The sequence below is a fragment of the Amblyomma americanum genome, chromosome 5 (genome assembly GCF_052857255.1).
Source record: "Amblyomma americanum isolate KBUSLIRL-KWMA chromosome 5, ASM5285725v1, whole genome shotgun sequence".
NCBI lineage: Eukaryota > Metazoa > Arthropoda > Arachnida > Ixodida > Ixodidae > Amblyomma > Amblyomma americanum.
In genome coordinates, this window is record NC_135501.1 from 178,747,858 (window position 1) to 178,856,616 (window position 108,759).

Below are 108,759 nucleotides of genomic sequence, written 5' to 3' on the forward strand. Positions count from 1 at the left end.
ATACCACGTGACATGACGGCTTGCGCGCCGCGATTTCAGTGCTCTCAAATGTTTCGTATAGGAACTAACCGATCATATAGCCTGATGTATTGCCCCCTAAAAGGCGACAGGGCAATGACGTAGCACCTGGCTGTGCGATTTACGCCAGCGGTATGCTTCCGTCACGGCTCTTGATGATAGCGATAGGCAGACTCAGTCCTCATCGCTTGCGCTCCTGTAATCACAAAGCCAGGGCGCGCCTCGCAGCCCTGTCACCATTTCAGCAGCAGCACAACCGGCTAAATGAGCTGTTTGTGTTGAGTGGAATGTTTCAGAGCACTGCAATCGTGGTGCGCAAGAAGACATGTCACGTGGTATTTTTCGTAGTTTGCAGGCATCTGCAGAGCGAAAAAAAGCCGATACGTAATGGATGGAAATTTAGACACTGTTCAGTGGGACGTTTCGCGGACAGTTCTGCAACTTTCTCATTGGACTTTATCGCCTATCTTCCTTGCTTCTAATTTTGGTTAATAAATATCGACTAATTAGGCACTTAAGTCAATACAAAAATAGTTTGAGTTTCTCCATCAACATGCCAGCAACATGCATCTGACGGCGTCGTCTTAGAGTGCCGCGGCATATTTTTAAAACCTGGCTAAATTTAGCTGCGACACCCAATATAATTCGGATATCAGGACGCTGTAGTAGAGGACTCAGAATTATTATCTGGCAAATATGCTTTTCGAAGGGCCGACGCCACATTGAGAATGAGCCCCGGGAGGGTGTGTTTTGCGGCTCTAATTCATCCCGTACAAGATTCTTCGTTGAATCGGAGAACTTAACTTCGAGGTCTCTCCCGATGGAGTTCCACCATCTCAGCAGTGCCGTTCACGCAATGAATTTGTGCATTTCTCGCGCCCGAAGCCTTATTATGGACGCTAAAGGATGCTTTGTATTTGCAGTCTCAGTGTTTTTCTCTTCTGTGTTTACTTCTTGTTTTTTTTTGCATTCCTTTCTTTTTGTTGTAAAGCATCGAGCGGATGCCATCCTGAGAGGGGACAGGCCGGCAAAAAAATTGACAGTAGCTTAACTTGGCTAACCCCGGAATTCAGCGAAAAGCAAAGACTCTTGCAAAGCGTCTGAGGCTCGTCCATGACAGCTCAGCTACAGGCTCGCGACAGCCGTTTTGTATATACCCGCACGACCAAGTGGCTATGACTTGGTTTCACATGGTCTTACGACACCCCATTCGGATGTCATCACGTGGCTTCACATCACCCCATCGGATGTTCTTAAGGTCAGAGGTCAACGCAAAGGTCACTCAATGCCATAGGTCAAAGGTGAATTGATGGTCATGAGTCAAGGGTTCGACACGCTAGCTGTATCACATATGGTCATACATGGCTAACGTGGTTGGGCTGAAAGTCCTTCAAGGTGATTCTCCGGCCTACGCGACGACTGCTTTATGTACAGTGGTGAAGCTTTTTGCTTGAACAACAAACTTTATTAGCTGAGTTGGAGCGGCGGAGCCCCTCGTAACGAAGCACGTCAACCCTGCCGGACAGCCAAGAAAGAGCTTGTGCACCTTGGCGACCCAGTCACGCCGTTGATAGAGCCGGTCCTTCAGGCTCGGCTCCGAGCTGCACAGCATGATCTCCCACTGCTTCTCAGTAGTGACTAAGGAGAAGGAGGTGATAGGGCAGGCCCACATGATGTGATGTAGTGTAGCGTGCCCATCGCAGAGTCTGCAGTTGGGAGAGTAGAGGAGATATGGGAGAGAGCTGCGGGATGTGGGAAGGCGTGCGTTTGAAAGTGGCGACTAATGCCGTGAATCCTTGTAATGTTTGTTGGTCCACGCTATAACACGTCTTCACGCTTTTTTATCATTTTGTTTGTGACCCGAGATGTAAACAGACATCTCTTTTGCTCTTGACCAAGCGCAACTGCTTCCATATTTTTTCTGATTGTTGTAGTTGCTCTTCATTTTTTATCTAGAAACTTCTTTGCAAGCTTTAAAGTAGTAGCGACCAGAAACGGCAGGGTTCCCTTCTACGACCACCGAACACCATTGTTGCAACACCGCGGCCAAATGATTCAGTTCTTTGTGGGCGCAAATCTGCCCCAATGAATAATTTTTTGAAGCCTTTTTCGCTGTCTCCCTGACCACTGGAATGCCGTCACCACTACGTGACTATGTCAACTCTGCTCATCAGTATAGTTCTTTAATGGCAAAAAATGCGCTATTATAAAAATAAGCTACCGAAAAGTCACTATTCGCATAACATTTCCGCATATTTCTTGCCTAAGTAATGCGCATACAGTTCGCCCTGGCTCTGTGATGGATGTAGCGGTTCCCTGCTATGGGAGTAGTGATTGTTCACACTACTTTAATTTCAGTCCTCATGCTTGCGATACGTCATTAAAATTCACTTCACTGACGGCAGAGCAGGACTTCAAACTGAGTCCTGCGCAAATAGCAAGCTTTTAAGTTAAAACAAAATCGTATGACGACGTAGTTACCGATCCGAAGCCAAAATGTTTCATAACCGTAGTTTTTAATGCAGGAACGTATTTAACGACTAAATTTTTTCGCTTCTCATGGCCGCCAAATTTCTGTCCGGCCGGCTTTCGTCCGTTCATACTAGTGAAAAGCTCGATAAAGTAAAATAGAGACGAATATTATGTTCCCGGTATGATTCGAACCAACCTCCCCTGGGTGCGAGGCTGACAACAATAACACTCGGTCTCTTTGCAATGTTCCTGTTAGCGTTTATGTACGGTATTTCTGTCCAACAAGTAAAGCACTAGCCACTGATTTTTCACGTATGGTCATCTGTCAAAATTAAAGAATGCAAAAAATTCCAGGCAATGAAGAGGTGAACGAAATACAAGGAGGGCAGAAAGGCACTTGACAAAAAAAATTTATATGCATTAGCCCAGCTAATCCAGGATATAAAAAGCGAGATTGAGGTCTCCACTATCCCACGGAGCTGGCTTTGCGCCTTTCATTTCGTGAGAATGAACGGAGTTTGCAAACTTGTCAACGCCAATGAACTCTATGAACGCCGTCGGCTCACTTGTTTTCTTTGGATTTTGATCCTTTTGCCGCCGTTTAGCAAGGCGTGCCTCTCGTGATTCTGGCGTTTCAGCCGCTTGTCTAGCCTTGCACTTTTCATATCTTCGCTGCTTTTGAAAGCCAACTCCCACGCTACCACTTCTGGGTCTTCTTCTCCTTCCATGGCGAAAGGTCAGACGACGGAGACAGCGCGCGGCGGCGACGACGGCTGCGGCAGCAGCGGCCACCTGCGCTCCGCGTGACGTCACTCGGTTTCGCGCATGAGCAGCTGTGGCAAATCTGTAGTGTGGCTCACGCGAAGCCCGATGTTGAAGAGCCTAGTGAAGCTTTTCGCTTCAAAAGTAAATAAGGCGAGAGAAGACGAAGCAGTGGGTATCAAAGCAAAGAGATCTGAACAAAGGAGTCCGCCTGCCTCACTCCCCAAACATATAAACACCTATGAAGTTTTATCTCTCTCTCTCTCTCTATCTGCACTCTTTTGGAGGCCGGATACCAGGAATTTATCATTGTGTGTTTCAATTGATTTAAAAGCCACATTTTGTCCTTTTTCGAACGCGCATAAGGCCATTCATTGTTATGCGGTGTCAGCGTTGCGCTGGCATATGCTTGCAGAGTGCGAGTTCGTTCTCTTCGTGAGTGATAGCTTTCTCTCTGTTTAGTGGCCTCTTTTTGTGCGAGCAGTAAAGGTCTACGCTTGCGCCATATGCCACCTTGTCATTCTCTTGTTCCCCTTTACCGTCCTCTCCTGGAACACGTGACACCACTGAAAAAAAATCACTTTTAAAACGAGAAGCAAGCACTCCTGGCGTGATGCCGGGAACAGGGAGCTTGCTTTAAGCGGACATGATACATGTGCTCAATCACCGCGGTTACCAAATGAGTGCTGCTTACTAAAAAACAAAACAAAACGGGCGCTGAAAAGTTTCTTGAGGCGCAATCTTTGCAGCAGTACTCGCTACGTACACATCCCAAAACACGACACAGCACGCATGCAAACACAGTAAGTTAATTAAGGGTTAGCACGGTCTATACCGCAACATATTCGACTCAAGTCCTGAGTGGTGGCGGGAACAACGTATTCTTTCTCAAATCCGCCCACCTTGGTCACTGTATTCAAGGCAGAAAAAAAATTCGGCAGAGACATTTAAGGCTGCTTACGTGTAGGAATGCGAAAGCATTACTGTCCCTGAGTGCACTGTTTACAAGTAATTCTTGTACAGGGTCAGCCAAAAGTTTTCAGGCCACAGAGTCTGCTTTTAAGCAGTATAGGCGGGCAGTTACTGCACCCGGGAAGCTCAAAAGATCTGTAGAGGTATCGGTCTGCTATTTGAGAACCATGATGGATTTATCGGTATCTTAGGTGCTAGGATATACCAATGAAAAGCAGGTCCCCTGCTCTGGGATCTTTCGGCTAACCCTGCACATGCGTTAAAGTTCTTTTCTGCGAGTTTATATGTATGACACCCCCGGAACTGTCTACAATGAACGGTTGCATCACAATTGTGATACGAAATTCTCAGAAGTCATACAGTTCATATGTTTCATATGTCGTCGGTTAAAATACCTGTCGCAAGCTGGATTCCAACTTCGGCAGCACATGAAAGCTATATGCAACGATAAATCGTACGGCACCCAATGGAACGCGGTATAACAAGCGATTGCATCACTATTTTGTTACGAATGTCACCACATGAATGGTGTCACTTGGAGGCCGGCCAGAGGGCGAGTATATACTGGAGACTAATGACATGTATAGGATTTCCTGAAGTCGCGGTGCTCGGCTTGTTGTGTGCGTCATGCGGCCGCTTGAGGAAGTCATCCCATTTTTGCTGCCATCACTGGGATTTTCTGTACCTTCAGCAAATACACATATACACTCGCACACACATGCCGTCGAAATTCAAGCAGTAATTATTTCGCATTATTAACTGGCTGAACAACTATATAATATCACTCAACGCACTATTCGCCCAGAAATTTTCAGAATTACGCGTCCCGCTGAAAAAAATCACTTTTCGCCTCAGGTGAACATCACATGCTACAACGTTATCAGCAGCTCTGTTTTATAAGTAAGGGACGAAAATAATGAAATATATTGAAAACCAACACCTCCAACACAGTGCGATTGAATAATGATGTAATACAAGCAATAAAAAGGCGCAGTTTCCCTAATACTATTTTTATTTTGTCTCTTACACTGCTTTGTTTTTACCGAATGCTGGAAACAACAAAGACGATTCCAATTTATTTTTTAAAATTTTATCAACAGCACATGAAGACCCAAGATCGAAATACAAGTACAACAGAAATATAAAATACTGTGCTAACATTTAATGATATCGAAGGGTTTCACACACTTTTAGTGAGTTTGTGTTTATGTAGGATTAGTGAGAATATGATATTATGTACTCGTTGTGCGGAAAAAATACTTAGAGGTTTAAATTCGTGCGTTTAATTGTGTTGAGGTTATACTCTGGCGTTGTTGTATGATATATTCAGTTTTTGTTTGATAGTGGGTGCAAAACACTTTGAGGAGCTGAGCAGAATGTGTTATAAAACCGAACTACTTTGTTTTGGCATCTTTTCAGTTGAGCAGTGTTAGCTCCAAAGCATAGATCCCAGATTATGACGGCTACACTAACCAGCTGATGCAAACCTTCCCTACGGGCACTATCAAGACTATGCTTCCGTATCATTGTAGGAGCGATATTTCATCTCTCAATAAGTGATATTGCTCACGATAAAAAATACTTCATGAACTGTTCCTACAAGGAATATCGTAGAGCCTGTATGCAGCGAAAACAACGTGGCAAAATATGAACCCTAAAATTTGGCTACGATTATTGCAAACGGGCTGATTAGAGGTTTTTTAGTCTGAATCTCCTACAAATCAGGAGGGAGAAGGCTCTTCAGGCTGTGACCGTGAAGAAAGCATAAAGAGTGAATTGGGAAATTCATGCACGGAAATTAATCACTTTCTGTTTGAATCCTAAGTAGAAAATTTGCACATGCCGCGTCAGATACACACTGAAGTGCTGCACATCGTTGGTGTTGAAAGAGCGGGGCAAAAAGAGAACATCATTAGAGAATTGAGGAAGCTTAATATATTATGTTCTTCGCTGCACAATATTGTCCCGAGTGTTCTGGTATTTAATGTTCAAAGCGTTGAATTGAATTTACGCCTGCCCCCCTACCCTCAACGAGATGATTTATTCTCTTCGCTAGGCGGTGGGAGTTATATGGCATATGATGATGAGGTGCTAATTAGTTTTTCACGACGTTTTACTGTAATGGCCGCACGTCTTTTCGTGTTTTGAAAATTTGACGGAGCTCTAAACATGTTTTTAAGTATGCTCCAGCTGCCGTTTTCTTAGTGTTTCGAAAAGCTCTATTGAAGCCTTACACAAGAAAAGCTTGAGGCTGCCTGAATGCATCGCTGGGCTGTTTTTTAATTCGGTTCTAGCACTGGACGCCTCAAAAAAACTTTGAGTTCTTCGCAACCTTTCTGTGTCTTCGCAAGTATCCTGGTCTACGTGCGATTTGTACTATGTGATAATTATCATAGCTGATCCAAATTTTGTTCTTCCAGCCAGAGCGGTTATAAGGAAAAAGAACTTCAAACCACAGCAATAAACAGCTGAGCACGTTGTTTATATATTTGGTAATAAGAGGTACAGCCTAAGTCAACAATGCGTTCAAGCCTATATCATCACAATAATCAACATCACCAGCCTGGATAGGCGCACTGCAGGACAAAGGCCTCTCCCATGTCGCTATAACCCTTTCCTTTGCCAGCAGCACACACCGTATGCCCGCAGACTCCTTAATCTAATGCGCCCACTTAACTTTATGACGCCCCCTGCTACGCTTGCCTGCTCTTGAAATCGTGTTCGTTACGTTTAAGGACCCGCGGTTTTCTTGCCTTCGAATAACATGCCCTGCCCAAGCCCATTTCTTCATCTTTATTTCGACTAGGATGTCATTATCGAGTGGTTGTTCCCTGACCCCCTTCACATTCTTCCTGTCTCTCTGCGTTATACTTATAATTTTCTATTCCATGCCTCACTGCGGTGTCCTTAAGTTGAACCCTCCTAAGTGTCTTCCAGGTTTCTGCCCCATACGTGAGTACCAGTAAGATACAGCTGTTATTAACTTTTTTCTTGAAGGATATTGGCAAACTGCCTTTCGTGGTCTGAAAGAACCTGCCAAATGCGCTCCACCCCATTCGTATACATCTAGAGAGTTATTCTTCTAGAACCAGCAGGGCGTTAGAAAAACGGCAGAATGGCACACCAGGACTAGCATGGCAGGCACACCCAACCAACCCACGCTCGGGCAAGGGAAGACGAGGAAGACAGGAGGGGGCTATGTTGCATGGCTGCATTGCGGCGCCAGTAAATGGCCAACAGTATATACCTATACGTATACCACACTTTTCGGTGTGTAGTCATACGTGGTAGCGAGAGCAACCTGTCTCCTCTCTCTTACCCGGTCACCTTGATCTTATTTCATGTTATGTTAACATTGAAATTGACTTTTAGAGGGCAGTCAATGACGTTTAATACTGTAAGTATTCGGAAAAAAATTCTCAAAAAATGTCACACGTGAAATAAATTATTCAGTATACTGAACTCAGAATGACATTTAGAAACTTCCATAGCTGATCTTATTTCTAGTAAGGGGTGGAAATAAAGAAATGCATTTCAGAAATTGACCCACAACGCTGTAAAATATTCCGCTTGCATGAAGTAAAAGCTTTCAAAATGCAGCAGAAATTGGCTGCATGATTTTCTCCGTGAATGAAAAGTTCAAAATCTGCACATTCCTTGTCAAATATATGCTGAAGTGTTCCATATAGTCGCTGTTGCTAGAGCAGGGCAAAGGCTGAATCTCATTTGAGAACTGAAGAAGTAACTAGACACAAATTTTGGTGCTCTAAAATATTCCCCGACTTTTTGCGTATTGAATTTTAAATGGGCTAGTATTCTTTGCCGCCGCTAAAGCGAATCTTTATTCTTCTCTTTGCTTGGCAGTGTGAATTTATGGCATATGGTGATGAGGTGCTAATTGAATGTTCGAAAAGATCCGCTGTGATGGGCGCCGTAAAAATACTTCGTCACTGCAAATACGAAGACGACAGAGTGGTGCAGGTCATCCATTTACGTCTCAATATATATACAAAACTAAAATGACACCGGTACTCGATGCTCACAAAAGTCGGTTCCTTCAGACCCTAGCTCCTGTTCAGATTCAGTAGAAACACGTTTTTTTTGTGGCATTGTTATACCCCTTGCTAGTCACGTGGTACAGCAGCGGCGAGCCTCCGAGAGAGCGCAGCTGCAGCGCCTCTCCACAGCGAGTCACGTGGCATAGCGTCACTAGCCACCACCGCTCCATCGGCTCAAGGACACACGCGCACCATACCTGACCTTGGGAGTATCAGAAGTGTAGAGCTTTCGTTCCAAAAAGTGCTGTTTTGTGGAGCAACGCAGCATATGCCCATTTGCTTTGGCGAGATTTGTACGGGAAATTTCGTTCCACCGACAAACAAAAAAAAATCGTTGCTTTCGGATGCAAAGATTGCGGCTTGTTCCTTTGATAAGAGCGAACCCCTGATTTTATACGTGCGCGAAAAAAACACTAAACCACCTACACTCTAAACACACACAAAAAAGAGGAAGCAGTCCCTAGCGCACTTCCTATTTTCAAAAGGGAGTGAGCTAGAGCACAGCTTACTCTCTTTTTACTCCTTTCTGTTTAGACTATGTAGGCAAGAAGAGCCTTCTAATCTGGATTGATGGATGCTTTTGCAATGCCTAGAATTCGTAAATGTTACGTAAAAACGTTGCACATAAAGGAAAAATCGATCCCACGTATTTTTCGCCTAATTTCACATTAGAGGCAATGTTTTCACAGGTATTGATCAGATCTCTTCCTACTCCCTCATAATACTTGTATTTTATTGCTCTTAAAATTGATCGATTCAAAATTGGGGTTTCTAGAAACGCCGAACGCGAGACATATAACGGATGTTTTTTCAAACTCCTAAAGTATTCTTAAAAGTAGGGATCTCGAAATGGATAAAAAGATATCACGAACAATCTATAAGCCCGGCGGGAGTAGTTTACATTAAAACAATACTAATAATATTCCCAGTTAACTAAATTTACCAGATACGCATTTTACATAGCAACGTCGAGGAATATTTTCACTTTCATAGTTACTTTCACATGCCGCAATCACGATAGCTACCGCGTCTTCTTCACGTCTATTTTGAGATGGTGTTCAAGTCAGTGTACCCGTAGTAAGAGCTCTTCACGACTGATGCAAACGGCAGTAATTAAGCTTGAAAGAGTCGGCCTCTTGCGCTCCTACCTTCATCGATCAAATGTACTAATAACGTACACGTGGTCAGATGTTTGGCGCTAACTACTTTCGGGTTCCTCTTCATCCTTCTACTCCTAAGATTGTAGCAACGTCATTGTAGGTAACAATTTTTATTAAATGCAATGCAGTTTAAACCGCAAGTACATCAGCGGGCCTGTGAAGACATACAAAGGTTGCTCAGAATTAGAAACTGTTTATTTGAGGAAGCTTGTGCTCCCACCCAAGCGAAAAGAACCCAACGGCTGATGTGGCAGGGAGTAAGTTTTTTTATTCTTCGGGCTATGTTATGAGCTATTGCAGCATTTTTTTTCTAAATTGTAACTTGACCTTTCGAAAACGCAGGTCTTCATCTTCGTGAAAATAACAAAAAGCGATCAGGCGCGGGCTCATAAGAGCATATCGGCGCAAATAATTCATTAGCACCTCATCACTATATGCCCCATAACTCGCACCGCCTTGCGAAAAGAGGGATAAGCTCTCTCTTTAACGATACTAAAGTGTACTCGCTTGCTTGAAATTTAAATACGCATAAAGTCGGGGGCTAATGTCGAGAGCTGAAAGAAATCTTGAGCACCTTTAGTTCTCAATTGAAATTCAGTCTCTGCTCTACTCTCGCAACAGCGAATATATGCAGCACTTAAGTATATATCTGACGTGGGATGTGCAAATCTGGTGCATTTGATTCACGTTGACAGCCATGCAGACTAATTATGAGGCATTTTAAAAGCTTTTATTTCACGTCTGCGAAATAATTTAAGCTTTGTAGGTCATTTTATGAAATGCATTTCTTTATTCCGGCCCTCATCGAAAATCCTAGGGCAGCTATTGAAGTTGATGGATTTTATTTTGACCTCAATATTGAGAATACCTTTTCCAGCGTGGTATGTTATAAGATAACAGTTTTGGCTATTATGGTTTATGATATATGAGTCTTAACGTCGCAAAACAACACAGGCTATGAGGGACGCCTTAATGGAGGACCCTCAAAGTTTCGACCGCCTGGGGATCTTTAACATGCACTGACATCGCACAGCACACGGGCTTCTATTATTTAGACTCCATCGAAATGCGACCGCCGCGGCAGGGATCGAATCCGCGTATTTCGGGTCAGCAGACGAGTACCATAGGAATGAGCTAGAGCGGCGGCTGGGAGAATACTTGCAGTATGAAACATCATTTACCGCGTTCAAACAGTTGTTGTAAATTCTTCAGTGTCATTCTAGTGTTTTTGATTTTTTTATTTTTATATTTAACGGAAAAAAAAAAGATCAAGGAGGCCGGGTAAGGAAGACACGTGGTTCGCGTTAGCACGAAAGAATACGGTTCAAAAACTGTGGTATCAAATGTAATGTTTGCACAACGTACTGGTCCGCCATAGTATGATTTCGCCTTCATATCTGGCTCTCTAAATCTCTCACCTTGTTCATATCTTATCGAAGTGAATTTTAATGAAGCATCATTGGCATGAGTATCAAAGTTCAAACAACACAGGCAATCAGTAATGTCCCACATAAGGAGCCTGGACACCCGTCGCACACGCAGCGATAACAGTTGTGCATTACTTTAGCAAAAGGTTGAATTAAAAAATTAAAAAAAAGGTCCCGTGAAGAGCGACCTTTGTGATGTTATGTTTTGGTTTTATCGTTTACCTTTGCGTTATGACAAGGATAATTTAATCTTATCTTACTTGCTGCAGAAACAAGTGTTTGAAGGGCAGAAAATTTTTCATCCACGCAGGTGGATTTTTCATCCTCGCACTTCTTTGAGGAAATGTTTTCACCAAGTGGCCTTAAGGAGAACTTAAGTCTCTAATGCAAGGAAGCGAACACTCACCAAAATAGCGTCGTATCTAATAACATTTTAAGCTTTCACTAAACTGCCTAAGGAGAACTTATCTCTCTAATGCAAGGAAGTGAATCAGTCACCAAAATCTAATATCTAATCTAAAAATTATCTAATTTTTTAAGTTACATTTTACGAATTACAAAATTTTTGCGATCAGAAGGTGGTTTTCTTACAGCGAATTGCAGTAGAAAGTGCTGAAGAGTGCGATAATGTAAATCGTCCAAATTGACCTTAGCTTCGCAAAAAGGGTATGAGAACACGAACTTTCTTTGTTTACCGATTCATGCCAACAGGCACAAGGAACGTTACTATTACTCCGCTTAAAAGAGGCTGATTTCTGCAACAGCGCTATAATTTAAAATAAAAGGAGGTAAGAAGACTTTGAATATCGCGATTATATGGTCAATATGTGAGGACGACATCAATTATAGGTGAAGGTTCGCAGATTTTAAGACTCAAGCTTTCAGGATCGAGAATTTTTTCCTATAGGCAGTATTTCAAACCTTTGCAATTTAATGTATTCATTAGCCTCTTTACGATTCATCTTTCCCGCCTTCTTTACCGCAGTTGGTGAAGGGCGCTAGCTGCTTTCATAATTGCTATTGGTCGTGACGCCAAACACATTAGGTGCTATCAGGAGTAATCAGGCAGAAGTTCACATTGAAAAACCAACAGCCCCAAAATACGCCCCTAAAATAGCATCGCATTTGCCCATGTCAAGCATTCTTTGACAAAAATTATGAATATTGGAGGACTGTAAGGTACTGGTACAGAAATATTGAAGGTAATGGTCTATCGTAACGATATTTAGTAAAAGTCTTTATTTTACAGCGTTTCCATCGCTCTCATCGAGGAGTTGAGACTGCCATAGAAAACGAATGGGGAACGCTTTTGACGAGAGCAAATTAAGTTATTAGCAAAAAAAAATCAAGCCTGCCGACGAGAGATCTCAGTACATATTGATTGCTGTGTTGAAAACTTACAGTACATGAAAAAAATTGTGCTCATAAACTCTTTCCCGTTCAAAAATGATCTTGTTGAGAATTGTCGGGTATGGATGCATGTGGCACACGCATGTCTGCCAAAAGATAGATACTCGGTAATAGAGGGAGCTTTCGATGCAAATCTCGCCTCACATGTTTTCGCTCTCACAGGGGGAGGTGGGCGGCATCGAGCAATGAGTCTCGGAGAAAACTTTTTTTTTGTCCTGGTTTCTTTCCACAAAGAGAACTTTTCTATAAGCTTTGTTTTTTTTCGATAACGTTGTTTATTTCCTCCGCGCATTAAGTTAGTTGTTAGGATAAAAAACGAGGAGGTTAATAAATAAGAAAATATTTACCGATCGAATGAAGGCGAGGGGGGAGCGGTATGTGACCCCTGTGCCCAAGCAGCCATCTGTTTGACTATCACTAATAGTTCCTACTTTCTTATACATCATGCCTAGCAGCCAAGAAGGTGCGTGTGGCATTCGCCGGCTGCAGTAAAGAAGACGGGAAAGATGAACTGCAAACAAATTACTGACTGAAATGGTGTATATAATGTTCAGTACACTGCCCAAAGAAAACGTTCCCAATGAAAGCGGAAGTGTTTAGATCTACACACTATTACACATGACGCAGGGCGCGTTCACAGTACACACATTTGGGGATTGAGGCCGCGATTCGCCCTACTTTAACTCTTAGTTCTTGCTCTGTGAGGGAATATCACCTTTCTAGGTTTGCGTAGCACCAATGTTTCCTGTACTTATCGTAGTGCATTCCCGAATGGCAACTTGAGTGGCTGGGCGAAGAGGCGTCAGGATCTGATGCCTTTCACGGAAGCATACGCCAGTTTTGTTGACGTAATCGAAGACACTATAAGGCAATTGCTGAGTTAGTCTGGAAAGAATAAGCTATCTCATCGCAAATATGTTTGTAACTTAAAGATAAGGATTTTCATATTTTAGATATAACCTATTTTCGATGACTGTATGGTCTCTTCCAATTGATGATATTAGTTATTTCAAGCAACTTTGTCAAGAACACCACTGAACGTGATTTCAACGGCAAGCCACTGCGCAGCATAAACTATTATGGTTGTTTAGCAACTCTTCTCTAACTGCATCATTATCAGGTCTGTATTCATATTTGTCCGATAATGGCACAGATCTAAAACCAAAAGGGCAGGTGTCGACAAGCCACACTTCGCCAGATTTTTCCTGCAATCGCCATATTAATAATTCACTAGAACTATCGCTACCGACATGACAGATGTTGAAACTACCGATAAAGCCAATAACGATTGCACACGTTGTATAACGTTCAGTCGTCTTTGAGATTCCTCATTAAAATTCATTTCACTAACAACTGAGAAGGCGAGCGCAAGGTGAGAAAAATCAGTTGATGGTGAACCTATATGTTGGATATTCATGACATTTGATATCGCAGTTTTCGGACTCTTATCCTATGTAGATGGCGTGACCCATACGTCATTACTGCCTTAATCTTCCAACCTTCATCAGTGTTTTGGTGTTGGATGAAAAGAGGTTTACGAAAAAGATTAGCATGGTATGTGTCATTAAGCCTGAGGGTATCATCATCATCATCAAGGCCATCACCATCGTGCTGAATACTGTACAAGAGCCTATTCGAATGTAGAAACTGATCAGACCAAGAAGTATCCCCCAAACCTGCACCTTATGTCATTCCCGAAATAATTTAATATCTCGCCGAATGTAAAAATCAAATTCATCAACGAGCGGCTGTGTTTTCTACTGTGAATATTACTATACCACCCCTCTCCTCCTTCCCAAAAGCTAGGCTCTCTTCTCCTCACCCCAGGCAGTTCGAGTTATATGGCATTTCGTGATGAGGAGCTAATAAATTTTTCCGATTGGTGGCAGCTATGAGCGCGCTCCACTACGTCCTTTTTTTAATTTCCTGAAGATCTGAACCCTCATTTGTAATGCCAAGGATGAATTATTAATAAAGTGTTCGCAAGAAACTGCATTGCAATCCCAGAAATACGGAAAGCATTTGTCCTAAACCACCCACAAGATGTTTATCAGTCACTGTGGCATCAGGCGACAGCGAATAAAGAGTTTCGAATTTCCCGCAACCTTTTTGTGTCTTCGTGAGCGTGCTAATACACATATATCTTTTACTCTACACAATTCATAGTACATTTTACCGAAAGTGTGTTAGTAATATCATAGTCAGTGATAAGGAAGAAAACGCGAAAGTACTCAGCTCAAAACTTCTGAACAAGTTAATAGAGCGGTAGGTAAGAGGACGTGTAGCCGCGAGAGGACACCGCTTTGCAGGCTGATTACTCCCGCTCATATTAAGATGAAACATAGGAACTTAACGCAGATAAAGCTCTAAGCTCCAATATTCGGCCAATGGAGTTAAACATCCTCCCAAAACCACTGAAGAGTGCTATAATGGCTATGCCTTAACAATGAATCGCTGAATAGCTGGCGCGGAAATTCAAGCTATTATTCTCCGCGAACGGTGATGCATTCCCTCTCAATCCTTGGGGATGGCGCCGGTTTTTCGATCGAACGAGTTGTACACACTATCGCATAAAAAATCCTAAGCGTCGCAAAATTCACGCGAAGCAATGCCGGCAAGAACCCGGCAGACCACTTGGCCCACCTGTTGCTCACTTCTCACTTGCAGTGATCTGTCTTTCATGTGGCTGTGTAGCTCATGTGTATGCTCATGTATAATAATAATGATAATAATAATAATAATAATAATAATAATAATAATAATAATAATAATAATAATAATAATAATAATGATGATGATGCAGAAAACAATGGTGGATTTTCTCGCACTAGAGATTTTAGTCAATGTATTTTCTTTGTTTCAAAAGTAATATGGCGTAATTTTTTCCGTAGCTTCGAGTCTGTTGGCGCGAACGAGCATACTGTGTGTTTTCTGAAATTTATAAAAACAATTTCGTTAAAAGAGAAGCAAATTAGTGTTGTATACTTAGTAACCGACGCCCAGCGGACTTAGAATTTTTTACTGCGTGAGCAATAAAACCCCCTTTTCAGATTGTCATTATTCGTCAGTCTGAAGCCTCTCTCCGTGACGTTGCGGATGCTGGGGAAGACCAACCTGTGCTTCACAAGCCCCACCGATCGCAGCACCTGCCATCGCAGGGCATTAGCACATCGCTTAACTGTATGCCGCACTGCACTAGGTGTGGTACTAGGACGGCCAGCTATCTTTGACTATAAAGTAGAAAATGATTCCACATCAATGGGCAGTACCCAGTTGAATCTACGCGTCATTACTAATAATAATAATGATTGTTTTTTGGGGAAAGGAAATGGCGCAGTATCTGTATCATAGATCGGCGGACTCCAGAACCGCGCCATAAGGGAAGGGATAAAGGAGGGAGTGAAAGAAGAAAGGAAGAGAGAGAGAGGTGCCGTAGTGGAGGGCTCCGAAATAATTTAGACCACCTGGGGATCTTTAACGTGCACTGACATCGCACAGCACACAGACGCCTTAACGTTTTTCCTCCATAAAAACGCAGCCACCGCGGTCGGGTTCGGACCCGGGAACTCCGGATCAGTAGTCGAGCGCCCTAACCACTGAGCACTGAGCCACCGCGGCGGGTGCGTCATAACATCAAGACATCGCTTCAGACCGATTCCACCGGCCTTTGTCTGAAGCCTGCTGGACCGTGGAAACTGAGTCTCGAATTTAAGCCGTAGCGCTGGCGCCCTAATTCGCATTTGGCCTAAGCACGATAAATCGTCCGCCATTTTATTTTCGCGAAAAAAATGCCTACTTAAATTTTCGGAATATTCTGGACTATTCGCTTAAAAACCTGGCATGCGTCTGTTCTGCCTCCTTAAAGTCCGGAATGTGTATTACACTAATATTAAAACTAATACAATTGAAGTATGAAAAATATTACAATTGGAGGGTAGTAGTTATATACAACAAAAGAATATCTTCATTGTCTCCATCAAAAGCGCTAAATTACTGCAGTTCTATTTCGTCGTCTGTGCAATTGTTTTTAATATGTTTAACGTATTAAATGCACCGCAGTCAAGCCGAAATTCCAAAATTGACTCAATAAACAAACACCGGACGGGTTTAAGAGAGATAGAGCAAAAGTTTATTAAGGAAATCGGGAGGATGAGCCGGCGCAGTAGGTGAATGCCGACATCTTCTCAGTCCGCGTCCCTAGTCCGGGAGGGATGCCGCAAGATTCCGCCTCCTCGCGAGCACGGCGTGCGAGAGCAACTTGTGCGGTCGCACTCGAGGAGGAAGGTCTCCCAGGCCTCTTCAGGGAGGAGGGAGGGGGTGAGGGAATCGCGGACTGTGTTGACAGGACCACACCATGTGGGACAGAGAACAGAGATCGTTACAGTGTGGGCAGAAAGGATTCACTTTCGGGTCATAGCGAGCAGCCATGGCGGGTTTACATTAGGCGAGTGCTGGATATACATTTCCTTCGGGCCTAAAATTCAAGGATGGGACAAAAAGTAGTCCGACATGGCAACTGAAATGCAATTTTCTTGAAACGCAACTTTCCGGCGTGGTTTTAAAGGCGACGGCAACATATGAATATTGTGCATGACGTGCAAAAAATCTATAGTTGACAGTCGCACATACTTGTCGGCGGACATTGCATAGTGCCTACTCTTGCTGTATTTTATGAAATCAGGAGAGTCTATTGGACACACGCGTTGTGTAGTTTTGGGGCCTCGTCAAAGCTAATTGGCATCCGAAAATGAATAGCACTAATTGAGGTCTTCTTTTGATTTCATGGTGCTTCGTTGCCAGAAGCAGCGCTCAGTTTTAATTTCCATTGCATACATTTCACAAAATGACGCCCTCTTCTATAAAGCTTACTAATGGATAGGAGGTAAAAATTCCGCAAAACATTTCCGCAGCCTTACTGCCTTAGATTTGTAAAATGTCGTCCGCAGTCTACTCAGAGAGTGACGTCCATACACTTCGGTGTCCTCTTCATGATGCGATTCCTCCTCATCCCTTTCTTCCTGCTGTCTGAGTGCGCTTGGGGGATATCTGGAAAGAACAAACATTTTTTGAAAATCGGTGTTCTCCGAGCCATACACCGTCTATTAAGAAGCAAAACCACTGCAGAAGAAATTAGCCTCCATTGCCAATATTTGGTACAAATGAACTAAAATAATACTATTTTTATGTATCTTAGATATGGGCCTGAATGCTGGTAATAGACAACGCGCAGCCCATCGAAAATTTTTTTTCTGGGAAAAAAAAGCACCATAAAAAAATTCGCCAAGATTTTTCGTCTCACACCAAACATCTCCCTGCCGAAATGTAAACATGGCCAGCGGGAGTTGTACCTAAACATGCGCCTCTCACTGAGTCCTAATGCCAGACGCTCATGAGCGACTTGGAGATCGTGAGCACAAATAAGACATGAGCTCAAATGAGCTCATATAAGCTGATGAGATCATAAGATCATGTGCTCAAATAAGAGCCCTTCACGGGGCGTTTTTTCGGACGAATACTATTGAAACACATCTTATTTCTGTTATCTCCTACAGCTTTTTACTTCACGACTAATAGCCAGCACGCTACCAGTGCATTCGCCACCTGAGGTACAGAAGACTCCAGAATTCATTAGCTGTAAGAATGCAGTAAAGTGACTGCTGTAATGAAGCGGTAGTACCGGGTTCGAACACCAGACCAGGACGAATTGTTCTATAACTACTAAGTTTCTGAGAAAACTGTATGGCTTTCTTTTGTAGCCATATGGCTGCACGGGAACCCGCTAGGTGGCGCCGCCCTGTTTAGCTGGCTGCCTATCGTGCTCCGCTTTCACCTGCGCTGACCTAGTCCAGGGCTTCGGCCGCCCCTGGATTTCCTCTCCATCGTTTCCGGAAGGCTTCCGAAGCACGTGGATACCATCGGCATCACGGCCCGCTGCCGGGCTGGCCCTCCAAGCGCCTCCAAAAGTCTGAAGCGGCGCGGCGCCTCGCTAACCCTAACGCGCCGCGCCTGCACCTCTGCAATGCAGCGTCTGACGAAGCCCCTGCAGCCCAGACCCACTGATGCCGCCACCGCGGGGCCTACTCCAACCGCCCACGCCACCACGCAAAATCCTGTCGCAACCAACACTGTGAGCGACGCTGGGAGCTCCGGATCGACGGCCGCGGCGCAGCCGGCAGCGTTCGTCGTCGCCGCTGCGTCCACTGCTAGCCAACTCCACGCTCTAAGGGACGCCAACACCTTTCGGCCCATAGACGCGTCGCAGCCGCCTGCGTTCGTCGACGCCGCCGGTGCCGCCGCGCCTACACCAGCCACATTACCCGCTGACACCAAGACCTGCAGCCCGGCACCAGCGTCGCAGATTGCGCCTCAGGCTGACGATTCGTCGGCAGACATGGACTTTATGGCGTCCCCGGTAGACGACACTCCATCCCCGGAAATCGGCTGGAGCACCATCGGTGCCAGCCGTAAGCCTGCTTCCGCCACCCGACCCCGCTCCGAGCTCATCACTGTTGGCATACAACTCCCTCCTGGTACCCTCAATCCCAAGCTGCCTCTCTACGACGTGCTCGCCGCAGTCACATCCGCTGCACAACTTTCCTCCAAGACCAGTGCAGACATCACCCTTCAGGCCAAACCAGCCCAAAGCCTTGTGTTTTTAAAAACTCCTCCTCTCACCGCCCACCTCCTACTTTCTATCACGCACCTTCACCTTCACGGTAAGCCTGTCAGCATCAAAACTTATTCCCCCCCCTCCTCCCAGCTCATGCCTCGGCGTCATCCATAACGCCGGTGGCCACTTCACTCCTGATGAGCTCATGCATGATCTAGAATCTTTCAAAACAGATATTCTCGCTGCTCGCATGATGGGATCCACTCAGTCAGTGCTCATAACGTTCGCTGGTACCGTCATCCCCCACTTTGTATATTTTAAACGCGTTGCCTTCCGGTGCCGTCCTCATAAACCTAAGCCTCCCACCTGCACCCGTTGTCTCACTCTAGGCCACCGCGCCCACCAATGCCCCCAGCACAGCGTCCCGGCAAAGTGCCGTCGCTGTGCTGCTCCTCTACCCGCTGACCCTTCCACTCATGTGTATGCCCAGCCCTGGTGCGTTCATTGCCAGGTGAACACCCACCCCTCCCTCGTCCCCACTTGCCCCATCCTCCTTGCTAAACAACGCAAGTGTGCTAAAGCTGCATACATCCGACGCCTAGCTTTGCGCCGCGCCACTCAACCCACCCCCTCCTCCTCCTCCTCTAATCATGAATATCCATCAGCTCTGATCACGTCACCGCCAGGCTCCTTCGCCGCCATAGTTAAAGGATCCTCGGTGCCAGCGTCCCTCTCTTCCACTACACCACCCTCTCCATCCTTGACTGACGCGAGCCGCTCCTTCGACCTCCGGCTCGCAATGCTCGAACGCCAGCAGCGAGAGCAGCAGCGCATTTCCCACGATCTACAACAGCAGATACATGCCTTGACTCAAACCCTCCAGACAACCACCTCCTCTCTTACCTCCCAGCTTAGCAAGCTAAACGAGCACCTTGCCACGTTCCCCACTCCCTCCTCCAGCGCCCAGGTCGCCCCTTTGGCTGACCTTGTCGAAACCACCACACAGGCACATCACACTCGCTTGGTTCAGCTGGAAACTTCGGTTCTCCAGATTCTTACCACCCTCCAAGCACAATCAAAGCAATTGGAATCTTTCACATCCATGCTCCAATCCGTCCATGAGTCACTGCCCCCGGCAAAAAAGAAGGAACGCGTACCATCGCGTTCCTCTCCACTCTCATAATGGCGTTTGGCGAGGACCTCGAAATTGTGCAGTGGAACTGCCGAAATCTTTGCCACAATAAGACCCCCCTCCACCAGTATCTACTCACCCGCCCCTCTCTGCCTCATTTTCTCCTTCTCTAGGAGACCCGGACGGCCCGCAATGTCCCAGGCTACCGCGCCTACCATGCCACTACGGCCACACCACTTGCGTCTATTTATGTACGCAGTGACGTGCTCGTGGAGCAAATTGACAACCCTTGCACTCTTCCTAAATATTTAGTTTGTGTGGTTTATTACCACCCTTCTTCCCGCATCTCACTCGTCCTTTTGTCTTTTTACAACCCCCCTGTCACTTCCTCTTTATTCTCTGCTCTGGGCAAATTCCTTCACTCTCTTCCTTCTACCTCCCATCTCCTCTTTGGTGGTGACTTTAATGCCCCTCGCACACTCTGGGGCTACCCACAAACCCTCAAACCCGGCCGCCTCCTGCATTGTCTGGCCCAGGAACGCCACCTCACCCTTCTTAATACTCCTGGCTCTCCTACTCGAGCGGGCATTGCCTCACAACGCCCCACGACACCCGACCTCACTTTCTCTCGGGGTTCACTTTCATTTCACTGGCAGGTGACAGCCGAAACTCTTCTAAGTGACCACTTTCTCATCCATATCACCACCTCTCTTTCCCACATCCCTCGCTGTCATCCGGTTATTCACACTGACTGGCATGCTTTTCGCACTAATCTCGCCTCCGACTCATTTCAATCCTACGACGACTGGACGTCGCGCATCTATGCAGCGCTCACGTCCAGTAGCCGTCGTGTTCGCTCTCGTTACCCAATCCAAGACCCAGATCCTCACCTTATCCGTTTATGGCGTCGCCGTAAACGTCTTCAACGCTCCTTTCGCTCCCAACCACACAATGCCCAACTTTCCTCCCGGATCACTGCTCTGCGGGCTGAGATCGTCGCCCACTGCGCCTCCCTCGAGCATTCTCGTTGGAGTGCTCTTTGTGATGGCCTTGATTCTGCATTGCACTCGCGATCCGCATGGTCTCTCTTTAAATCCCTCCTTGGTACTAAGCCTGCCCTTGCTCCCACTCTAGCTAAAGCCCTCACTCAGGGGACTCCCTCCGAAGTTTTTGATCAACTCGCCTCTCTCTACCTCCCGCCCCCTCTGGCACCCTCCTACCCGGTGTACTCAGGTGGACCTAACCCCGATCTGGACCAATGCTTCACTCTCCGGGAGCTCGAATCTGCTCTGGCTGCTAATGCTACACGCTCGGCTCCCGGTGAGGATGCCATTACATGCACCACACTTCGTAACCTTCCTTACTGCGCCAAAGAATTCCTCCTTCAAACCTACAATGAGGCCTGGGAGAGCGGCTGCTTGCCGAGCTCCTGGACATCCTCCCTTATTTCTATGATTCCAAAGCCGGGCAAACCTCCCCCTCTCTCTAACCTCCGCCCAAACTCCCTGACGTCGTGCGTTGGTAAGACCATTGAGCGAATGGCTCTGACTCGCCTCTCTGATTTTCTTGAGGCGCTGAAGTTCTTCCCCCATTCTCTCATTGGCTTCCGACGCCGCGTCTGTGCACAGGACATGTTTCTGATTCTCCAGCAAACGTTCCTGTCCCCTACACCCACTCAAATTTACGCACTTGTGACTGTCGATGTTCGCAAGGCCTTTGACGGTGTTTGCCACGATCACATCCTTTCTCAACTCGCCTCTTTGGATTGTGGCTCCCGCATGTACTCCTATATCCGCTCATTCCTCTCTAAACGTGTGGCTCGCTTTCGAGTAGATACCCACTTGTCTAACCCACACCACCTCACCCGTGGCACTCCTCAAGGTGCTGTTCTCTCTCCTACCCTTTTCAATCTCGCTATGGCCCCTCTCGCCTCCCAGCTAGCTGAAATTCCCGACCTGCATCATATATTTTACGGCGATGACATCACTCTCTGGTGTTCATCTGGCTCTCCCAGTCGCGTACAGGACACCCTGCAACGTGGCCTAGATCTCATCGACTCCTTTCTCACCACCGCTGGCCTCTCTCCTGCTCCTGAGAAATCCGAGCTTCTCCTTCTCAACCATTCCTCCTACCAGCGCTCACACAACCACTTCGTCTCTCTCCACCTTTCTGGCTCTCCCATTCCTGTCGTCACAAAGTGCAAAGTTCTTGGCTTCCCTTTGCATGCGGCTAAGAATGTGCAAGCCCTCCACCGTGCTGTCACCACCTGCCAATCTGTAACTCACCTCCTGCGGCCCGTGGTCACTCGACGCTCAGGTCTCCACGAGGCTCACGCGTGCCGCGTTGCCCACGCGCTGGCCCTCAACAAGGTCTTGTACTTTGCACCCTACGCTTCCTTCACTCAGACTCAACTTAACGCTCTCGAGACTGCCCTTGTGGGCCTCTACAAGGCAGCTCTCAACATCCCTATCACTACCTCTACCACTAAGCTCTTTGCCACAGGCCTCTTCCATCCTCTTCGTTCTCTTCTCAGTCTCCATCGTGACTCGCAGCTTGCCCTGCTTTCCCTTACCCGTCAGGGTCAGTGGTTATTGACTCAAGCGGGTATCTCGCTCATTCCAATCTCCCCGTTTACCTCTCATATTCCCACCCCCGCTCCCAATCTTCGTATCCTTCCCCTCCCGACCAACATGTCCCCCGTCCTGCACGCCGGACGTCGTCATGGGGCCGCACAGCACCATTCCCCTCTCTTTGATACCCAGGGTGTAGCTTACACGGATGCCTCCTTCGTGGCTCCTCGAGGTTCCTGCGGCTACGCCCTGTGCCATCCACACCTCCCTGCTGCTGAAACCCACACCAGCGGGCCGTATCTAAACCCTCCAGACGCATTGTCCCTCGAGGTCCTCGCCATTGCGCATGCCCTCCAGTCATTTGCCCTCCTTCCCTCTCTCCAAGAGTACACAGTCTATTCAGACTCACAAGCCGCTATACACCGCATACAGAAACGCACCCTGACCCCTTCTCTCCAACAGGAGGTCGAACGAGCGGTGTCCGCACTGCAGCCTTCCATCGTTTTCCTCCGCTGGGTCCCTGGGCATTCAGGGATTGACGGCAATGAGCTGGCCCATCAGCTCGCCCGCGACACACTTTTCCGGGCACCGTTGATCCCCTGGCCCAAGCCCTCGGAGGATGGTGGGAGACTCACCCTTCGCCGCACCATAAAAGAGGTCTACCTTGAGCTCCGCCTCGACAAACGCCTTTACCCTCCCCCTCATCCATCACTCACGGTGCCGGAGTCTCGCCTTCTTCGGCACATTCAGATGAAAGCAGTTATCACCCCGTCCCGCCTCTTCCGCTATCGATCGGACCCTTCCTGTCCCAACTGCCCCTATATCTATGCGGACCTGGCCCATTGCCTCTTCTATTGCCCGGCTGCTCAGCAGTCGGGTTCCTTCCCCCCACCCTTTCTATCCATCACCACCTGGCTCGACTGGCTTGGCGCTGAAGGGGAAGAAGAACAGCGGCTTCTGGTCGCCCAGGCTGTCGACATGCTCGGCCTATAAATTATGGTCGAATAAAAGTCTTTTACTACTACTACTACTATTATGGCTGCACTTGGGTACATGCGAATGAGTAATTACTCTTTATTAAAAAAAGCAAATGAATGCCTTAAAATTTATATGTTTGAAACAGTCTTGTTCAATACGTTCTGAACCGTGAAATCGGAAGTGTTGAAGTCTGGTATACTAGAACGCTGTTGCTCCCGGAGACACAAGTCCATGGGTACTTCCATAACGAAATGAAAAAAAAAAAGCCGGTGAATGTTATGCTCTAGCACATCTGAATTGCTACTGCCTTACTCGGAATGAAGGAAAGAAATCGTGAAATAAGACATTAAACTGGGTGATATGAAATTATTAACCGAAACTTCTAGCGTAAAATTGTGACTAAAATTTTTGCCTTTAATTTTTTGACAAATATGGTTATGAGTGCAGAGAGTTGCGAAGAAAACTACCAATTTATTCATCTCTGAGCAGCACCTTCGGATGCTTTTCAAGCTAACGCGTTTTGAGCTAATGCAAATTTACTAGATCATTAGTCAATTTATTCAAATAGCGGGTACATGCTCATCGAGAGGTACCAAGCCACTTTGCTGCACCGCGTTCGCACGGATTCTGCTCGTACGCCGGCGTGGATGTATAAGACTGGCCTAGCGTTGTCACCATTGTGTTCAACGTGTGGTGTGTGTGGTGACATAGAACATTACCTCTTGTGCTGTACATTGTACAACGCGGAACGGGGTGTGTTATTCGGATCCCTCAAGAGGGCAGGAGTTCCTCACAGTTCTCTTCAGGATATTGTTTTCCCGCGCGGGAGCCAGTCGAGTAGAAGGGATGCTTCTCGCCTTTTTCTCCTTTACCTGCAGGACACGGATTTGGCCTCCACATGGTGACCTCAGGAGTGTCTATTTGGGTTTTTGCGGACAGTGTTTCTGTGATTTCTATTTAAGTGTCGCTACGGTGGAGCAATTGCCGGCAGCAACTGCAAGGCTAATCCCACCGGTAGCTTACAACCACTCAACTCAACTCAAAACAAGCACAATTTAAAAGCTATCAGTGACTGCATAATTGAGCCTACTTAAAAATACTACGTCAGCATAGGAAATAAACTTACAAATGATACGTTAGGTACTCTCACAGATATAAGTGGCGCCGGAAGACATCGTGAACATTGTTGTTTCATCGCTACACTGCATACTAGCGTTGGTGAAAATGCGCATTGCCATCTTTGCGTTCGTTTTCTGGGGCTTGGTCGCGCTGAAGCTCGCCCAAGGTAAGCGTTCCTTCGTTAATTGAAGCAAAGAGGAAAATGTCGCCGACTTTCGCATGTATATTTTAGGCTGTAAAAAATGCACAACCATCGAGTTAAGACTAAGCTATCTAGATCATTGGAATAAAATTTTTGTTATTTATGTACCTATCATGTAGCTGAAAAGCCAGCCCTGTGGGACTGTAGAAGGAAATCTGCATGGCAGCTGTAGCCAGGTTGAAGGAGATAGCTTACCTTAATCAAACCAGAAACTTCTCGCGCCCTTCAAGTACACGAATATAATCCAGACCACGAGAGCCTGCCTAGTAAATCAAGACATGGGGTGTAGGAAAGAGTAAGACTCAAGAGGGTTCGAATTTAAGTTGTCAATTAATATTACGGGGGCGTGTACCCATAATGGCGGGCTAAATTTTCTACACTTTTCAAGGGGTTTCTCAAGTTACATTGATTTGAATATAAAAATTTAATTGTGATGAAACTATCAGAAACATTTTGCGCAATTGGAGATAAAATGGCATATTTTGGCTGTTATTTGCTCCTTAGATGGCTGCTACTACACTTTATTTTCTCACCGATTAATTGATTTGAGCTTGCAGAACGTATTATTTTGAAAGACCTTCTTAATCCGGAAGAGAAACAGCCTTTCTCACTTGGAGGTATTTCTTATTGTGTAAATAAATTCTTATTGTGTATATATTTTGTGTACATTACTTCTCCCCTTATCCTCTCTTCCGGTCCCATCACCTCTTTCATATCATTTCTCCATTCTGCCTGCTTACCTTTATTTCCGCCGCCCCAGCTCAGGTGTTTCAGTATCGATGGCAGATGCCGGGGCTAGCAAAAATCTTTTCATTCCTTTTTATTATTATTTTAATAAATAAAACCACTTACTACTACTTTTTCTAGATGATTCATTATATGACTCATTGATTAAACGAACGGACAATATTGTGTGCTGCACCGGGTATACTGTATTACAGGATGGTATATGTACAGCAACGAATTAGGTAGCATGCGATGCCGTTCTAGGTCTCAGTGCTCTTCGGTAGCGTCGTATCTACGTAGTGATCAAATATACCAGTATTACCATACCTAGAAGTTTTGGACGAAGGAATTTTTCAGCGGGAAACAGTTATGAAGGCAAATTTTCGGATATTGCAAAATAGCACTGTAACAATCAATTGATTCACGTATCTCTTGTGAATTTTTTGAACTTGAATTTTGTGTTATTAATGTTTTGATATCGTCAAAGCGTTACCTATTGGTTTCATATATAGCAGACTTAACTGGTTAATGCGAGCGATGGAAAAACTTTTAGATATTTCGCTACGTGTCTCAGGACTGAACCATTACTTTCAATATTTCTATAACAGTAACTTTCAATACTACAATATTGAAAATTTTTCTTCAAGAATGCTGGACATGGCTAAGCCTGGCCGACGGTCAAGTGCAGAATAATTGTAATAATAATTGCTTTTGGGGGAAAGGAAATTGCGCAATATCTGTCCCATATACCGTTGGACACCTGAACTGCGCCGTAAGGGAAGGAATAGAGGAGGGAGTGAAAGACGAAACGAAGAAAGAGGTGCCGTAGTGGAGGACTCCGGAATAATTTCGACCACCTGGGGATCTTTACCGTGCACTGGCATCGCACAGCACACGGGCGCCTTAGCGTTTTGCCTCCATAAAAACGCAGCCGCCGCAGTCGGGCTCGAACCCGGGAACTCCGGATCAGTACCCGAGCACCCTAACCACTGAGTCGCCGCGGCGGGTTTAAAGTGCAGAATCATAAAATCTTCGCATTTTATGTAGAGAAGTTTGTGGTGTCGGTATCTTCCATACAAATCGGCCCAATTTGTTTTTCTTGTCAACGGAAGAATTTTTAGATGGCACATGTAAACAGGAAAGATTCCGACGTTGAGGAACTCAATGAGCGCGCTAACTACGACGGTACGCGAAAAATAGGCTGAAGAATTAAGCCTATTCTTGAATATTGAAGAATGGGCACAATTTGCTCGACCTAAGTAATGAGAAGACAACTCTGACGGGAAAGCAATGTGGCAATACTGAAACCAAAAATGAAAAGTTTGATTTGATTTGCGGTGTTTAACGTCCCAAAGCTACTCAGGCCATACGGCTGCCGTAGTGAAGGGCTCCGGAAATTTCGACCATCTGGGTTTCTTTAACGTGCACCGACATCGCAACGTACACGGGCCTCTAGCATTTCGCCTCCATCGAAATTCGACCACCTCGGACGGGATCGAACCCGTGTCTTTCGGGTCAGCAGCCGAGCGCCATAAACACTGAGCCACCGCGGCGGTTTAAAGAGTGAGAAATTGACCACAGCTTTGTCAGCGATGATAACCATAAAATTTGTGGAAAATAAAATTAGATTAGGAGGATTTGTACAGCTTATGGACTGATTTTAAACAGATTGCCTTCTGCAGTAGCAACGGAAGTAGGACAAATTTAAACCATATGCTCATAACACAGCCACAGCATTTTTGACCAAAAAAACAAGGGTGGCTACTGCAGAGCTAGTAGAATTAGACTTTTCCTAAAAAAATGATGTCTATCACAGGAATATTTGCTGAAATAGAAAATAAATTGGAAAGGTAAAAAAAAATCTAGTGCAACACGAGAAAAGAGTGCTAAGCTAGTGGAACGTGGAAGTTAAAAAGGCGACAGAACTTTGGGGCGTTCAAATGTTTCATTCAGCGAAATTTTCATTTTCTGGGGAAATTTTCTCTCTTGCATTGGTCCAAAAGAAAAAAAAATCAGATGATGTTTTAATCAACTCCTTTAACACCGATTGAAGCCTAAAAGTCGATTATTAACGACTTTCTTTTAACACGAAGCCATATCTGAAGATAGTGGCCAGACTTTTTCAAGAGACTGTCCTGCTTAAAATGTCAGCAAAAAAAAAAAGAAATAAGTAACACAGAAGCATGTGACGACTGCAGTTTGGCAATACCTGCACTCTAGCACCTATTGACGACGAACAGCGAAGATTAATGAAGAGTAGTATAAACCAACGCTGGGGAAAATGTAGGAATTTTCCGAACTGCTGCGGGAGAAAAATCGGGAGCATTAGGTCATGAAATTGTAGGTTACGATTCGGCACATCACTGTCCCCACCTTTCACCATCTCCCCCTGAAAAAAGTTTAGTGTCAATCAATCAATCAATCAATAACTCAATCTGCAGCGAACCATGACGGGCGCACCTGATGCCGCCTAGGCAGATCACTGACGAAGCGCCGATGAACGACGAAGCGCCGCCGCTCTGCACGAGACGGCTTCGGTTGGACTGGCCGCATTCTCCGCTGCCCGCCCTACTGCCCGCACCTCGACCAAGTGAAAAGGGGTTTGTGCACAAATAGAACAGGGGAAGGATTTCACGGCGGGCGACACAAAACGGAGTGAAGAACGGTGGCCAGCGCAGAAGACGGCCAGTCCAACGAAAGCAATCTCGTGCAGCGCGGCGGTGCTTCGTCTTTATCGGCGCTTCGTCAGCGATCTGCCTAGGCGGCATTAGGCGCGGCCGTCCTGGTTCGCTACAAATCAATCAATCAATCCACGAACCAACCGGCCGACCAACCGAGCAATCAACCAAGCAACCAGTAAACCAAGCAATCGATCAAGCACGAACTGAAGATGGGTTCATGCACCGACAATGCAAGTAGCCTCCCCAGAAGCTTGCACACGTAAAATTAAGGAGGAGACGGGTAATTGGAGGATGGAGGCTAGGAAAAAGAACAAAGACGGCAAGAGGAAATTTAAGAATCGTCATAACTGCATCGGTAGGAACAGAAAAGGCGTACAAGCTTCGTTGCAGGGAGGAATAGGTAGCGATTTAAAGGGGGCGCGGCTTGTGCTAAACAATGTACGGTGTTCCTCGATAAATTTGAAGTAAATGCAGGGCACTATCTGAGCTGACAGACGTTAAAATGCATAATATGGGAGATGAATAGTAAACCTTGGGGGAAGACAGCCTACGTGCTCCTAAATGTATAACGAGGAAATTGTTTGTGCAATTAAAACTTATAGCAATTAACTCTTAGTATCTCACCACAGAGATAAAGCAAACAAATGCGATAAAAAAACTGCGTGTTCCGTAAGCATGGTTGGTGGCGGCCGGTGTCGTCGACTGTTGGAGCGTTAGGGTGCGTCGTTGGCGTGAATTTAGTTTGCTTAAGATCAACTAAGCCAAAGGCGCTGTCACTGCAGGAACCTATGTTCAATGCTATGCATGCAAAAGAAGTTCACGGGACCAGTGTAATGCTGGCGGAACCTCGCCCCAGCCTCAAGGTCTTGTCTGAGTCCTAAGTCTGTACATCCTACGGAGAATGGCTTATGCTGGAGGAGAATTTTTTTTAAAGCTGGTGCGATGGGTCAGATTTTTTTTCCGTTCGTCTGCTTCTCATAGCTTCCGAAGTATTGTACGTGTATACAAAACACGGCATATTGTGCCCATGTCCTCGCGGACTCCACGTTAGAGTGCGTCTTGTAGCGTGGTAAAAACATTCTTCAATAGGCGGCTGCCTAAAGCAAGCTACTATACTTTCCTGTGTCGTAGTTACAGTTTCCAGCCTTCACTTACAGTGATTCGCACTTTGCAAATGCATGTGTGATTGAAGCATAGTTTTCTTTTTTTTACCAGACCACTGTTTTTAATGATTAAAAGAAATGCGGTTTATTCGGCTGACGCAGAAACCACTGCTTGCGCTCACATATTTCTTGGTGAGCAGTATTTCTTATAGTACTGCCGATCGTCTCGCATTCTGGCCACTCGGTTCAGATAGGAGGTACCGTAATAATGTTGTTCTCAGTGTTCAGGGTGGTATCAAATGTGACCAGATTTGATGAAGTGTTAATTCGAGATTTCAGATGGGAAATGTAGGCATCGAATTTCGTGCACCACTTCACGCATGTCACTTTTGAGATACCACATTGAGTTACAAGAGCAGGATTTTCTATAGCGGAGGCGAGTGAGGTGAATGCTCAGACTGTCTCTTTATTTTGCAGGGTTTCGGGGTGGATACCAAGGCCCAGGTGAGCACTGACCATGCATGATAAATTACTTCACAGCGATAGCTATTCTTTGCTCCTTCCTGAGTTGAAAACCGTCAGCGTCGGCGTCAATGTCGGCGTCCGCGTGAAGCCCTCTAATTTCAGGAACACAATGAATACGAAGGGCCAGCCACGCTTCTTAGTCGTTGCTTATCGCCTACGCACGGGTCTCTGGCCTAAGCTGTCGGCACCCGTCAGTGGTTCGTGCCAGATCTATTTTAGCGCCTCCGTGTGCTTGTGCTCTTTCCACCATCACTAAGTTGCCTCTTTAATAGAATAACATCTGCAGAGACTTATGGCGAATTCCAAACGGCGATCCTAAGCAAGTTTTTTTTTTTTTTGCTCCGGGAAACCGAACAGCGTGTTTCAATGGGCGATTTTTATTCTGACCCTGAGTCCTGAATGACTGCAACGGTTCGGTCCTTGGGCTCCCTAGACATCTTCATCCTCCGTTTATTCGGAGACGTGCTCGGGATCGCTGTTCAGAATTTGCCATTAGCTCCTCTTATCTCCTTCTTCAGTTCTAGCGCGCTAGGCGCTATAACTGAAGAAGCATAGACCTGGTCGTGGCCTGGTCGCAGCATGGACCTGGTCGTCGCGCAAAGATGATGCCCGCCAGTAACCGAGCAACATCAGCAGACGCCGCGCGCTCTTTCTTATGCGCAGGTCGTCAGGGGAACACCCCAGCAGCAGCAGCAGCAGCAGACACAGAAGCAACGGCAGCGCCGGCAGCGGCAGCGGCGATCCGGTTGCCCGGCGTCCCGTACAGCGCGGCCCGAGCCTGCGGCCGCTTCTCACGGCCAGCCCCCTGACGCACGGGACGCGGAGATCGCGCGCCGTTGCGCGCCCTCAGCGCACTTTTCCCGGAGGGCACCGATGGACACCGGGCTTGCTTAGAGGCAGCGGGTGCTCCCGCACAGATAAGCCAGCATGATGGCTAGCCGCCGGACTCCCTCCCGCATACCATCCATCCTGCAGTGGAACGTGCGCTCACTTGCGGCGCGGTACGCCGAAATGCGAGTTCGCATCGCACAGGATTCGCCGGAAGTTATCGCGCTGCAGGAGACGTACGTACGTTCACATGACGGGGAGCCCCAGATGCGGCTACCTGGCTACATTGGCTACCACTCAGCCACCACGTGCGAGGAACCCACCTGTGCTGCAGTGCCCTGTTGTGTCACATCTCATCGCCCCGGGAAATCAAGGTGCGCGATATACGTGCGGCAGGACGTTCAGCACACCCTCGTCGGCTCGGCGGCGGCGACATCTGATGCCCAGGAGTGCGTGGTGGTGACAGTGCGCGTCGGTGGTGTTGACACGTCGGTGGCCAGTGTTTATGTGCGTCCAGCTGTCGCGTGGAACGCGCTGTGTTTTCGTGCTGTGTCTTCGTGCTGTGCCCCGCGCCAAATCATCTGTGGTGATTTTAACGCCCACCATAGTGCGTGGGGCAGTGCGCGCCACTCTGCGCGGGGAGACGACCTGCACGACGCAGCAACGCAGCTGGGACTCACCCCCTTGAACACCGGCGAGCCCACCTTTCGACGACGCGGAACAACCGGCTCCTGCATCGACGTTGCCTTCGCATCCAGAGGCATCGAGGCGACATGGCGCCGATCACCATCTCTCTGGGGCTCGGATCATTACTCCATCCTAATTGAACCCACTGCGATGGAGGCGCGTCCCAAACGTGCCTACTCCATTACCAACTGGAGTGCGTTCAGGCGGGCGGTCGACGAGGCGGCGGCCACTGGCGCAGATTTCTTTTCAAGTCTAGTCCGAAGCGCTCTCGCAGCCACCCAACGAGCAGAGGTAAGGGCAGGGCAGCCCGCACCTGATATGAAGCTGCTCAATCTGCGCGAGAAGAGAGATCGCGCAGAGCGACGGGCGCGACGGACTGACAGAGCCGCCGACTGGACTGTCTACAACCGCTTGGACGCAGCAGCGCGCCGCCACGCCAACAAGTTATACCGCCGGCAGTGGGCTTCACTATGCCAAAGGATGGAGGAAGATGTCAGCTCGCGGAGGCTGTTTGACACCCTGCGGCGCATCACCGAACCACAGGCAAACCGTCAACCGCTGGCCGCCCTCGCAATCTCCAGCGGGCTCAGCTTTGTAGAATTGGCAGAACGGTTTGCCGATCGGTTCGCGCCGCCCAGCCCCGCAAACGCCGCTAACATAGCTGCTCCTGAGAGCCCCAGAAGCGACGCCAGTCCCTCGCCCGTCGCCTCGGAAGGTCCATGTGATGCGCCGTTCACCGCGGCGGAATTGAACAATGCGCTGCAGCGCTGCCGCCGCCGCTCGGCGCCCGGACCGGACGGGGTGACATACCAAATGCTGCGAAACCTGGATGCGCAGCAACGACAGATCCTCCTGCAGCAGATCAACCTGGTGTGGGAACGCGGGGAGCTTCCGGAGGATTGGCGAACCGCGGTCGTTTGTCCCATCCGAAAGGCAGGGCGCCCACCTACGGAGCTGAGCGGATACCGGCCAGTGGCATTAACATCGGCGGCAGGTAAGCTCATGGAGCATATGGCGTTGCAGCGTCTGAACGAGCGGGCTGCGGAGGCTGATTTGTTTGACGAGCGGCAGACGGGTTTCCGTGGGATGCGGTGCACGGCTGATTCTATATCGGACGTTGTTACAGCGCTGGAGCATGCCAGGGCAGCAGGCCAGGTTGCGCTGCTGCTGCTGCTGGACGTCTCGGGCGCTTTTGACAACGTTCACCGCGCACCAATTCTCGCGGTGCTTGAGGGGGCCGGTGTGAGCGGGCGCCTTTTGCGATACGTTCATGGCTTCCTGAGCGGGCGCACCATGCGCGTACGAGTAGGGGGTAAGCTCTCCAAGCCTCGCCCGGTCGACATGGGCGTGCCGCAGGGCTCTGTCCTATCACCATTTCTGTTTAATGTGGCCATGTCGGTGGTGCCGGCCTCCCTCCCCACGAGCGGGCGACACCATGTGTACATGTCCATATACGCAGACGACATAGCTCTGTGGTGCCGGGGACCACCGGGCGAGGCGTTCCGCGTGCGGGGGTGCCTTCAGGGAGCCCTGACCGCAATCGATGCCAGATTGCGCGGCCTTGGTCTGTCACTGAGCGCGGACAAATCGGTGGCCATGGCCTGCGTTTCGCGCTCGCGCGCGCACCTTGCGCCACTGTCACTGGACGGGACTCCGATTCCTTGGCGTAAATCGGTGCGGTACCTTGGCCTGGACATCGACTGGCGCCTTTCCTTCCGCCCCGCGGCGACCAAGGCCTGTCTGCAGATGAAGAGGATCACCGCCGCCGTGCACAAGCTCACCGCTCGAGGCCAGGGCATCTCCCAGCAAGCCGCGCTGCGTCTGTACAATGCCGCAGCTTTGGGGGCGGTGCTCTATGCGCTGCCGCTCGTCACGGTGCGCAAGCCGTGCTGGAAGAAGCTCGAGCTTCAGCACCGCAAGTCCCTGCGCGTGTGCCTAGGCCTGCCCAAAAACTCGCAGTGCGCCGCAACGTTGGCCGAGGCAGGAGCGTGGCCCCTTGAGCTCCAAGCAGCGCGCAGGGCACTGAATCACATCGACCGGCTTCACCGCGCACCGGACGGCGGCTCGCTGCTGCAGCGTATGCGCTCGCACCCGCGCTCACGAATGGGCGCGGCGCTGCTCGAGTATGAGCAATTGACCCAAGGCCCACCCCCCTACGGCTCCTGCGCGCCCTGGCCTGCTGCCTCGGAGGTACAGCGAGAGATCGTCGGCATCGCGGGAAAGCGGAGCACACCCCTCTGCGCTGTGCAGCAGCTGGCCAGAGCCGTCATACACGAGGAGCTCCAGGACCATCTCCTCGTGTACACCGACGGCTCAGTGGCCCGCGACCGCTGCTCCCTTGCTGCGGCGGCCACCATCCCCGCCCTGCGACTGCACAGCCAGCAACACGCAACCTTCCTGGGCTCCTCCACCACGGCGGAGTTGATGGGGATCCGGCTCGGGCTGGACCTGCTGCTCACCCTCGGCCCTCCGCCGCCCAGGAGTGCTCTGCTGTGCGACTCCCGCGCCGCCCTCAGCCGCCTGCAATCTAACGGCCGCGGTACCCCACTAGTGCGGGAAATTCGCTCGCGCATCGAGCGCCTCGCGCAGAGAGGTTGTGCCGTGCGTGCACAGTGGGTGCCCGGTCACTGCGGCATCGCCGGCAACGAAGAAGCTGACGACCTCGCGTCCGCTGCACACCAACTACCTGCCAGCGATCTGCCCCTTGCGCTGGAGGACGTGCGTGCGGCCATTCACGACCATCTCCGAAAGCAGCACCCCGACCCACGCATCGCGGGAGGTGAGCGCATCGACAGTGTCACCGGCTGTCGCGCACTTACACGGTCGCAACGTGCAATGATCCTCCGCGCGCGCATTGGCTGCGTGTGGCCCGGGGAACGACGGGTGCGGCACGGAATCGCGATGAGTGATGTGTGTGACGGATGCGGTGCAGTGGAAACCCTAGAACATCTGCTCCTTCGCTGCTCCGCGTTCGCCGATGCTCGTCGCGATATGCTCGCGGCCTATAGGGCGCAGGGCATACTACCAGACTCCATCAAGACGCTATTGTGGCCGCAGGGCAGTGCGCGCACTCGTGAGCGAACTTTGGTGAGCCTCTGTGCATTCCTCGAACACACGGGCTTGACGTCCCGTCTGTTCTCCGTCAGGTAGTTACACGCAGTGACCGAACGCTCCGCGAGTTCTACCTTGAACGATTAATAACTGGACGCCCCACTCCAGTTGTAACCTACACAGTTCTGTGCGCGTGTGTGATTTAATTCCTCTAAACTGAACTAATCACGCGCACAACCTGGACATATTACTTATTGTGTAAATAGTTTGTACATATTACTTCTCCCCCTGTCCTCTATTCCTGTCCCCTCACCTCTTTCATTTCATTTCTCCATTCTGCCTGCTGTCCTTTATTTCCGCTGCCCCAGCTCAGGTGCTTCAGTATCGATGGCAGATGCCGGGGCTAGCAAAAATCTTTTCCTTCCTTTTTACTATTATTTTTAATAAAACCACTACCACCACCAGTAACCGAACAGCACGTGTGTGTGTGTGTTCACGAAGCGCCGACGGGGACGCATTGTTCGCCGAAATTGTCATCCCACTAGGACCCTGCTGCGGCCACTTGCGTCATTGTATGGATGCTCAGAATGTCGACGAGACTACGGAAGAGGCATGGCGCACAAGGGAACGAAAGTTGCAGAAGATCACTCGAGCAATAAAAGGAAGCCTATTTGCTCTCCCACCAGAGCGAACGCTAAGTACTTGCATTACACACTCACAACCGGCATGTTGATTATTTTACTACAGCATCATCGCAGCTTGACATGGTTGGGGGGTGTCCAGTGAGTGAATAAAAAGCTTGAAATTATCGTACATCCCGAAATAAAACTAACTTTTAAAAGAAAAGAATGTGATCATGAGAGGTTTGCTTTGGTGCAATGCTCTTACACAATTAGCGGTAGTCCTGCAGCATCAATTATTTCCTGATTAATCTGTACGCAACATAATAACTCACACTTTTGGAGGAACATAAGTTCCCAAATATTACCTAATCACGCGCACAACCTGGACACATTTCTTACTATGTAAATAGTTTGCATATATTACTTCTCCCTCTATCCTCTATTCCTGTCCCCTCACCTCTTTCATTTCATTTCTCCATTCTGCCTGCTATCCTTTATTTCCGCTGCCCCAGCTCAGGTGCTTCAGTATCGATGGCAGATGCCGGGGCTAGCAAAAATCTTTTCCTTCCTTTTTTCTATTATTTTTAATAAAATCACTACCACCACCACTCTAGCGTCGTTTGACATGGCCACTTTTCTAATTATGTGGGACCGGGACCGCCTACCTGCTCAAATATCCATACCATCTGGCATTTTTTTCAGCGATTTTAATAAACATGATCTTCAAGTGATTGCTGAATTATTTGCTGGTATTTCCGAGTGTGCAGTCATGAGCAGCCTTGTCTAGAGCGTGTCGACGGTGCTCTGCGGAGTAAGTCAGCGCCATCTAAACATAGGCTCTGGGTTTAAGCTATGCGTCCCGTGCGCATGCGCGACCAAAATAAAGCGGTGCCTGCTCGTGGGTTCTCGGCCTCATTTCCTCTCAGTGCTTGCGCTTCACACCGACAAGGCCGAGCTGAACATTATGCAACAGCGGCCGCAAAAGGAACGCTTTTCTCGCAAATCGCGATGCGGCTAGGCGAGCAAGTGCGAGTGATATCTGGGGATCGCTCGCTTCAATATCAAGTGAGGTCGAATGATCGCGCGTTTCAAACACGCACCAGCCTGAGAGTGTGAGAATTGGACTTAGTTGGTTGTTTGTTGATAATAATAATAATAATTGGTTTTGGGGGAAAGCAAATGGCGCAGTATCTGTCTTATATATCGTTGGACACCTGAACCGCGCCGTGAGGGAAGAGATAAAGGAGGGAGTGAAAGAAGAAAGGAAGAAAGAGGTGCCGTAGGGGAGGGCTCCGGAATAATTTGGACCACCTGTGTTGTTTGTGGTCCGATTTTGTCTTATCCGTATAAGGGTAGCGTGCTACCACCACGCACCATGCGTTGCAGGCGTATTGTTCGATTGCGTGCCTTTGCGTTCTGTTATCAGCTAAAAGGAACACTGCATCTGGCATCCATACAGATGCAGAAACGCGCGTTCATCCGTTATCACCCGCGCTTGCTTTCCTGGCCGTCTCGTTACACTCGTGGAACACGGCGGCATGGCGACGCCCTGGCCACCGTCACAGCGTCACAAATGCAGGCAGCGCGGCCCTGGCGGCACAGAACGAACTCGCAAGGTGGTGGCTGGACAAGGAGGCGATGAACAGGCATCCCTCTGTTTTTTTCCGAGCATGCGCACGGGACGCATAACTAAAACCCAGAGCCCAACGTTAGATGGCGCTCACTTGTTCCGCAGAGCCCTGTCAGCGCTCTCCAGATAGGGCTGCTCACCACTGGACTACTTTGTGCTGTATTTGTTTATTTAGAAGTTTCCTGTGCTTTAAAAGGAGTTCAGTACTTGTACAATTTTTTCCGGCGTCTGGTTAGTTACTTTTTGTGGATTTGGCCTTTTCTTTTTATCTTTATTTTTTGAATAGCAGAAGACTTTTTTTATTGCTTACTACATAATATCATCTGCTCAATGTTATCTTTACAACACGTATGTTTTTGGTGATATCGCCATCTTTCGCCTCCCAAGCACACAATAAAGAACCAGAGTGGTGATGTAGGTATTCTACAAATCAACAAATAAATATGTGATCAAGCAGCAATAAATAGTCTAAGCTCTGTAAGGTTTCGAGCCGTGTTCAAAAAGGGAAGAGCATTAGTGTATGTAGCTGATTTCGCCTTGTCGAAGTATAGCACGAACGGGAAATTTCCTTGAGAAAAAGGCGAATAATCAAATGTTGACTATTTGTTTGGAATTATAGGAGCACTTGGTCTAAACAGGAAGAAGATCTGAATACAGATGTTGATTCATGAATTAATTTTGACCATTTATCATAAACTTCCGAGCGGTTGATTGTTTTTCAGTAAACGGTACAAAATGTTTTCAAAAGTAGGTTCACAATCAAAACAGATTCTACGAAACCCGACAGCGGCGGCAACGTTCTTATGGAGGCAAAACGCTAAGGCGCCGTGTGCTGTGCGATGTCAGTGCACGTTAAAGATAACCAGTTGGTCGAAATTATTCCGGAGCCCTCCACTACGGCACCTCTTTCTTCCTTTCTTCTTTCACTCCCTCCTTTATCCATTCTCTTACGGCGCGGTTCAGGTGTCCAACGATATATGAGACAGATAGTGCGCCATTTTCTTTCCCCCAAAACCAATTATTATTGTTATAAAAGCGAAGGGTGTAGCTATCAGCACTTCCCTTTATTCCAGCGGCTCTTCCTCTCCCTGCCAGTAAATTTCGGTGGTGAGCTATTTACACACAGAAAAAAAGTGTTTTGAATGGCGCTCTCGCACATTTGGCGGAATGTCAAGAAGTTTAAACGCACCTTCGGATTTCTCTCTCTGATAAGTTTAGTACTATTATCATGGACAAATTTTTCCCAGCAAGAAGTCGTAGCAACATTTCTTTCCTTGTCCGATTAATAAAAATATTAAAATATTTACCGTCCTTAAAATAGCATTCGCTTCGAACATACTTTGCTCTGACAACCTTAATACCAGTGAAGTCTGAGCAGAAACAGAAATAAAAAATTGCACAGGGCTATTTAGACTACTTGTGTGCTGCCAACGCGAAAGCATGACTTCTTTTTAAGTTACACTCAAATCCACAGTGATATAACCTTAATGCACCCTAATCTCTTTGATCCAACTTAGTCCCATGTAATCCGCTCTTAATTAAATAACAATATTCCTAAATAGCAACATTCTAACTTCGCCGCGTAGTACCCATAGAGACCAGATTTGTTCAAGCTTTGAGATTATATTTCACGATGGAAGTTGTGGGGAGAGCATTTCGTGCACCAGTTTCCGGAGTTACTTTTTTCTCGTCGCGTACTAGACTAGCGCTGTTTCTTTCGGCTAACGCGAGTAAGGTAACTTAGGCAGCGCATCTGTATATTCTCTTAAATTACCTAGAAGGCCGAATGCACGCCATCTCCAAGGTTAGTGCGAACCATGCCTGATAATTTTTTTAACAGCATCAAGAAGGAGTGCTGCGTTCCATTGCGTTTGCTTGAAAAGTACACGAGGCTTTTAAAACTTTATTGTTTCTTTCTGTTAAGGTGGAGATTGGGCAAATTGCTACACACTCGGAAGCGGTTGTTTATTGTCTGGTGCATTCCTCTGTGCAAAATCGTTTTTAAATTGTTTTTCTCGTTATTAAGAGATTTTCAAAGAAGGCAATTTAAATACCGAATTTTTCTCAGGGAAGATTTCGCTTTAAGAATAATGACAGTAGATGATGATGATATATTTTTACAGTGCAAAGGAATCTATCACCAAAAGGCCCCATGACTAAAGGTTTTTTCTTCTGCTCAACGTTGGGTTAAAGCTCAACGTTGCTCAACGTTGGGTAAATTTCGAAAACATTTCATCTTATAGAAGCCGAGCACCAGGTAGGGGAAATCTAACCATTGTATCTCCGGTGCGTACCCGGCGGCACTGAGGATCGAACCCCGCCACCTCCCGCATGCAAGGAGGATGCTCAAATGACTTGACCACCTCTGCGGTCTGAAGACTGTATAGAGTCCAATAAAGCGCCAGCAACGCTGTAAAAGCATAATCCGAAAGACCGCACGCGTTCAGAGAGGCCAGACTTCTCGATATATCGTTGGTTCCATCAACAGCAATAAACAGCTCGTCTTACGGTACCAAACGCAACAATTCTTAAATGTCCAATGAAATTCCCCTGCTCACATTATGCACGTTGTTGCTGACCTCAAGTCTTCACGACACTTCTCAGCTTCGTCTAAGGTTTTCGCGTTGAAAGGATATTGAAACTTTCCCTGGTCATGTTCAGACGCTATCGCAGGGTTTCCCTCTGAGAAAACGAGTTGTAAAAATTGCTTCTATTCTCTTAATTTAGATGAGGAGGCATTGGAAGATTAACGCGCACAAGTGAGTGCGGACCATTCTTAGTCAAAGAACACAGCCACCGTGTCCGATGATCAGTGAATCTCTGAAGTGGCATTTTTCACAGATCGTGTAGTGGAGCCGCACTTTTCAGAAGGAAACCTTACAGCAAACTCATACACGGCAAGCATTCTAAGTGGTGCTGTTAGCGACTTCACTGAGTCTCACATCCCCTTAAGCCAAGTCCAGGGCTCGTGGTTTCGGCACGACGGGGAACCGGCGCGCTTCGCGTCGCGTGCAAGGCGCTGACTCGACAGAAAATTCACTGGTCAGTGGATAGGGCGTGGTGCAGACATGTTATGGCCACCTAGGGCACCCAATCTAACTTCATTAGACTTCTTTATTTGGGGTTACGTCAAGAAAGAAGTCTACGAAACTGAGCCCGAAGACTGAGCACGAAGAGCCCGGGACTGTACTTTCTACGCAGGTCGTGAAATCAGTGCTACATTTCATGAAGGAGAGATTAATGGCGTCCATAGCGGTTAGGCGAGCACTATGAGCATTGCTGATTAATAAAACTTAGCCATCAATATACAACAGGGCAGAAATCATCAGTTGACTTCTTTTGAAGTTCTTTTCGATGAAAAATATTAAATCGCAAGCCCACAGCGGGCACACCGTTCCTTTCTTGACTGATCCAGAGCGGAAAGGGAAAATTTGCCCGTTGTCACCGTGCTGTTTATTTAACGCCACTGACGGCACAAAACACTTGACCACACTTGACCTCTGGCTCACTTGAAGGTCAACCGGCAACTCACGGCGAAATCGGCTTTACCTAGAGTAGCGAAGCTTTCGCTTAAAAAAAAAACACCCTGTGTACATACCTGGGCGGATTGCACACCACCCGTAGGGCAGGTGAGCAACCTGCCCAAAACCGACTTATCGTTCGGAAAGGCCAAACTTCTCAATATATCGATGCTTCCATAAACAGCAGTAAATAGTTCATCACGCGATACCGAACAGAACTAGTCTTAAATGTCCACCGAAATGGCACTGCTCGCCACGTGCAAGTCTTCAAGATAGTTTCCAACTTTGTCTGCGCTGCTCACTTGAAAGGGTGTTAAAACTTTCTCTTCACATGTGCGTACACTAGCATAAGATTTCCTTCAGCGAAGATGAGTTAAATGGAAGCTGTCTCTATTTTCTTAATTTAGCTGGACGCTACGGAGTACCCCTACTCCAAGGTGAGTAAGGACCATTATTAGTCCAATTTGTTTTTCTTCGACAGCTGTAAATCACTAGCTCCTTGGGTTTCGTTTCCTTGTAGTAAATGTACTCGACGTAACCGGTCGGTGGTAACACTGGGAAAGAGGAAGCTATGATGAGAATGGAGGCGGAAGGGGGGGGGGGCGCAACCGATGGGTAATTGCCACAAGAACCACCCCAACAGGGGCTACGGTAGAAAAAAAAAGAGTAGTTAGCGGAAGAATGCATAACGTTATGGAAGCCATGCGGAGGGTGGGTATTATGGAAAGAGAAGGAGAAGGAATGCAGTGTAAAGCAGAGAGCAAAACGATAGCGGCTGAATGCACAAACGGAGGGTGGTTATCACGCGGACCTTGTGGAGGTTGGGGTACTGCTGATTATTTGGGATTATGGCTAGAACGAAGGAATGCGTTACTGGAGGGCGGTGACCATGGAAACCATGTGGAGGGTGGGTAAATTGAAAAAAAATTATTTAGTCTAAGCTTACCGGATTAGCGCATTATTCAGCGAAAGTTGATTGACATTAGCGGATGAATGGTCGGGGGGTGGCAGCCCCATTTTGAAATTTCACAGGCCACTCCCGGTTGGCCATATCCCCGGCCCGATTGGACGTCTACAGGCTCACGTGCATACTCCGGCTTCTTCCGCTTGCGGTCTTCGTTTCGATTGCCTCCGCACACTCTTATCAGACTCAAGGGCACGCTTCCACGAAGCAAGCAGTCTAGTTCCCGTTGTTGTCTTATTCGAAGCGTAAACTCTCCGCTTGTTTTGCGTAAAGGCAAGGGGCATAACTAGCTAGCTCACTAGTTCAGTGGACACACCAGTCACTCTTCAAGGAGGCGGTGGTTTCCGCCTTAAAATTGAGGAAGTTATGCGCCTTTCCTTTTCTCAAAAATAACAAATGTTTAGACTGCGTTGGCTTTCAGGAAAGGAAAGGCGTATAACTCGCTCCCTGAGTGAGTGGACGTCTCAATATCGCTTTGAGGTACTTGGCAGTGGTGTCCACCTACAAAATCGCGTAACGCGTTACACGGCTGCCAACGTGATCTGTAAATTGTTCCTACTAAATGGTTTTTACAAAGCTATTAGAGCTTTCTGTGCTAAAGAGAAGGGTTACAGTCAAAGGGGGAGGATATTGTGAGATCCCGTAAATTGCTTCTACTAAATGGCTTTTGTAGCGATAGCTACATTACGCCACCCTCTTCGACCATTCAGTGTGGCACCAGTTGAGCTCCGTGGCGGCGCCGTTAGTCACGTGGGTTGGTCACGTGGTGCGGAGCAGCTGCTGCTGCCGGCGACGCGGCGCGCAACAGCTGCAACAGCTGTGCGCATGCGCCGTGTCAAGTGGGACGAAGATGAAGAAGGAACGCCCAGCGAAATGGAGCGGCGAAAGACTGACTTTGCAGTTCGACTGAACGAGTTCCACTCGGCCAGCTGTAGCTATCGCGTCACTCCAGGTTTAACCAGAGCTAAACCACAGCCATTTTTTACGAAGCTATTACAGCTTTCGGTGTTAAAGAGAAGGGTTATCTTCAAAGGGGGAGGGTATTGTGTGATCGAAGTTATGCGCAATCGAAGGGTAATTGCCACAAGAGCCACACGAAGAGTGCTTACCGAGAAACTGAGCTGTTCGAGAGCTGAGGAGTGCGAACCCAGAGTGTTTTTACTGCCGGAAGAGGCGGAGAACAATTAACATACTAATACAGCATGACAAGTGTGGAGGACTACGTTACCAGGAGGTGGTTACCACTGCTATTATATGAAACCATGTTTAAAGAGTAACGTACAGCAGAGCGGAGTGTTGCATCCTCTGCTCGTCCGAAGAAACAGATCACAGGAGCACCAGGCACACACTTTATTAACCGATATGGTCAGTAAAGCAAACGCACAACGAGGTTTACACGGCCTTTATACAAGGTGTTTCGCCAAAGACGTTGCTCTGTTTTTAAAAATAGGCTTTTCTTAGTTTGGAGGGCGATTTTTCGCCATAACATTATCAACAGTATAGAACATGGACTTAAGACTTCCTAACTAACATTCTGGTTAACTAATTATGAAGAGTTAACTTTTAACTATTACTGCCAGGCTCCTTAATTACTAAGAGGCGTGTAGCCCACCGTAAGTAATATCCATATCAGTTTTTAGAATTTCGAAAACGCGGTGAGCCTCAGCGCTGTGGCACAACAAATTATGGCTCTTTCGACGAGTTATGTGCACTGGCAAAGTTGCTTTTTGTCTGCAAGCAAGTACAGCGTTATGAACTGCAGTTCTGTATGTTTTCTGTTATTCTGCCTCATGAGTGGCGTGGACAGGATGTATCACCACGGGCCGGAGGCGTCCACGTAGAATACACCTGTTCAGTTTTCAAAACGTTGGGGCTAGGGCTTCCACTCGCGCCAGGCGCCGACCATTATGATGTTCGTGTGATATGTTGGCTAGAAGAGATCGCACATGGAGGACGCGTCTCCCCAGTTCTGGGGTGCGAAACCTGTCTTTCATGAGAGCAGTGTGTTGCATATGGAGTCAAGCAAGAAGGCTGGCGGCGACCCGAACCGGTTTGCGACAAGCGCGTGTACTAGTTTGTAAGGTGCGCCTCCCAGACTTAACGGCCTCACCTTCAGACCCCGCAGTGCAACACACGCAGAAGAGACCGCGATTGTTCTCGCGACCTCACATTCCGATTCAAAATACATAATCGAAGGCTCTCAAGGGGCCTGTCAGAACATCGAACAAGGCTGGACTCCCTTCATAGCCTATCGAATCTAAGTAAATTGCATACGGGATACGGACCCCGCACACCATCATCTTATATGGGCCCCTGCTCATCAGAGTTTGGCACGAAGCGTGGAAGCAGACGCAGCCACCCGCGCTCTCTCTCACAGGGCTGTTTTCTACTCCCCACCCGATCAGGAGCCCAATTTTAATCCGGTCTATACCTTCAAAGATGTTACAACCTACTATCAAGATAGTCATTGCCTAAAGGCCTGAAGAATGCGGATGAGCGGCTCCTTCTCCGCCTTCTCGCCAATACATTGCTGTGCCCGGCAGCCCTAAAACATTTTGACCCCTCCTTTAGCGGAAGCTGCCCGCACTGAAGAGCGGTGCCTTCGTTTGTTGCATCGTTGTTTTTGTTTGGGTTTGTTAATTTCACGAATGCATTTATTCAAGCAGAATACCTGCCTTGAAATTTATTTGTCATTTGAATAATAAAACCGAAAAAATGGTTACGATCTTTATAATAGCATATTTTGGAACATTTCTTCCATTGAAGCCGTTATTATCTGCCACAGTCTTGCACCCGTTCCTTAGAAAGCACTAGGCGTCTTATCCGAAACAGGAACAAAGAAGTGTCTTCATATACACCAACGTTTTATTTAGATATGACAGCGTGGTAAAACAAACACAGGGTTAAACAATATTTCCAAGTGGCAACTGAGGCAGCGCACTACATGCACCAATAATTCTCGACTAAAGCATTTTTGAGCTCGAAGCCATTTATGAACGCAATTTTTTTCATATAAGATTTCATTATAACAATCAATATATTCACAAATCACCCGACAGCTGTCTTTCATTTTTTATATCAACGTTTTTGCTATCTTCAAAACCGATCCCATTGGTTTTCTATGGCAGTCTTAATGCGATCGATATATACAATTTATAAGATTGGCTTTACTACATATCAGAAGAAGGGCCATTAACTTCAATATTGCCACAACAGTATCCTACAATTTTCAAAGTTCAAAATTTTTGCCCGAGAATGTTAGACATGACTGTCGCGTTAAGACAGTTGTGGTGGATGTTTTTCGAGAAGCTGAAAAAAACCTCTGTTTGTTCTCTTAAACCAACAGGAGTCCAATTCGGAAACCGTTTTGCAAGTGAGTGCGGATCTTGATCAATATGTTTGTTGAATAGTTTGCGGGGATGGGGCGGGCGCAGCAGGGAAAGGACAGGGTTAATTGGAGAGGTACGGGAGAGGTCTGTGCCCTGCAGTGGCCGTAGTCAGGCTGATGGTGATGAAAGTTTTTGTGCTAACATTGCTGTCGTATATTCGCTGCGCTGAGCAAATTTCTGATGAAGAGAATTTCCAACTGTACGCGATGAAAGAGAACCCGAAAAGAAAGCACGAAAATATACAAGGACATGACCATGGCGGTGCGCGGTTGTGTCTTTTAAAGCTTGGTTTTATAACAACAGCTTACATTATCTCTGTTTGGGCGGAAGGTTAGAGGACTGACCTGCATGGCACCTGCAACGCCCTACTGTCCCCTCCCTCATCCAGCTGTGCGTCTCTATGGCGCAGCTACCGCAGCACCGCTGCTGCGTCTTCATCGGACGCTCCGTAGGAGAACCAGACTGCAGGTTGCTTCTGCAATTAAGCGCAGTTTTCTATGTCTTGCAACTTGAGCGACAAGTATCCTGTGATCATGTTAGTCGCATGATGGTCTGTCGTCTCTGCATCTCAATTCTGCACGTGCTGCTTTAATAGATAGATGCTGACTCTTTTTTTTTTCACCTTTGCTAAGCGAGCGACGAAGGCTCTGCGTTAAAATCCTTGAATCGCAGAACCGTATTTTTCACGTGCATATTCGGCATAGTTTTCCACAAAATGGACTCGAAGTAAAGTCCGGTAGCAGGAGGGAAGATTCTAGGCTTCTGGGGTCTCGTTGTCAAGGCATCATCACAACTAAAAGGGCTCAGTAGAGAGCGGCACGAAATAGCCGTAGTTCAAGATCCCCGTAAATTTTCCAAAGAAAGAAATCGCTGCACGTGATTTGAGACGGCGAACAGGGCAGAGGAATTTATAAGAAACCTCGATAATTCTAACGCCACCTAGAGCATAAAGCGCCGATTGAGGCGTGTGTCAACTTGTCCAGGCGATTTCGTAAGAAAGCATTAGGTTAAAACACAACCTTGAGAGCTGTAACGCCGGCGAGTCAGGGGAGCTCTGAATAAAGGACCGGTGGAGTTGCAAGGCGACATCTCGTAAGAAGGGAGGCAGGGTGATGCTTGAGCCGCTATCGTTTCACAAATATTCCGTACCTTGTTATCGGACGTAAAACGATCGCTGATACGAACAATCGGGAAGTTAGTGCCGCGGCACCAACTTTAGTGCCTTGGGGAAGGCAGAAGCCCTCAAAGCGTTACAAGGTTAGCCAAACAAGGCATATCGCTTCTTCAGAGCTTCACAGAAGGATCGCTAATGAGAACGCTTGCCGGTATTGATTTATGTGATCTTCATGCAAGTGCACAGTCAAGAAGCGGGCCGGCGGTTGCTGAGCCCGAAGCTCATTAGAGATGCTTCCGAAAGCCGACACCTTCATTGCACCAGAGCGCAGGAAGCGAAGGCAAAATTCAATCAGAAGAGCAGACGGAGAGGCAAGAACCAGAAGAGGCCTTTCAAAGAGAAAAGTTCAGAAGCAAAATCGTCGTTAGTGTAGATAAATCTCTAAGAGTTGCGGAAAAAGGTGAGACGGAATAGATTACATTCGCAATGTAATGAACGTAAGGAAAAGCCGCCAAGACTGAGCACTCGCCGTAAGCGCAGAACGTAACAGAAAAGGAAAGCAGAACTGCACCGCAGAAAACAAAATTCGCGCAGATAATGCAAGAGCGTCGAGTCAAAGGTAATCAGTGCTCATGTGCGGCCAAGCACTTTCGCACGCTTTCTTTAGCTTTGCATGAACCTCAAGTTGGCGCACGAAGAAAACGAGCATGTTTCACTATTAAACCGCAATGTGTAGACAGGGTCTAAGAAATGCTGCGTGGACGAGAATGCGGCTTTGGCAGTCGCCCTTGCCCACGGCTCTGAGTGCACTGACTGCGCAAGACGGTTGACGTTGCTAAAACAAGTGATCATCGGAAGTGACAACTTGTGACTACTGTTTTCCGTTTGGTCATCTGTATTTTTCTAAACATCAATTTTTTGCGGCAGGAATGAAGATTAAACTACTAATGAAAAGCAACACACACGGCTTATAGAATACCATGTCTATTTAATCTTTATATTTAACGATTGCCATACTTTCCTCTGTTAAGTCTCCTCATTAAAAATTCCCTCACTGCATTGATTCTTGCTAAACACCCAGAACATCGACACTGGCCATCCTTCCGCATCCTGTGATATATTGAAGCACTGACTGCTTTCTTTGCTTAATATTTATTGAGCTCAGGTGCATTCTAGTGCTGTTTTGTTTTGCTCTTTATGATTGTAAACCTGTTCAACGCATTTTTTTCTGCTAACAGTTGCTTATATATGTGCGGACGGGGTTTCTTAGTCTTACTGTTCTTACCATAAAAACGTCCCTCCCTGTTGGCTGTTTCTGCATTCAGGACTTTTTTAAAGAACTTGACCAAGACAGTGGAATATCTACCAGAATGCTTGTTACGCAACTCTCGCAAAAAAGCGGCTATGTGTGAGGATGGAAAAGGAAAAAGATGCTATAACGTGATCATGTTCGTACGCTGTGATGTTTCTCTAGAGTGGGATGGTAAAAAGTCAGCTTGTGGCAGCTGTGGCCGAACAAGTCGCCTGCTAGGTGACCTCCACGGCAACCTCATCTGCGCAACTATGCAACACATTCAGATAGAAGGCAAGACACATGGTTAGGCCGCGAACACGAACGCCGGGTAGCTAACATAGCCATGGCACGAGCTTTACCTCAAGTCTCATAACTATCTTTAGTTAGGCGCCGTCTGCTACCAGCGCAGGAGGTGGGTACGGCTGATAAGGGGTCCTGAGGAGAGCGGTGAGGCAGCGGCCAAGCGCCGTTCAGCTGTGCGTGGGAGGCGAGAGCTGCGAAGAATAAGGTGCCCTGGAAGTGACTCCCCGAATCTTGTACCAGGCCACAGCTGACATGGACTGGTCTTTTGCCACCAAAGATAAGAAACACCACCATGACCACATTTTCATATAGAGCTTTGCCCTTTCCTGGCGTTCCCCTGTTCCGCAAACAATTCAAAAATATTCCAAGTCGCCAAACCGCCGCGGTGGCTCAGTGGTTAGGGCGCTCGGCTACTAATCAGGAGTTCCCGGGTTATAACCTGACCGCGGCGGCCGCGTTTCGATGGAGGCGAAACGCTAAGGCGCCCGTGCTTTGTGCGATGTCAGTGCACGTTAAAGATCCCAAGGTGGTTGAAATTATTGCGGAGCCCTCCACTACGGCACCTCTTTCTTCCTTTCTTCTTTCGCTTCCTTCTGTATCCCTTCCCTTACGGCGCGGTTCGGGTGTCCGCCGAGATACGTGAGACAGTTACTGTGCCATTTGCTTTCCTAAAAACGAATTTAAATTTCTCCCCTGTTATCTCCCCTAATATATCTCCTGTTATCTCACCCATCGCAGTAGCTCAGTGGTCTGGGCGCTCACCTACTGACCGTGCTTCCCGGGTTCTAACCCGCTCGCGGCGGCCGCGTTTCGGTAGAGGCGAAACGCTAAAGCGCCCTTGTGCTATGCGATGTCAGTGCACGTTAAAGATTCCCAGGTGGACGAAATTATTCCGGAGCCCTCCACTACGGCACCTCTTTTGTTTTCAAAGTCGCCAAGCCCTTATTTGGGGCAAGTAGACGGAAGCAGTTGGCAGAAAATAACGATAATAATAATTGTTTTTTGGGGAAAGGAAGTATCCGTGTCATATATCGTTGGACACCTGAACCGCGCCGTAAGGGAAGGGATAAAAGAGGGAGTGAAAAAAGAAAGAAAGTAAAAGGTGCCGTAGTAGAGGGCTCCGGAATATTTTCGACCACCTGGATATCTTTAACGGGCACTGACATCGCACAGCACACGGGCGCCTTAGCGTTTTGCCTCCTTAAAAGCGCAGCCGCCGCGGTCGGGTTCGAACCCGGGAACTCCGGATCAGTAGCCCAGCGCTCTCACCACTGAGCCACCGCAGCGGGTGCTGAAAATCGTATGTCACTTTTTTGTTTCTGTTGGCTGCCGGCATATATTATTTCCAAGTCCTTATTTGCGGCAAGTAGACGGAACCGGTTCCATTAAATCGTATGCCACTCTTCTGTTGCTGTAGGCTTCCGGCATGTGTTATTAATAACGCAAATAATAACACATCTTTATTTCCGCCACCGTCCACCTTCACAAGAACTGCGTTGCGGAAGGTAGACGACCGAGAGGCGGAAATCAATTCATTGTGGCGAACCAAGAGCGCACTGAGGAAGGTTTTATTGTAATATAGAGACAGATATGTATAATAATACGCGCTCTTAATGGACACCAGGCAGAGTAAAACCGTAAGAGTAGTTTTCGGGAAGGGAAGGGTGAGCATTAGATTTTCGTGCCCCAGATTACGTGCTTGCTTCTGCCTGCCTTGCTTAGACGCTAAAGCGAACTTCTTTCAGAGAACTCAAGTAAGGTAAATGTTCTGTATGCTTGTTTAAACTTCCAGCTACATCACGTCGTCCCCACCGCGTCAGTGAGTACTATCCATGATTTATGATTTAATTAGAGCATTTCATTTTAGGTGTGTTGAGAATCTGCGGTTTCAAACGAGGGGTATAGGGGGCATAAATACACCCTCATATGCACAAATAGAACCTATTCTTCGAAAGAGAAGGGTGTTACAGCGATGGGAATACTTCAGTTGTATTTTCCGCAGTCTTACAAGCAATTTTGCTACAGGATTTAGTACACTTCAGCACGAAAGCAATCGAAATGACACTCCTGTACTTTTTGGCGCTTAATGACAACTAAATTGGTTGTTGGATCATTTTTTTCCGCACGTTTCAGGTTTTTTTTTTTTAAAGGGAAGTCTCTTTATAAGGAAAAGTGTCCTTCAGCAGCTGATCTAAATTTATTTAAAAACATGTGGCAGTTTCTTTTATTCTAACAATCGCACTTTCTTCATGAATGTTGTTCTCTAATGACTTCATCTGTGGTTTCTGGCTTGCACAAGTAGCCAGAAACAGTGCTCGTCTTTTTCCAAACGCAAAAACAAGCGCCCCTTCATATCCATTTCCTTCGCCTTCACTAAAATTGCAATGCAAATTGGCCGTAGCCGGATACCGCATTTGTGGTTGCCTTCATTTGGTGGAGACAGAGTAGTAGGACACTGACAGAGAAAATATTTCAGAGCCTAAGTAAGGCACAATTCTCCTTACTATTTGTTACAGTCAGAGGAAGGATGGACATGGATTAAGACGGTACTGGTAAGTGAGCACCATGTTTTTCTTAGGTTAGTGTGCCTGCAGCAAAAAGGCCCGAAGTGTGCGATGCTTTAAAATGATTGCTTCTGAAAGAAATAAGTCAGGAATAAAACATTTTCTGAAATTATTTGCAACTATGAACAGTTTGTTTGTTCTGGTGTACTTCTGGTTCCCTCAGGCTTGCAGCATAATTTGTGCCGTGATTGTACGACACTGAGCACGAATGCGTTACTAACGGTGGCTTCCAATATTGATGGCAAGTTATTGAGGGAAAACTCAGAGTCATGTCGTTCATTGTGGTAGACGTCAGGAATTCGAATTTTAACAAAATACTCCATGTTATATTAACCGTACAAAAGTTACTGCGCACTTTAACAGTAAAAAGATATAGCCACCTATAAACAATGCCCCAGCGCCGGAAGAACTTTTGCGCGTTGAATTAGTGCATCAGGGAGCTCGCAGCATGACTAAAGGTCGCATTGTTGGCCTGTGATAAATATGAACAGGAGTCAAACGGAGTTGAATAAGACGTTAAAAAGTTTGCTGACTGCATGTCACCAGCAAGAATGCAACTGCTACAGCATGCAGCTGCGCCGCAATAAGCTTTCTTTTTTCGCTTTCCAGAAGGAACGACCTACTAGTGGTTATGGTAATTATCAAAGAAGACCAGGAAAAAAATTCATTATCAGAATGATCACTCTGGAATTGTTGGATTTTGAATTTTGTACTCGGGACTATTAGAAAACATGAAACACGTGCGGAAGCAAGACAGGAAAATAAAAGCATTTCTTTTCCGGAAATTGGTGCTTTGGTTGATTTCGATCATAGATATTATGGACTATGACAATAATATGCAGCGTCATATGAAGTTGGCAAGAACTAGGTAGTACACTGCGGTGGCGCGCATGAGAACCAATTACCGCAAAGTGAATTTAACCCGCGGATCGGTCGGTCAAATGAAAGTTACGATAACCCTTAAAGCTCTAGGGCAGGAAATTTGGCTGGACATTACTAATTTCACTGCAATAAACAGAAAACCCAACATGAATGATAGCCATTTTTTGCGCAGTTGTGTCTCTGCTTTACCATTCGTGTTTGTTGACGTAAAATTAAATGACAAGTATGCGACAACTGTTTAAAATGGCCGCTTTTGCTTAGGCCTCGCCTCCAAGGGCAGTGTCTCCATCAAAACAGCCGCCTTGGGCTTTTTGGTTTTTCGTCCGGCAGTTCACAGTGAAGGACGCAGACCAGGATACGAGAAGATAACATGACAAACGCTGAAAGTCTCTCATCGTTTCCTCGTCTCGGATCCTCGTCTGCGTCATGCGCTGGTAACGTCACGAGAGTCTCCACGTAGGTGAGTATAAAAAGTAATGCCATTGGCTCATTCGACCAAGCGTAGAAACTACAAAAGCTGATTGTTTTTAGAGAGGGACATCAACCATGTGGCCCTAGGGCAGTTGTGATTATCCACAGTGACATTGAAACGTGACTACAATGGAAATGTTTTTGTTTATTAAGCGAATGTTTCTGAAACTTTGTGCGTTCTTATTATCAACATAGAGTGCTAGAGAGGCTGCAGCCTCATTTCTTGAAGGGAACAGTGGAAGCCTAGCATATTGGGGGGTAGGAGGTGGTAATCTTTCACGTAGGTGTGGAGGCAATTAAAGCTAACATGCTTCTTTAGTTTTCTCATGCATGAGTGAGACAGATAGGCCCAGGTTTTCAATGTCTAGTTCTCTGCCTGATTTAACAATGAAAGCAACCTTGGCATGTTTTCATGCTGTATTGTCTGCCTTCCCGCCCAACATTCATTTATGCAAGCTGGTTGCGCCGTGATGTATATGTCGTGTAAGTTTCGGAGCGACTTCTTGGTGACACCGTCCGCTCCGGGGGCGGAGTTGGTGCGAATATTCACTGATTATGAAATAACCGTCAGATTATGGAATAACCTCCCAGACAACATCGCCTCAATGTCTAATCCTGATACCTTCCATCACAAACTCATTGCACATTTCACTGAAGCCATCTTAACATGCTGATGCAATCTCTTTTACGTTTTATGTTACGCATTTCGTTTACTTTTTCTCTCTTTTTGTATTTCTGTTTCCAAATTTTGTTGACACTAGTAAACGCGCCATGTGCTTTTTAATTTTATTTTTTGTGTGATGTACACTGGGTCCCTTTTTTGTATTTAATTCGGTGTTCCTATGTCAAATTTACCTTTACTTATCATGCGTTCCTATTTCCGTGTTCCTGTGTCAACTGTTCTGTATTATATTGAGGTGTTTGAAATCATTACTGATCATGTATGTTGCATTGTTTCCTTGTTTTTGTTTGTCCCCTTTTAAATTTGGTCTTGATGGTCTGTCGCCGCTCTTACACAATGGCCTACGGGCCTGTAAGGTACTTCAAATAAATAAATAAATATCAGACTTCCGGACCTTGGCGTGTTCGGGATCGGCAGGTCCCGTATACGCCGGGAAGGTGGTCGGGGATGGGAGTGGAGGTATCGTGTTTTTAGGTCTCGGAGGAGGTCTCCGTCGGAGCCCGGATATTTGTGCATTACTGTGGCTAGGCTGTTTAGTTGGGTAGCTTTGAAGTTAACTCAGTCTATAAGGCACCGTAGCAATTACCAAGTGCGGACAAGACCTAACCGTCCTTGAATGTTTTCGGAAAACGCCCCTTATTGCTGCTGAGCTAGCTTGAGAGCCTACTCCTCAGTGCGTTCATCGAGCTGCGCAATTTTTCGTTTCAGGGTGCGAATTCAAATGAATATGATTAAGACGTAAAAAGGTCACACTACTTACTGACACCCCGACGAAACAATTGTGACAGGGAAGAGAATTTCATAAGCATTCCTTTTTATGCTTTCCAGAAAGATCCAAAAACTACAAGTGACGATAAGACTCGAAGTCCAAAAACATTCATAGAAGATTCGAATGAATACTCTGGGCTTTTGAGACTGTGGACATGTGAACGATTTCAGATTTTTAGTGGCAGGGAAAAATCTACGCCAAAGGCGATGTCTTCACAGAGTCTTTACCTGAGCGCAACAATGAAGAATTTGTTGCGGGGAACCGAACCGATTATGCACGCATAGGATTAAACTCTCGTTTCATTTTTCTCTTTTAGAATAGAGACGACGTTGAAGCAATTGCTGCGGACTATCAATGTCTTCTTTATACTAACGAAGCGCCTTTTTTGCAATTTTCTACCAAGATTTTTTTTTAGGGGGGGGGGGGGTGTTACTTGTTATTATTTTGAAGCGTTCAAATGCATCGCTAAGATTTCAGGAATGGTGTGATAGAGAAGCAATGACTAATTGTGGCGAACAGTGATACCTTGTATGCTGCAATGAAGCGTCAAAAAAATGTAAATTGTGCTTAAATCGCTGACTAAGAAAACTCCACATAGTCAAAGAAGAAGGTTAAAGTCTTGACATGCAGCGGACTACCCACATTATGGCCATGTTTGCAAACCTGAACGTGTGATTGAGTTGAAAAGGAGATTTAGTTAGAGTAATTGTGCGAACCTTCTTCTGAAATCCTCCTTAGAGCAAAAACAAAGAAGCAGAGAGAGACAAGGAGTTATCCTCAAAAACCATGCTTTCGCATTCCTCCACGTAAGCAGACTTTAGTGCCCTCATTTTTTGTCGCGAGAAGTGCTTTAGTTCCTTGAAGAAAGCAGATTATTGCCTCAAGGGGGACAGGCGTCTCATGGCGTTGCACCGTTAATCAATCAACGTTTTTCGGTTCTTCGAAGAGCGACAGAAGAGTTGCAAACCAGTACGCTTACTGCTAACCATTTACGAGCTCTTCATGAGAGTGCACATCCACGTAGCTAGCCCACGGATACTGAGCACGAAGTTCCTTAAAGACTTGTCAAAGGGCTGACAACATTACTGGCTAGCATTCGCAGCAGTGCAGATGATTCTAACGGGTGCTTTGTCGGCGTGAGACACACCAGAGCACGAGAAGAAAATAAATAATCAGTCAGAAGATCAGAAATGGAGAGGAGAATCGGAAAACGCCTTTTAAAAGGATGGCGCAGAAGAAAAAGGCGTGGTCTTTGAGCCAGAGGCCATTACTACTAAACGTCCATCGTTAGCGCTCAACCAAAGTCTCCTGAAGCTGTGAAAATGGGAAACGACTGACTGGAATCTATTTGGCATACATCAAGCCTAAAGGAAAGCAGTACCCAATTAACATTCACTTTATTCGCAAAACGAAAGAGCAGGTGAAGGCAAAAGTGCGGAGAACAAAATATTGTGGAGATCTTCCGAGTGCGTAAAGGCAAAGGCAACAAAATCTCAGGTTTTGCAAAGCGCTCTTCCAAGCAGTAGAACACGTTCTTGAGCAAGTTGGTTCAAAGCTTGGGTAGATGAAGGGCACAAAAACACAGCACACAGGAAAAGGAAAGACACGAGACAGGCACTACTTGCAACTGTTTATTCTTGTTGTTGTGGTGACTGCAGGAAGAATGAAATGGAAAGTGCATCGGCCTGCCCACTGGCTCAAGATGAGCCACAATCGCTGCCAAGTAGGTAGGAGAGTTCAAAGACACATGAGAGGAAAGATTGAAAAAAAAAAGTGGAAATTCAACTGTTTATTGAATTCAAGAACGGCTTATTTATAGCCAACATGAAGGCGTGGTGGAAAAGGAGAGAAAAACAATATAAAAAACAAGAGGGAAAATGACATGTGGGAGGGAAACGATACTTCACAGGAGGGAACAAAAGTGATTCAACTCTTCGTAAACTTGTCTAAAAATATACTTTCATTCTTATGAATGACCAGCGATGGGGTGCTAACACAGGATCTGCCGCTTTTTCTATTCCGGTGAGCTTCTAGCAGTTCACGGGCAGTCTTATCTTTACTTGTACATAATATCTGAGGGTCTTGGAGCTTTGCTTCACAAATGCTCTGCTCTTCGTTGCCGCAGTGCTTGCAATGATGCGGCAAATGTGACCCGGTACTAATTCTTAGCGAGATTTTATGCTCCGTTAGACTTTCATTAATACATCGGCTTGTCATCATTTGCAAGTACTGTGGCAAAGAAGAGCAGAAGATTTGTGAAGCAAAGCTCCAAGACGCTGAGATATTATGTAGAAGCACAGATAAGACAGCCCGTGAACTGCTAGAAGCCCACCGGATTAGAAAAAGCGGGAGTTCCTGTGTTAGCACCCCATCGCTGGTCGTTTTTTTAGATAATTTTAGAAAGAGTTGAATCCCTTTTGTTCCCTCCATTGCAGTATCCTTGCCCTCGCACATGTCATTTTCCCTCTTGTTTGTTATATTGTTTTTCTCTCCCTTTCCTCCGCGCCTTCATCTTCGCTATAAATAAGCCGTTCTTGAATTCAATAAACAGTGGCAAGTTGCGCCTGTCTCGTGTCTTTTCTTTTCCTGTGTGCAGTGTTTTTGGGCGCTTCACATACTAACGCTCTCACATGCTTTATTCTGTTCATCGTGAGCACCTGTACAGAGTGCGCAGGTTTCACGAAGAGGACACAGGCTGCCCCCCATCGTGCCCCGCCGAAGGGAACGCGACGACAAAAGAATATTTAGCCTGCAGCTGTCAAAGGATTCACTGTGGGAGGCGGTAAACCTCGGTTAAGCGCGCGATCATCGCGAGGGTGAACTAGTGAATAGTATTTTAAAACCGTCTCGCCATTTCAATTGTTCATGGAGTCAGCGTGCTAGTCTAGTGGTTGCTTTTAGCGAACGCTGCACTTTCTCAGAGTTTTTGTGAAAGTTCCCTCACTCAAGTAGCCTTTGCGGAACACCAATTAACGCCGGCACTTGACATTCCCTCGACTTGTTTTTATAGTTTTGAGCACTAACTACAGGCGTCACGTGATATTTCTCAGCTGAAGTACTTGGATCCTTTAGCAGGTGTTTATGCCAGTACTTCCACCGCTTCTTTCATTTCTATTGGTCGCAACATTTTTCTTTGCAATGACTTTGTAGAAGTGCGATTTTCGTGCGAATGCGCCTTGTCTTCTGTTTCTGAACGCCGCAATACACAATTCGAAGATTCATCTGTGCATTCACTACACGCGCGCCATCTGCTGGACTATCGCCGTGCATTGCGTGTTGGGGATTCAGTGGGCGGCGCATGGTGGCGCGGCGACTGCACGCCATGCACCAAGGAAATTCACCGGAAACGTAATTCGCTACTGGTTAATTGGGATATGTAATTTTTATGCTCATAATTAAGTTATTCATGCACGCCTCAGTACATATCTCGAAGATACGTTTCCGGCAGCCCATTGACCTGCGCCACAGCGTGGGCCCTGGGAGAAAATCTGTTTCTTCAGCAATTTGTGCGTAAAGTGCTGCGTCACACTGCACTTTACCGCGAAGGGAACTTGGCACACAGACGCCAGAATGATGTTGAGTGCCGTATGTTCTGTCTTATCTCGAGTGCTTGCTACGCGTTGTGCGACATACAGCTTAATTGGGATGTCTAATTTTTATGCTCATAATTAAATTATTCATGCACGCCTTAGTACATACTCCTTAGTAAGATACGTTTCCTAGACATCTGGACGCTACCTGGTTAAATCGGAACTGAAGCATGTAAGAGTAGGTTTACTTTCATGCAATAAATAAAAACAATTACAATTGTGGTGGACTGTAAATGTTTTTCTTTATTGCATGAAATTAAAGGGCGTTTAACGTGCACCGACATCGCAAAGAACACGGGCGCCTTAGCGTTTCGCCTCCATCGAAAGGCAGCCGCCGCGGTCGGGTTCGAACCCGGGAACTCCGGATCAGTAGTCGAGCGCCCTCTAACCACTGAACCACCGCGGCAGGTGGTACCAAGATGTCTAATCAAGATTTCCCCTCCGGCGAAATGTTACCGCCGCGACCGGGATCGAACCCGCATCTTTCGGGTCAGCAGCCGAGCACCATAACCACTGAGCCACAGCAGCAGCAAATTCCGCCTTTCAATTTATGCTGGCCGACTGGTATCAACTAGTAATGAAGCAGCTCTTGTCCACAGGTTCTCCTGTGTGCCTCGTCTCTGTCTCTGTATTCTACGCTGGTGCCAAGTGTATAATATTGAATCGCCAACCCGCACAACTTTCTTGATAGCGCAGGATGCCTCGTTGGTATATTAAATCTTTTTAAAAACTGCGAAAAGAGACGAAGGCGATTAGATCAAGATTGAAATGAGTAAGCACGCATCGCTTCCTTAATTTACATGCTGAAAACCTGTTGCTAGCAAATTAGATTAAGAATTTGAATTTTTAAAAAATAAGAAAAAAGAGTCTGCATGGCACGAACAGACCACTACTGGTGTTTTATTTATTGTCCAAGGACGGAGAAGCGTGCAGCTATAGCCTTTTCTGATGAGACACACCCATTAGCTTTAAGAGCATTTTCTTCTTGGGACACACTTTCCGAAGCGGTTTCTCCAAAGATTGCCTCTGCAGAAACACCTAAAAGAGAGGTCAGCCGTGCATAGCAGAGGCTTGGGTCCTCTTCTGATATATGCGCAGTTGTTTTCACCACAGGTTGCCGAACCTTGCTTACACTTCTCGTACCTTCTGCAGCCAGAAAGTGCTAGAAATGACGCCAAAAAAACATCTGTGTTAGTAAGGCTCGCAAGAAAATAACAGTGCTCACAAAATACGCGAATTGCACCCATTCCATGCAAAATCTTTAATCAGAGGTGTCTCTTGGAGCAATAATCACTATAGGCCACCATCGTTTTCGACTTATGCATTGTCTAAATAGGTTCGCTGATCACGCTCTGTTATTCGCTGCAATGCATTTGATTGATGTGAATGCAGTTTCGGGAATAATTCTGTGAGTGACTATTTCAGGCTTCCTAACGCGAACATGTGTTTAAAAAATGAATCAATGTTTATCATTACTAGAATCCGCGTCGGAGTTATCAGAGCTACTCTGTTAACTGATTAGTCAGCATTACTAAAAATGCGAACGCGTTTGGCAAAAGTACAATTGACATAGATGAACTTTAATTTTCTTCTGCATCAAAATGTTTGCATCTCTTTTAGGTCAGTTCCCCGCACATTCGAGAAGTTTTTGTTTTGTTACGTTAAAAACATTTTTGCTGACTTTCGTCATGTAAAAGAAATTCGTCTCCTAAAAACGTGCTTGGAAATATATAATGTAGTTTCTTTCTCAGAAAGCTGCGATGGGATCAGTTCACTCATATTTGAACAAAAAAATGTCAGCCTCTTGTGTAAATGAAAGCGGAGCCTCAACATGACAAATTTTTTTAAAGATGTTGTGCACCTCCATATTAGGTTTTGTCACCCGATCTACAATCGAGAGAATTCAAGCGCGTACCCATATTTAAAAAATACCCTTCATATAAGCGAAAAAGACAGTTTTGTTGCATTTATTAAAAAATACCTGGAGATTTTCTTTTAAAGGCCGACTGAGCGACATCAAATTTCTGGCGCCTATGTTTAAAGGATCAAGGAAATAATTTTTTCGGTATTTTTATAATGTTATTTTTTGCATCGCACTTGACACCAATTATCTTGCACCAATTCTCAAGATAATCGCCGCCACTGTATACCTCTATCTCTGCGGTGCTCCCTTGCAAATGCTAACCAACTAACGATGAATGCGAACGCCAGATTGAAACGCTTCCGCGCTGTTCGTGAACAAGCTGCGCCATTTCATTGGAAGCTAAAAAAAAGAGTTTAGTTTACATTTATTGTTTCTCCTTTTTTTACGCGTCGCAACGATTCATAAAGCGCTTGTGAAAACACCGGACTGTAGACGTGGATGGCCGCCTATGCTACCATAGCCCGCGCGCGCCCTGAAATGCGGCAGATCTTCTGAGCTAGCAGCGTCCAGCAGCGGTTGACTCTATCGCCTACAAGGTAGCATTGATTCTGAGGATGCCACCTCGTAATACAACTATAATTAAGCGATCAAAAAATTCCTGGAGTACAAGCACGGGTGGCAGCGCCTTAGTTACTTTCTTATTTGGGTTAGTTTTGCTGGACTACGCAACCGTTTTGTAAAGTTTTTTCACGTTCCCGATGCTATTTGTGGCATTTGTGGGGCTTCCGCAAAGTTTGTCTTCGATTTGGTACCACAACGACCCCGCGAAGGGTTCGTCCAGCTGTTTCGTCCAATGGTGTGCCCAACTTTATGGAATACAGCCAAAAAACTAAAATAGCTGGTATTTTTTTATTCTTTCAGATATTTTTTTTCAGTTGTAAAGGCAGGCAATGGTCATTTCAAAACTTCCTTAAAGTAATTTAGTTTTTGAAACAGCCACAAGTTCATTTTTTTTCTTAAAGTTTTACCTGTAAAAATTTGCTTTCGCTTATAAAATTGGGTAAGATTTAGAACACTTTAACGAAGCTCATATTTTTGAAAACTCTTGTGTAATAGGCTTCGGTTCGATTGACTGCAATAAATTTTAAACCTTAATATCTTCTTTGAAGCGGGATATGGTTATAAATATAGAGCAATTTTTCCCACGACAGAAAAAAAGTTAGCCCTTTGAGGCGGCTTTATTATTGCTGTTTAAAACAAAAACTTTTCGCCTAAAATAGGTGCAGACCTCTCGGAAGCCAATTACTTAGTTTCCAAAGGTACATCCCAATCGCGCTGTTTGTTTCTGCACGAATATAAGAAATTCCTTCCAAACTGTCAACATAGTTCGAAACTGAGGTAAAGAAACCACAAGATTTATACAATTGAGATTGTGCAATAATTTTCTGGACATCATCTGTCAAGCCCTTGATTCTGTTTTGTCACAAGGTATTCCGGCCGATGGTTAGGGGCGACGGGAGAGATGGACTTCTCGCCTGGCGTTCATCGACTGGGGCTTCATCAAAGTTGTTTTTCTCTTTCTCCAAGATGCATATGACGAAAATTTAGTAAAACGTACTGAAACTATAGGTGAAAAAAATACGCGTGCAAAAAAATTAAGGAGTATTTGTTGCCCATTTATTTTTCTGAAAACAGCAATTTCTACGTTCTCTAGTTGGCACGAAATGTACCCTATTTTCGATATCAAGGATGGTAAATTAGTCAGAAAGAAAGGAATGGTAGCTACAGCACTCCTTTGGAAAAAGGCAGTCTACACAATTCTGAGAGAGATGCCTTTCTAATCTACTGTTCGCACAGTACTCATCACGTCTTCACTGGCGAGTACGGGATGGCAATGCCAGCAAACGACCAGTGCCTTGCTGATGAAACCCGGCTTGGAATCAGCAGTTCTGCAATCATCGTTGCTCTGCTGGGTCACTTGGGATGCCCAGCGCTGAACTTCTGCCTGCTGTTTCCGACAGAAGACGCCTGCCAGAGTGCCCAGCAATTTGAGAACAGTGGGCAAGCTTATCGGACGCCATTTTATCTGCTAATTGCAGGTACGTTAATCTGGCCTAAACTTAATTGGTCACCTTGCTGTGCACTGCAGCCATAATTACTTCAAGCTGTGTATTGAGCCTTGTGCTTTCACTTCTCAATGTAACTCATTATATCAAAGAACATTAAGAGTCTTCTTGACGACAGGGCAAAGACATTTAATAGGAATAGAAATAACATCCGGTAATACCACCATTCTACAAAGCAATTCAGCTTTCGTTGCAAAAGAAATAAGAGCCAAGAAAAGGTTGAGGAATCTAGGCATTTGTAAAATGTGACCAGTTGGGGTCTTGTATTCTGTTGCAGTAGGTCATCAGGAAGTCATAGAATCCCGTTTTCAAAAATATCTTGACAATATGTTGTTCAAAACATTTTAAGTTCCCACATGTCCCCATTTTTAGTCCCATAGCTTTCTTCGCACTTTGTGAAGCCTGAAATATTTTCAGTAAATGATGTTTTCTTCAAGAATTCCGGTTGAAATGTTCGCCTCAAATGAGAGCCCTTGATTTTTGTTGCTGGAATAATTATGTAATTATGTGCTGTATAAATCTTTCTCTTCTGCGGTGTCTCTTGGGTCTTAAAATTATAAAAGTGTATTTTGCAGTAGAACTAATTAGGTCACACTTTAACTGGGATGCAGTTCCCCAGATAAGGGTACAGTAGCTAAGTGAAAATGAAATAAAAAGAAATAAACTAGCATTGTAACACAAAACGACAAGATTTAATTGTTGCGAAGAAGGTGGCGTGTAATTTGTGACAACTTAGAAATAATGTGAACCACGTGATCGTCCCAGGACATTTGGTAATTAAACACTACGCGCTGTGTTTTGACTTGAGCACTATTTTCAGCAAAGAAAATCTGAAACATTCATGCTTTGACAAATGGCTTGCTTATTCTTGTCTGAAAAAAAATAGCGCTTTTGTTTCGCGCTCTTGCATCCAGAAAATTATTTGACAATTTATAACACAAAACGGCTTTTGAAGTTAATGAATATGCCTTGCACTACCCTGTTCAGTGAGATTTCTCTTTTTAAATATTCGTTCTTCTCTAACACAGCGAATTATTTTCGAAGGTGCTTTAAAAAATTGATATTGTGACTTTGTAAGTATCTGGTGTCTAAACTGAAATTCTACAAAATGCTTCTCCACAGCTTTGTCTATTACCTTTGTTTGTGTGAATGTCAGGCATTATATGGTTGTGCGTTCCTTGTTTCTAAATTTATTTCCACTTTGAATTCAACAGCTGGTAGCATTCGGACATGAAAGTATATATACTACATACTGTTTTACTCAGGAATTGCTTACTTTATGCTTACCCTGAAAAATGCAAATTCTGCTTGATTCGGCAAGCTTATTACGATACAAAGGAAAACACTTCGCGCAATTGAATGATATAATGGTGAATGAAAAGCCTCCGCCTATGATTATTGAATAAAGTGCGACCTCAGAAAGCGAGAACATTGGTGCATATTTTTTCGAAATTGAGGGAAAAAAAATCATTAAGGTCTCAAGTGTCTGCCGTTCTTAAAAATTTATTTTTATACACGTGTATCAGAATTGATTCTGGCGCAAAACAATTTACTGAAACAAATGCTGAGTACTTGATAAGCAACACATTCCTTACCAACGAAATTGCGGCTCTGATTTCTTGGTAGTATATCCTTGCCTATTCCGTTATTAATACGTGGCTGGCTTGGTAGATAATGGCGAGCGTTATAATGCTAAAGTGTTCACATTTACTATGACTTTATGCTGAGACCACTGATGAGCTGCGGCCTTATCTAAACTACAATATACACTACTGCTCTGCAAGAATGATACTTGCTGCGGCCTGTTTCTTTTCTCATGCATGCACAGCGAACTCCACACTAAGTCGGTAAGCCCGAGCAGCCGTGGATACCGCTTCGTTAGACTATGTGCTGTAAGCTAACAAACCCGAATAGGGCAACAGATATCTCGCATTTTGCTTTTCCCCGACAACAAAAACGAGGCGCTAAATATAAATATACTAAATACATATTGATGACAAACTGCACTTGATCGGTGTCAATGGATTACCACATTCTAGAAACAAAGATGCGATTTTCTCACTGCAGGTGGCACTTTTATCAGCCAGAAGAGACTAAATATTAGAGTTCAGATATCGCCATGATTGGCGAATTTGGCGAGTAAACTGCGGTGCGCCAGCGAAATTTTTGGCGGACATCTAGAGCTCGATTACACAGCTGCTCAATTCAAAAATTGTCACAGTCTTCACTGGTCTACGTCGCAAGGTTGAACTGAGTGGTGGGGAGGGCTGCAATGTAAATCTTGACTGTACGCGACGGCTGATTGAAAGCTGCTTGAATGTAACTGCTTGACTTAACATTCCTCTGTTTTTGAAGACAATGCATCAGGTACAAGAAAACGCAACAGCATTAGCAATGTAAACCACAGAAAATTGAGAGAGTGGGCAATATTATCCTTACCTATTAGCACATGATTATTATGGCAACTGATATTCTGTCCTTCGCAGACAGATATTCTTTGCATATATTCTCCAGACAAAAGGTGCAAACTTGTTAAAAATAAATTGGCTGTCGATTTGCGAATTGACCTTTTGAGTTAAAGAATTTAGATTCGGCCGAGCTGCAAACGCAGGAAAATATACTCTACTCACCTTCTGCGGCTCCCCAATATGGCTCACAAACCTTTGGCGTATAACCTGCGTGGCGGTAACACAGCAGTGGGGAGGGGGGAGGAAGGAACAATGAGGAAATTGGCGTTGTAATCTAAAGGGTAGAACAATTGAGTTAGACTTCCGCCTACGAGGTACTGCATCAATACATGTCCAAAAATTATCTAAAAAAGTGAGTAGGTGCCGAGATTGCACGAGCAAATACAAACGCTGATAAACTTATACTTACGTTTCGCAGTTTCTCTCCACATCATGAATTATTGTTTGCATACTCTTTCCGAAGCGAAACAAAAAAGTCTACATAAGTGAGTAAGAAGCCTCCCCTTATATGACGACGTTGGTCAAATTGGCAGTTCTTGGAAAGGGAGCCTGCTCAAGCGTTTTATTGACAACCTAGCATTGAGCAACATATTAAGCTCGATCTAACTTTGAAACCACGCTCTACGAGCTATATTTAAACTGGCTAATCACAACATAGCCTGGCGCTCGATGTTTTCTCCTGAGCAGGTCAGGAACTTTCCTACAGGGCTGCTCTTCGTAGTATAATCATTCACTCGGAAAAAAGAACGCAAGGATCAAGAACCAATGCAAAGTGAGAGGTCCGTGGTTGGAAGCTACGAGTGAGATTATTCGCTCACAATAGTGGCGGCTAGCTCTTCATTAGCGTCGCTTATAAAGTAATGAACGTCGGCTGTCTATGGCACAGCTCTCTATCCAAACAGCGGATTTTCAAAACTTGCATTATGCGTCAAGTAAAAACGCCGTATTAGCTCGCGTATTCTACGGGCTCGAATACTGAACACATCCTCTCTTTGGCTGTCGGAAATTAATTCTTTTTATACCGTCTCGTAATAAATGCTCCCTTGTGGTGCTCAGTCTGCTGTTGGTCACAATGTGTGCTAATAAGTGACATATTCTAAAGCCTAAATGACTATGTATTACTAAAAAAAAACACTACATATCGAGTGTCAGTTTCTATACGTCACCTTACAGGACAAACTGCGATTAAGAGCATTCCGCGGGGAATCCAAAACCCCAGCAGGTCTCGAGTGGTCCTCTCTTCGTTATGCAATAGATAGTAGCCGCTTGTTGTGATAGCGCTTCGCACCAAAGCAGTTAGTGGTCTGCTATATTGAATTCTGATTTTGCCTTTGTACACCATTATGTGCCGCTAGAATAATTTATGCGCGGTTTTGAAGTAAGGCTGCTTAACTTAGCCTCTCAGCACGTTCAGTGAGCTAAAATCTGCCATAAATTTAGGAGGTGTGTACTTCCGCATGAAGCAAGGATTTCATGAGACTGCCTAGATGCTACATTATTACTGGTCGAAATTTTTTCAGAATATTATATCCTCCGTAATGAACAAAACCCGATAATTTCTGACATTTTGTGAACAAAATCACTTCGTTATTTGCGTAAATACGGTATCCAGCTGCGGCCGTCACCTTCTGTTGACAACTTTAGACTTCTGAAAATAGTTTAAATATAGCCAGGAAACCTCTCTAGTTACCGTTCGGTTCAGCCGCTGTAAAAAGATGCGTTAGAAACAAGCATGTGGCCGCTACGCTCTGATACCCGAAGCGAGTAGGGTTTGCCACTCCGCATTTCTATTTGGGCCACACATACGACGAAACGTAGTCAGCTCAAACCCCCTATGTGAAAAGCAGCGGAGGGGATGTCAGTCGTGTCTTAGAATTACACATTCGCGCTTGGGCAGAAACCTGAGGCACCAGTGCAGTAGAGTACTTCTCTTTTTAGCCCTATGATCACCTGTGGTTTGAATTGGTTTGTCACTTTTCCATCGAGGATCGAATTGCATATGAAAAACTTTCTTTGGCGGATTGCAGGACAACGCTTCCTAAAGCGTGCTGATTATCTCGATTTGCGAAGGCACCCACGATAAACGCATAGAAAATCTCTTGCGTTGCGGTCACTACACAAAGTGCAGAGATCCAAGCTACGACATTTCTGAGGAAAGTCAAGCTCTCCAAGTTTAAGTGGAGAATTTTCATCAGCCAGAAAAGTCATCGGTTGAGCTGAATAAGTTAGAATTCTTCGTAGGGCCGCCTCGATCCCAATATTTTTGGCTGTTGTGGAATACTCAACTCTTCTAAGGCGTGCAGACTATCAAGCGTTCAGTGGTGGCATGTATGATGTCGTTGTTCTAGCTGAGCAATCTTGTGCTCAAAGCTTCGAGTAAAATTTCCTAATGATGTTCAAATTCTAATTGTAAATGCTCGAAACTCGATAAAATCGGTTTTACCAAATCTGGCTCCCGCCTAGTATCGTGGCCATGAATGCATTCAGTGCACTGGAAGCTTCAAAATGACCAACGCGAGTGTAACCGCCGCTTTTTTTTTTCGAAAATGATGACCTCATTCACTGAAGAATCGCTTGCTGGGTATCCTTCTTTCCATTCGGCCATGTTGAATGTTTGGTGCGTTCATAGCCAGAATGCAGAAAAATGGCGATAGCGACTAATAGGCAACTTTGTCATTCATTGCTTCTTGCAATATAGAAAAAGGTCTCACTAGGCTCTTTGGGTGCAAAATTTCGTCATTAAATTGTGATACTTAAGTTGGAGTAAACGTAGATTTATGTTATAAGGCGAACTGCCACGCATCCGATCAGCTCGACGAGCAATGAGGGGCGTTTAAATTTACAGAGATAAAAGCCGCTATAGAGAGCCTTCACTACCATGATGAACGTTGGTCGTCCCCAGGGACAGCTGTTGCACGTAATTACATAAGAGCACGCTCAGCACCGAACAAGACGAAAACAGCGCGAAACGCTTGAGAGGGGAAATAACGTGACAAGTTAGTAGACCGCCTTGGCAGCCACTGATAGAATATCACAACCGGGGCCAACAGTTAGATAGCGGGTCCTCTTCCAAACGGCACGTATAACCGCCGAAAACGATTTATTTGCCTCCGCTGAACAGCGGAAGAGAACGCAGTTCCTTAGACTGGTTCGTCGCATTGATTCTTTGCGGCCTTCTTTTAGCGGTGGGGAATGATACGTGTCCAGTACAAAAGACGGACACTAAGTGCCAATGGAGTGGCCGTCCAGCGAGCACATCAGTGTTCGTAGAAGTTGTGAAAGTCCCGCCGTCTAAGTGGCGTGAGAAATGACGTTAGTGGGATCTCTTTAAAAAAGATCATCGGCCTCAGCGCAGCCAGGAAACAGTCTTAGATTCTAAAAATAAAGCACTTCATAAGATTTCTACCGCTTCTTCGTTAGTGAAACCGGCGAACACCGCAGTACTTAAGCGGAAACAAGATGACAACCTTCCCACAACCATCTTTACGTAAGCTACGTTAAGTCGTTTGTTTTTTACCTTGGTTCCTTTTGAATAGTTTTCAGCGCAGATTGGCATTTACGTCTACAGTTGGTTTTTTCTGTAGACCATGTTAGGCTGTGCGGAGGCACAGTACTTCTGCAACTGGCCGCAGCACGTCCGCCGCTATGGACGAGGGTGGCACTGGTGAACACTCTGAAGGTTCGGTTACAAACAAAAAACATAAATACCCACGAGAGCAGCATATAAGACAGCCGTAGCCGTAGCTCAGTTGGTACAGCACCGGACACAATATCCGGAGGTCGTGGTTTCGGATCCCACCGACTGCATGGCTGTTTTTCCTGCTGCTTTAGAAGAAATTTTCTTTAAGCGACAGATTAATCGAAGTATTATTTTCCCACTGATCAGCACTAGAAATTAAGAAAAACAACAGAAACATTCCCTGGGACTATGCACCTTGGTTTCGGTGGCTGCTGGCTTCCTCCATGTGTTTGTCAAACGAGCCCCTCATTTCCTTATATTCATTTCCTCATTCCTCATTATACTCATTTCCATATATATGATATAAGAACTTTAAGCAAATGTAGAGCAAATAATCTAAGTACAAAAATAGTAACAGGTCTGTTACCGCTCTCTAACGGGACATTAAACAACACCTTTGAAGCAATTTATATTTAACGATATTTTGAGGCAGACAATCTGAGGGTGACTTCAAGTCTGCGCCGCCGTAGAGCGCTCTCTTTATTTTTCGACGCATACTCGTTTATAGACAAACTGACATCTGCAGTTTACCACTGTATATAGGTACGGCGCCACCTATTACTCTCTCCTCGGGCTGCGCGTTTCGCAGCAGCTGCCACAGATGGACAGCGCTATGTTACTCCGCTCCCGTCATGTTTTCCCTCCTGCCTCCACGGTAACCACCCTGTAAATGGTTCCGTTGGTAACAACCCTCCGGTTATGCACTCCAACTTCTTGCCATGCCCTCCTCCTTCCGAGATAACCCTCCTCCTTTTTCCAGGGTAACTACCCACCTGGTATCTTCCGTGGCCAGCACGCTCCAGTTAAGCTTTCCTATGCTCTTAACACGCTTTTCTCCCTCTCTGTTAATCTGACTCCGGTTGGCGATCCCTCCGCTCTCGCCACATCCTCCTCCTCCCACCCTTCCTCCACCTTCCGGATGGGTCCCGTAGTAGTAATATCCCGCCGGTTCCGCCTTACTAATCCCTCGTCATACCCTCTCATTCCAAGGTAACCCTCCTCCTCCTCCCTCCAAGGTAACTAACCTCCAGGTTGTTCCTGGTGCAACCGCCCACCGGTTGCGCCTTCTTACGCTCTCGTCACACCCTCCTCCTTCGTGGGTAAAAATCCTCCAGCTGGAGATTCATCCGTCCTCACCACTTCCTCCTCTTGCCAAGCTAATCACTTTCCTCATGGTGTCGGTGTTAACCACCTAACTGTTACCCACTCACTCGCCGTACCCTCCTCCTTCCGCAGTAGCCACCCTCCGACAAGTTTCCTAGGCAACACAATCACCGGCTACGCCGACTACAACGACTACTACTACTACTCATACTACGACGCGAAACCCAGGAACAGTCGCTTATCAGCTGTAGTTGAAAGAAAAAAGAAGACCCCGCCTGTCGATGTGCTAGCTGCATACTTTAGTGCAACGGTATCTGAACGCCTTTTCTGAATAAATGCTTCCTTCGCTTCTAAACTTCGCAGTAAATAAGCCTCGTAGAGAAAGTTTACTTACGCCTCGCAAGGGCCACGTCGAGAACGAGAAGTGCGCCGAGGACGACAAGTAGGGTCCTCATGTCTGGAGTCTCAGCTGCAGAATGCGACGCCCACTTTATTCAATGTGCCTATTCCTGAGCCTCTCGGGGGCATTTTATTCAGAAACGGTGCTGCAACAGCTGTATTATATTAAAATAGCACTATCATCTGTCGTCATGGAGGGTACTTTCTTTTTACCAGCACATCTTTTCCGTTGAATGACCTTTTTACATCGAAAAAAGAACACTCAGTATTTTCAACCCTTCTGACACTCCGGAAACTTATGGTGTATTGTTCGGCGCTATTTTTCACGCATAAAGATAAAGTTTCCCCCCTCTGTGTGATCTAAAGCAATTGTGATTGTTCTTTTCAGAAGGCACGAAGAACGTCTTTTTTTGAAGCTTGCAAAAAATCCACCTTAGCGCAAATAAACTCACACAGAAAAAAGACACAACGAGACAATGGACAGGCGCCATTGTCCTTGTGTCTTGTCTGTGTGAACTTAGTTGCGTCAAGGTGGATTTTTTGCAAGCTTCAAAAAATGCTATACCAACTAGCCCAGCAACATGCCTTACTGAGAAGAACGACGTCACGAAAAGCGCCCCTGATACATTAGGCAAAAAGGTAGCAATGTCAAGATAAAAAAAAATAGAGGGGCACATAAGCTCCGCCTAAGAGTTTGACGCGATAGCGTTAATGAAATAATACCCATGCATGCAGAATTGGTCATTCTCTACTTAACATTAATAGATCCTTGGGAGTCATGATACTACTCCTAGCGCTGTGGCGCCGCGGTTAACCGATGCGCCACAGCCCTGCGATGGCAGGTGCTGCCACTGGCGGGCCCCGTGCGACCCATGTTGCTCTTCAAGAGCAAACTCTCGCACCAGTCATTATCTAGCCGCCACGTGCCACACTGCGCAGTTTGCCCACAATCAGGTGGGCAGGTTGTGATGACGCCACAAGGTTAGCTGACATAGGTGGCCCACCTGCCTCCTAGATTGCTTCTCTGGGGATTTTTCATGCATTTATCGCTCACGGTCAATGACACCAACGACGCCACCGGATTTTGTAGCGACAGCTACATTACGCTAGCATTTCGAGCCTTCAGCGTGGTGCTCCTTGAGCTCCGTTGCTGGTCACGTGGCTCCACTCGAGTTCCACTCGGCCAGCTGTAGCTATCGCGTGAGTGCAGGTTTAACCAGAGCTTTTGTCCCGTTGTTCTGGATGTGGAGGCCCCGCAGCCACAGAGTGTGCACCTCTGTGATGTACCGGTTTTTCTAGTGTCACGGTAAGGGGGGCTGTGGGGCAGTGTCGCCGTGTCGAGTGGGACGAAGAAGAAAGAACACCCAGCGAAACGGAGCCAAGTGGTTTAGCATCCTCCTCGCATGTGGGAGGTGCTGTGATACAGTGATACAGTGGGTACAAGTTTTCGCCTGGTTTGGTGCTCGGCTTATTTAGGGTGAAATGCATGAGAAATGGGTCGCTGATTCCACCTTGAGATGTCGAAATTACCTTGTGCCATAGACGCCCTTGCGCCATAAAAATCTTCAATCATCATCATCATCATCATCATCATTAGTTTTTTTTTTATTTTTTAGAATAGTCTTGTGCAGTGGATAATAAGGTTCGATGTAAAATAACCAAACAGTTGCTTCTTGAGTGCATTTTGACTATTCCCGTTCAGAATCAAGCTACTTGTGAATTGATTGTTACGTGGGCGGTATAAAAAGAGATAACTGCATATCTGTAAGAGAGGCCCTTTCTTCTCTTGTGCTTAATGCCGCTGTCGATGATGGTGGAGAAACTACCAGTTACGGCCCCGTTAAAGACGACATTTATGAGGAGTAGGCTAATCATTGTTCATTAACATTTCTATTTCGGCAGATATTGGTCGCCCTCTTAGGAACCAAAAGTGCAGCGTTCATGTATATGCATGACTTCAATTCTTTCACAGTTCGATCCTCAGTGGCGCTTGTCACCCTCCGTGGATAAAATGGTTACAAGCTTTGGAGGGGCCTCGTGCTCGGCTTCTTCTGGCTGAAATGCTTGAGAAATGCCTCCTTTAAGCCACTTTGAATAGACGAAAACACCTTGTCTCATAGATGCCTTTTCGACATAAAAATCATCATTATCATTATTATAGCTAAGTCGAGGTAGCCGATATTCAGGACGTTTCACTATCCCAAGCAGCACATGTAATCGGCCCAATAGTGCAAATATATTGGCAAAGGCCTGTCCTACAAAGGACAAGACTGAAACCATCCTATTCCAATGCTGGGCCGATTACCTGTGTGTTGCCATGCAGTTTTGTTTCGCAGAGGTTCCAGCTTTCTTGGCTTCTAGATTTTTCCACAGAAGCCTGTTGAATAATCTGCTTTATTCATTTGCTGCCTGATGCATTGCTGTTAAGCCATGAAAGGTTAATGCAGTGGGTTATGCTTAGCAGAGAGCTATTCTTCCCTGGAGCGGAGTACTGAGCGGGTCGCCGTCTCTCTTCCAAGGTAGAAGAGGCCATTTGAAACAATTGAAAATGCATACTCCCAAAAAAAACACTATAAGTAAGAAAACGCCATCACGATTTCTCACAATGCTGGATGATTCACCGCGTTAGCGAAAGTGGTGTTCGCCCATTGTATGTCCTGCTCTTTCGTTTTAGTTTCAACAACAGTACAGTCATCTACACACCTGTCTAGAGCGCTGCGGCGGCCAACTGGATTCTACATTTTTTCCCAGTCGCCGCTTCCTGGCGTTTACTGTATAGCGTTTAAAGGCTTAGGGAGTTAAACGCGATCCATATGAATGTGCTTGCGCGATACGGCCTTGTTTCCAGCATTTGACCGCTCGTAAATCACACCACTATGCTCCTGAGTGCGTCGGTCGAGCGCGTAAAAGAGGTCTGAGAGCGTATGAACATGAAATGACGTTGACACTTTGCGCGTTTTTTTTTCTGTTTTTGCGTTAGCAACAAGATGGCAACGTCGCCGATACAAGAAGAAGAAGAAGAAGAAGTAAGAGGTAGAAAGGGGCATGCGCCTTAGCAAAGACTATCCTTGTAACCAGCGCATGTCGAAACGCACAGGCAATGACAACGACGTAGAAGAGAACCGCAGCTACTTCTGCCGGTGTGCCGGCCAGCATGGGAGTTGAGTTGAAAGTCCTTTAGGCAAGGAAGGCGGCATGGCCATGGGTTGGGGGCGGGGTGTATCGAGTACTAGGTAGAATTCCCAATGTTTGCATGGTCGCTATCCACCTCAAATTGCTCTAATCAGGCCACTAAGGGAGCCATGTCTTGCAAATTACGTTTGAATATTACAGTCGGTCGGTAAACGGGGTCGGTAGTCATAACGGAAGGGTCCGATCTCGGAACGCATAAAAAAAAAAATTCCCGATATGAATGCGACGTCTAAAGCTTACCGAGACTAGAGTGGGGAAGCATTAGTCCTTGGGATGTAGAATGAACTTGTAATGTATAGTTAGTCCCCTTACTTTAAAAGCTGGCGTACAGTCCTGATCAAAATTCTTAAGGCCACAGCGTTGAGCTGCAGCGAAATGATCGTTCCTAGACTGCTCCGTGTAGCGGATCACTCAAAACACAAGTCCATCAGGAAGCTTCTGTACCGCAGGAAGAAACCTCCTGCTAGCATTTCAATATCATTCGGTCTTTAATAGTTACGTATTGGTTCTGTTACGCGGCTGGAGCGAGAAGCCTCTGGCCTTAAGACTTTTGACCAAGACTGTGCATAAATTTGGGCTTCATGAACAGTGCAACTCGCAGTAACATTGTATTAGATACGCAACATTTGCCTTTCTTCCCTGTTTTTTTTTTTTCGTGTGTGAGTCAAACAACTTGTAGATTCACTCTTATAATGGAACGTATTCAGTTTATAAAAGCTCCCAGGCTGGCACGCCGGCTGAAGCAGGTGCGGTTCTCTTCTAGATCGTCGTCATTGCCGGTGCGTTTAGGCATACGCTGGTTACAAGGATCGTCATTGCTAAGGCGCATTCCCCTTCCTTCCTCTTACTCTGCTTTGTGCCAAATTCAGTGCGGTGGCTCGCTCGACTTCTTACTCTCAAACTGGACAACATTGTGGACCTTGGTACAAAGACGATTTTGTGACTTCCAGTGCGGTAAATAGATCAATAACACTTGACACTTCTTTTTGGGCGAGTTGGTGCATACTTGATTTGAAGAAAATAGCGCCAGAGCATGCAAACCACGAAAAGACAAGGACGAGACACAAAGATCAGCTAGCTAAATTTAGGCTCAAGGATTTGAGTCACCATCGAACTTCTCACAAGATATATAGTTGAGCATTAGCAATATATACCAGCCATATATGCATTCACACCGATACTGTCAAGGTGCTCAGCTTTTTGCTGTGTAGTATTCTTTTCTAGCTTTAAACTGCGCTTGCGTGTATGACAATGAATAATTGCTCCCTTTTGCAACTCAAGAACGGTGTGGTGAATGGCCCTTGGGGAAGGCTGCCCAGTCAATGGGTTCGACCGATTCTCATGACGTCGTGCCTAATTCTCTTGCACGTGCTAGCGTGATGTGAAGGCGCTAGAGGAAGAAGGCAGTTAACAGTGATTAATCTCATTAATCGCGATATGACAACAACCGGTCGACGCCATTGGCTAGAGAGTCTCCTTTGGCGAATACTCACCCCCCTTTCTACTGTTATAACCGCCTATACCGGCCTAAAGAGATGTAAGATTGCATCAGCAAAAAAAAAAGGAATGCTGATTCCTCCATAAGAATCTCTGCTTGAAGCAAAGATAGCTTTCTTATGTGAACCGGCATTTTAACGTTATATCATTTATCGATGATAACATTTACGGAATGTTTTTCTTCCGTTCTCTACTCAGTTTACGTACTGCTCATCGGTAAAAGGTTTTGTGCGTGTCATCATGTTATGTAGCTCGTCCAACTGTTTACCACTGAAAGATCTTGTGTTGCTGTGGTATTTTTCTTACAGCCTTTGTAATTCGTGGGGCCATTCCTGAGTACCACAGCTCACGCTAAGGAATAGCGGCAAGTGCAGAAGGAAGAGTATTCACTCCTGAAAAATCATCCCATTGAGCTGGTGCTGATTTATGCAAGATTTGTCCTTTCACCCGGCTGTGCTATTGTGTAACTATAGTTGTGCAGGAACTTTTTTTTGTCTTCGGGAAGTGCTGTAAATAGCACTTCTGTCTTCGTTATTTTACCCGCTGCAGTAGCTCAGTGGTTAGGGCGCTCGGCTACTGATCCGGAGTTCCCGGGTTTGAACCCAACGCTAAGGTGCCCGTGTGCTGAGCGATGACGGTGCACGTTAAAGATCCCCAGGTGTTCGAAATTATTCCGGAGCCCTCCACTACGGCACCTTTCTTCCTTTCTTCTTTCACTCCCTCCTTTATCCCTTCTCTTACGGCGCAGTTCAGGTGTCCAACGAGATATGAGACAGATACTGCGCCATTTCCTTTCCCCCAAAACTAATCATTATTATCAATCACTCATTATTCTGTAGGTGTTTGCTCCAAGTGACGCATAAGGACATCAGCAAAGTTTTACACTTTTCATTAGGTACAACATATTGGGGGGCTGGTTGGCCCATATCAACAGAAAAAAACTGGTCCCAAGTCAGACGACGCACAGTCTGTCTGTCCAGTCATTCTTGCTGTGTGTCGTCTTATTTGGCGCCAGTTTTTTCTGTTCACATTTTATTATGTTGTCTGATTCAAGAATGCAATATAACAAGCACAACTGCTCTCGAGCAGCGATAACTTCCAAACCACGTCCAATTGACTTTTAATGCAGGTTGACGTCACGTCTCTTTCAAGTATGGAACAAAATAGTACTGGTCTGCTTAGAACCCACACTGGCTCCGAGAACACAACCAACAAGTCCGGTGGTCAGTGAACGGCTGGTGTGGAGTAGTGGGTCGTAGTTACTGGAAGGAAACCTAAAAGCAAACTCATTCTCGGCAAGTATTCTAAGTGGAGCTGTTAGCGACTTCATGTCTTACATGCCCTTAAGCCAAGTCCACGGCTCGTGGTTTCAGCACGACGGGGCGCCTGCGCACTTCTCGTCGCATGAAAGGGGCTGTCTAGACAGGAACTTCACCGGTCAGTGCATAGGGCGCGGTGGACCCATGGCCTGGCCACCTACGTCACACAACCTAACTCCATTAGATTTCTCTGGGGTTACGTCAATAACGAAGTCTACGCAGCTGTACCCGAAGACGTGGCAAACCTCACAGAAAGAATCACCACGGCATGTGCTAATGTGACCCTAAGGTAGTGAAATGAGTGCTGCAGTACATGGAGAGATTCATGGCGTGTGTGACGGTTGAAGGCAAGCACTTCGAGCATTACTGTTGAGTAACGCTTAGCCATCAATATAATACTGGGCGGCAGTCATCAATTTACTGCTTTTGCAATTATCTTGCGCGAAACATAATAAATCGAAAGCCAACAGCATGCACATTGTTCCTACCTTTCCTGATCAGGAGCAGAAAGGGAAAATTTTCGCGTTTCCGCCGTGCTGTATATTCGAGGCCGCGGACTGTAGAAAACGTGTCGCATGTTGCAAAATTTTCTGCCAATGGCGAAATAGGAATGCGTGTTGCCCACGGCAGCAGTGACAATGCACGCATCTCGAAAACCTGTCTGCCGCACTCACAGCTAGCCTCGTTGCCGTGTAGGTATGCTATCCACAAACGGGTGTCTTCAGGATTTCGTACCTCCCTTACGGGTCGTTCCACGCCAAACGGCCCAGACGTTGTGCTCGACCATCTCCAATCTGTTCAAAAAAAAAATCATGAAAACGTATCCTAATATGCGTAATGAAAACCTGAAACACTTTTGGCGAATTTTTTTTTTTCGTGAGGTGAGGACAGTTTGAGTATTTAGAACAGGAGTAAAACCAGGCGCTGCTCAATAATTAATGAAACATTCAAATTTTTAGAAAACACTTCACAATTTTTTCCATTGGCATTTACAGATTCTGGCTTTCATTATAATTCGGAGCATGCACCTTTATACGGTATAAGTATTTTTAAAAAATCGAAGAAAAGTATCAAAATGTACCATTTTTCTCGTTTCTTGTTTTAAATATCACCTAGCTCTCGAAAATTCGGTAATGCCCGTTTTCTTTCCCTGTATGACTAATATCTATAATAAAATTTACTGGTGATGAAACTTCGTACATCGAAGTAAAAAAATACTAAATTTGCAAAAAGTGCGTTCTGAGCCAAAAACAGTCGTTAATTTCACCCTGAGGTGCTCTAAGTAAAAATACAGACAACAGTGGGTTACGTAGAACAGTTCAATTCGTTCCATTTTTGAAAATTTTATCCAGGCAATTTTTGCTTTCAGTGAGAAAAGTATTTTTGAAATTGAGCTCTCGCGCCGCAAGTTGCGTTGTCTCTTTACGCCTCTTCACTGCAGAGCACAACACTACTGACAGCCTGGTCAGACGAAATGTAGAGTTATTGTTCTCAAGTGAGGTTTGCACTGCAGGCAAGCATGGCAACGTTGAGTAGTCGAACAGGTAATCGTGGGAAAACATTTCCTTAGTCCCCCAAGTGAGCTAGTTATTCGGTGTGGTTCTGTCGCAGTCAGTCATTCTTGCCAGCGCCATGACAGACGTAAGCACGAGCACAGGAGCTTTTCAGACGCCGATCTGGAAATGACCAGAAGGATCCGATGTTGAAACAATCCTCGACGCAGCAGCACCACGTCGTGATACCTGACCCCTTTGGCCGCCAGAGGCTCATGCCCGGCTGTTTCTGATGCGATGCATTGGTTGTATTTGATTTAATTATTGTAATTTCTGCATTATTACTCCAGCGACAACTGTGCACGGGAAACTATGCTGGCGAATCACTTTCATGTGAGCGATGCACCTACGCACGAGCGGGCCGCGTTCACCACCAGCACGCCTCGGGTTACTCGCCGCAGGGGTGTGCACTTCACACTTTAAAGTGTGCTCCGAGGCGCGCGCTCTTCGCGATCTTATTCGGATATAAATAAATGAGTTGTGATACGCCTGCCATGCCAGCTGGTCATCCCTCCTCGTGGACCATGCGAGACAGCACGCTGAATACCCTTGTTTTGAAGCGAAAAGCTTCACTACGACAGCTTTGCGAGCTGTCAGCGGGGCCGCAAGTTTGACCTTGAATGTAGCTAGAGGTCAAACAAAGAAATGACGCCTGTCTCACATATCTCGGTGTACACCGGAACCACGCCCATAAGGGAAGGAAAAATGAAATGACAACTGGTTTTAAGGAAAGAAAATTACGCCTGTCTTACATATCTCGGTGGACACACGAACCACGCCGTGAAGGAAGGAAATGGAAATGAAAGTTGGTTTTAAGGAAAGGAAATTAAGCCTGTCTCACATATCTCGGAGGACACCCGAACCACTCCGCAAGCGAAGGAAAATAATAATAATAATTGGTTTTGGGGGAAAGGAAATGGCGCAGCATGTCTCATATATCGTTGGGCACCTGAACTGCCCGTAAGGGAAGGGATAAAGGAGGGAGTGAAAGAAGAAAGAGAGAGGTACCGTAGTGGAGGGCTCCGGAATAATTTCGACCACCTGGGGATCCTTAACGTGCACTGACATCGCACAGCACACGGACGCCTTAGCGTTTTTCCTCCATAAAAACGCAGCCGCCGCTGTCGGGTTCAAACCCGGCAACTCCGGATCAGTAGTCGAGCGCCCTAACCACTGAGCCTCCGCGGCGGGTAACGAAGGAAAATCAAAGTTGTTTTTAAGAAAAGGAAATGACGCTGCTTCACTTTGCGCTATTTTCTGTCCCAAAAAAAAACTTATTTTTCCGACCGCGGCGGTTGCGTTTTTTTTTTTTTTTGAGGAAAAACGCTAAGGCGGCCGTGTGCTGTGCGATGTCAGTGCAGGTTGAAAATCCCCAGGTGGTCGAAATTATTCCGGAACCCTCCACTACGGCACCTGTTTCTTCCTTTCTTCTTTCACTCCCTCCTTTATCCCTTCCCTTACGGCCCTGTTTAGGTGTCTAACGATATATGAGACAGATAGAGCGCCTTTTCCTTTCCCCAAAAACCAATTATTATTATATTTTTCAGTTTGCCTTTAAGTACTTATCTGCAGGCTTTGGGCGTCATTTGGAACCGGATTTGGTTCCTTATCTCCGCATACAACGAACAATAACACAGTTGTAAATATTACCGAAGCTATATTAAATTCATACTGTCTTGTGTGAGCGCATTTAATGTCGTTACGATGAATGCAAAATGTTTAACAAATAAAAAAATATGGAAGCCGCCAGGCGCCCGACCATAAACGTAGCAATGGAGATGCAGGTTTTCGCTTTCGACCAGGGTTAACCAGAGCTAAACTACCAGCAATTATTTCTCCTCTTGGCAGCCCCGCACAAAATAGGGTCTGTTCGAACGCCGAAGGCAATTAATAATAATAAGAAGAAGAACAAGAATATTAATTGGTTTTGGGGCAAATTAAATGCGAGGTATCTGTCTCATATATCGTTGGACACAGGGAAGGGATAAAGGAGGGAGTGAAAGAAATTACGATCTCGTTTATTGCATACCATACCCCGAACGTCACGCGATATCTTCTCTAGCTCAAGCCCTAAAAATGTAGGACAGCGAACAACGGGAAACTCAAGTTGTTCTCTGGCGATAAGTGTCGTGCCATGCCAGGTGGCGTGTTCTGCGGTGAAGAGGCGTAGAAAGACGATGCAACTTGCGGCGTGAGAGCTCAAATTCAAAAATTATTTTCTCGACTTAAAAAAAATTCCCCGATAAAATTTTCAAATGAAAGGCAATAAGTGGTTCTACGCAAGCCGCTTTTCTTTGTATTTCTACTTGGAGCACCTCAGGGTGAAATTAACGACTGTTTCTGGCTCAGAAGGCACTTTTTGCAACCTTAGTATTTTTTTACTTCGACGTACGCAGTATCATCATCTGTAACATTTATTATAGATACTAGACATGCGGAGAAAGAAAACGGCTTTTTCCGACTTTCCGTGAGCTAGCTGACATTAAAACAAAAAACAAAAACGATACATTTTCATACTTTCTTCGATTTTTAAAAAAATACTTATATCGTATAAAGGTACATGCTCTCAAATATAATGAAAGCGAGAATCTGTGTAACTGCCAATGAAAACATTGTGAAGTGTTTACTAAAAATTTGAATATTTTATTAATTACTGAGCAGCGCCAGGTTTCTTGCCTTTTCTAAATATTCAAACTGCCCATACTTCACGAAAAAAAATTTTCGTCTAAAGTATTTAAGGCTTTCATTACGCATATTATGATAAGTTTCCATGAATTTTTTTTCGGCAGATTGGAGATGGCCGAGCGCAACGTCTGGGACGTTTGGCGTGGAATGTAAGCAGTATTGTGGGTGGGATTTCCGGCGCATAATGAGCGTGCAGTTTCTGAATCGGATTTCAAAAGGCTGAAATTTCATTCGTGAATATATCCGTACCTGTTGCACTTAGGCACGCGCTGGAAATTGCATTAATCTTGAATCATCAGTCTGCAAAATTGTGGTTGCAATATGCCACGTAAAGTGAGGAATAGAAAGATAATCAGCGAAACTCCGCTAACTATTTCAATAACTGTGACCGCTACTTCTTATTCTTCTGTACATCAAGCCAAATGCACATTCAATGAAGGCGGCATTCACGATACTATCACCCGTTTCACAGTACATTAATTTATCTTCTGCAGCAAATAAAAAGTTTCCACATCCCAGAAGTCACACAATTCACTAACAATGTGCACAATATCCATGTCCTGGCTTTCGGTATTTTATAGACGCCACAGTGTCTATTTGATTCAGAAATCTACATTCCTACTAAGCAGAAACACGTCTGCAACACGAAGTAGTCTTCTAATTTGTGTACCAAAAAAGTTTTAACCGGATTATACGGATATTGGTATCATGTTCTAGTACAAAAATTAGTATGATATTGTTATTATACTGATGGTATATTCCATTACGTGTATACACGGAACTCTGTGTATGTGCACAGCAGATATATACTATTTTTCAGTAGAGCGGAGCAGCTCGGCCATCCCTTCAAACCGTCATAGTAGACTTGCAAATGACGACCGTCGTCTCACGCATGCGTTTGACAACTCGTGATCGAGTCTTTAGAAATACTCTCGACTTTATTTCTATTTAAGTTTCGGGCTCAAATTTTTATCTCAAGGCAACGTGTCACTGACCTCTAAATACAACTGCTGAGGTTTAGCCGCTGTGTGACGCATCAGAAAGTTCCTCGCGGATCGCAAAGCTATCATGAAAAAATACCCGGCACAAGATCGTTTCTTTTAAAACAGCCGTTACTTTTGGAACCCGCTGCAAGTCCAGTTTGGTTGATCAGAAATATATTCGTTTACTCAGAATGTAGCTAGGTGTATACAATTCCTGCCGTCTTATTTAATTTGAGATCGTACGAATGCTACCTAACTGAAACGGAATTACACTGTTGCGATGAAAAAATCCGGATATTTTAATACCAGTGCTTTTCTTTCACCAAAAGGTCGTCGTGTCAACTCCATTGTTTTGCGAGGCAGTGCCGTTGTGTGTTATGCGCCCAGGCACTGCAATATAACGCATGGCACTCAGGCAAGCCAATCTTTTTCGCGCTATGAAAGTTGTGGGCAGCCCGGTCAGTTTATTTCTCGGAGCAGCACAACATATTAGCAGAGAAAGAGAGAGCATGCTCCAACTGCGAATTCAAGCGTAGATATGATCGTGGGATAATACCTATGCGTCATGACCGTGGAAAGCTTTCGAAAAACTTTCGAAATTGGCTTGCACACGTCTTGCACCTATCTTTATTTTTTGGATGTTTACGGCCTACCGTAGGTATTTTATTGGCTCCTTTCCCGCATTTATCGCATTGACCTACCAGGTGGCAGTTTCCCGTTGTTCGCCGGAGTCTGCGGCGAGCTTAGGCAACTTGCTGTGAGCAAGCACCAAAAAGTGACGAAATTCTGTGCCTCCCTTTGCGGAGATGAGAATAAGCTCTTGCACAGTGACGAAAATACCGTTCGACCGAAGCAAATTGCGTCAATAGATGTGGTGTGAAAAGCACACGTTATTTACAGGCAATAAATTCAACGCTTATATATATTATTCAAGAAGGAAAATGTCGATTGTAACGCTCAAGGGCTTGATACGTTATATGAAATTTAAAAAAAATTGCTGTATATAAGTTATACTGTTCAGGTTCTCAGTTTTGCCGCCTTGCAGGGCTACACACTTGGCCCACCGCGTCTGTAGGTGTTGCTGCGTTCTGTACAAAAGTTGAAATTAACGATAGGGCACCTTCAGTGCATGTGAACGTCTTTCCACAGAGTCAAATTTCTAAGCCTCGGAGCAAGAAGAATGCAGACGGAGCCATGCCGTGAGAATACGGGAGGGGAGGAGACGAGTTTGAGACCTTAATCAAGAAATCTGTTAGAGGACTGCATATAGTGCTTCACGACGACGGCTATTACGATGGTCCACTTTTTGCTTTGGCGAGACGGTAATTTATTGGGTACCTGTGTGTATTTTCGATTTCCAGCTCTTTCGAACAATATAAATTTACCTAATGGCGCATGTTATTTTCCTCTACCCTCTGGCAGTAGCCGATAACTTCGGTTTCTGAATTGCCCTAGAAGGCGCAGTGTCTATCGTCTTTTTTACCTGCCGTAATGGATTTGGTTTTCCCGGCAAGCTATCTCCAGGCTATGTTCGCTGGCGTCAATGGTCTTAATATTTCGGTTGGAGCTGCGGTGAACTCGTGTTTTCCTCACGGTTGAAGCATAGGATGTTCTACTAAAGGCGATAATCGTCACATGAAAACTCAAAAAAATATCTGCATGTGCGCTTCAGGCCAATTGAACAGTAACTACTGTGCTTATCACGAAAAAAAAAAAGTTACGTGTTCACTTCTTTCTACAGAACCGCCTGGGTGGCGCAGTGGATACGGCATTTGGCTGCTGTTCAGAAGGACGGCGGAAAAAATATCGGCAGCGGCGGCCGCGTTTCTACCGACACACCCCTGGGCTGTGTGATTTCAGAGCACGTAAATGATCTTTAAATGGTTGTAATTAACGAGGATTCCTTCACTACGCAGCATCTCATATCCCATTCGCAGCTTACGACCTCGAACACCACCGAGCATAAGAGCCACTGCGCCAAACGCCTTAAACACATGGCGCATTGTATAGACATGCTGAGACCCGCCGCGGTGGCTCAGTGGTTAGGGCGCTCGACTACTGATCCGGGGTTCCCGGGTTCGAACCCGACCGCGGCGGCTGTGTTTTTATGGAGGCCAAACGCTAAGGCGCCCGTGTGCTGTGCGATGTCAGTGCACGATAAAGATCCCCAGGTGGTCGAAATTATTCCGGAGCCCTCCATTACGGCACCCCTTTCTTCTTTAATTCCCTGCTTTATCCCTTCCCTTACGGCGCGGTTCAGGTGTCCAACGATATATGAGAGAGATACTGCGCCATTTCCTTTCCCCAAAAACCAATTATTATTATTAGACATGCTGAAGGTGACATTTTCGGCAGACTGGATCTGCCACGCACCATGAGCGGGAATCTGCAACAAATGGTCATTGTGTTGGTTTGGCTGTTGTGTTGGTTGTGTTGGTTTGTTTATCCATTTGAGCTTACAAATTATATTTTTTTTATCGCAATTCAACCTGCAGCTTGCAAAGTATATGAACATGGTACCTGAAGTAAGAAACGCACAACATCACATAGCGCGTTAGGTCGCTGTGATGTCGTAGAGTGCACGTGTTCTCGGTACCTCAGTTTCATTAACCATAGCGACACTGCACGTCTTTGTTGGAAATGTTGGCAGCCTGAAATAAACAGGGAGACAGATAAGATGCAAACATGACAAGACGAGCGGTGTACTGATGTGTTTGGACTGTTTTGGAGGTGCTTGTACCCTCTCCGAGTCAGCATTTCTTTCTAGCTGTTAACACTTTTAACACGGATTGACAACTGGCTAAACTATTTGTGCTTCTCAACATATTTGAAACATAACCGATGAGCCAAGGATATCCACCTCAAGTCTATGTCTCCTAGGTTTGATTTTGCCTTTTGCAGTAGGATGGTACAGGTGTGTTCCACGGAGCATATATGTACCATACGTTTGCGTGCTGACAATTCCCGAACTGTGAAGCAAATTAATAGCATCCTTTTTCTTCGGCTAACAGGCGTCTCTGGCGGTCTGTGTGTTTTTACAAGCGCTTGTGTGCAGTCCGACGCGGGCCAGGTTGTCGCGGTACATTGTTCGTGCTTCTCATCCATTCCCTCAGTGATCTGCTCAGAGTAGATCTTGAAGCAACTACGATTGCTAATTCATTCTTCATATGCCTTAAGCACAGCGGTACAAATGCATGCCACATTAGACTTGCCGTTACGAAGTCAGTGGTACAAGTGCTTACTACTTTTTGGTATTACAAAACAGTGTGAATGGCTTGAAAGCTCCGTCATTCAAAATCTAGATCCGTTCGGACTTCAAGTTTACGATTTGTACGTGGGTGAAACATAACAATAGTTTACGCCTCACAAAGATTTAAGCATCATAGTAACCATCTCTGCCCATCCCTTTTTCCACGCTGGCGATCCTTCTCTTTGGCCGCCTCTGTATTTTGTAGCGAGAGCTACATTACGGTAGCATTTCTAGCCTTCAGCTTGGTGGTGGCACGTGACCAGGCACATGGTGCGGAGCAGCTACTGCTGCCGGTGGCGCGGCGCGCCGGTGAAACCGAGCTGCAACAGCTGTGCGCATGCGCCGTGTCAAGTGGTACGAAGATGAAGGAACGCCCAGGGAAACGGAGCGGCAAAACACTGACTTTGCAATTCAACTGAGCAAGTTCCACTCCGCCAGCTGTGGCTATCGCGTAACTCCAGGTTTGACCAGAGCTAAACCACGTCCATTTTTTTTGTTCCCGCGCTGCTGCTAAACTCCCCCGACTGTATCTTCCTTTGCTGCACGAGCCCGTTGTTTTCGTACAGCGTCATGACGCTTTCTATCTATAGCCGGTATACCTAAAAGCCCCAGCGCTTTAAAAGTCCCTTCATTCCTCTCACTACAGGATTCAATTACGAAACACAACGCTATGCCGCGTAGAAATGTTATACAACGCGGGAGAGACGAGGCACAGTGAGAGACACCGAGAAGCGCTGACTTTAACCTGAACATATACCTGCCATACAGAGGAGTAGAAACGGGGAGGACGGCAAAGGATGTGAGTGCACATAGTGCAAGACTGAGAAAAAAAAAAGGCAAAAATCGCGCTGCGAACTACCACGCCACTACCGGCATTGGTAGCTAGCTGCTAGTGGAATTGGTAGGAAACCCACCTAGGAAGCGCAGGAAAGCATGGAAGAGACAAAATGTAATGGTGTGACAAAAATAGGTGGAAGGGAACGACGCGAATGAAATAGGGCTATTCTCTCTCTCTCTCCAGTTGAGACACCGGAGGGCTGGACGCTTACGCTGAAAGCGTCATGTGTATGCCATGAGTGCATTTCTGCATTATTAAAAACAAAGCGCTACGAGCGAAGTGATCGATGCAAGCGAAAGTTTCGTAATTGTAGAAAAGATAATACTATTTGTGCAGTGTGTTAAACTTTCACAGGGCTGCGCTGCTTCGCACATTCTTCTTGTTTTGCGATTCCCGCTTCTGCGCCAGAATCATCGCGGCAGCCGTCACGTGACTGCCATTGCATCTTAGCGAAGCAGAAGGGGAGCAGGAGCAGCACAGGAGAGGGTGTGTGTGGGGGGGGGGGCAGCATGAAGGAACAAAAGGAACGCGCACAGGCCTGTTGACAGGCACTGCCATCTTCTCTCTAGACTGAACAGAGTTGAAAGTACGACATAAAGAGACGCGCACCAACGCCACCTGCTCAGAAGCGACGATGCCTGCAGCAGGATCCAGATCCCCATGTGTTCTCTCCGCACAATAGGAAAAGTTGAAGATCTAAGTTCCAGCACAAAAATCGGACTTGCAGACCGTACGCCATAGCACACCACACACCCACCACGGGTGCCGACGGCAAATAACAGGTGTAAAGTGCCGGCGGAGAACGACAGGCTGATGTGCGGCGTTCCTACATAAATTATCAGAGGCGATGAAACAAGTGCTTTGCATGTCAAGCCGATACCTGTGTCCAGAACGCGGATACAAGCAATATGCACCACTGTAGAGCCTGCAGAGGCCGTTGGACAGTTGCCAGTTCGTTCGTTGTCGTCTTCTTGCCTTGCGGCGTCAAAATTGCGCAGGGCAAAAACGCGTCGCGTATTAAAAATGACTCATCAGTATTTCGTAGCTAGCGCGAACGAATCAGAGCAAACACTGAGGTGTCTCAGTTCTCCAAGAAGCTGGTTCGGCAAAACGATTTAATAACGTCGATAGCAAGAGCTCATATTCGGTTCATGACGATATCTGCGCTGGTTCGTTTTTTTTTTTAATTCGTCGCGATATCCGGCTATTGTTATCGTCGGTTCGCAATGCTTCCTTTTCACTCAAAATGAAGCAACAATCTCACAATTTGTTGCCCGCCTTGGTGGCAAGGTGGTAGAGGCAGCAGCGCCATTCCACTATTTGCCTCTCTGTCCTCAAATGTGAGGTCAATCGCACAATTTTGAACCGCGTACCCACATGTGGCACTTTCCCAAAGGTAGCTCCTCCCAGATTATCGCTACCCTACTCACTTGTGCTGTGTGGAAACAATGTATTTGTGAAAAACACAACTGTACATTTTTTTGTATTGACGTACGGCATCGGCAACGGCCCGTTGTGCAAAATAGCGCCCTCATCCAGATGTTGCTTAACAATAGTCTCTCGCAGCGCACACTTTAGCCGATGAGGTAAGTAGAACCGAAACTTTGCATTGCAGCGCTGGGACAGTCGATGAAGCATGTCTCAAGAATGGTTTAGGATCCCAGTACAAGGTTTCCAACACGTTTTAGAAGCTCAGGAAAGGGTCGTAGATGACGCTCAGTGCATGATATTCTATGGCGCTTCTTTTTAGTCAATGTATTTACTTTAGCCAGTATGTCTTTCTTCCGCAACAATGGTGTATTGTGCTGCCCGAGAAAGCATGCTTCGCTTTCTGCGGGAATTCTTTAGGAAACACCTCCTTATTTTACGATGCAATTTTACGTGGTGGGGTTTTCGAAATCCGGAATCACATCTACAAGGATAATGGGGCTCGGCTGCAGTTGCCTTCATCCTAAGGAGGTGTTTGCTTGAGGTACAAATTTAAGAAGATATCAAAGGGGCTTTGCGTCGGGTCGACGCGGTGGCTGAGTGGTTATGACGCTCGGCTGCTGGCCCGAATGACGCGAGTTTGATCCCGGCCGCGAAAAGGATGCGAAATTCTAGCGGCCAATGTATTGTGCGATGCCAGTGCACGTTAAAGAACCCCAGGTGGTCGAAATTTCCGGAGCCCTTCACTGCGGCGTCTCTCATAGCCCGAGTCGCTTTTGGGCGTTAAACCCCCATAAACTAAACCAAACCTAACCAATCTTGCTTCTTGGTGGCCAAAAAAAGGTGGTCGGGCAAATTATGTTGTCATCAAAAATAACTTACAAAAAGAGAAATAGAGTTTTAACATAAGATTCTCAAGGTGTAAATGTACAGTTCAAATAAACTGAGCGGATTTTTAGGACCTGATGCCTCTTCCAAAAGGGCAAAGAAGTTAGGTATTTAAAAAGGATAGTGTTTGGCAAACGAGAAGTCTACGATGCAGTCTGATGATATAGGACGGCTTACGTTGCATGGAGGCTGATGTATTTCTCTCGACGGTATCAAAAATAACATCTAAATTTGTTTTAAAGAAGGTGAATTCTGAAACAGCGTGCAGGGCATGCAACCACCAAGCAGGAAAAACACGCCGCTGTGGCTCAGTGGTTAGGTTACTCGGCTACTGATCCGGAGTTTCCGGTTTCGAACCCGACCTCGGCGGCTGCGTTTTTATGGAGGCAAAACGCTAAGGCGCCCGTGTGCTGCGCGATGTCAGTGCACGTTAAAGATCTCCAGGTGGTCGAAATTATTCCGGAGCCCTCCACTACGGCACCTCCCTTTCTTCTTTCACTCCCTCCTTTATCCCTTCCCTTACGGCAACGCTCAGGTGTCCGCCGATATATGAGACAGATTTGGCGTCCTTTCCTTTCCCCCAAAACTAATTATTTTCATTATTATTATCAAGCAGAAAAATGCAAGGCCACCGTTGCTAATTCTTCTCTTTTCACAAATACGAAGAGGTCTAAACGCGCAAATAGAATGAAAAAACGGCAGCACCTTGGAAGATTATCATGCCGATAAAGAAAATTCCTCTGGGAAACTTTAAAGTGGCACAAGAGCGAAGGCACTCCTCTAAATTCAAGGGGTTAAGTGGTTGACTTGAGCGAAACTAAGCACGCGTACGGAGGGGGCCTCTGTCAAGTTGTCGGAAGGACATAGTATAGGCAGGCTTCAGTATTGAAAATAAAATTTTTTTCTGACCTGTTGAAGCATTAGAAACGCAGTGCGCCTTCAAATCGTTGGCGGTTTTGGTCTCATACTTACGGCGGGATCTTGCGGTCGGTGACATCGCAGTTGTTTTTAGCAAACTATAGGTGCTTCAGAAAGAGCACGACCTGCCATAGAGCGAGTTGTTTTATATTTATTCATAATAATGTACCTTTCTTTAATCTTGAAATCTTGACTAAAAGCGGGGTAGATTTGTGTTTCACTAGCCGCTAATTTATTTCTGTCCATCCAAAACCTTTGTCCCCTTTTTGATAGAGCAGGAACATAAACTTTAGCACAGTCGTGAGCAATATGAAATAGAAAAATCGCTTTGCACAAAATTTCAAATTTCTAGTAATTTATTCACTAGTTTGGGAATGTCATTAAGATAATATTCGTTTAGATAATATTCGCCAAGAGAGAGTAAGTTAGAAAATAGAAGAAATTGTCCTGATCACGCATAATTATGAAGTCATCAATAACTAAAGCTGTAATTTCGTTTCCTCTCATATTTTTCACAACTTTACCTAGCCTTCAATAGGTTTAATGAATTTCTGAGGCCCGAAATAATAGCGCCACGTTGTAACTCTAGGCTCTGAACCGTATTGACGCTTACGCTCGAGAAAAATTGTTGCTCTTTACACACCCGATTTTCCTAACAAAAGTATTGCCCAAAACCAGCCTGTTTATTGTGGACCAATATATGCCCCATAGCTTCATGTGCAGGAGTATGAATGGTCTATAGCTTCATGACCCTAAAAATGCTTCATAATGATGAATAACTTGGGCGATTCACTCTCAATTTAACACAACGCAGGTTAGCCGGGCCTCTTGCCCATGCAAACAAAAGGAAACATCATAAATCAATGCCAACTGAACGCTAGTGACGAAAATTCAAGAAATCATTGGATCGCTTCCACTACTGTTCTCCATGCGCTCCATGCATGCAGTAATCGGTATGAGCTATCATGCGTCATACCTTTATCTGCTTTCAGATTTTCGGTCGCTTTCCCTATTCCTTCTTGCTAGACAATGCAATGGCGATTCTTTGTGTCTGCAGTGGTACACAGTTATGTTCGGTGGCTTACAGCGGGAAGGTCAGTGACCGAGAAGAAACCTTTGCAAGATGATGACGCCACCATTTGCGTAAATGAAAATGCGGCATTGAATTGGACGCTTACAGGTGTTCCCTAGGAGTGGGAGTTACACTCAGTCTTAACGTGCTATAATCCGACTAGTCATATCCAACCAGCTTACATCACTATTCGTAGCTTGCTTCGCAAGCTCTTAGCGATTTAACCCGCCTTTAAAATGCCGTAAAAATGGCTAATATTTTCCCAGACATTGGTATTTGAAACGTGTTCATTAACTGAAAACGGCGGTTCTAGCACTTCGCAGAAGCAATGTAGAATGGCATTGAAACGGCTTCTATAGTTGCAATTATTTTAGTACTACCAGTAATGTATGTAGTAATGCTACCAGGTGGGAATATTGCATGGTTGTGTCTTGTTGCTTTCAATCGAGTGCACTATGGACATGAGGGTTTTTGTAGTATATGCTTCTGAAGCCAACATCTTTCGAAACCATTAAAAGCTCAGAAAAGTGTTAATACTTTTACTGTCGCAGCTTCCCAGTTTGGTGTCAACTAACTATAAAAATACCTTATTCCCGCTTTCCTCCAATGCTTCCCTTCCTATTATATAGTAAAGCAGGAATAATAAGATACGTCATCAACCAAAAGTTGCTCAACATGTGGTTGTTTATCTCTAGTGAACACCACTGCACTAGTGGCGTAGCTCGGTGTTTTGGTGTTGAGGGCCCCTACATAGGTCATCTGTCCCACCTCAGTCTTTTGCAGACTGTACAAAGGATGGCCTTTCGGTGTTTTCTTCCGAGGAAGCTACGGATATAAAAGCATTTCCAAAATTTCGCAGGAGGGTATTTGAGTTCCAGCACTCTCGCCTTGTCTATACGCATGTCCCGCTGATGGCGTCCTTTCGTTCCTTGGGATGCAAATTTAACCAGCATGCAGAGTCTTTTTTTTTTCCGAGTCAAGTTTTAAGATAATGAGCGCTGCATAAACGTTTCTTAATTCTACCATCAGAGGCTTGGCACCCACTACAAACTCGGTGTTCTGCAGAATGTGGCAGTCGATTAAGAAAATAAGTTTTAAATACTCATTTTTAGTCAATGTCGCATTTTCAAAATTAAAGCCCGACTGCCATAAATCAGACCCCGAAAACTTGCTACGGCAGAAGTGCTACGGCGTGTAGTGTTTTGAGTCTGTGGCCAGTTCTGAACCGAAACGTATAATGTTCTTTAGAAGTTTTCCGGCACATGACGTCTATGATTTCAATAATTCAAGTGCTAATCTTTAAGTATATAATCTATGGTTGTGCTCAGATAAGAAAGATAATCGAGGTGCAATGACCCTCTTTTTTCCTGCAATGAAATTTTTATTTGTGACTGGCAAACACGCAGAACACAAGGCAATCATTATCAGTTTTGCAAAAACGCTGTACTTCTCTAGAAAAATCTTATAGCACATTAGGTCGAAAACGTCGATTTAGCGATTTCGCAAAATCAATAGTTTCCATCCATGCAGAAAATAAAATTAAATTTTGTATGACCAAATTAATTTTGCAGTAATTTTGTGCAAACTTTTCTGCTCGAAGCAATGCAACATATTTTGCCTCCTTTATCTTGAAGCAAAAAAAAAAAAACATCGCCCATTGCTGACAAAATTGAGTTATGCCAATAAGTGCAGTTCTTAGGAAAATAATGGAACAAGAAGAAGTAAGGACCTGTGGCTGAAATGTTTTCTCAGCATTATTCCGTCCATTTTACTATCGCTGGCAAAATATATACACCCGGCCAGTTCCTTAACAGTACCGCGCGAACGATGACAGAACTACTGGTCAGCGCCCGATCACGGCGCGGAGAAGCGAAGCCAGCGAGAAAAAACCCGTGCGCACAAGTTTTCCCACACAACGATGGTGGTCTGCTAGGCTCTTCCACTATCCAGACGCAACCCCGGTCGTGTTCTCCTCCTCTCCCTCGGCTGGTGACAGCGGCGTCATGGGGAATAAAAACAGCAGTGAACAACAGGGAGAGCAAATCTTTCATTAAGTTTTAGACATGCCACTAGCTTTAACTCGGCCGCAAAATTCACAACGAAGGCACCATTGGTGACAGCACAGCTACGGTGTTGTATAAATTGCGGTCGCCCGTTGAGTTCCTTTCACTAGCTGTCTATTAGCAAGAAGAATTCCCCTGCGCATCCCGGGAGAAACGCGGCTGCGTATTGTGGCCCTGGCGACAGCGAAAAAATCTCAAAGGAAGATAGCTAGGGAAGTTGGTGTGGGAAAGGCAGCATTTAATAGGATTATTCAAGCCTTCCGTGATGAAGACCGCATTTGGAGACGCACCCAGATACTTACGGCGTAAGACAACACCAGAGCAAGATATGGTCATTGTTGCTGTAGCTGCTGCGGATCCCTTCATGACTGAGGGCCAGGTAAGGGACATTGTAAGCTTGGACTTGTGCGAAAACGGCTAAAAGCAAAGGAATAACGCAAACGCAAAGAATTGGCTTTTGCTGGCGTTACGGAAGGTCTGAATAATCCCACTATCTGTTTCCTTTCTCAGACTAGCTTACCTAGCTATCTCCATCTGAGATTTTTCCGCTGTCGCCAGCGCCACAATGCGCAGCCACGTTTCATCCGGGATACGTGGGGGGCATTCGTCTTGCTCCTTGACAGCTAGTGAAAAGAACTCGACTGGGCGAACGCAATTTGCACACAACTGTAGCAGCATTGTCACCAATTAATTCCTCCTAGTGAATTTTTGCTGCCGCCGCAGTGGCTCGGCGGTTAAGGTGCTCGGCTGCTGTCCAGAAAGACGCGGGTTCGATCCTAGTCGCGGAGGTCGAAATTTGATGGAGGCGAAATCCTAGAGGCCCGTGTACTGTGCGATGTCAGTGGACGTTAAAGAACCCCAGGTGGTCAAAATTTCCGGAGCCCTTCACTGCGGCGTCGCTCATAGCCTGAGTCGCTTTGAGACGTTAAACCCCATAAACTAAACCGAATTTTTCGGCCGAGTAAGAGCTTACGACATGCCTAAAACATTAACAACAATTTGCTCACCCTGTCGTTCTCTGTTCTTCCTCTTACCCACGAAGCGGCTGTCATCAGTCGAGGGAGAGGAGGAGAACATGGCCGGGGTTGTGTCGCGATAGTGGGAAGAGCCTAGCAGACGACATTCGTTGTGTGGGCAAACTTGTGCGCACGCAGCTTTCTTGCTGGCTTCGTCGCTACGCGCCGTAATAAGGCGCTGCCAGTTAGTTTGGTCGACGCTCGCGCGGTAGCGTAAAAGAATTCGCCAGATTTACTTATAGAACGGGCACCTGAATATAAACTAGGCGTTGAAATCTCTGGAATTCGAAAAAAAGGCGAAATTTGACGGTGACTAAGGAATAAACCTCCAAGATTTCATTTATTTTTTTCTGGATTGCTTTCAGAACTTGTTAACTAAAGGTGAAAAAAAAGTGTAGCATCATATACTAAAAATTAAAGAATTAACACGTATGCCATAATTCTTTCTCTTACCTTTATTGCATATTGTGTATTATAAAGAGCGTCGTTCGAGCATTCGACATCTAACTGAGCGCATGGTGCGTTTCAGTTAGCACAATGGCAGAGCCCCAGAAAATACCTTGGAAGCATGTTTTTCTTGTAAAGGTTTTCTGTTGAGTCAAAACAAAAATATATTTGCTTCTTCACGTGGCTCCTATACGTTTGGCTTATTGGGAGAGGAATTTTGCCCTATTTCAACAGTATTTCATGACGATTTGGCTAGGAATCACATTTATAACAAAATCACATCAAACTTTTATGCCGTTTAGATCAACGATAGTTCGTTTTAATTCAAACTAAAGGTGCCCGAAATGGTATAGTTGCGCTTTGTGCTTCTGATACTCGGAAGTGAGCCATGAAAGCCCCTCTATCCCAGAGACAAGAAGATTCTGTGCATATTTCGTCCAGCTAGTGCTGCCTGCGTCTTCGGCACGGGCAAGCTTTGCTGAAATGAGGTAACTTTTTCCACAAAAAAAAACAGACACAAAATTGAATTTTGCAGTGAACACAATAATGACACGGAAAATTCGGAGTCGAAATATATTGGTAAATAGCTGACACTTTTGTATTGCTATTATGACGACTTTTAAGCTAGGCCACCGGATTACTTCCCACAAGTACACGAGAACTATTCCAAAACGATTTACGAATCAAGAAAGGCAGAGCTATAAGTAGTCCTTGGTGCAAGCATCACTGGATTGAGTAGAATGGCTGAAAATAATTTATCGCAATTTCCTAAATATTGATCTGTCTTTTGCAGCATGAAAAACATAAACACCATAAGGAACACACAAGGCACTGATTTGTTGGTTTGTCTGTTTGTTTGTTTGGTTGGTTGGTTGATCAGGTGTGGCGTCCCAAAGCGACTCAGGCTTTGAGAGCAAAAATTGGATGAAGTTGTCCTCAGTATTCCTTTAAGGTCTGAAACAAAAAAAAAGTGGTCTGTCGCGAGGGTGAAGCCAAGGGAACAGCTACAAGTGCTCCGGTGGTCGTACAAACAAAACTGTGGTCTAAGCTGTGGTCTAACTGTGGTGGAGTACAGCAGCCGCGCTGCTGCAGAAAAATCCAGACATATATCCCGACTCTAGATATCTCCGCCAGCATACGCCACGAATCCCTCATCGGTGCCCTTCTGACTGAAGTCATCTGCCTTAGTTGCTCAAAAATTCAATTGCTGTCTGGATGATTCAATGTATTAGACCTTAATTGTTTAGCGACAGTTAGGTGTGCTTTTACTGATCCTGTTTCGTTGTTGCGTTGAGGAAAAGCGCTGATTGCGAACAGAGATGCGACGACCTTGGTTTCCTTTTTTTCCATTGCTGAAAGGAGCCGAAAACTGTCACTACATGTGATACGAAACGCAGAGTGAAGTACCGAACGAATTTGTGTCATGCACTATATTACCGGTAAGCGTAGCATTTCTGCCAACCCTTCTAATGTTTACAAGCATTCCTTATGGAACAGGCAAGCAGGTATTGCTTCTCCCATCGTTTATGGCGCTTAGCTGACAGAATGGCAATCATTTACTATCGCGAACGCGTAGGTCCAGGCAAAAATGCTCATCATCACAAAGGTTCGCGCAATACGCAACAGCGAGAGGCCCTACTTGACAAGGTCCTTTTGCCTAAAAACCCGCATTTCCGGCGCGCCTGTTACACCCCCGGACATTCCACTCATCGAGACGGATTGTCACTTTGGATAGATAGATAGATAGATAAAGAGGAGGAGGGAAAGGCAGGGATGTTAACCAGAAAGGGGTTCCGGTTGGCTACCCTGCACTGAGGAAGAGGAATTAGGGGACTAAATGGAGGAAGAGAGAAGGAGAAAAAGGCATAACAAGCACACACGCACAACGCTGTCACAATTTGTCCCTCAATCCAGTCGCTCTCAAGTAGGCAAAGAGTGCCTTGTATGCCTTGAGGGCAGTCGACTGCTGTGGCCACGGACCGAGGATCTTTTGCTCTGTTAATGGGCGAGGATCGAGGTGGTCCAGGGCACAACACAGTGTATGTCTTGCACTCGCAAATGCAGGGCACTCACAGAGAAGATGAGCGATGGTCACTTTGGAGCATTACACTAAAGCCTTTTTCAAATTAGTGGATGTTTGTGATACTCAAAGGAGCTCCTCTAGTCAATGTCGTCGACCAATTCTTCCCCTTCGGCGATTATCCTCCTCCCCCTCCTAATCCATTCCTGTGGAACTGCTAGCGTGAAATGCCAGGGAGCTGCAGACGAAGGGGAATAACAATTATTTAATCGGATTGAAACGCAATGCACGGGGTAAAGGAGTGTTTTTCTGCTCCGCAGCTTGCTTACAGCGAAAGTTTCTGTAATTGTACAGAACTTTTCACCCGTCCATCCATCCGGAAAGTGCTTAGTGCGTTCAAATTGAATGTAATGATCTCATATAGCGGGGAGTCTGTTCTGCAGTGAATGCCACTAATGTTCATCGTGGCAAACTACGCGAGTGTCACCGTGTGTAAGTGACAATAAACTTGTCCGTGCGACAATTTTTAAAATAACATCCTTCTTTGCTCCCAAAACTGGTTCGTAATTGCCATTGATAGGCGCTGTCGCGAAATGCATGCGACACGGAAAATACGAGATCACAAAGTTTCAGTTTAATAGGAGATTTTACATTTCGCCTCCATGTAAATGCAGTCACCGTGGTTGCAATGGTGCGATCCACGGTGGCTGGTCATGTATTATGTATATGGCTTAAAACAGGACTATTACGTAACATGAAGCTCCGGATGAGGAACAGCATAGGTGACCGGGATGCGGCCCAATCCGCTTACTTACCTCCAGTATGTGAAACGCTTTGTGGCCTAAGCCTTTCGTCCTCTTTGCTTGGCCGTCAATCGAGTACCTTCTCATGCAGGCTTTTGCGATACCTACATTGCGGTAGCATTTGTAGCCTTCAGCGTGGCCGCGTTGCGCCGTGGCTGGTCACGTGGTGCGGAGCAGCTCCTGCTGCCGGCGGTGCGGTGCGCCGGCGAAACCGAGATGCAACAGCTGTGAGCATGCGCCGTATCAAGTCGGACGAGGATGAAGGAGGAACGGTCAGCGAAACGCAGCGGCGAAAGACAGACTTTGCAATGCGACTGAGCACGTTTTTACTCGGCCAGCTGTAGCTATCGCGTCACTCCAGGTTTTACCAGAGCTAAACCACCGCCAATTGTGTTTTCTATCTCCTAAACTTCATTGTCAGGATAACCACGACTGCACTACAGCTGAGCGCGTTCCGACTGCTAGTCTAGAGAGCCGGAGCCCAGTTCTTAGGACGCGGCTGTCGTGCCCAAGCGCAGGCGCAAGTCGGGGCCACTGCGTGGGCGTGGTTACGGGCAGACATTTTTCGAGAATTAATGGCGCTTGGATGTAGTTTTCACCTCTACGTGCATGATTACAAGTCAAAGAGCAAGAAAGAAGTCAAAAGGCACTTTTAATTCAACTTTGTTGAAAATCATTTCAGCACCTCTTTAAGTGAAACCAGATGCTGAAAGGCTCCAGTATTGCTTCAGCAAGTTATAGCCGCAGATATAGAAAGGCAGTTATCTGCTACATCATCTACCGCACCGTAGCAACGTTCCCGCTATTAAACACTTTTTTTTAGCTGCGGTCGCGGCGGTAGAGGAAAGAAAGACACAGGAAGATTCTGAGGCGGCAAAACAGCTTTATTGCAGAGTGCCTCTCGATGAGGTATGAAAAGATAGAAAAAAGCTGGAAATGATGCCGGTGTAGTGCGGGTGCGATTGGCATAGCGTCGACTGGCGACACGCTGTGTGCGAAACGCTACAGAGCGCTTTCTTCGACAACGATATCGGGCACTTATATTAGTCTGCCAGCAGGCATAATCAGCATCCACAGGATCCCAGCCGTGACAGTGCGCATCAGCTGGCTATCTCGGGCTCGGCTAATAGCGGTGAGCTAGACCTGCCCTCCGAGGGTTGGCGGCTGCGGTCTGCATCCGCCACGCAAAGAAGGGAGCCCAGTGCTACGCGACGCACATGCAGGTGCCTATCCGCGTTTCTGGCGTTGGTTGGAGACTCCGGGCAGCGCACAGGCAGCTGGTTCCAGGCGCGGCCAATCAGGTCGTACCTGGCCGCCAGGTGGGGGAAGTGCCTGAACACCGTGTCCACAACGAACACCTTCAGCAAGATGGCGGTCACTGCAAACAGCGTACGCACGAAGGGTTAACACAGAGCAACCTTAACGGACGTCGGCCGTAAGTGCGAGCACGAACTCCTGCGGCGTTTGTGAATTAATAACTTGGGGAAGTATTGGCGACGTGCAGTCTTAGCGTGTGATAAGTTGTGACGTAAAATTTACATTGCATTTGGCGCTTTTTATAAGTCACGTTCAGAGCCCCCTGCCAACAATAGATATCAGAAATCCTGACTACTGCGCCGGCGGTTAATAAAGTATGGCGCATGATTCTGCCTAAAACAAGCCCGATTTTTCCTCTTTCGCAGTATACTACTCCCAAATTTTTTGTGTGTGTGGGGGGGGGGGGGGGGGGGCAGGATAACTATAAAGGCGCCGTGCGATCACCGCGTTATGTAAGCGAACATGTATTCGTAGTTCACGTTTCGAGAATAATAAGTGTTGCAGAACACCGGCAATAGGCAGTGCTATAGTCAGATACTGCTCAAGCACGCAGTGACATGTCTCCGTAAAAAGATCACTTTCCAGCTAATGGCGTCGGCCGAATTTCATCCCCCATGCTAGCGCGACAATGCTGGGAGCGGCGCCAAAGTGGAGACAAGTGCCTATCCCGGGGCCACCGTAGGGGGAAGTAACTGTCCCCTTTTATCCACCACTCCCTGCTTAGTGACAATAGTGGGGTCATCAGAATCGGCCGACGTCACTGGCTGGAACGGGGTCTTTTGACGGAGAAATTCCGCTGCATTCTCGAGCTGTATCCGACTATAGCGTAATGCAAAAATAAACTAGCAGGATGATTACCACTGCGACGTACAAGATATTTACCGAATCCCGTTTTCAAAGCTGTATACAATGTTAATTTCATGTCTGGTAGTTGACAGTTCGCCTGGCGTCACAATGCTATCACTGGCTGCGCTACTCTTCTTTGATCACTCAGCATAGCTGCTTGCAGTCACGACATAGTACGTGACGTCATCGTATATGCGAACCAACGAGTGTGACGCTAAGGCTAACTCCGTGGAAACAGCAAACGTGCCTTTAATACTGGTTGCCATGAAACAAATAAGTCCAAATACAAAGATCGGTACTACGCGCCAGGGAGCTTACCTGCGACCTGAACGGCGAATTCCTGCCCCTTCCAGAAGGCGAGCATCGTCAGTGTCACGAGCACGAATAGGAAGCAGAATGAGACTCTGGTGTTCTTCCAAGTAAAAAGGCTGCGCAAAGTACATAAGAAAAAAGTGTGTTGCGCACAAAAAAAAAGCGGTATAAAACGGGGACCATGAAACGAATTATTTGACAACATGATTGTCAACAGAGGAAAAGGTGAAGAGGTGCCGCGAGTGCCTCCTTCAGCCTATTTGATTTATCAGCATAGTTGCGCGTACGCTCCTTCACTGATGTCTGGATCAAAATGAAATTCTGGAGGATGGCTGTGCATAGCTGAGAAGCGTATGATTTGTGCAGGTCTCTGATATGGTTGCGACTCTAGACTAGCTACTACATTGCTCGTGACGCCGCATATGGTGGAGCGAGCGAAAGAGCCTTGCAGTTGGATCGTCGAATACGTGTGCAGCCACTGTGCGCAGTCAAGGCGGGATAAAAAACTGCCAGAAAACGATGTAGATCTGATGTGGCATCGACTACGCCTGTGGTGTTTGCGACACAACTTTTGTGTTTATTGTGGCGGCTGATCGTTTCCGTGTTAGACCTCTGCCACGGAGCCACCAAAGCGAGAGAAATGCAGAAGAGTGAAAAAGAAAAAGAACGCACTGACACGAAGCACAAACACCTGTGAAATTCTCTCATGTTTTGTCTTGCATGCGGACTAAACAAGCAGGTGCTTTCGTCGTAGTAGGAAGTTGATCCGTCTAATTTACTATAACGATATATCAAGTGAAATAAACAATCTATTCATTTGTATCGCTTACCTCTTGGTCTTGTCAAAAACGGTCGATAGTTCTTTGAATTTGTTCTGTAATGCGGAACATGAACAAAAAAGATTAGTGTGACTGAAGAGTGACGCAAAACATAGGCTACAAACACTGCCTATGCCCTTTCCTTTAAAGCCTTGATGCGATGAAGAAGCAAGTAAAGAACAAATGATCTACCGTGGCCTAAAATTAAGACTACACAATGTGAAGCGGTCACGTTGGCACCTCCCAGCCATCTGTCATGTCACGATAGCAGTGGTTAGAATGCCTTCCTTGTAATGTTTAGTATAGTATAGTATACTATAGTACAGTATGCCTGCTATAGTAGCACCCTGCTCATCCTTGCTTTATAAAGACTTATCTTCGACTTCTCTCTCTCTCTCCCTCATTCACATACACAAAAACACGGAATCCGTGACTGAAATGACCAAAGTGCAAAACCCTCACCGAGCATCGCCCGTCCAGCCTCACGATTCTCATGAGGTCAGTCTCCCTGGAGCACCGGGAGGAGGTGTCCTTGACTGGCTGTACGGCGGTTGAAAAAAAAAAAGAGCAAACGCTATTGTTTTGTAATCCTGTGGTATGTGGTCAGATCATCCTTGTCATGTGGTCCCTTTGAAGCAACTTTACACAAAGATGACGCCGTGTTCATGTGTGCAGGGATACGAAATGCTCCGGGGCAACACAGAGTGCAATGATGAAAGCTCTAATGAACAGCGCAGTTTCTGAAGTTAATTGCGTGTGGGCATAAATTTGTATAGAACCAAACGGATGATAGCTATTACCGCATACAACTCAAGAACAAAGCGGCTTTGCCCCGTAAAAGTACCTCCTTCCCGCCAACGGTGTCGGCCGATTCTCATGTGCCTGCTAGCAGGACAGTGCAGTGAGTGGCAGATGAAAGCAGACAGTCCCCTCCCTGCAGTGTCACACCGCTCCTTGCATTGTGAGGCTAGCAGTTCATGAGAATCGGCCGATGCCATTGGCTGGAAGAGCTTTCTGTGTCGGGGAAAAGCTGCTTCGTTCTTGAGTTGTATCCGACTTTAGAGGCTTGGGTGGTTCGAGAGCGGAGGATGCGCAACCTTAAGGGGGCTTCCCCGTGAAGAACGCAGAGAGTGGCTGCCATAGAAGGAGAAGGCTGTGACGACGGCGTAGTAATGCGCTACTTAGCTGAGGGTGGTACGCGGTAGAATTCAGGTCTATATGCATAAACCAAAGCAACAAATGCATTCGCCCACTCTTCAAGCGCTAATCCTGTAAGGCTAGATCTCAAATCTTTTTGCTGCCGACGATCGCGGCTAGCTTAAACGCAACAACGCAATTAAATACTAATTAGAGCGTACAAAGTTTCTCTTCGGTGATTGAACACAAGTGCACAAACGTGCACGAAAGGAAAGTGTCTGCATATTTTCGTGCAGTCAAGAGAGTTGGCGGTAATAGTTCTGCTTCCAATGGGACAACAAAATCTGTGCTGCCGATGCTGTTATTTTTATGCCAAGCTTGGAATTATTAAAAGCGCGTCTTTACGTTCTGATGAAGTTTTAATCCGGTGAAGAAAAAATGTGTCTAATTTTATCTCGCGTCTACTTAGTGCCGCACGAGTCGCTCAACCGCGTTTTTTGATAAAACGCTCTACAATAGCCTGACGTACTCCACTGACAACCACCACAGCATCACTGAGTGGACGTTCCGCCCAGATCACTGTGACAGCGCTGAATGGCTCGCGATATGCGCCTGACCGAAAGGGCTAGAAATGTTGGGAGAAAAGCGCGAACACTCACCTCAGTCCCGTCAGAATCCATGTCGCTGCTAGAGACAGAGAAAAAGTCATGAAAAAGTGCTCGACAAACGACATGCAAAAGCTCAGAAAAGTGATGGCAATGTCTAATAAAGAGACAGATCTGGCAAGCATTACGAGCGAGATTTATACGATGTTTTCAGTACCCTGCAGCGGGTGTAGTCAGGCTGATGAATATGATGTTACTATGCATCAGTGTAATAATGTCTTACTAGTTATTTCGGTCAGACTGAAGAAACAATTTGTCATCGTCCTCATCATCAGCCTTACCACACCCACTGCAGGACAAATGCCTCTCCCATGTTTCTCCATCTATCCCGATCCTTTGCCAGCTGTGGCCACCGTATTCCCGCCAACGTTTTAATCTCCCGCAAACCTAACTTTTTGCAGCCCCCTGCTATGTTGGCTTCTCTTGGAATCCACTCCGTTACCTTTAAGGACAAGCGGTTATCTTGCCTTCGAATCGCATGCCCTGCCCAAGCCCATTTCTTCCTCTTGATTTCGACTAGAATGTCATTAATCCACGTTTGTTCCCTCACCCACTCTGCCCGCTTCCGGTCTCTCAACGTTACACCTATCATTTTTTTTTCGTGGCTCGCTGCGTTGTCTTTAACTTCAGTGAAACCGTTTTGCTTTTTTTTTTGAAAAACTGCTCATGTATAGCATTACTTCATTCTATGCTACTTCCGCTACTGCGACGAAGAACAATCATCAACATGATCATTGTAAACTGAATGCTTCTTAAAACATTCGTCTTCCCACACCCCAGTACACAGAAAGGGAAGGAATGTGTCCTGTTTTGAAATACACTTCGCCAGCATGCTAGATTACAAAGAACTGTCATTAAAAAAAATTAAACGCCTACGAGAGCTTATAGGCTCGCAACTCGCCCACTGCTTGCAAGCATGCAAAAAAAAAACGCACATCTATAGCACGCCCACGCCTACGGACTGTCCGGTCCGCTATGTGCAGGTAGACGAAATGCTCAGGAATCGTCAACCTCAAGCTCTGCTAAGTATCCCTTGAGAAGCACGTAAGCATCTGCAAGCCGCCACCGTGGTCAAGGCGTCAAAAGTTAGACACCGCTGGCCTAAATGAAAGCGTTCAAGCGGTGACGGTTGCCGGATGCTATACGTCTCCGGCGAGTGTTTTCCTAGCGGCTCATTGCGACACTTACTACTTGTTGGAAGCCTTTATAACGATGTGGAAGACAGCTTGGGCGACTACCAGCTGTAGCAGTAATCCCATCCAGGTCATGAGCAACGCCACCTGCGAAAGGCCGTTTGATGAGGAAACATTGAAGAGTCTCTTTGAGCAAACTTTTCATGGCAGTGGTGGAGCGTCCCGCACATTCACCCCGCCAAATAGCCATTGTCCTCTGCGCGGTTGCGTCGCTCCGTCTGGTGTAGCTCACACTATTGCTTAAGCTTCTTTACTTCCACGATTCTTTAAAGGTTAAAAATCGGAAGCTCTACTGCAAATGTGATTTGAACAAAAATTATGACCAATACACTAAGCTTTAAGGGAAACCTACTGACTGCAGCCGGGGACTATACCAGGTGTTTCGGGGAAGAAATTAAGTAATTCTGAAAAATTGGTATTCGAGGTAAAAATATGCATTTTTCAGCATAGTAGTACCAGAGTTGGCGGAGACCGGTGAATCATCTTAAGTAGTAAGCCGGTTAACTAAATTTTTTATAATTGACTTTTTAACAAGTAGAGTTAGGCGCCTAGTTGCAATTAGAGGTTTGTAGCTAGTAATAGCCATACAAGTTTCTATAATTTCGAAAACGCGATTACCTTAGGCGCTGTGGCTCGAGAAAAAATTGGCTTTATTGACTAGTTATGTGCACAGGAAAGGCTGCATTGCCTGCATGCTTTCCACATACGTTTTGGCATGATTTAGCCAAATTTAGTCGAGTCACAGCGCCGCGGATAGTCGTACTTTCGAAATTCTAAAAACTAATATTGCCCTTACTAACGACCGGCCACATTTCCATAATTGCAACCAGCTGCCGGTTACTGATAGGTAAAAAGTTAATTATCAGAAATTAGTTAACCAGCTTACTACATAAGAGAAATCACCGGCTTTACGGTGTTCGCCAAAACTGGTGATATTATGCCGCAAAAAGCATTATTTTTACCTCAAAAAGCCATGAAAATTTCTTTACGTCTACGCTGACACACCTGGTTTACCACTGCGCAAGAAGATATGGTGATTCTTGACTCTAGCTTTCGCCCCACCGACAGAAAGAGTTGTCGCGGAGTGTAGTCATGCAAGAAAGGTCTTGCCCCATGGTTTCTAAAGGACTTGAATTCAATAAGGAGACGTGTGACCGACGTACAACCACGTGGACTTTTCTAACTGCGTAGCGCACAGGGGTGGTCCACTCACCATGAGCATCACGGCAGTGTGAACGGGAAGCTTCCAGCGGATCAGCTTACGATACTTATGTCCTACGTCCTTGAGCCGGTCGTCGACGCTCTCTATGGGGAGACGCAGAGGCAGAACGCGCGGTTAAAAACATACTACGGTTAGAACGCCAGAACGCGTCTGGTGGTCTAATATTGCATAAACGTTTCGCCTCCGATGCAGAGAATTGCCATAGCGTCCAGATTAAAAAGACCCTTTGGCAGCGACGATGCGCAGTCCGATGAATATCAGTGTTACTGTGAAGAAATTCTCTTTGGCTTGCAGTGGGGCGGTCTGCCACTGCATGCACTGCCGCTTTAGATATACTGCATTTTCAGACCTGCTACATATCGGCCACGTCAGAGCAGCAGTGTTTCACTGCGTGTAGCTAATACACGTGTGCGGCAGCCACCTTCACAGCCATTGGACGTGAACCACATAGAAAATAAATTTCCATTTCTACTTTTCATACATAGGAGGCAACGCAGCGGAGGCTGTGAAGTAGTGCGTCCGCAAAACCATATTACTCCGCCACACATCATTTGTCCGTCTCGGAGCTTTGATGGCTCGAAGAATTGCGCTCGAAGCTGTGAGGAGCTCAGTAGTTGGACCCTCGGCTATAATTTGAGCTGGGTGTGAACTACTTTTTAGGCGCGGATTGATTAAGGGTAACTCGCCCTACCAACTTCATATCAGACCCCCAAAGCCATTCCTACTTCTCGAAGTCTCGTTGATTTGGAGGGCGAAAGTGGCAAGATGTAAAACGGAGTGCAGGATATTGCCATTCACGGCGCTTAATACATCTGGCGCAACGAAATATGCTCGTGCTCACTTTGGTTCCATGGCGAACTGCTTTACGGGCGTGGACTTAGCCTGCGCGAACAAGCGCGCTAGCTTTCGCTCCGTTGCCTGCTATGTACGAAGCGGAGTACATTGTTGGCTCGTGGCTTGCTATTTGATGTACCCCGCTGATTGGTTTAGGTTTGCGACAGAAAACCTGACGACACTGAAGAAGTTCTTTACCATATCCAAGATATACCAGCCGAGACTTTACCGGTATTACGCACGCCTCCTGCGCACACGCAGTGACATGGGAGGGGCCAGGCTAGGCCAGTGCGCATGCGCAGGAGGTGTCCGGTAAACCGGTATACGTCACCGCTGGTACGTGTCCGGTATGCTAAAAAGGTTTATTAAAACGGCACCCTGCGGCTTCCATGCCCTTAAGATTAAATATGCCAAAATTTAGTCCCGAATTTCATGCTCTATTTTCATATTTATTAGTGTTTGCCTCGTACTTCACGCGTCTCCTGCGCTTTGCGGCGTCCCGGATTGCGCCAAGGAACGCAGCTCCAGCGCGGTACTCCAAGATGGAGTTTCGCAATAATAGACACCTTTAGCACACCGTTACCGTGTTGCAGGCACCGGAGTGCCGAGATGCCGCGCGCAGCCACTACGCATGCGCAATCGGCCTTGACGACGCCAGATGGCGCTAGGTACCCGGCAGCTGCGCGCGCGCCTGCAGCATCGAGACCAATCAGCGCGCGCTCACCGGCGGTGGGCGGGCTCCCAGTACTCCGGTAACAGTAATACGGTGCACGGTATGCTAAAGGTGCGAATTACCACCTGGAGTGCATATTACAGCACTTCGTCCACCAATGTATAGGCACAGGAATGCCGGGAAAATGAGGTTTTCTTATTTGGCTTCGCTGTTAACCACCTTTAGCGTACCGTGTACCGCGTTACCGTTACTGTAGTAGAGGGAGCCCGCCCACCGTCAATGCGGATGCGCTATTGCCTCGGCGCCGCCAGATGGCGCCTCGCACCCGGCAGCTGCACGCACGCCTGCTGCATCGGAACCAATGAGCGCGCGCTCAGCGCAATCAGCGCTGGCAGTGGGTGGGATCCCGGTACTCCAGTAACGGTAGCACGGTACATGGTATGCTAAAGGTGTCTATTGTCGGTCATGAAGTGCGGGTTCACGCCTTAACAAATATGACTACTAGAAATTAGCAAAAAAAATATTATTGATTAAATTGCAAAAATTTAGAATACTTCAGCCAGTTCATAAACTATTTGTTGTTGGATAGCAAAACGTCTGCTCCGCAGAACTTTCGGTGGTGAGATGTAAACATGGATGTAAACCAACCAGCCTTGTTCTCGTGCGGCATAGCGGTGTTAAGCTTCGTTTTTTTTTTGCCTCATAGCGCACTTTGCGACAACCAAGATTCAAGAAGTGACTCACAAATGCTGCAACGCTAATAGATATGAAGTCGACAATCACTGATCTGTGGCAGCTTCGCCTGCGAAAAGTGTATGCTTCTGAAACGAAGTGCGCATCGCTGTCCATCGGTGCCGCGCCATCGCTGTCTCTAGATTCTACCTAACTGTGACGTATTTGAATAGCTTTTTCCGCAAAGGCCTGCAGATTAAGATAGCAGTTACTCAGCTTCACTTCGTATGTTTTTTTTTCTTTTTCAATGTTCCTACCCCTAGCGCCATCTGTCGCATCGCATGCGCACTACTCAATAATCACTGAAACGCGCGGTGTGGTAGCAATGCATCTGCATGGCCCTAGAAAATTTCGATGGCCAGTGATTCAATGGGCACTGAGACCGGCCGTGTGACTGGAATAAGAAACCTCGTCTTCACGGCATTCCCGCGGTGGTCGTAGCTCGCATAGTCTCGGGATACAGTATTTCTAACCCTCGTGAATTAAAAGGGACACAGTGAACGGTAGACTAGAATAGTGAAGCAGAAAATTAAGTCATACGCACCATACTTGAGCAGCGTATTCCGAACACTGAAACGAAGAATAAAACAGCGGTAGAAATAACAGGTCAGGAGAGAACATAAGTTAACTGCAATTATTAATAACCAAGTAATTTTCAAGCTTTGCCTGTTGTAGCTTTTGATCCGTGTAATGTGTTTATGCTACACTTACAGCCCTAAGAACGCCGTCAATAAGACGTCATAGCACATCTTGGCCTTATTGATCTGCGGTTAGAATTGCAAGGACAAAGCATCCATTCAAAGAGGCAGGTAAAATACAGAGCCCTACTGCCTTTATATTGTAGGAATGAGCGATGTGCAAACTTTTCCAGAGAGTAAACAGAACTCGGGGGTTGTCATCAGACCACTGCCGCAGCCAATGGAAATCTTGGGCATGTGCTTGTAAGAGGATATCTCTTGAGGTTACAACGCGCCAGTAAGGGTGCTACGGACGATTGAAGGTGTACGGGTGAACCGCAACCGTACCGTTGCTACAATGCACTATTACTGTTAGGAAATTCCAGCACGACGAGTTGTTAGCGTTTCCTACATGTTGATTAAAATTACAGGCGCACTAAGCGCTAATTATTGCGCGTGTACTAGGAACATTGCACGCGCCATCCCGTGATCAGAAGTTAGCATGCCTAAATGGCGACACAGTCTCGTATCTCAGGGAATGCTCACCTTGAATCAAGGTTTCTAATTAACATTACAGTATGTAAAGCTTTACCACTGAAAGCTTATGATATAGGTTACGAACTTGATGAATTTCATCACTAGCAGTCCCCGCATCTTTTCCTAATTAGTATGCAAGCGTCCAAAGGATAGAAAATTGTTGGCCGATTTGCGTAGTCGGGCCAAATGCGAAGGTGCTCTAGAAGTTCGATTTTCATCGTTCACGGGCGAAACATTGTCTAATAGCGATAATGAGCGAATTTTCATATACACCCAATTAGTCATTCCATGATTTAGGTTCTTAGATCCTTAGCATTCATTGTACCACTTCTGGCGCACTGGTTAATTAAGCTATGCGTCACTGCCTTGTGGTGGCAATTACTGCCATAGGAGGGCCGTGCGAGACGCAGGTTGCTCTTCCAGAGCAAGCTTTCGCAACCCATCTTTATTGAGCTTCCACCTGCCAGGGTGGGCCGTTTGTACGGTGGGTAAAATGCCCCCCGTGGCAGGTGGCAACAATGGCAAACAACCACTCCCCGCTATACAGAATTATAAACGGCTAGAGAGATGGTGACGCCGAGAGGTGCCTCGAGAGGTGTCAGTGCAAGAGGGGATAACTCACTAGGAATAAGGTAGTGGAGTGTCCGGATCGATTATGCGCTTCTTCTCGAACTCCTTTCGCCCACGCGGCTTGGTGGAGTGCAGGGGTCCCTGTGGCTTCTCTCCGTCACTGCAGCCGCGGCAAAGGCACGTCGAGGACGTCGGCTCCTGCTGCAGGGCTGTGCCGGCCGACTCAGATGATCGACGACTGCGAACACAGTTCGCATGAGGGTGTTGCGGCAGGCAAAGTTCGTAAAAGTCTACGACTATGGCTGCATCTGAATTAGAGAGCGTACTCCTAAATACGCCATGAAAAGAGAAAGATTTGAGCTCTATCAGGCCGCTTCGACACTTTCTGGTCGCCCTCGCACTGTGTTCTCTTGTTTGCAACATGCGGAGGCGAGAAACACAACTAATTCAGATAAAGGGCGTGGGTAAGGATTTGATCTAGGCGTATGTGAAAATCTGAGCGCCCGATTTGAAGCAAGTAAAATGGCAATGCGAAACATTCGATGAAAAACTGTTTGAAGATCCTGAATGCAGTCACAACACTCAAGCAGAAGTCATAATCAATACAACGATTCTGCTGACACGCACAACCCGGCCTCAAGCCATCCAATGTCCCACTCAAGCCTGCAGTGGCTATCGCCCTAGATGCGCAAGCTCATCTTTTGCAACGCACCTTGCAGCCAGGTAGAGCTCCCGGATTTGCGCCTTCCACTTATCCACGTCTTCCGGTTGAAGCTGGCTCAGTTCTGGCTCCGTAGCGATGACCTCTTCCTCGGAGCAGTCTTCGACGGGTGATGCATCGTCCGGGCTGTCTCCCGAGACGTCCGGCGCTGCTAACACAGCATCTGGCATAGAGGACTCTTCGGTCTGCTTGAGTTGCTCTTCGGTGTTCTTGGGTTGCTTCTGAATAGAGAACATACGGTCGTTGGTCAGCATGTCACAAAAATTCCAGAAGTCGCAACTTTCATAGCGATATGGGGCGCCACTAAGAAATCTTTTTTGAAGCGATAGGTTCGCTCCGCCATGTAAAGCCGATTTCGACGTACGACAACCCTCTATTGCCCAAGCGCCGAAATATTCGGGGGTGCGTAAAATCACAGCGCACGTAAGCTCAGTGAATAAAAAAGAACCGGCGTCGAAGCCAGGAATTAAACCAGGTCCTTTCGCGTTCGAGGCGGGGGCGCTTCCACGCAATAACAGAAAAATAGGAGCACTCGCCAGAAAAGAAGAAAGGTAAAAACAAAGAAGTCTTGGGGGTCGTACGGGTGCCTTGTTCACAATGGCAGCGGATGGGTGAAGGTGGTGACTTATGTACGGTGCAGGTGGCGTAATGATCATGCGTAAATCTCAGGAAGATTAGCCCTCGTTCGTTTTAAAACACGTGGTGTCGTTTGGATGTGAAATGATTCTAGAAGTAAGCGGGACGATAAATACTTCTCCGTCGCGATAACCGAGGCGTTGTTCCAATCAATCGCATGTGATGCAGCTTGACAGTGTTCAGCCAAGGCATTTTCTTTTGTGCGGCCTTTGGCGACAATGGGAATATGGGCAAGCAGTGATAAAGAAGATCCGGAATTTCGTCACGCTCAAGACAAGTTTCGCATCTTTTCTGTGCCACCTGCACTTCAATTTGCCCTGCAAGAACATGGCCTTATTCCCAAGTCCCTTAGACTGCCACTTCGGGTCTGCACGCCTTTTGGAAGGCAAGTGATTGCGCAAGCTGAGAAGCGTCTACTTGAAGCCCGTACTTCAAGCAAGATGCACCATCACGCGGATAGAAAATGATGTTTTCTTCGCGCAACGCCTGCTGGACGATTGCCTAAACAGCGATTTTCCCAGCGTCCTTCTTCACGCCAACAGTGCTGCTGCCATGTGCCGTCAAGAGAGAAGCAGAGCTCAAGAAGCCAAGTTCTCTTATTTGCTGGATTACAGCGTCGTTTCTCGATCTGCATTTGGGATACACAAGCTATCTTCCCACCGCCTGGACCCGGCAGAATTGAGCCTCCTAAGCTGAGGACTTAATTTCAATACCGGCGCCCATCCAAACGGGGGTAGAATGGCCTGCGCTGTGGAGCAGGCAGTCCGCAAGGTTGACCCCGGTAACCGGGAAGAAGCCCGTTGCTGTGCCATCGGGGTGCATTCGAAGCGTTGCGGGAGGAAAACAGAAACGTTGACTTCCCCTGAAATGCATGCATTGAAAAGGCTCCAAGAGAACGAAGGCATTGTCCTCCTGCCTGCCGACAAGGGGAATTCAACCGTCGTTCTCAACCAATCGGACTACATCCAAAAAATGACGACGCTTCTCCAGGACGAGGCGACGAACGAAGAAGTGAGACGTGACCCCGCTAAGGAGTTAGAGACAGGACTTCAAAGTCTACTTTCCGACGTCTTCAAGTTCATCCCATCAGAGTACAGGCGCCTCTATTTTCGGCTGCTGGGCCACAACGGTTCGGCACCTGCTATATACGGCCTTCCTAAGGTGCACAAACCGGACGTACCACTACGCCCTATCGTAGACTCTACGCGCTCTCCTGATACTTGCATCAAGTGCTTCGCCCACTGGTTAGAAGAACAACGACGTATGTAAAGGACTCCTCCCACTTCGTCAACGAGCTTAAGGACGTCACTATAGACGACGAGGATGCCCTGGTCTTTTTCGACGTGATGTCGATGTTTACGTCAGTCCCGGTAGACTTCACAGTTTCATCCTGCAAACGCCTTTTAGAAAACGACGCCTCTCTCCTTGCACATACGCCTTTTGAGGTTGCTGACCTTTGTCGTCTGCTCGAATTCTGCTTGCGCAACACGTATTTTGTCTTCAGGAAGCAGCACTAGAAACAACTGTTTGGTTCATCCATGGGTGCTTCCGTCTCCGTCGTGTGCGCAAACATTGCTCTAGAACGCATTGAAGCAGAGGCACTTGGTTCATTTCATCCAGCCCCTAACTGTTTCTCCGGTACGTCGATGACTGTCTCTGTGATTCGCCGACAGGATGCAAGCCGTTTCCTTGAGCACGTGAACTCCTTTCAGCCGACAATACAATTCACGAAAGAAGAAGAACAGAATGGCGCCATTCCCTTCTTGGACGTGCTTGTGCAAAGAACAAGCAATGGGCTCGCAAAGTGCGTGTACCGCAAGCCCACTCACACTGGTCGGTTCCTGAGCTTTCATTCGGCGCATCCTGTCGCGCATAAACGCTCAGTTGCATCCTCATTTTTCGGCCGCGCT

At 46.2% G+C, this 108,759-nt stretch overlaps 2 long non-coding RNA genes across 2 annotated transcripts; one reads left to right on the forward strand and one right to left on the reverse strand.

Moving 5' to 3' along the window:
- The first annotated feature begins 49,716 nt into the window (after window positions 1-49,716).
- Window positions 49,717-50,678, forward strand: LOC144135353 (uncharacterized). The gene is made up of 2 exons (XR_013315466.1): window positions 49,717-49,881; window positions 50,503-50,678. It is a non-coding gene; the product is annotated as an uncharacterized LOC144135353 (long non-coding RNA).
- A 6,484-nt stretch (window positions 50,679-57,162) lies between these two features.
- LOC144133091 (uncharacterized) lies at window positions 57,163-68,093 on the reverse strand. Its single transcript, XR_013314985.1, has 3 exons — window positions 67,983-68,093; window positions 62,908-62,952; window positions 57,163-57,449 (listed from the first exon to the last, which is right to left on the reverse strand). It is a non-coding gene; the product is annotated as an uncharacterized LOC144133091 (long non-coding RNA).
- Window positions 68,094-108,759: the final 40,666 nt, after the last annotated feature.